Here is a 123328-nt window from a genome sequence, read left to right as displayed (position 1 = left end):
ACGGTTTTGATTCATTTACTTTTGCCCCTAATCTATAAGAGAACCTCGAATTCTTTAAGTCATCCACATGAGTGAAGAAGGGAACCACGATGATAGAATAAATTAGAAGCGTCATTTAGCAATTTAGGAAACCAAAATGCCTGAATAATTAACAATTAGTCGACGTTTTCTTTTCTTTTCTTTTCTTTGTGGTTTAAAATAATGTAAATCTTCCAACTCCACCGAACGATAGGGAATTTTAGAAATGTCTTCGTTTCATATATATCCATATGATTGTATATTATGCACCCCCGTACCTGCAATGTACCTCAATCCCAAAAAATCATTTGTATCCAACCTTTCATCATACCATCACTGAATTTCGAAAATGAAGTGAACGAAACCTAAACATGTTCGTTTCAACTATAATGGATTTCTTGGAGGAGTAACGGGTCGGATGATAACGATAACGAGGGCGAAAGTGCATATATATATATATGAGAAGTTCTAAGTTCAAAACCTCCAATTTACATTAAAAAAAATTTAATATTTGTTTCGACTACATCTCTGTTTAATTTGAATTAAATCCACTACTACACCTTAGTTTAATGGCAAACTAGCTCAAATTTAAACTAAACCCCATGTGAGAATTATATTTACTTAACAAGAAATGAATTCAAATATTCCATGTTATATTCCATGTCAATTGTATTAGAAACCTTTGTGGCTTCAATGTACATGGACTATTTAGTCTAATGAACTCAAGAGTACAGTAAACCAATGGACATTGGTAGTCAGGTCTCAAAGCTACGGGCTTCCAACCACTCATTTGAATATTCACGTAAAACTGTAAGTGGTAAGTGATAGCATCCGATTTGAGCTCTTCCATTTATACTTAAAAAAAAATATATATATATATATATATGTACGTATCTCTTTCTTTTTTTTACACTAAAATTTGAATGGTACTAATGTCGCGTTCGTCTAAACCTGCTTGTAATAATGATAGTGTATAAAAATTGATCCCAAAAACATTACTTTGACTTACTAAGGTCAAATGAATCTACTGATTCCACTCTCACCTGTCCAGAGCTCAACATTTTTGCTCTTTTGCTTGAGGTCCAGACAGCATCGATTAAAATTAATGTATAAAAAGAAGGTATCATTAAAAATATAAAAAGTAAATTAAAATATTTATTTATGATATAAAAAATGTGAGATAATTTTGTATGCAAACACGCTCGGTGAGAAAAATAAGCTAAAAAAAAGGGGGGGGGGGAACAAGTGTTGTTGAACAGAATAGTGGACTTAGCAGCCGTTACCCGTATATTCAGGGGCAGTTTCGTCTCGGAAGACCGAATAACTTACCCCCAGGACACGTGTCAGTTTTATTTTAAGAGAAGGTTGGAGGATGGGACCGGCGAGACGAGTAAATTTTTTAATCTAACGGTAGAAAGCATTTTAGTCCAAATCAAATGTGGGGACAACATCATACCAGCTCCCACCTTTCCCGCGATTTTTTTAATTTTCACGGCCCTTTTCGGCAACAACTACGAATATGAAAATATTGGAAATCAAAAACAATAATTTTAAAAAATGTGATCAAATGGGAAAAAAACAATCTATTTAGAAAAGGAAAAATGATCAAGTATTTTTTTTGTGTCTCCATTTGGGATTGTCTTTTTTCTTTATCAATAAGGGCACAACTCTCTTTCTTATACATGTTACATGTCATAATAACAAAATATATTTACGGAAAAATTAGAACATAGAAACCTAGTGGCATTATTTACATATTCTAAACATTCTCGAGAAAATTTAAGACTTTTTTCACATACAATAAAAATGAAAGAAAAAACATGAAAAAATATTATTAGGATGAAATAAGATAATAAGCATATATATATATATATATATATATATATATATATATATATACGTGGGATTTGGTCCATTTGGATATCTAAAATGTTAATGACATAAGTTTTCTTAAGTCATAGAGTATGCTACTTGATTTACAAGTAGATCCATACACCATGTTTATCTAAACTAGTGATTGACGCACACTTAATGTGTGTGCATTCAATAATTAAAAAAAAAAAATCTTGAATGTAGAACTCCCATTTGGTAACAAAATTTAGAAGTAGAAAACTAAAAAAGTTAATACAGCGAAACATGATAAAAAGAAAATGAAAAATTAAATCAAGCAATTAGATTGATTAATGAATCTTTTAAAAAGAAAATTTTCTTCTAATTGTGCTTTTACATTGAGATGGAACTCTACAATCATCTATATGATTAAAATCTTATGATAAGAGATAGAAAAAAAAAAAAAAAAAGTTCTCTTATGATGATGCGTATGAAGGAGATGGAAAAGAAATTTTTACGTGGTTGTAATTTGTTGTTGAGTAGAAGTTTTTTTATGAGATTGTAAATTGTAGTTTAGTAATTATGTTGGTGGATATATATATTTGACGAATTGTATGATATTAGTGGTTGAGTTAGAATCGGTTACTGGTGAATTGTTATTTAAAGGATAAATAGAAATTTTCAAAAAAAAAAATGACAGAAACTGTTTACACCAAATCGCGTGCTTTATTTACACCAAACCATGTGCTTCCACTGTATTATTGCTCGATTCTGCTAATGAAGCGATCTAATGAGCAATTCCAAACTCGGATTGGAAACAAGCTTATTAGGCATTTCCTCTCTAAAACTTGCATGACTGCTTTATTGCATTTTTATTCATATCATATCTTACTAATCTTTGGATTTAGAACTTTTAATTTTGAGGATTAACTCGATACTATGGGTTGATTCGGTTCTCAGTTAGACAGGACAAATCATCCAGCAATACGGGTGATAAAAGCGTACGTGAAGGATGTGAAATTTGATTAAATGGGGACTAATTATATATGCAAAGAAAATCTTAGTGAAATTCTTGAAACACATATCACACTAGAAGGTATCATCTGAATCAGATACTCTTACTATTTAGCTAGTCACGTACACAAGGGAATACCGTGGACTCTCATTACATTTTATAATTCTTATATTTCCTTTAGACAATGTATTTTTATTTTCTTTTCTTTTCTTTTCTTTTCTTTTTGGAGAAGGTACTTTATATGTAGCTTAAGGAAAAGGTAATTAACTTGATTGATTCATAGACACTTGTTGTAAAAGAATTGATGCAACAAAAGATAAAATTGGGACATTTAAGGGGCCTATGTAGAATTAAGAAGAAAGTGGGTTTCCAGCCTCTATTTTTTCTCCAACCAAGAGTCACAAGTTCTTTATATATACATAATCTAAATGGGATTCCTATCCATAGTAATATGGAAAAATCACTGTTGATAATTGGCATTATCGCGGATTAGGGTCTGATTTTACTCTATCTTTCAAAACGTGTTGGGGCATTATGCCCAGCAACGTGAAATTTCTGCTGTAATTTTTTAGAAATCCTACATCCTGTTAGCATGCAGTTGGAGAGGAGCCTCAACTAAGGCCTCCCTTCCAATCCCCTCCCCGGTGGCCGGCGGCCGAGGTGTGATGGGGAGAAAGATGGAACAAAATTCTAACTTGAGACCTTGGATGCAAGTGAAATTTACAGCAGAGGTCAAACAAGAAAATCAAGCCGCTCAAGGATGATTAATAGCCTTCTTCTTGTTTGTCCTGTGAATAATACAAACTCTTCTTGGTACTAATAATCCTTGAACAGGAGTGAACAAAGCTCTAAACTACATCTTCCTCTCTCTTCAACGTATAGTGATCTTTACTCTTTAGCCCTTTTTGGATCTATATTCACTTATTTTCAAGAAGCATATGCCATGATGACTTGTGGAAACCCATAAGAAAGAAATCATCAGAAAAGAAAACAAAATGCATAGAGTTTTGAACTAACCAACAATATCATCCAAATTTCTTGAATCACATTGCAATTGAGAATTTGAAAAAAAAAAAAAAAAAATCCCCCCTTGTATAATGTGAAAAATTTTTGGGAAAAAAAAGTATTTTTATTTCAAGATTTTATTATTGCTCCTTTTCCCTTTTTGTTCACATAATCCCATAATTCCAAAGGGAGAAGGGGCCATAATTTTTTTTATGCTCTTAGCTTAGTTCCTTTCTCATTTTCTGCAGTAGCAGATCTGGCCTTTAATTATTAGCGAAGGCTTATTTAAGCAGGTCGCTATGGCAAGCATTGTCATTTTTCCTGTGACATCCTAAAACTTAAAAGAAAAGCATCGACTGTTCAATAGACACATGGTGGCAAATGAATCCGGATATAATACTGATTGACCAAACTGTTAAAAAAAAATTATCAATTACTTCCTTCGTAATATAACTAGAGGTACAAATTATGCATCTGCGAATCGCTATCAAAAAGTATGCACGCATACCTGTATTTTGTTAGTCGTTGTCTAAACGAAGTTTACAGCAGTAAAATATTCTTTTAGATAGAAACGAGAGGAAGAAAGAAAGATTTAAAGAGAGACAGAGAGAGAAGTAGAACAAAGAACAAACACTTTCTGTGGTGAGGTATATATGCGTAGTCAACCTTCTCCCAAGCACAACCTACGTTGCACTTTCTATTCTACCTTGCAAGCATCTTATTTTATTTTTCCTAGTAAGACAAGTGGTAGACTTAAAATAGCTTTGCAGCGTGAAATTTAAGGTGCGTTTGATAAAATCGAAATCTCAAAATCAAAATTATCTGAGATTTGAAGTCTAAATATGTCACATTACTAAATTGTTAAATACAAAAATATGATATATTGAATGCATATCATATTAAGTGATAAGTGAATAGTTTATCATTTATTTTTAAAATTATATTTTGTTTAGAGAAATATATATATATATATATATATATATATATATATATGTATAAGGGATAAACAAAAATCAAAATGTTGGGGTTAGGTATACAAGCGTGCATGAATGCATGATAGGTTAGCATTTAGGTGTTTCAGGTCTTCAAATAGCTAATTAAGTGGCTAACTTTCCACCAACTCCTAGTACCCATGTCTAGCCCGACAAGGTAAACATATACAAAATCTTAAGCTGTAGTTTTTATCCAAGAAAAGCATATGTATGATATTATACCCCCAGTGTTGACCAGGAAAGTTAAGATATATATCTATGTATACTTGGCCGCTCTACAAATATTAAGTTTAAGCGTGATTTTCGTATTGGCATCACTACCTTTGTATCTTTATTATTGTGGATCGATCACAAATCGTGGAGCTTATATAGTATTTTATGCACTTCTAAAACACATATTATTTTCTCAAACACTTAGGAATCTTTTTGCTAAAGATGCTTTCACCAAGAGAGGAGCCAAATCCCTAATCCTTCATCCTGAATTTCGATTTTTCTTGCGTTGAATACTAGTACAGTTGACATGAAAAAATGTGCAAGATATGAAGTGCAGAATTAATTGGCTTCCCCTGTCATATAGCAATTGAACCGACGCTGGACTCAAGATGCATTCGAATTTGTAGGTGACGATGTACAATCAAAGTAACAAACGGATCATAATATGGTATAATTACAAAGATGATACAAGGATCAACTATGCATTTACTCTTACTTTTTTTCTTTCCTCGTCCGGTTTTGCTCCATTGAAGAATAATTTGAGACCCTTTCTACTATATATAAGGGCTCAAAGGAGGGACAGTATCATACTTTTACACGAAAGCGTACGCAGGGTTGTAAATTTTGATCTATTTTTCACAGCCTTCACTCCTCCCTGTTTGGTGTTTTTTCCTGTGTCACGACAGAAAACTCATAATTTGATCAAAATTTAGAACGACATTTTAATTAATTTTTAAAAAAGAAAGGGAATAACATAGGTTGCTTTAGAACAACTCCACACATTAGTTTGGATCCCCTGTCAATATTGAGCAACTCCTAGTTTTCATGTTGACAATGACAACATGTGATTGTGCAAATGGTCAATGAAGAGGAGACTTATTTAATTGCTGAATTATGCGTAGACTTCTACTTTCCCTTCCTTTTCAGGAGAAAAGCCCTCCAAGATATAAGCCTATATATCCCTTAAAAAATCAAAAATTAGACATTTGTCATGCCTATTGAATACATAATCGGCCGGAGTGCTAAGATTTGGCATATGACTTCAAAAATTTTTGTACGCATCTCCAATCATTCAGACCTACCAATTAATGGTTGAAGGGCTTTATTCACACCAATATCTCAGTCCGGAAGAACATGATGTATGTTGATTTTTGAATAGTACCTACGACGATGGAAAGATTTGCCATGGGTTTCTTGTCCTTGGAAGAAGATTGACAGGGATGCTGCTGCAATCAGAAGGTCAAATCAGATTAAGTGTATGCTTCTTCTTCTTTTTTTTTAAAAAAACTCTTGGCTGCCATTCCCTCATAGTTTACCCTATTAAAGAAATACTTGACAGATGCCGACTGTTTAACAACAATAACACGTATGATAGTACTCATTTGACCTTAGCTAATATATGATTGCTTAGTATCATCCACACCTTTACGTTATTGGCTGACCATCACAATCTCTTAAAGTCAACCTAATACTTGAAATCAAATTTTTCACCTTGATATAATTAATCTTGAATTTTTTTTACCATTAGGTCCGTGTACAATTATGCGTTTCTCAAGTCAAGGGCAAGATTTTCAGAAGTAATCATAACTTCTCCAACAAAGAGAGAGTATATTCAGATATTACCACTCATGCCTCTCCTTCTCGTAGCACATCTCAAACATTAAACACGGAGTACTTATTTCCTTATTTTTTTTTTCATTCTTTTCATTGGATGTCCATATTTTTTGTGATTCAGTAGACCCGTCAAAGTTTATTGCATACTCAAATGCATTTATTAATGGACGGATTTTTAGCGAGTCAACATAATTGAATTGTGAGTAATACCTCTACGAAGAAAAGTAATAGCATTTTCTTCCTTCACTTCTCTCGTGGGTTTTGCCAATGGTGATTAGATTACAACTTTTCGTGCCGCCACCACTTACTGTTCTTAGAACACAAGTAACCTTAGGGCACCATATACAATACCACTCTTGATGTCTCTTTTTGAAAGTGACGCTGTCTCTGCTGACATATATATATATATATATATATATATATATGTTCTTGCTATCAAACTAAATGCAGCGTAATAGAGTGAATCAAGTAACTAAATACAGTGTAATAATCTAGGAAGAATGTTTCAAGAATAACATAAATCTTTGAATTGATTTGTCAATTGACATTGGCTAAGACTGAAACAAAAGAAATCTCTCTCGCTCAAATTCTTTGGATACCATAATTAGATACCATGTAAAAAAAAGGCACCGGTACTTTGAAGGTTTAAAAGAAAGAGATAAAGAGGTTGGCTAGCACGAGACCTTAAAGCTTGCTGGAGGGATGGGGAACCATAAGTTGGGTACATCCAAACCCCCATTTATGAATACTTGGTACGGAAAACAAGCAATAAGAGCAAAAGGGTTTGGTGAAGAATCTCATGCTAAGGCATCTAAGAACTAAATAAAAAGGAGATCTCGCATGTGTTATGTGTTATTTATGGAGCCTTGCTTTTTGGTTGAAGCCCTGAGGGTTGTGGATAAAGATTAGGCTAAATTTAGCAAACTCCTCCTTAGCTTCGGTAATTTTTATCGGTTTTCAACCTTAGTTTATTTTGCGCTTTTTTTTTTTTTTTTTTGAAGGGGAGCGGGGGTCCGACATGGGCTTTATGATTCTACCCACAACAGGTGGGACCTCCGGCCCTTCTTTTCAAACTTTCTAATTATAGCAAATACTCATCTCCTTTGTAGGAGCTTTCTTAGGTTTGTTTCAACCACATTAAATGCGGAATCCTCTCCTCTGTCTTTTTTTTTCTTTTTCTTTTTCTTTTTTTTCCTTTCTTTTTGTGCCTTGACCGGTTGACCAGGCTCAGTCTAGCAACCATGTTTATTTCACACAAGTGGATAAATCTTATGGATGTAAGCATATAATTTAAGACAATTACTTGGGTAGGTTTGATTTTGTAAATTAATAATATTGTACTTTAAATATTCGTTCCATTGTAGAATGTATAAATAAAATGTGAAAGGAATAGTTGTTTAATGAGCCTAATCTACAAGGGTGGTCTATCTAAATATTTTTCGAGAGTTAACCATTCATTGTTATGCTCTTACGTGCTTCTTGCAAGAGCTAAATAATAGGCCTGTCAATCGGGTCATCTGAGTCGAGTTTTAATAAGTTCAAACTCAACTAACATAGTCAGTATGGCTTTCGAGATTCTGTATATGAGTTTCGGATTGATAAATATGAAACTTATATTTGACTCATAAAATATTTGGACTATGAGCCTAATTTAGGTTTAACTCAACCTCACTTATTACTCTTTAATTTTCTTAATATAATTATTATAACTATTAAGTTCTAAAACTAATTTAATATCCATAGGACCACAACATTAAAATTATATACGAACCAGTAATAGTTCATTAAAAAGTATATAAATCAAGAATTTTTCAACAATAATATATCCAATTAGTTTTAAGTACATTAAAAGTAGTAATAAAATATGATCAACAATCAATACATCTTCAAAACTTCTCAATTTGCTCGTACTAAGATATGATCTTCTAAATCTTTTGACATAGTTTTGAATAATTAATATTTCTTATATATATTAATATATTTTGATACATAAGTATAAAGTATTAGTATTTTGATATATTATATATAATTATATATATATATATATATATATATGTAAATTAAAGGATTAAACCTATATCGGGTTCAAACCTAATAAGGGCCAAAATTGGCTCACATTTATTTTGAGCCTAATGTTTAGGACCAAACTTAGGCTCATCGAACTTTTTTTAAGGCTCGAACTGGTCAAGTCCTACCAAATAGGGCTGTATGGGTTTTGAATCATTCAGTCTATACACCTCTAACGGGTTGGATTAGAAAAGTTGATGAAAAGAATGCTTCTAGTTCTAATTTCTATCAAAAGAATTTTGTTTAACTGACTGATCCAGATCTGCATTGCCTTCAGAGCTCAAAAAATGATTTGATCTTTGACAGCTGAAGATTTATTAATCCGGGTTCTGTTTGGATGTCAATTATTTGGCAAGAAATTATTCAAAGATTTTCAATACACAACTAATCTTTTTTATTTCATTAATTATCTTTTTGTTTCACATACATTACATTACAATAATTCTTATAATAAATAAAAAATTAAATAAATCTTTAACTTAAACAGTAGCCTCAAAACACAAAACAAAATAGAGAACAAAAGCATTCACTTTACAGTAGCACCTGGTTTATAGCGTTGCTAATCAATTAATGGAGGTTATATTTGATTGCCCTATAAACTACTGCATTTTTTTCAAAAAAAAAAAAAAAAGTCTAGTATCCCAATAAATTGAACTTGCTAGGAAATTTAACGTGGTGCAGCATCACAAATGTTTTCTCCTTGGGTAAAAAATGGTCATGACAAAACGGCACGGGCAACTTTAAAGAGTAACGAAAGAATTTTCTTTTTTTTTTTTTTTTTAGGATTGATAGAGACTGAATCACCATCGAACCAGACAGATGTACTACACGCCCGTCTGAATTCTTTTAAAAAGCCACATATTGTACCAATTGGTAAGAGATAAGGGTTGTACCCTTAACCTCCCACCCTACTAAACCTTAAGGACTTGGTGGTCGCCACCATCCCAGAGACCGGTGGTTAAAGAGTAACAGTAGAATGGGTAAGTTGATAATTGAATTTTGGTATATGACGAGATACAGATTGGACCAATAAATATTTTTGTGAATTCTCCGTGTCTAGTTCAAATTATTAGTGAAGAATCGTCCTGAAAAGTGTACAAACTAGTAGTACAACAAGCTTTTAGGGACCCATGGTTGGGGATCATGTGAGAGAATTTCAACTGGCCAAAAGTAGCAGCTTTTGATTGAGAACTGATTCAAGGGGTCTCTTGGTCCATGGTTTGAACAATAGGATTCAGAAAAGATAAGGTCAAAATCTAGTCCATTGAAATCAAAAGCTAGTCAAAAAAAGCCTGGAAATATTGGCCTGGGACTTAGCTCAGTTTTCTTGGCTTACGTAAAAATCTTTGACATTCTACTTGGAAGACTGTAAAGGGAGGATATATGGAGCTACAATTGTGGATTCGAATTCCCTGAGCCATTTACAGCTTATTCAACTCAAACTTGCTCCTTTCTTCAACTCCTTTCTTCAACAAGTCTTCTACAACTCTATTCAATCTCCAAATCTATTCGACACCACGGAATCCTTCCTATGCGGATCAAGATCCAGAACTTCTTACCTGTATATATGCTCTTATTCTTACATATTGCCTAGACAGCTAGCCAGATATCGTCCAGCGCAAAATTCCTAATAAAGTCGGGAGAGAATTTTCATAAAAACTCCGATTGATCGCTAGATTTGGCAAAATCCACCAACTAATGTGCGGACCTTATTAGCTTCTTTCGGAACCCATGAACAAGTTATTATGGGAGTCATATAGCACAGGACCAGGTTATTGTGGCTGCTAAGGTCCTGTTTCATAACCCAATTCAACACTTAAATTTAACATATTCAGACCGTTTGATAATCAAAAATTGAACATTTGAATTAATTAAGTATCAGTAAATTATGTAGGTAAAACTTGCTCCTAAAATTAAGTGATAAACTATTCATTTCTCATTGAACGTAACATGCACTCAAATGCATTAGATTTAATGTTTAACAGTTCAATAACTTAATAGATTCAAACTTCAGATTTCAAATTTCAGACTTCAATTTTTAATATTTCAATTTTATCAAACGCGTCATAAAACTACAATTTGCATGGAACTTGAGGCTGTGACAACGTGGATTGACCCTAATTAGGTCAAATTAGATTAGCCGATTTAGTTTAATATTTTGAAAATTAAAAATTAGTGACCCAATTCAAGATGAGTTGACTTGGCCCAATTGGGGCGCTTAGTTGAACTGCACACAACACCAGACATCTAGCTGTAAATGGATTGGGTTTGGGCCAAAACTAAGTAATTCCATACCCGAATTCAACAAGTAATAGTTTGCAAACTAGTTTTTGTTGGATATGGATTCGGGCTAGATATATTTAATTTGTAAAAATCGATTCAACATAACAATTTTTTAATGTTTCTATATTCTATTTTTACACAAAATTTATTAATAAAATGGTAACAGTATGATGAGAAAAGTCCAATGATTGCTTGATTCATAGGGGGAGAAAAAAAAAAGGACATCTTTTTTTCCCAAGAGAAAAAATGTGGATCAGAAACAAATTATAACGAATATGCATTATTTACAGATTTATATACTTATATTAATCGAATCTAATGCTCAAAACGGGTCAGAATATAGAAATTCATATCCAGCCCGTTTAGAATGGCTCCAGGTCAAATCCGGATAAAGAGGTCTATAAGAAATTTTGGATCCGGGTCCAACTGATTGACTTGGTCCGGACCCAACGTGAAGTTGAAACTGATTCCAATTTGGTCGTATCACCACACACACAATTGGCACGTTACAAGACTTCAATTTTTTCTATATTAATTCCTTTTTTTTTTCCTGAAACAAGAGAAAATATTTAATAACCTTTACATGATTTAGGGCCTAAGGGGTACTGTAGTTATGTGCTGATACCTATGGGGCACTTTTCATTTTTACTAAGCAATCAAATAAAAATGGAGTGGCCAATTAATAGAAATAATGTTGTTGTCATATGTTGTTGAGGAGTTCCCATGCTCAAAAATTTTTTGGTTTGTGGGCAAACTAGTCGACAAGATTACCAAATTAACTTCATTTTTCACACGAGCTAATTAGAAATCGTCTGGCACAATTTGTTGGTTTGTGTGGACAAAACTAGTCGATAAGATTACAAAAATTAGCTTCATTTTTCACACGAGTTAATTAGAAATCGTCAAGCACAATTTGTTTAACAAAATCAGGGAGAGAATTTCGTAGAGCAAATTAGAAGCTTGACAGGCTGAGAAGAGGTAAAAAAAATATATATTGTAAGAATTTGAGAGGGAATCAAACCATTAAAATAATAGATCCAAGAAAACCCAAAATATATATATATATATATATATATATATATATATATATATATATATATATATATATATATATATATATGACGTACAAATGACTAAAACAAGGCTGCAAAACGTAAATTACATCTCAAATAGTATGACTTTGGTTGGTGGCCTAAGACTGGTAATGGTGGCTGCTGCTGCAATAGTTTTTTAATCTTCCTTAATAAGAGGGGAATTGAAATTGATTACGAAGTACCATGTAGTTTGTTAATTGCTGTTCTTATCCCCCGAGAAGCTTAGTACACAGTAATTTAAAAAAAAAAAAAATCCAAGCAATGCAAAGTAGGTAGATACACAGCCAGATATGTCTGGTGGCTTATACATATGTCCAAGAACCACTAATTCTGTGACCTCAATAAATTAATCAGATTCTGACCTCAAATTTCACACCATTAAGAATTTTTTGCTTACAATAGTACTAAACACAAACCATTTCCAGATTGAAAATAAATCTGCTGCTTTTGGTTGTCTTCTCATTGAATTCGGATTCATTCATATCTATGGAAATAGAGATTCATTTGAGAATCAAATTCGAATTCTAAAAGGGAACCAAACACAAGAAGAAATTCCTTGTTTTGATTGCATTTTTTGTGGAAAAACTTTCTTTTCGGGTTTCTGACCGAATATTTCTTATCACATTTTTCAATCACTTTTTAATTTCATATACATCACATCTTCATACTTTTATACCCAAAAAAAACCCTCAAAAAATTAAAATCCAAACGGACGTAGGAAAATACATTTTGAATCGTTCCCTAATCACCGTTTTACAGCTAACTCGTTAATTTTTATCTTTCTGCCCACACTTTTATTTCACATACATTATATTATAGAAAATGTTTCACTAAATAATATTCCACTAAAATATGAGGCACCACACAATGACAATACAAAGGATTGTATTTGCACATGAGAAAATTTTTGTGATCATCAATCACTGCAGGCACAACATCTCCTCACCTTCCCTTCTATAATGACAATTAACCAACTAAACAAATACTGGAAATACAAGAAAGTTCTAACGACTTGGACAAAAGCCAATGATAAAGGGGGCAGCTAACGAACAATAGGTAGAGCGTCGCTATCCAATACTGTCAACTTCATTATTGAGTTGTCGATTAGACTGCATCATTTTCCTGAAAATAACGGTACATCTAATTGAAAATTCAGCAAAACATCCCAGTCCAACGTTAAAACTTCAAGAAACTTTATGATATCTCGTAAACTCTTGCAAGTAAGCCTCCAAAAGTTCAAAAAGGAAACAAATAAAAACAGAAGTCAGAAGAATGAAAGAACAAGAAAGTGCCAACAGTAACAATTTAATGCATAGATTGTCAAGGCCGATTAGATAAATCACATACTGAAGGACTGTGAACTAGCACAGATCAAAGTTCAACAGCAGAACAAAGCTCCTATAAACAAAAATTAAATTAACTGCAAACCCACAAAGCCTATTACATCATTGAGAACAATGTATCTTACACATCATAGCAGGAAGCAATTTTCACCACTAAGTGAGACAAAGCAAACAGGCCTCCATGTGGTCTGTATCCTCATCATGCAGCAAGAAAATGGGGAAAACCCAGCCACAAGTCGATGCAGGAAACGACAGGCAAAACTCACAGCATGCAGTCTGTTCTAGCAGGTAACCTCCTAAAGAAATTCAACGGCACTGATGGAAGTTTGTAACGGAATCTTGGATGTCTTAAAACATAAAATCCAGTAAGAAGGGCCACTACTTGAAACGGTGTGACGTAAAGCACGATAGCAGCAACCAGACAAAAAATCACAAATAGAGCTGTGGCTCTTGGGTCTCTCCAGCTCAGCAGCGATTGGAGCCTTTCTCCTTGAGTAGCCAAGTCACCAACCACAGTCTGAATCCTTCCTGCAATACTTCTCAACCTATCATACCTCATCCTGACAATGTCAGCAGGCCGTGATGTTGGAAACGAGTCAAACTCCTCATCCAGTTCATCCGGATGAGCATTATCGGCACAGGACAATCGAGTATCCATGTGAGGTGGATTCCTTGGCCTCCATCTGTAGTACCAAACTCCAATCAAGAAAAGGTACAAGAAAATGGTTGGTAGAATAAGCTCCGGGTACAAGACCAGTATTAAGAACAGAATATGAATTAGAACAGTGGTAATGGGGTTCTTCCAATTGCAGATCTGGTCAAACCATTTACCAACAGCAATTAATCCACCTAGAACCCCCATTATTCTGAAAAAGTTAGCCTTGCTTCTCCTCATACTCCACATGTGGGAACCAACATCCAACATATACTCGACTACCTCCTTCCTTAAAGGAGGCTCAGCACGACTAAGTCTCATCGAGACAATTTGTGTGGCCTGGTGCCTCAAGATGTCAAGCTGACTGACAGTTAGTGGATAAATATAATGCATTTTCGGCAACAGAGGTTGTGAGTACAAATGCATCATATTCAGCAATGATGAGCATGTAAATCTCACGGCCAGGTGTATTTCACCCATCTTCTTCACACCAGAAGGATTCAAAACCAGAAGTGGATAAACATGTGTGTAAACACGCTCTGTTTCCAGTGTAGAAAGACGAATTCTGACCTTTCCAATCCTCAAGTCCCTTGTACCTCCAGATTTATCACCTCCTTGCAGATGACAGTTATCAAACACACCAATAGTAATAACCGTGCAAGGGTCATATACCTCCCAAGTGTACTGTTCATTCCATCTGGGAGTAAAGTTATCGATAATTGTCCTTGTCCGCACCCACTTCTGCCCATATTTGGCCACGCAGTAAGCATCAGTTGTTGCCCGCCCATCCTTTGTCTTCATAGGTGATAGCCCCTGAGCATTCAAGATACCCAATTCTAAAACCCCAATGGTTGACTTCCACAACTGTTTCGCTGTTGGTCTAAGATCACTACTGTAGTGGGTCGATTCATCTAAAACATGGTAACCACCTTCCAGACAGATCCTCGTGTGAATCCGGCTGGCAAACTTTATTTCTCTCTTCTTTTCCCCCTCAACAACAGTCACATACTTTTCAAGATTATACCACCTAGAATTTATTGGTTTGTGATCCAACCTCCTCTCCAACTGGTGCAGAGGAATAGCACACCTGCCAAGAACTTCATCTTTATTAGGTGCAACTCTATCTTCCACACTCAAAATTAATGGCTCCTCAAAGGGCTCCGCAGCTACAAACATAAGATCCTCGTTCCACATTGGGTTAATTGTCTTAGACATGGATACTCTGGTCTTCAGAGCTTGATGCCCAAGCATGACCTTCACAAAGACTTCAGGAAACCTGCTCTTATCACTCGGTATTAAATCCTGTGCTTCAATCACATTAACTCGCAGGTACCAAAGCTTTGGTGACAAATACACCTTTGACCTAATGTTTGCGAGGCCCTCAGCACCACTAACAGCCGCAGCATCTGAATGCCAGGCTTCAGGAAATGCTTCATCAGCCTGAGTACCCATCCAGACAGCCAACATCAGCTCTCCTTTAACCTTGTTTGCTTGCCTATCCTCCAATCTATACCACTGCGGTGCCAGAGGACTATCAGGAGGAACTCTCTTTGGAACCTCATTCAAGTCAAACATAACTCTGCCTATAAAATCATCCTTCACAAAATCCTTATCTTTCACAGTAACCTCAAGATTAGAAGATTGAAGCCGATCCTTTGAAAAAGCAAACACCTGATTCCATTCAGGATTTGTCTTTTTCTCAAAATGTCGTGTCGTGCCCCTATAGTTCCCAAGCTTAACCTCAACGTAAGGGTCACAACTCCCAGTAACATCCTTCGCAGGTAAATCTCTCGCCTTTACCACCCTAACGTAAAGGTACTGCATTTGCTCAACAAGGTCATGAGTGCTAGTAAGCTTATCTCCAGTTATTTTCACTCCACCAAGGTGGGGTTTGGTCTCCTTAAGTTGAAAATCTTCCTGTGGAGGCCTCTGCATTTTTGCTGATTTTTCTTTGTTTTACCTTAGATAAATCAACGTACAAAGAAACCCTTTTCAGATCTCACCACAAAATTTAATTAGCCGTTACTGGTGAAACGGAAAAAACTTTGACCTGGATTAGATATGGAGGTATATTTAAAGCCAAACAGAGACTTAAATACTGTAATAAGAATGCTGATGCATGGGAGGAGAAAGAAAGACGGGGGAACATAAAACGACAACAATTTGAACCTGAAACGCAAAGCTTAAAACTAGGCCCTTAGATCTCCGTTATAAGAAAATGGGAAAGAACCACGGTAACAAAATTTAGCTAAACCTCAGAACCTTCACTCAGTGCCTCAGATCTAATGCCTCAAACCTGCATAGCAACAAAAATGATAACCAAACTAGCAAGGATGTAGCTGTTAACCACAGATACGAAAACAAAATTTATTTTTTTAAAAAAAAAAACCAACTCAAGAATATAGAAAGCAATCTAACAACAGCATTTGACATAGAAAGATCAAAGCTTTCAACAACCAATTTATTTTTAATGAAACTCCGTGAAATAAAAACCCAAAAACATATTCAAGATCCAAAAAAAAAAAAAGTAAATGCAATTTCAAGGTAAAAAAAAGCCACACATTCAAGGGTTCAAGAAAACCCAGAAATTTTTACACCCTAAAATGTGGTTGAATACTTAATCCAATAGATTCGAGGTTGCATTTTCTTTTAGTATGTGATGTGTATGAAGTGCGATAAGATAAACAAGGATAAAAAGAGGGTGATTAGGTGAATATACCTGGAGGGCTCTGGGAAGCTGGAGAAGATAGTGGTGGCGGTATTGTTGATAAGGTTCTATGCAAGAAAGAAAGAAAGATTAAGGAAACAAAACCAGGGAAGAAAAAGAGGTGGATTTTGGTGATTTTTGAAGATGGATGGACGGATGGATGGATCAAGGTGAAACCAACCAAGAGACAAAAACCAGTCCCAGCAGCTGATAGTTGGGTCTATAACCTAGATAGAGAAAAAGTGAAGCCACTGCCACGAAACAGTCATGTGTCTGTGTTAAGTATGCTGTTGTCCTCTTCCTTGGTTTAGGAGCGTATAGTAGTAGTTCTTGCGAGAAGAGAAGAAGATTAAAAGAAGGGGTACTGAGAATTTTCCTCTTTGTTTTAGTGTGTGTTTTTGTGTTGTGTGCGTAGTCAGATGAATCTCTTGAACAGATATACACTGAACCCACTGCTTTGTTAGTGCGTGTACTGTGTGAGAATTTAGTATGGATATACATGTCCGGTACTTTCCTTCACTTTGTTCGTTTAGTCTTATTCGCCCACTAAAGTTTTTTCGTCTTGAAATCTTACCCCTGAAGTGTCAAATTAAGTTTAATTTAATCTTTCTTATGTTAGTTTAGATAATAATTTAAAATACAAATCACGAGACGCGCCTCATGATCTTATGTTTTCTCTCTTCTATCCCTGAGCCAATTCTTCTCTTACTATCTTTGCTCTGCGTCCTGTTAACCATAATCATATAAAAAAATTATACTTTATTTTACGTCACATTATTATTTGCTAATACTCTCCTACTTTTAATACATTGATGTGTGTCTTTTAATGCATTGATTTTTTAATTTTTTTTGTTAGTTCAATATTTATTAATTTACTCCTACAACTTAATAAAAGAATGCATCCAAAGTGGTCGAGAGGAACTTAATTAAAGGAATTAAAAGACCTCCATGATAGAAGAGTGCGTTCGAGCACAGTTTAGATTAACTACACATTGAGGAATTCGATCCTCTAATATGAAACCCAACACGAACTTAAAGCTGTTGCGGGGGCCAACCCACTTAAAACAAGTTGATTATCTCTAATTTTCAAACATTTGATTCCTTTTGATCCATTTATCTATAGTGCTAATAAATTATGAATTGCATTTAAATATATGTGAGGTAAAACTTTCTTGTATTTAGATTGGATGATGATGATAAATGGAAGCTTCTAACTCTCTATCGTACCAATTAGCAAAAAAAAATGCACAATAAAATTGCATTTACTCTCTGCATGGAAGAACATAAATAGGACTGGGGTGATACTAATGTGTTGCAATAGAAAACATTAAGGGATTAGATTAAAACTATAATAAAGATGAGGGGGCTAATGGTTAAATTCACCCATTTTTAGGACAAGAGGAGCCTAGAGTATTATCTTGACTAAAATGACCAGAGCGAAGAACTTGGGTCGGAACACGGAACCCAAGCACGTGCGAGGGCCGCGGTTATCGGTGTTTTTGGAGTGTCTCTCTCGCTTTTGCTTTTTCCTATTAAGCTCGACCGCTTTTGGAATATCAATGCCCCCACTTAAAGTTTTGTGAAATATGACTTGTGCCCATCACCGTTTCCACTTTTCACACCCAAGCAAATGTAGCACAAAGAGAAAAAGAGAAGAAAAAAAAAAAGCCCACAACAGCGATGGAATAATCAGAACTGCAAAGGGAACTAACAGAGAAAAAGAAAGAAAATAATTGGTGGGCTTTTAGCCTAAGCCAATTTACAAGGAGTTTGAAGCACGAAAGTGATGAATAGGAAGAAAATTTGTATTGTAGCATCAAATCTTGGCAGCCCTTTTTTTCATCCCCTTTAGGAATATATGATGGCATGATGGTGTCACAATTACGAAGAGTAGTTGTAATTTTGATGCTATTCTAGTTCACAAACATGCAATGGACTAGTGAGTGACGCATAAAAGTTGATTAATTGAATATAGGTTCACCCATTTTAATGCCTTTTGTACTAATAAAGTAGTACATATTTAGGTGGAGCAAGTCAACATTTTAAAATAATATATTTTATGCTAAATATTATAAATTAGAATAGAATTGTCATTTGATACATATGCTTTAATTTGTTTGAAAAAAAAATAAAGTACAGAAGAAAACCAACCCACGTTTCCCTAATGTTCATCTCGAACCTTTCTCAATAATTGTGTTTTCTTGTTGAAGCATTAGCGTACTTTATATGAGTTTAATCCATGATGAAATTTCGAGAATAATAAAAGAAATAAACAGTCTCGTAAACGATACGATTTTAAATTTATGTTTCAACGATAATTTGATGATCACAGATGAACATGTAAAACGACAATATATATAATAGAAAAATAAAATAACACAAAAAGAAAACTAGGAAAACAAATAGACCCTTGATGTGGAAATTGCTTCCCTATTAAGGAGGAGGCAGTGGAACGAGACTGAGGTGTAACTAACAATTATAGAAACTCCGTGGGGGTATTATAGTATTATATGGAATGTGAAATTTTTTCTTCGAAAAAAAGAATGTCCTCTTTTGCATCGTATTCTCTGCCATGGACAACCTGCAAATGCAAATCCTCTACTTTATTTTAATTGGACTTCAGCCCACATTCACCGCAATCCAATTGGGTGTACGAACCAAACAATGCTCTCAAGCCGATTAGTCGCCACGTAGCCCTCCGACACCTGTGCTGTGACACTTGGATATGAGACCCTTGTGAGAATAGGGAATCACCTTAAACCGGACAAAAGTGCCTCAAGATAGTGTCCTTTTACATGTTGGTAGGTGTCCGTCCAATAGTTCACGCCAAAAATTGTAGGGACTGTTAAAGAGCATGTTTGGAAAGCAAGTTATTCGGGCAAATTTATCTTGTATTATAAACATATTTTTAAATTATATATATTATCTTTAAAAAATTATAATTTTTTTAAAAAAATTATCTCAAATAATCTACTATCCAAATACATTAAATTAGAAGTAAAGTGACAATTGGAACGTATAATGTAGGTACTTAAATTACAAATATACAGTCCGTTTGAATTGACCATTTTTTCAAAAACTATGCTCTGTTTGGATTAGCTGTTTTTTGGGATATTTTTGAAAAATTTTATTATAATATTGTATATGAAATTTTTTTTTGAAAATTTTGAAATATTGTATGGATGAGATGTTTTTTGAATTATTGTTTATTACTGTAGCGTTGTATTTGAAAAGTTTGTTTTTTAAAATGGCCAATTCAAACAGAGCCTAAATTTTTCAAATACAATGTTACAGTAATACACAATAACTCAAAAAAACATCCCATCCATACAATATATCAAATATTTCAAAAAATATATTCATACAATATATCAAATATTTTAAAAAATATTTAATAAAAGTTTTTTATATATACCACTATAGTAAAATTTTTCAAGAACACCCCAGAAAATAGTTCATCCAAACGGAGTCTATGGGATGGTACGTAAATTGTTGGACCCATGGGACGGTACGTAAATCGTTCATGTTCTTTAGTTCAGCTTTTAATTTAGTTGGACCCCAGCTGAACATTGGACAGGATCTGGCATTCTGGGGCTGTCTGCCCACGCTCTACAACTGAACGCAGTCAAGGATCCAAAGCAAATGCAGTTGCGTGCCAAATCGAACGACGCCGTCTGCAGGATCCAAGCTTTCTTTCTCTTCATAGATATTAGACACTAGAAAATGGAAATTGGCAGGTAATTCGTTGCATTGCAGGATTGTGTTTTACTCTAATTTTGATGCGTTGTGGCAAATCGCTGCCCCTGCCAAACAAGACCAAACTTCAGTTCTTCACGTTCTCAAACATCTTCCCTCATCTTGGCTTTCATTTTGTCTGTGTTTTTCGAATTCTTGTCTCTTCTTCCTTGAGTTATAATAGTAGTCAAAAGGTTGTGGGAGGGGTGTGAGCCTAATTTTTTATACATCCCTGACTGAGTCAGTGACTCTTGTTGATCAAATATTAGCCAAAAGTCTAACTGCCTTGTTTTGCTACATGGGATCTTGTCCAGCATCAATGCCCTCATCAGGCATTCATTTTTAAGTGGAGGCTGGTTTAAGCTGTCAACCACAGCTCCAGAATCAAATCATACAAGAACTTTTCAGCATCAACCTTTCAATTGCCATTTATAGAACTTTGCGCAATGCACCAATTTCAGCTGTGATACGAGAAAAGCTGACCAATGTTTCATTTCAAAAGCAGCTAAGATATTAGATATTTGGCTGGGAACATATCTTAACAAACCTCCAACAACAGCATATCCTCCACCCATGTTTTTAAACCTAGACCGTTAATTGAATGGGATGTTCAATTGGTTCAATCTCATTCAAAGGTTTTTCTTTCTTTATTCTTTTATAATTAAGGGTGCATTTGATAAAATTGAAGCCTGAAAACTAAAGTTTGAAATATGAAATCTGAATTCATTAAAATATTGAATTGTTAAGTATTATATCTAATATATTTGAGCGCATATAACATTCAGTGACAAGTGAATAGTTTATCACTTAATTTTTGGAGCAAATTTTGCCTAGAAAATTTAGTACTACTTAATTAATTCATATGCTAAAGTTTTGGTTATCAAACGGTTTGAATATGTTAAGATCTGAATCCATTAAATTTGTACTAGATTATCAAATAGGACCTAAGTAATTTATATGACTTCAAAATTTCAAAAAAAAAAAAAAGTTTGAACTGGTTCAAAAGTCCATTTTTTGATCAATTTTACATGACTTTGAATTTGATTGATTCAATTAACTTTTTGAGTTTACTAGTGACTCGAACTAGCATCACGATCAGTTCTCGATTCGAGTGATCCAATTAACTTTTTGAGTTTGCTAGTGAATTGAACTAGCATCATGACCGGTTATCGATTCGAGTGATTGAGCGAGCTATTCGATCTAAGGGGGTGCTTGGTTGGAGGGTATAGGAATCAAGAATTGAATTGAACCCCAAAATTGTTGCTTGGCTAATGGGTATAGGTTTTGAAATCTTGTAATGATTCATGAAAAATCAGCCACTCTCCATACCCAAGTAGATTGGAGGGTTTTGATGAATCCCACATTTGATTCCAAAATCTTTTAAAAAATATATATTTTTGGGATTTTTTTTAAATATATACTGGCTCTGCTTCTATATATTAATATTTATTTATCTATATATATAATATTTTTTATTTCAATTTTGTTTTATAATATGTATATTAATATATATTTAATATATATATATAAATATATATATATTAATATACATATTATAAAAAATTGATATAATATATATTTATTTCAATTGATATAATATATCTAATATACATATTAATATTAATATAATTTATATATATAATAAAATATAAATATTAATTGAAATATACATATTATAAAATAAAATTGAAATAAATATATTTATATATTTATATAAATATATATAAATATATTTATAAAGATATATAAATATATTTTAAACAAAAATATTTATATATAAATATATATTATTTATTTCATTTGATATAATATATATAATATACATAATTGAAATATACATATTAATATTACTAAAATATATATATATATAATATACATAATTGAAATATACAAATTGAAATATACATATTAATATATATTAATATACATATTATAAAACAAAATTGAAATAAATATATTTATAAATTTATATAAATATATAAATAAATATATTTATATATTTATATAAATATAAATATAAATATATTTATATTTATAAATATTTATAAATATATTTTAAACAAAAAATTAATATTTATATATGAATATGTATGTGGTGGATGGGTATGTGGAATAAGCATTTGAACGAGGAAGAAGAAAGATATGAAAAGAAAAAAGAAATTAAAGATAAAAAATTGATTATTAAATTTGATACCCATTCCTTACTAATATTTACCAAACACCTCCATTTGTAATCATACATTTGTCCAAAACCCATACTAATATTTTGTAAATGATTCCAATTACAATTCCGATTCCTAAACATGAACCAAGCGGCCCCTAAGTTTCAAAACACCGTATGTATCAAACTAGATGATAGTCATGGATAACAATATCCATTTGGGAAATGGGGAGGAGGTCTATTTATAGATGCTAATCTCTCAAGTGCCACTTGATGCATTTGACTTGTTACTAACATCTTACATTGTGTTACAAATAATTTTGCAGGAAATGAAGAACAGCTAATTTTGAAAAACAGATATTGGGTTGCTTTTAAAACAGTTTTTAACTTCCATGAACATGAAAAAATGTGTTTTCAATGTCAGCAAACTCTTACAACTATTTTTTTTTTCTTAATTTCAAATAAGATGCTTATAGTTTTCTTCATGTTGTGGATAACAAGCAAAAAGATAAAGAATCATGTATGTGTACTGTACACATTTATCTGCATATTTCAACTCTTTTTGTTTGTTATGATAAATAAATATTACAACTAAGAGAACAGAATATTAAAAAAAAAGATAAATAAATATTACAATTCATGGACTTTAAATGGTTCATTAATTCTTGCTTTACTTCAACTTCTCTTCACTTTTGGAGAAGTTTTTGTTTTATCTTCCATCCTCTTTTATACTTTCTACCAATGAAAATGAACAATTTCTTACTCTTTCTATTCTCTTCCCTTCATTTCTTTCCATCCAAACTCACTATGAGAACCGAAAGAGGTGCTTGGAGTGAGGAAATTTGGATTAAGAAGCGGATCAGATGGTGGTAGTGTTGACGTCATCGTTTAGAGGCTTTAACTAACTGGCAACCAATTATGACAATTTCAAATGACATAATTGCCCTTGTTTTTTTTTTTGGAACCTTACTAATTACCTTTTGTTCCACCAAACTAGTACAATACTGTTGATATAATTGAGAGCAAATTTCAAATAACTATAAATAAGATGGTGTTAGCAACTTTTTTTGAAATCTACATTGTAGTATAACACTGTAGTTTTGCCCACTCAACTATTTATAATATATTTTTATCCACTGAACTATCAAAAATATAAATTTTAGACTATTCAATCTAATTCCACCGTAAACTCTGGCAGATCTAACTATTAATGGTATGTATCGTAAATGTGTGAACTCTTATTTCTGACAGAGTTAATAGTGGAATCTAGGGTTGTTCACGAATCGAGCCGAGCTCGATTATAAAAGCATTAAATTCGTTGGCTCGCGAGATCGATTATATATATATATATATTATTTATTTTTTAATAGTAAAATTACATATATATTTTTAATATTTTATTATTTGTTAAAAATAATTATTTTATTCTTTTTTAAAAATAAAAATAATTATTATTTTTTTATTTTTTAAACTCGAGCTCGAGCTTGATATTTTGAACTCGTCGAACTCGAGCTCGAGTTTCATAAAATTAACTAGAGACTCGATTCAATTAGATCAAAACTCGACTCGACTCGACTTGTTTGCACCTCTAGTGGAATCAATGAAATAGCCCAAAATTTACACATTTGATAGTTTGGTAAGTAAAAACATATTATTAATAGTTGAGTGATCAAATCTCGACTATTCAAAAAGTTCCGTAGCTATTCGAGTAATTTATTCTATAATCTATCAAAAGGGATAATCTAAAGCAAATTGTGAAGTTTGAAAAGGGTGGTATTGGGAAAATGTCAATTTAAGGGCTTGATCCTTTGAGAAAATTTATCTTTAATACTCTAAATTGAATTTTATATAATCTATTGACAAATGTTGCGTGTAAGACTCAAAAAAATTGAACCAATTCAAAGTCAAGTCGTTCAACCTAAAAATATTTTGACCGAACCTAATACTGTATTGGGCAAAATAGAGTTTGATCTTAAATACAATATCGATTAAAATGTGAGATGAGCATAGGTTTTATTAGGCCAGACCTATAAAAGATTTTGTAAAAATTTATACATAGTGGTGTATATACATTTAGAAGTCCAAATTGTAACGTAGGTTGAGTATGGATTTCACCACGAGTCCAAAGTCAGAAAATTCCACCTTCTTTGTCTGTCTTGGACTTGCTAAAGCCTAAAACTTGGTTCACAAAACTTTGATTGACAGCCCGGTCACATGGGTCATGTTGAGAAAACTGGACCGTATGACAGAAAGATAGTATTTGTCATAATAATCCTTACTAGCATCGTTGTATTTACTTTTATAATTTGTAATTGATACTAGCCCACTTAAAATTTCAAGAACAATTAAGTGGAAATCATTTCTTTCGCATAAAATCAATAGAAGACAAAAGTAGAATATAAGTCCACTTATGTATATTACTAAATACAAGAGTAAATCTTAATCCTATCACTAAATATTAATTAGTAATTAGCTAAACTAACTATAACTATATTTGGTGATAAAATTTTAATGGAATTTGATACATTGGAGTTTAGCTTAACAATCAAGTTTGAAATTCTTATTTATTTCAATATTGTTTAAGAATTGAGATTCTGAGTTAGAACTTAGGGTTATGAACCCTTTTTTTTTTTTGCATTTCATATTTGTCTGAGTAAGTCGATTAATTTTGTTGAAAAACATATGGGATATTATTTTGTTATAAGAATTTTTTTAGAGCAAATTAAAATATTTTAACTGACTACTGATTTTCCAATCCAATTTATCAAACTAAGATTTAGACGGTAATCAGATATTGAATTTAAAAAATCAATTCCCAAATTATCAAAACCTTTTTATCAAATTTTTTATTATCGATCGATGAACACTCATAAATATAAGGCCACACTTGTTTGATTTTGCATGAACGAAAGGCCAAAAAAAAAATGTGCAATAGCAAGAATAGCAATGTGCAAGAAATATTGACAAGCCACTTGTTAAGTTATTAAGAAGCCACGTGACACGTAAGAAGACAAGTACTAAAGTTCACTTCTTTCTTATATGATATGATAGGTAGATGTAACTTTTGGCTTAAAATCACACATACCACCGATGGTTTATGCACCTTTGTCATGTGAGAAGTTTCTCCTAATTTCCTCTTCAAAGTTTGGATGCAAGTTACTACTTTCCAGGCTCTCAACATATGACTAGGGATGGCAAATAAACGAACTGCTAGCGGAATACTCTAATGATTAGGAGTGGCAACGAAAATGGTCGACCTGAACTCGATTGATCAGAGTTTGACCCTCTTATGTTAATAGAATGAGAAGGAAATTATTGTTCCTTCATTTTTCAATAACTCTTATATAATATCTTATACAATGAGACTAATGTCTTATTCATTTACAAATGGAGCATCTATATCAGTTAAATCTTAAAGAAAAGTTATGAGCATTATGTTCATGCATAACTTCCATACCAAGATTAGCACGATTAATGATATCCGCCCACGTATTAATTACACGACCTCGAACTATAGATTAGTCGAAATTAAACTCATCTAGGCTGAAAACTATAGTGTTAATACCTAAAGTTGTAAACTAGATACTTACTGTAGGCCAAGTAGCTATGAAGAAATGTAATGAAGGATGGTTGTTGAAACTAGCATATTAGAAGATTAATTGGCCAAAATAACCACCAACAATTATGATATCATAAGTTTCTTCCTCCTGATCGTACGTGTGTCTATACATATACATATACATATGCATATATATATATATATATATATATATATATATATATGTTGTTACTCATAAGATAAATTACATGTTTAGCATTCAAATTCGAGTAACTTGTCTTGAGATTGGGCTCGTGCTAGATCTTGATTTACTTATCGAATAAGAATGAGTTCGATCTCAAGCTCCTTATATTTAACATGAGTTGATCTTGAGCTAGGGGTAGGCACGGGTCGGATATCTGCCCCTAACAAGATATGGCTGACATAACCCTAAAATATCGGATCAGCCATTTTGCGACCCTAATCCGCTCCTAATGTTTTCCGGTACCTGCTATTCGGGTACAAAAAAAAAAAGGGCGGGTCATAAGGTACCCGTTCCTAAAAAAAAAAAACTATATTTCAATAAAAAATATTTTTCACTTAATATCAACATGTTTTCCAATAAAAAAAAGTATGCTTTCCAATTAACATTGGTAGATATATTATAATCAAAATCCATGCATCACCATTCTCACACATTTCATCCAATAATCAAACCGATTTCATAAATTTAGTACATATTAGAATTATAATATCTAATAGATAAAACGAAATTTTATAATAATTTTGAGTACATCACCGTTTTCATGCATTTCATCATTCTATAACATAACAAACACAAATATAATAAGTATATGGCAACTTTTCCAACTTTTCCAAGTATAACAAACACAAGGATAAAACGAAATTTTATGATAATTTTGAGTACATCACCATTCTCACACATTTCATCCTTTTACAACATAACAAACACAAGAATAATAAGTATATGACAACTTTTCCAACTTCCTTAAGGATATTATGGTACAAGATTGCATCCAAAATGAGTCGATTGTGGAATCAAGTCCGGAAAAGAATTGAACAGAGCTAATAATTTTTGAAGAAAGTATAACCAAAGTAATCTTGAAAAATTTTCCCCAACTTTCTTACATTTTTGGAATAAACTTTGTTGCATTAAAGGTGATGAAAAAGAAAAATAAATTTCTTGCACTAAAATAAAGGAAACAAATTTAAGAGGCACAATTGCAATAAAATAAATAAATAAATGAAAGACACAAATGTTTTAATTATCTAGCTAACAGAAAATTGGAACTCCAAACACAAATTTTTGATTGAATTGATCAAAATTTTGTAGAAAAGATCGATGGAAGTAGAATAAAAATGAAAAAGAATGAAAGGGATGAATAATTTTTATGATAGAGTTTCACAAATTTTTCTTTGTTTTATTCATTTGGTTCAGGTTTCACCAAGAATATTCACTTTTTTTAGACAAGATGAGGAGAGGTGGATCATATGAGATTAAAATATGAAGTTGTGAACCACTTTACTTACACTTAGGATTAAAAATTATAAAATTATATAATGAACCCTTATTTTTTTAATATTTATATAATATACCCTGCGGATCGGGTACCCACGGATTTTTATTTTGCTGATCCGTATCCGTATCCGTTTTTGCGGGTACCCGACCCGCATCTGCCCCGCCAAGACAAATCGGATCGAATATCCTATTTTTTGAATCGGATCGGATCGGGTTGGTCGGGTTTCGGATTTTTTACCCACCCCTATCTTGAGCCTTTAAAACCTGTTTGGACTGCTATTTTTGGGAATTTTTATTAAAAAATTGTACTATAGTAATTTGATATATGTCAGATAAAAAAATAATAGAAAAATATGATCATGAAAACGTAAAATTTTTCTATAAAAATCACAATCCAAACAAGGCTTAATCAAAGTTTCAATTAATTCACTTGGAACACGGGCTTGAGTACATTACTATTGTGGTTTGATTCCGTCATTGCTGTTCCTAGACATGACAGCCAATAACATATTACTATTTTAAAACCCGTTTGGACTGTTATTTTTGGGAGTTTTTATTAAAAAATTATACTATAGTAATTTGATATATGTTAGATAAAAAAATAATAAAAAAATATGATCATGAAAACGTAAAATTTTTCTATAAAAATCACAATCCAAACAAGGCTTAATCAAAGTTTCAATTAATTCACTTGGAACGCGGGCTTGAGGACATTACTATTCTGGTTTGATTCCTTCATTGCTGTCCCTAGACATGACAGCAAATAACATATTAGTATTTTAACCTTTCTCACTTAAATAACTCTAATTGACCGTCAAATTATAGCCATGTGGTAGATTCTAGAGCTCATGGTAATGTATCGAATCTGAAAAGAACTAATGGTGAGGAATGAAACTCTGAATTGACTGCATAAGCTATCCACCATTATGAAGTGGGGTGGCAAGGAACTGAAGGAAGTACCTGGTTTTCCTGCATTGCCCAACCATCTAACGCCCACTAATCACTCTCACTGGTAACACCAAGACCGAAATCCACCAAATCCTACCCCGCTACACTTTCCCTCCTCCCACTTCCTTTCCCTCTTCCCTTTCTACAATTTTCCATAATAATAGTTCCCATCCCAAGGAAAGATCCGCCCGTCCCCCCGCCACCTCGTCCTCCTTGGATGAACCACCATGACAGATTCTTCACCGCGTTCTTCCACTACTGAACCATCACCGCCGCCTCCTTCAGCTTCAACTTCGTCACCGACGACACCAATAGCATCAAGCCCCCAAATTTACATCCACCCCAGAAGGGAGCCATTTGAACATGGCCTTTTACCCATCCCAAAACTTATATTCTCAGATGGGACCCAATCATTAGCTTCAATCAAGGACAAGCTCTTGTCTCTTTCTTCTTCTTCCTCCTCCGAGTCTACTCACCGGGTCAACTCGGCTGCGATTGCCGAGACCCTCCAGATCTCGCCTGACCATGCTCGGCTTGTGCTCGACACCATCTCCTCTGTTCTGCACAATGATACTGACCCTCTCGTCAATGCCAAGCCCTCGGAGATTGACGACGTCGGGATCGGTGTGTTTGATTTGGTAGTGTTTTTGTATGTACAGAGTTATAAGAGACTGCTGCCGAAAGGGCACCGGGACTCAGCTGCCGTTGCGGATGTATGGCCTTCTACGTCCGCTTTCGATGGGTTTCTCTCTGCCCTCACGCCCTTGCAGGTTAGGATTCTATTAATTTCTGCTAAGAGTTCGTAAATTGTGTTCTTGAGTTTTTTTAGGGAATGCAAGGATTCGGAATTATTGTGGAAATGTAAATCTTGGCTGGTATAATTCTTCTTTGGGTTGGGTTTTTGGAAATTTTAAGTGGGTTGGCTTTAGTTTAGTGCAAATCGGAGTAATTTGAAATGGGATCATTGGGGTCTGGAGTGGGAAGTTGTGTTGGATTTCTTGGTGTATTAGTCATTGAAGTGTTATAATTTTTTCGTTACTTGACTTGATAGAATGAGCATTCAACCTTGTCCTATTGCTGTTCCTGTTATAAGCTCATACGAGCAAATGCTTCCTATAATTTGTTACGCGTGTACCTTAAGATGTATGTTAGGATGAAAGTTTCGATTTTAACTACTCTGTGAGCTGACAATCCCTTTTGCTGTTAAAGTGTGTACTTGTGATAAGGTTCTTGAATTTTTTTTTGTAGCTCGTACGTAGCAACAGTAGGCGGTTTATGCCATCACAAGCTGATGAGGAGGCGCATCAGCTATCATATTTGCAGAAGCACTTGGGGAACATTCTTGCACTTCTGGCAGATACAGCTGAAGGAGAAGGCGAAGACTCTCTGGTTCGTAGATATCTTTCTTGTCTTGGCTACTGATTTTGATTGAAAAGTTGGTAGTTTCTTCTTGCAGTAGTTTGTACTACTTATTGTTAAGTTTAAGAATAGTAAAAGCAAGAGGAACAAGTTAAAAGAATGGCCCTTGCGGTAGAAATTGGTTCATCTCCAAATGCATGCTCCACTTGTAAGGTTGTAAGTGCAAAATGAATCCTGATGACAGTCCTTACCAACTTTTATCATAATTAATGATTGTTAAGCATTCTGCATTAACTTATTGCCGATTTTTTCTACCTATGCATACGCATGTTTGGGTTTGCAAAGTAGTTTAAGATAGGCATTGGGTGTATTATGCTGATACGACAATAAAATGCCAACGGCTTGTGCTATCTCTATTCAAGTGATTCAATATTCTAGTTGTGTATCTACTTTAATGTCATTCAAAATTTCTAGTTATTAGAGCCAACAAAATGTACAAGATAATCACTTTATTTGTCAGATATTTATGGACGTATGTGGATCATTATTTTGTTTCTTTCCTCGTTTGCTCTATTTGTGCTGTAATGTTATTTGTGGACTTGTGGAAAAAATAAAGCTAAATGAGGACTTATCTTGAAAAATATGAAGTTACTTGTTGCTGAATGCTGGCCTACCCTTTTTACCAGGTATTGTCAATTGAAAAACTTGAGCATCTTGGTTTTCTGGTTTATTTTGGTGAAAAAGGATCAGAGAGAACCCCTTTGAGCCAGAATGCTCCCTTTTTTGCCAACTCAGATCCTGACATGCCGGCTGTTCCTGTGCCTGCTGCCCAAGTTCTTGATTGGCTTCTACAGAATATTGCCTCCACCTTGGAGCATATTTCTGAGAGGGTTTCTGCAAAAGAAAATGGACCCACAGTTGCTTCTGATCAAGATGTCCCAATGACCGATGTTGGCTCAACTTCAGCTAAAGCTTCAACCAGTGCTAGGGGCCCAAGTTTTATTGAGGGGATTTCTAAATCTTCCTATGTAAAGCATGCATCTGATTTAAAAGGAACTTCTTTGAAGGCAAGTTATGTTGACTGAAAATTAATATTTTCCAAATTCTATTGAGTGCTTTATGTGAATGTGTGGTTAGTAGTAATAAGTACTCTGCCAGAGGTTTGATTTCTAGATGGTTGTCTGTTCAATAAGATGAAAAATTTGGTGATCTAGAAAAAGAGAATTAAAATAAAAAAGAAGCGAAAGGAAAAAAATTGAATTTGAAATGCAAACTGCAACTGTTGTTAAGGAGAGGTGGAAGCAGAGATGCAAGATGGTAAGAAGATAAGATAATTGCAGGAATTATTACTGTTGTATTAGTTTAAACAATAATTTTTCTTTCCAAGTGAATTTAGTTTGTTGGAACATTATTTCTACTGGTTTTTTTTTTTTTCACTCCTACTGGGTAAAATTTTCATGATGCAGTGGTTTCCTACAATTCTGTGATTTTCTAATTTTTTCTCACTGTGAAACTAAACAACTAGAAATAGTAATACAGAAAATCGATAGTTTGAGCCTCCAAATTGGAAAAGAAAAAAAAAAGAAGAAAAAATGAAGGGCTTCAACATGATATGAAGGTAGTAATAGAAGAACTTCTTGGGATATCTATGGTCGTTTTTCCAGTATGATGCCATGCACAACTTTGTTTTCAAGAAGAAAGACTGTGTTAGGTCTTAGTATTGCAATTTTATCATTTTTGGCTTATTCTTGCATTTTAAGGCCTGGAGTCTTATAGATTTAGCAGATATTGAGCTGCGTAGTTGTTTATTAGCTTTTATTAGTTCACCAGTAAGATCTGGATGAAGTACATACTCCTTTTACAGTCCATTCATTGCAAGTGGTTATCTTTGATGGCATAGTCACATGTATGCACAATTTACACTTACTGTAGGTTGCCCTTTGTTATTGTGAGCCTACAAGAAGCCACCGTTCTAATCTCTATCTTGATAATTGCAGTTTTTTATCTGAACTTTGGGTTTGGCTGTGCTTGATTCTATTGCAGCTTTGAGCTTATTAACCTTAACAAGACACTATTAATTTTTGTTTTGGCAGTATAAGCTGCTTATTTCTTTCAGCTGTTGTGCCATGATTTCTGAAAATTTAGATCAAATACAGATAATGCAATACTTGGCATTTTTTTCCTCACCTTTTTTCTTGTTGATTTGTGCAATTTGTTTCACTATGAAGTTCCAATTTATTGTGTTTATGGTACCTTACCAGTTTATTTTTGTAGGTAATAAATTGTCACGAGTCAGTTATCTACATTTTAGCACCTTTGAGATATGCAACAGTATATGGATGCTCTGATGCAACTATTGTTCTTGGAGCAGTTGGCAAGGTACTTGACTGTAAAATTAATGTGGCTTATACCATCATTTTCTGAATGTATTCGATGCTGCTTCCACCTCAAAAATAATACTTTTTTACATGGACTACTCTATATTTGTGCTTAATTATAAACTATAAATTTAAAAGATACAAAATTGAAAAAAGGGAAGCTGTTAGTTAAATGATTTGAGTCTGTCTTTCCATCCTTGCATGTGACATAATTTGAATCTGTCAAATGTGTAAAATATTATGGCCTGCTTTGAGGGTGGTCGTACTTTAATTTACTAACTCAATGCTATAACTTTGGTTTTGTTTACTACGTAATGAAAATGCAAACTGCAAATTAAGCTTCAAGTAATGTACTTGTGCATATTTCAAAAGATTAATAGTTCTCTAAGTCAATAGCAGCAACATTGACCTAATTTATAAGTTTGTCAGATATGCTTTCATTAGGTAAATGTCTGAATTGGGCTGTTGGCGACCAGTGGGCCAAAAGGCATCTTAATAGCCCAAATAGGAAACATACCATAACATGTTGAACCTTGCAATTCTGTGCTTCCTTTCAGAAGATGCATTATAGTTTTTTTCCCCATTTTATGTTTTCTAGAAGTTTGTAGCTAGAATAGACTATAGGTGCCAGCAGAGGCTCCAGCATTAAAGGAAGATAAAGGTTTTTTTGGTAATACTGAACTGTAGTGTACACGTTCAGTCGTCTTGTAAATGTGAAAACTTTTCTACTGTCTTTCATTTTTAATAACTATCTATTTATGCATATTTACTGTGAGTCATGTCCATCCTAGTTTGAATATGGGTTGTCTTTTGACTTAAATTGTTGTTGTTGCATTTGGTCTTCCCCTCTTGCTATTAGTTTAAGTTAATGGAATTGCTAATGATCTTTGAGTTGTCTTCCTAATGATGTAATTTAATTTTTCCAGGCTGTAAGAGTTGAACATTGTGAGCGTGTTCATGTGATTGCAGCTGCAAAACGTATCTGTATTGCTAATTGTCGTGAATGTGTCTTCTTCCTTGGGGTCAACCAACAACCCCTCATTGTTGGTGATAACCATAAGCTGCAGGTAACGCCATTCCTCTAATTTTGTATTGTTCCTGTAATAACAGTGTTAAAAGATAGTGTTAGAGTGGAAATGATGGATTTATTATAGGAGGAACAGATGCCAAAAGCAATATTTCAGTCCTAGAGTCGCCAGATTGTTATATAGATGTATAAGCATGGGAAGTATCCTTAGATAGGCCAAAGCAAGTGGTTGAGTTCATTTTGTTCTCATGCAGATTGATATTAGCTAACTGCTCAAGAGCATTCTCAAACAATAAACAGTCAGTATGTGTGTTTCATCTTGATGATTGTTCAACTTTTTGAAGTAGGATCTATGCTAGTCTCACAGTTTATGTGTCAACTTGAAATTCTCTGTGTTTTGCTTCGTGTTTGTTCGTTATTAAACTTGCATTCACTCTTGGGATCAATTCAGCATGAATATAGTTTTCTTGAGTATTTTCGTTTAGTCTGAATGATTGGCTTTCAGGATCTTCTTTTCTTCTTCCTGGCAATTTATTAGGTTGCTCCATATAATACATATTACTCACAACTAGAAGAGCACATGAATCAAGTCGGTGTTGTGCCAACCGTCAACAGATGGGATCAACCACTGGCGCTTGGTGTGGTTGATCCACATGATTCGTTATCTCATCCAGCAGGTGTCTCTGAAGTCCAAGCTGAGTCTGCAATTTGCCTAGACCCAGATCAATTCACTAATTTTATGGTGTGTCCTCTCATCAAACTAATACTTTATTTGTTTTAGTAATTTGAATTTCATTAATCAAACTAACCTATTGCTTTGTAATCGATTGTGCTGAAACGTGGTATCTTTAAGATTTTGACCTTTGCGTATAGATTCAAGTTACCTTCATTTCATGTTATTTCTGCCATTTACTTATACATGAATCTTCATTTTCATCAGATTCCAAATTGGTTTGGAGGTGAAGCAGTTGGGTCCACAAAAGACAATCCATTCCCTTTGCCAGATGCTTACATGGTTTCTCAGCAGAGAAACGTATGTACTGCACCCAGGATGATTGTTGAGAATTCCTTGTCACCTCTTGTCCCCTAGGGGGCATGTTTTTTGTGAATTTTTTTAACAATGAAGGCTCTATAACCTTCAATGTGGTTATTGGAATTGTGATTGTCTGAAGCATCTGCTTATTTTTTATTTTCAGCACAAAAACTTGGGGGAGATTAAGCACATTTTGAAAGAAACTCAGCTTGAAGAGAGCCGGAAGCGGGAATTATCAAGTACACTTCATGCATGCTTCAAGGATTGGCTATATGGTAAAATTTTGTTATGTCTTTTTTCAATCAGTTAACTTGTGTTTCCCATCCTGGGGACCATGGACGTGTCTTGAATTTTATTTTTGGATTTTATATAAGGTTCTGAACTCATGTTCAACTTTGAAACATGTTTGAGCAACCAGTGCACTTTTGAATATTCCGTGCATATTGTTGGAGAAGAATTGGGTATGGCAACAATTATCAAAGCACTATAAAGCTTAGATTTTCTGTCTTATTTTCTCTTGTCAGAGAACAGTATTTTGTGCTTTTTTTCCTTTTTTGTGAGTAGTCTGAATCGTTTGCAGTATGTTTTTACAAGAGAAGAAACGGATTAGTAGTACTTTAACAACAATCTTCTGGTGCATGGTCACTGATGCATGTTCTATTGTGCTATACCTGTCTGCCAACTAATTTCCTATTTAATTAACAGGGGAGAAATCGATCACTTGTTGCTTGTTCAGATTGTCGATGTAACTATTCGTTACAAGTTCCTTAACTAGGATCATTAGGTCCTGACTTAGTGGCTTGCCTTCCTCTTGTTGGGAACCCCTTTTTCAATTATTTGAATTTTTCCTTTCCTAGATTTAAAAAGCTTTTTGTCTAAGTAGGAGTACTGGCAGTGGGCGGTGAGAGGAGGAAGGCTAGCTTTGAGAAGAAGAGTACCGAAGCTAACCATTTACAATGTAGGCTAACCATTTGTGATCCCCCTGCCTCATTTAACTTAAAAGATTTTGAATTTCCTTGACTTTGAGAAACTGAAGGCTTTCCAAGTGCTAGTTCATTAGAAATCGCCATTCCAAATTGCGAGCCCAGTGTTTAGTGCTGAGACTGTTAGGAGGCTTAGGTCCTTGAAGGGTTATAAAGGTTGAACGAGTGCAGTTTTGTGAAGAGTTGTAATTGTCAATTGTAATGTCTCATGTTGCGGGAGAACATCCTTTTTATCTTATTGGTAAATATGACGGATCAATCTTATTGTTGAGCCAAGGCTAAATCTCTGGGTCATGTAGAATTTCCAACCAAATTCAAATTCAAAGTAGGTTTTTCTTTTGGACAATTTTTCCTCTTTACATGGTCTGATCACTTGACGTGTTATATCCACATTGCACAATGGACTAAATAAAAAATGCCAGCTGCCTGTATCTCCAAGTATAGTTTGTAGTAAGGGTTGGTAGTTTGAGGCATTCATCTTTCATTGGATTGCACCTTTGATGATTATACTGTTTTCATGTATGCAATTTCCTTCACGGGTCCTTTTAGGAAAATTCAAGTAGATAAATTTGTCTATCTCTTTAGTATTCTAGGTTCTTGTCATTATGACAATTTTGTACCTAACTAGCATTGAAAAGTACCATTAGCATGCTCTTTTAATTCCTTATCGTAATGATGTGACAGCCTCAGGAAATATTCGGCAACTTTACTGCTTACAAGGTGATTGAATGTTGAGGAAAGATGGCATAGACCCTTGAAGATGGAACCTAGTTTGTACTTTCATCTTCCCAGACATTGTCAAGTCCAGCGATTCTCTTTCCTTTTGCTTTGGGGTGCTAAAGAAAGTTTGAAATGTGATGGTTTGGACTTGCAACGGAGATCTGACACATGTTTTGGAGCTGTTGTGTAGATTGTAGAAGAGGAGACTCTTAACTCATAATTCTTTCTATGGAAGTGAATTTATTTTGTAGCATTTTGTTATGCTAGCGCCTGTTGGAAATCTATACTGAATTTTCCATTTTTAACCCGTAGATATTTTCTTCTGTTTGTCAATCTTTCACTCATTTTGGCTGTTGATGTACATGATGGCAATAAAGTTAAACATCTCTCTCTCATTTTCCTATAGCTTTGAGTTGAACCCTAGCTGACATTTTTCTGGAAGATTGCTTTACCAGTCAGTTATCCTGATGATGCTCCTCCTGATTTTGTTATTGATTGCACGAAAGCATAAAATTTAATGAAATGGGTAATGAAAGAATTATGTAACTGGAATTGATGCAAAGCAAGAAGCGGGTTTGGTCGCTGTTTGAGCTCCAGCAAATTGGTTTCTCCACACTGCATGGTTCCATTCCTGTTGTTGCTTTCTGCCTCAGTAGTCTTGTAGCAAGTTCAAGGCGTGCGAAATGGTCTATGGAGCGTGGAGTAGGGGTTTCATTTGAAATGGCATTAGATGTTGATTCGTCTACAAAAAGATTGCTCTAGTTTAGCATGCTGAGTTGCTAGAGCAGCCTTTTAGCCAGTGAGGCTCCAAAGCCAACCGATGCAGCAGATATATGAAAGTTTTCATGCTAACTACGATGAACAATCCTGAACTTTGCGCAGTTGTGCAACTGGGAGGATATTGTTCCAAATAACAGTACTAAATGGAGACTTCGTTAATGTACATCCCTTTTTTCTGAAACATGTCTGCGCACTAGCATTGAACCGAAAAAAAAAGAAGAAGAATTTTAATATCTCTCGCTGTGAAAACTTCATTAGTTTTTTCCCCCCTCGTTTTTCGCTGCGCAAAGGAAATCAGAAGCTCCTGATTTTAAAAATTTCCTGAACTTCCTCAAATTGTGTAAATGAATGACGTGCAGAGAAATATACTCATGCATATGAAAAACAAGAATCGTGGCATTAGCCTGAAGGAGCCATCTGAAGGAGTTTTTCTGCTTGCTCGGGGAAGAAAGTAATGAAAAGAAAAGCACCTGCATTGAGGTCATTGAATCACAAAACCTCACCACAACATGCAAAGTTCAAGCATAAAATTAGGAAGATATCTTAAAAGAAACTTACAGACAAGTACGGTTCCTAGAACAGTTGAGATCTTTCCTTGCACTGTCACCAAACCAGCCTTGCCTGCATTTTGGAGCTCACAGGAACCAACAGAATCAAATGTTCCTGGAAATTGGAATCATCCTTTTGATATCCCTTGTTTCAAGGCTAACAATGTTTGAAATTCTCCAATTGCTGTTACTTACCTGGCTTCACGGATTGAAGCCCAGATGTCATGCAGGCTATGTTTTGGTAGCCAGCAGCCTCTAATTTCTGGGCAGCTCCAGCAGACCTTGAAGCAGGTGGGAATGACAGAAATTTATAAATGAATTTCACGGTAGGGAAGAAATGTTTTGAGTGACTATATAAGAGAAACGGCGCAAATTCAGTATCTAAGTCTGGTGGACGAGATAAACAAATCCAAGATGTCAATTAAACAATACAAAAGTCAGTAGATGAATTGACAGTTATTGGCAACGCCACGGTCTGGAGGTTAAGACTTAAGAGAGGCTAGGTTTGGAGGCCCCAGGTACAGAAAATTTCTTCAAGCTCCATCTGTTCAGGAGCTTTGTAGGATTGTTTGTATGTTGGTTCATTGCTGCGTTCCTAATCCTATAATTGCTGCAGTATGGTAACGATTAACCAAACAATCATTGGACACATGATTGCTCTGATCATACTTAGTGACTAAACTGCAAAATTTACTCAGTCTATAACAAAGATCCTTAGTAAGTCTGGTATCTGAGATTACAAACGCTTCAACACAATAAATACCCAGTCCTAGCAGAGGATCATTGGCATAACTATCTCAAATTGTACTTGAAGTTGAATGCATTCCTTAGCTGCACCAAACTATTTAAACTTGCTCGATCATTAACCTAATGGCATTTCCCTCCCTCCATAGCTCAATCTAAAGACTGTTGGACCTCTACCATTGATAAACAAAAAGAAGCTGTATTTGAACTCTAGGGGTAATTATTGACGGTTTTAATCTTTTCTTTGAGGTAATTAAACAATTTCCATGTGAATGTGACTGTGAATGTCAACCTTACAGTTCAGATAGATATCTGACTGCCAGTTTCTTGTGCTGTTAATTTAGGTGGCTATCTAGAAACAATATATATAACAGACCAGTGATGATAAAGTAACCGGGATCATGAAGGGCAAAATACCATAGTGAACGTGAACCTTGTAAAAATTCGCATGTTTACTCGTTCTGTTAACGAGGAAGACATGTGAAAGGGCTATTGCAGATTCCTTTAACATTGATTAGCTTCACTTGCTTTTATTTAATTAACCATCTTGCAGAAGGATCAAGCTCAGTAGGAGGGACTATTATGAGCTCAAGATGCACCGTCACTCAGCAGTAGCATGACCTTTTTATTTCCTTTTTGTGGTTTTTATCAGATGTTTCAATCATATGGTTTTAGACAAAATCCATTGAGCTTCTTCTATGAAGAATTTGAGAACGACAACGATGGCTTACCTCAGTCCTTCCTGACACACAAGTAAGAGCTTGCTTTCTGGTGAAAATTGGCTCTTAACAGATTGCACAAAATCAGGGTTGGGCTTTGTAAATGCTATTCCGAAAAATAGACCAGAAAAACCATTATGCACAGTCCTTTTTATTATGGTTCCTGAATCAAATAAAAACCAACAACTAAAATATTGTGAAACTAGCAATCAGAATAGATATAGAAACATCGCTGCAAACAATATTTACCTATGTCATTGTCATTGTTCAAAGTAAACAATGGAATATGATAGGAATCTTTAATGTGTGCCCTTTCAAATTGAACTTTGTCCCTGACATCTAGAATTGCATATCCGTCAGCTGCTACTAGTTTCTTTGCATCTTCAGCATTAACATAATTTACTTCAGCTCTGACTGATAAGGGCCTTCTTCGTAGAGGTATCCCAGTCACTGTCCCTCCTTGCTGAATCCGGACTACCAGAGAGGATGTTGCTAAATTGCTGAAATAACATCCCAAATACTCACTCCAATGTTTATCAAGATTCATTTAGTTGAATATCTTTACTACTTGGATCAAATCATACAAATGCTGCTGTTGCTAAAATTGTGTCAAGAAGTTCGTAAATTGTAGTAATAGATATTCTCTCAATTACTTGCTCTTAACGTTGAAAAGCTTGCATGAGCAAAAGTTCTATATCAATGAGAATGAACAACCAACTAGTGCATTTTTGGGAATTGCACGCTATCAAGAAAATACTTAGAAATAAAATCGCACTTGAAAAGTTTAGCTATTTCAAAGATGCTTCACCTCGCACGTAACAGCTAGTGCTACTATAAGTTCTGTTATGCACTACTTCCACACTATCAATCTAACTTGTGGCAGTTAGCAAAGAAGGTGAACTGAGTTTCTGAAGGGGGTGGTTGGAGGGGTTGCTTTGCATTTGGTGCTGGAAAACTCACTCTCCAATCAGCTAATGTGCTAAAAAAAAGTAGACAATCAAAGAAAAATGGGAACCCGACTATATTCTCTGCAAAGTAATCTCAACTTTTAGCACAGCAATTGGGAAAAATCCCAGTCTTTTTTTTTTTTTTTTAATAATATCACAATTTTACTTCCAGGAATTTGTCATTGCCAAGTTTGAAAACTGCAACAGAGAAAAGAGTTCGTACTGCAGTACCTGCGAAAAGAGAGTGCTGATGAAGAACAATAGCAACCAATCCCTGCCATTTCCAGCCAGAGAGGTCTGAATATCTTTAGCTCCAGAAGAGTCCACTGATAATGATTGTCTTTCTTGGGAGACCAGAAATCTAAGACAAGAAATGGCTGTCTGCCACGTGGCAATTATGTATTAAACCCTGGATTGGATATCTTTCTTTACTGGTGTAACTAGCGCGCACAGGTAGCAGATTTTTTACTTTCGTAACGGATATAAACCAAACAGATACTTGAGGCATCATGGCTTGTTTTGGGCCTCAGAGCCTACAACATTACTCAAAGGATGTTGGGCCAGATTGGGGTACTCAATTGGTGAATCTGGCGTTGGCGAGTTCCTGAGAATTCATTTTCCTTCTCGTTCTTTTTTCAGTTCTTATTCTGAATATGAGAGTTCAGCCCTGGATCCTTCTTTCATTTTAGTTTTTCTGCATTTGCATCGGACACTCTTCACGAGCTTCACCATCTACTGTGACAAATCAGCAAAAAATTTCTTGTACTATGCCATATCTAACCTGCTAAAATTTCAGACTTAACTGCAACAGGCCAAGAGATCCAAGAGAAGTTAATCTGAAAAATTGTAGCTTTATGTAAGAATGCTCCAAAATTACTGCTTTATCCGGCTCTTTAAATCTAATACTACAGTTTGAGGGTGATGATTACAGAGTCATACCAAGTGAGGTGAATTAAATATTTTTGCACAAGGGCAGATATAAACACATTCAGCATTCAGCAAGATAGCTTCTATGCCAGAACCAGCTACTTTTCGATCCCCAATTTTTAGAGGTATTTCATGCTTTCAGAAACCATTAACCAGAATCAGGTACGATCTCAACCATGAAATCACATGTCACGCCAAAAAATAACGAGACAACATATTTATTCAAATTTTCTTGAGGATAGGAAAGAAAAGGAAGGAAGGCATTTGACATGAAACATAGTCCAGGAGTATGGACCATCCCCTAACAAAGAAACAGCAGCAGACTAAAAAACAGTTGAATCCTTCCACTTGTACATGTTCCAACAGCCTTCCACACCTATCAGCAAGACGGCTTAATCAGCACTAGCCCTCTTCTTGGTGGTGTATGGGTAGTACTCCTTGCCATTATCTATTCTGGTGGTCTGACCTCCAACGTCAATAAAAGCAGAAGTGGCTGCAAGGGCAGCTCCTGCAGATAGTGCAGTTGCAATGCTCTTTCCTGTAGAACATTTTCCAAAAGGATTTAGCAACCAAGGGAAAGTTGGGCCTGTAGCCGAGCCTCACTTCTGAAACTAAAGGAAACCTTATAGTGCTATCAAAAATTGGTTCTGTATTGAGGATAACAAAATAATGTTTTCCATTAGGGAGGCTTCCTTGTTAGCAGATCCCATATCTCCAGTAAACAACTATGCAATGAGATTCTTGAAAGTCGGGAGTGTAAAATATGGGTTCATAACAAGGATAAAAACAACCTACAGGAACAGACACAGGCATCCACTAAATGACATAAAATACAGAAAACAAACTTATGATGTGTAAAGTTTCATAATACTGTTTATGGATAATCGAGTGAACCTACAAATATGAGACGTTAAAATGTGCCTCGAGATGTGTGTTAAATCTGAACATTTTGATTGAGGCGCTTTAAGTATATCCATTATGTAAAAGGCATACAGCTATGTGCCACAGACCCATATAAGGCATCACAATATTTAGTCTTTTGCAATTATCATCTTCAACAAAATGTCAAACAGACAAAATAAAGAGAACCCCAAGTCTAACCATGGGCTTAATGTGAAATTCCACATCTTATTCTGCAGTGTCTATCATAACACCAAATTTTAAGAAAGAGAAAGACAACCTTTGTAACCCACAACAGTAGCACCAGCTGCAAACCCACCAACAGCTCCGTTGATAAAGTCTCTTTTCATCCTATAATTCTGCAACAACTGTTCTACACCAATATAAACCCCACCAATGGCAGCAAAAGTAATCCCATGGTTTCCCATCATCTTTAGAGTCCGGATCAGCCCAGGAAGTGCAACTCTTCTCTCAACACGAGGCACGTCCTGCCAGGTCGCAACGATGGTTCCCCATATAGTACCAGCGACTAGACCTGAAGTAGCACCCTTAATTGTTTTCATCAACGGAGTATCTTCCTCTTCTAAGTACCTTAATTCTGCCGGATCCATAACTTTGGCCAAACTAGAGAAAAAGACAAATAACAATTATATCAAGCTAAGGTATTAGTTAAAAAATCATTCCTAAAGTGCAAAGCATTAGTACAAGAAAAATTAGGATTTTGAAAAAAAAAAAACAACTAAGAAATGGTGTGATTAACATACATATAATGCCACCTCTTATTTGCTTATTAGGTTTCACTTTTGTTTTCTCTTACTTTGTACACAAAGAACCCGTTTCTAAAGAAAATATCAAAAAGTCTAATAACCTTTTGATGACTTACAAAGAAAAAAGCAAAAAAAAAAAAAAAAAAGTCCAGAGCGTAGACCCGAAAGTTATGTTTGAACTAGATTACCATATTTAGTATGCAAACATCGAAGAATGAAAGCCCAGATTGAACTTATAAGGAAGAAATCATTTAAAACAATAGATTTTCTGCATTGTAGTATCCTCTCCACAATTCCACTTATGGCCAAGTAAAACCATAGCTTCCTGGATTTCACAAGCCTTTCCAGCAATATATCAGAGACTGATGGTCGGTAAAATATCTCAAAGTCAGAAACCCCTGAAAACTTCACCACCTATAAATCCAATCCTAAGGCATCATACGTAAAACCTACATTAAAAAAAACATTTGAAATGAAACAAAATTGAGCCATATATCCACAATGATTTTAGCACCCATTTAGCTAGGATCACAAATTAAAAAACAATCAATTTATCGTGCTGAACATTTGGCAGACTTTCGAATTGAAAATCCCCTTATCAAATTGCTCAAACTCTAGAATCCCAATTCGATGTCCTTCAATACTTCGCTCTTAATCTTAACAAGCAATAAAATTCAAGCAAGCACTGACAAACATATGAATGGCAGTGACGATTAGCATAAATTAAATTCCAAAATACAACATAAAAAAGAAGAAGAGGAAAGAAGGGAAGCTTACCAGACTTGGCACTGATCTGCAGTGGCTATTTCAGAGAGAGAGCAATAGAAGAGAGGACTTAGAGCAAATGAGACAGGAAGTGGCGTGGAGACTAGAGAGTGAGATTGACATACGTTTTGGGCCCATAAACGAGCTATGTCAAGCCCAACGCGACAGGATTCGGGGCTTGTCCAATGTTTGTTTATTTTAAAGATGTTGAAATTTATGTTTAAACTTGCCTTGATTATTTACCGAATGGAAGGTAAATTTGTATTGATTTTTTTTAAGGTAAAATTTCTTTTTTTTTTTTTTAAAAAAAGGAAGGCACACTTGTATCCAGTTGAGCTCGAGTAGGTTGAAAATTTTACATATAAATTTTTCAAATTTTATGCTAGTCAAGTTAATTTCGACTCAATTTTGAAATTTTACTAAACATAAAAGTTTGTTATATTTGGTTTGATTGGTTGTCTATCAAAACTTGAACGAGTTTTTAGTAAGAAAATGGTTTATGGTACTCCACCTTGTGTTACAGCACTCAAACTATATCATTTTTATCACATAATTTTGATTTATTAGATCATATGATAAAACAAAATGGTGAGAGTGTCATTAATAAAAAAGTGAAATGCGATTAACATTTCTCTATAATTAATAATTATGTATCAAATAGTTTGGTTTGATTCGTTAAACTTTGCATTTTGCTCCCCTTAATCAACTACTTTTTTTTATAAAAAAAAAATCAAAAAATAAAGACAATTTTGACAAATTTGTGTAAAGTACTCGAAATTTGGCTGAATTGGCTTGAAATCTTTTATGTGAAAATTAAAGGTTCCTTTTTCTGAATGGAAAGCAAGGTTGGTCAATATCATCTCTCTCTCTTTTTTGTTTCCTCATGTTATTTACTGTAACTCTTGTTACTACACTTGCACCACACATATTCATATGGTCTCAGAGGTATAATGCCCTGACTGTGATAGTAATCAGAATTAAATTCATCCAAACTTTTTATTACATATAAAAAAAAAAAAAAATTTCCGCACGCCTACTCCTTGCGCCTTCATTTCTATTTTTATTGATAAAAATAAAAGAAAAGGTTCCATGCTAAGTGAGCAAACTACGAGACACATGTTAGCAACATTTATTGCGAATTAAGTTTAATTGGATTATTTGGAAAGCCAATATTAACTAAAATTTGATTATTTCTTTTCAATAAGATGTAATGTAACTCTCATGGTTACAATTAGTCCAAAAATTGCATCAATAACGCTCAAATAAAGTTGGATTACATTCATTACTTTTGAACGCGTCCAAATCCTGTATGTGGTGGGCCTGATTTGGAATTTTGATGATGATTCAACTCTCAATCCTTGTCTCCGTGGACTAAGCCAAAGCCCACTCAGCCCATTATTACAGCCCTCGTCCTCCACGACGGACGTCTGCTCCTCGAATCGGCAAACTTCATCGGAGACTCTGCTTAAAACACTCGACTAAATAAATTCATCAATTCTCTTCCACAGAAGAAAAAAAAGGAAAGAAGAAACTCTGCAGGAAATGCAGAGCCAAGAGGACATTCGTAATTTACCTATCGATATCGCATTCGCTCGTCTGGGAGGTAATTTTTAGCACACCTCGACCCCTCTTTTTTTTTTTTTTTTTTTTTTACTTTTTAATTTCTAGATTGCTGTGAAAGCTAGTGTTTTTTGGATGTTAATTTTAATCTGAATTTCCGTTGAAGAATGGTTGGTGGATCGGAGGAGAATTCCGGCGGACTGGCGGAAGCGATTGGCGGCAGTGAGAGCCAAGATATCGGCAGCGTTTGCCTCGCTTCCCAAAGACCTTGATCCTTACTTCCAAACCCTGGACCCTGAAGGTTTTTTTCCTTTTCTTTTCCCCTTTTTATTTTTATTTTTTTGAAATACAAATGTTGCTGAAGAACCAAAGACGATGAGTAGGACCCATAATCGCATGGCTATAGCTATATTTGTTTTCATCAGTTTTCTTTTGTTAGCTCTGAATTTGATTATTTTAGGTTGAAAAATGAAATCAATTTTGCACGTACACTCAAAGAGATGCATAGCTTAGTGTACTGCGTGGTCTTCTTGAGTGGACTAGTTTCGAGCATTTTCACGTCTGAGGTGGAAATTACTTCAATGATATTGAAAAACGAGTTCAATCATTTTAAGCAGGGATATCATTTCCTTTTCTTCGTTTTATGTCCAAGCACAAGAATATACAAGCAGAAGAAGAGTTTTTTTATCCAATAGCTAGTGATAAATAGAACATGAATCTACAATTACTTTTTGTCACTGAATATCGTGAATATGCAATCTTTTTTTTCTCAAATTAAGCACTTTATTTGTTCTGTTTTTATCAGTTCTTAATTATTTAGAAGCTTGATATTTTCTCAGTTGGTGACATATTCTAACTTGTCTCTGTCCTAAGATAAGAATCTTACTTCCTGTCAAATTGTGTCCCCGTTGCCATTTTAAGATTTTAATGATCCTCTTATGGGGGTAAATTTTGGTTCCGCCTGCTAATTCAATAGCTTGTAGGAGTTTTTTTCTAATTATAAGGTCTTTACACAGTTAGCATAGAGGTAAATTTACTTTGATATCTCTTGTATAATCACACACATTCACTTTTCAGGCATTGGGTACTTAGAAGCCAAACAAATATATGAGATTCTCCTCAAGTCAACTCCAGAAAGCCGTAATATATTTGGAAGGCTTTCAGGTGCTGCTGTAAGATCCGCAAAGACATCATCATCATCTTCCTAATCTCTACCTTCCTTCCTTCTCTCTGTGTGTTCGTGCTTGTGTATGTGTACCTGGACGTGTTTGTCTGTCTTCTCATCTGTGAGTGGTTACATGTGTGTGCATTTGTGTGCCTCAGGACAATCTTTTTTTGTGACTGTGAATGTGTTGCATTTTGAACAGGGTGCTTGGGAGGCAATTGTGCGTGCTTTTGAGAAGGATTCAATTTTCCTGGGAGAGGCTGCTCAGATAATGGTCCAAAATGTTAATTATGAAATGTAAGCTAGGTCAAAATCATACATGAAGCAAGCACAGAATATCTGATTAGTTATTTCTGACTGCTTATTTATCCTTATCTTTTCAACTTTTAGACCTTATCAGAAGAAGCAGGTACAGAAGATTCAGCAGCAACTTGTTGAACTGGAGCGGAAGGAATCTGAGATAAAAAGAAATGCAGCCCTTTCAGCAACTAAATATGCAGAGGCTTGTCAGGATCTGGGATTGCAGGTTATGCTTTAATTTTTTTGGCCACTAATTAGTTATTGCAGTATATTTTTATAATAGTGGTCCATAAATGAGAATATTGTTCTGCTTTCCAGGGAGTAAATGTGAGGTCAGAGCTGTTAGAAACTGCAAGTAAAACTCTTCCAAGCACATTTAGCAGGATACTAGAAGTATTGAATGGTGATTCTGTGTCACTGGCTATTGAATTCTATTCGGCCTTTGTCAGAGATGCTCATTCTGAACAGGAGGTAAGTGAGAGTAAACAGTGTCGGAATCTGAACTTTCTGGGGTAAATATAAAAGCATGGTGGAGTATGTTAGCACTGCAAAATCATGGTGAGAGATGCCAATTTTATCATCACGCAAGAATTTTCCACTCTACCTGTAGAAAACTTTGGAATTGATTTTTAGTATGTGTACTCCATGAAATGCCGCTATCTCTTAGTATTGTTGCTACCTGTCAAATTTTTGTTTCAACTCTAGTTTGTGAATTCTGATTTTTCATAAGCGCCTACTTTATATTGTGTCTTTGTTCGAAATGTTTCTCATTCTTGTAGATGTACTGTTTACTATGTAAAGATATAGGACAATTGCTTTTCCATGCCAACAAAAATAAAAATATATGGTGAAAAGCTACTAAGATATTATAAAATCATGGTGAAGATTATTTACTAACTAATGTTTTATCCACTTGTGTTCAATCTGGGTGCAGAAAACTGTGGGGACTGTGTTGCCAAATTTAAGAGAAGTCCGTGAAAAGCCACCTTCTATTACAATTTCTGTTTGCTCTGAAGCTTTTGATTCTGTTGTTGCTCAACCCAGCCAGAGCGAACCAAACAAAATAGCTGGGGAGACAGACTTTGCAGCTGACAGTATTGATTGGGATATTACATTGGACAGCTCCCAGATTGACTGGGATATTGGTACCATAGAAGAGACAGAAGAAAATGGCAATGGACTTGGTCCTTATGAAATTGTTAATGCTAGTGATTTACCAAATTCTGCTGATAGTGAAGGTATTGAGTTGGATGAGACGGGACTGATGAAGGAGGAGTTTCCAGCACCTGAGGTTGCTACATCAGAGATCTCCTGGGATATAAGTGTTGAAAATCCTGAATTCAATGTAACTGAGGAAGCTGGTTCTTCTGGTTTGCATTCGGAGCCTTCCCTGTTCACGCCAAACACTTCATCAGAAGTCCAAGGCAGTGCAAAAGAGAGAAGTCCCCTTCTGGAGACTGATTATAGGAATAAGATTCTTGATGATCTGTTTGAGGTTAATATGGCTTTAAACCTGTTACTTGATACCTTTAGTAGTTGCTATCATGATTTTCTTTGTTTGTTTCTTTGTTTTCTTTTCTTTTATGAAATTTTCTATATAATTCTTGATTTTCATTTGACATTCTTTCATCAGGTTAAAGCATTTCTGAATCAACGCTTGAGTGAATTAACAAATGAAGAAACTCTGTCATTGCAACATCAAGTCCAGGCAGTTGCTTCTTTTGTCCTGCAGCAGTACTCTTCTGATTCAATCCAGCCAATGGTTTCTGACGTTTCATTGGTTATATCATTGCTAACAAATAGGAAAACGAGGGACCTTATTATGATTCTCAACTCAAAAAGGTGATGACTTTGTTTAAACCATGTACATAGTCTTTGATCATTGTTACTCCTACTGTGGTTGAATACTTTCCGGCATCATTCATATAAAATATACGTACTTAAGATGTAGAATGCTTATGGTTATCTATTCGTTGTGAATAAAATGGCATCTTGATGTCAAGTTTTGACTTTGTACTTTAAGCCTTTTCCATATGTATGTATGGTGGCTCCCAGAAGCAAATATTTGCAGCCTCTGTGTGCCTGTGTGTGGGTGGATCAGTGGTCTGCATCTTGATACTATACGATGATTTGTACAATGGGTACTCACGTATACACTATACAGACTTTAAATTGTATGAATAAGTATGCATTGTTTGTTTATAGTTGATGGTGTTTTGTTGACAATGCTTGAGTTGTTTTCCGCTCTTTTCTGAAGTCGCATTACTGTGCAGTTGTCATGCTTTTTATTCTGAGCTTTTTTTTTTTTTGGGAGCTGAGTATTTACTGTAGATGCTTCCCAATTTCAGATTTTTGGATAGACTGGTGAAGACCTTGGAAGAAAAAAAGCACCACGAGATCAAGTTAAAGGAGGGATTGAAGGATTTGGCTATTAGGCGGATGGAGCTTCAAAATTTATTATCTTCTTCATGGCCAAAACAAGTGAGTTAATAATGTTTGAATTGGTGGTCTAATCTATTTCTGCAACACCAAATTGTTTTGGTGATAGAGCATGAACCTGTTAAATACTAAGTATGGCTTCTAGAAAGAAACAATAGGGACAAATATTTTTTGTTGTTATGAAACTGTTGCACATTTTGAAAGGCAACTTACAGGTTTTATAAATGGAAATTGAGTTTGTACAATAGCTGTGTTTGTTAAAGACTATAAGGTTCTGTTTTTGATGTCATCACCTACAACTGGTGAAGCACCATGGTGTCTTAGTTCTTTCTGCTATCTTTTCGTCTTAACAGTAGGAATGACGTATCTCGATGTTTCCTCATATTTGTCCCTCTAATGGGTTCAAACGGTGTATTTCCGTTCAAATATTGTACGCAAACTACTTGAGATGGAAACATAACACTTAATTCGTTAGATTATAAGGATTTTTGAACTTCCTTTTAGTTGATAGCTTTCTTCTTCAGTACTTTGATACTTGCTCGTCTTGATGCAGGAATTGGCGTTAGCAAAGACCCGAGAGTTAAAGAAACTTTGTGAATCTACACTTTCGTCAATGTTCGATGGAAGACCGGTTAATATAATTGGAGAGATAAATACGTTGCTGAGTAGTAGTATTTTCAGTGCGTAGATGCTTGTGAAACTTCTCTCTTTCTTCCCTGTCCATTTTTTGACAAGGAAATGGACAAACGTGGTAATCAGAACTGATCGTTGTAGAAACTATTTAGCAAATATATTTGATTGAAGTTATAACATGGGTAGAGATTTATTTTCCCTATTACAACATAATTGAAATTTCAAACAATGAGGGTTGACCCTCATAGCGTTATAATTGCATAACAGTGAGTTGGTGCAGCATAATATGCTAGAAAGCTTTTTCACAGAAATGAGAAATGATCGTATGCTGAGGCGCATTCGATGCTGGGATGTTCTACCTGGGATGTTAATACACTTTGTTTCTGTATTCTGCATTCTTTGGGATGTTACCAACATCTGCTGTCTTATTGCAATCGTGCATGAATGTTGTATTTGAAAGCACTCTAGTTCCAGTTTTAACTGGAATATGAGTTTCTCTCCTTTGGCCCATGTAAAGGAAAAGGAGATTTTACAAAGTGTATACCTCAATAAGATATAATATGCTCTGGTAGCATGGATTGTTGTTGTTTGATGTTTTGCATTTACTTGTGATTTTACCGAGACTATTTTCTAGCGAGATGCTAACATTGCAGGTAGCTTCTCAACATTTTATTGAACTTAACTTTGAGATAGAATAAATGTAGAGCTCCTAATAACATCGAATGTATTTCATTAATACTCAGATTATGTTCACTTCATCTGTAATGAACAGGAAATAAAGATGCTCAACCTGATTCTGTGCCTACTGCAGTCATGGTACAGGAAATGTTCAACAAGCTGCATATAACCGAACACAATCAGCAAAATGGGTAAAGGACTTCGCAGTCAAAAAGAAGGATTGGTGCAGTACAGTGAATGGAAAACTTCATTGTGGAAATGATCCAGAAGTTTGAATGGCGAACAGAAAGTTCATCTCTTTGAGATCTGTAGGAGCATTTTGTAGATGGGTATCATCATACTTGTTGAATTTCACGAGGTTAACCATACAAAGCTGAGATATTAAACACTTTCGGCTAAAATGCATAAAGTCGGCAAAGAACTTTGAAGATCAAGAAATCAAATTTCAAGATCAAATGGAATAGTAGCTCAGTGTTGGTGATCCGAAAAAGCGCGAGTTGGTGGAGCGGAATGATCGATTGCAGGGGTCACCTTCACCATCTGCTGTGTCTGTTCCTATTCCTGGGGCAGGCTTTTGTATAAAAACTAACAGTGACTCCACAACTTCAGACATTGTTGCACGAAATTCCCTCACAGGCTGCAAATATTAGTTGAACAAACAAACACATGAGACAGAAATAACAAAAATTTAGAAAGCTAAGAATTGTGAGGCCAAAAACAAAAAGTTAGCTCTGTTTCTTCAAAATCGCATGGAAGATGCAGTAATATCGTTCAAGGATGACGATGACTGCACTGGATTAGGTTCAGATCAGATGCATTACTGATTCAAAAATAGTATGAGGATTAGAAGAATGAAATCAGAATCATCAGATGCTTATTGGCGTGCTGATGCAATCAGTTTCAAAATTTCTTCAGAGCCTCCTCTGAAGAAATTTCGTGTGTCCCTATTGTGCAATACCTGGACACAGAGGGAGACGATGTCAGCAAAACGAGAAAGATCCTGGGGGGAGATTGATGTTTTGATTGCTGGATCAACCATTCCAGCCAGGTAATCACTATCATGAAGCCTCCTTGAAGCCCACTGGACCAGGAACTGCTCTTCTGTTGGTTTTGAACTGCTCCAACCAAAGGAAAGAACTGTCAGCAGAAGCAGAATTGAATTCTAGCAAATTCAGTTCATATGTAGTTTCTTTACCTGTCAAAAGATGGCCTTCCTGTTAAAAGCTCTAAAAGCAACACACCAAAGGCATAGACATCAGCCTTCAAGTTATTCATTCCAATGTAAACATCTTCAGTCGCAATGTAGCCACTATCAGCAATAGCCATTTCAGAAGCCTGTTTGCATCAATAGCAATTGACAAGAAGTTTGAGCTCATTATTTAGAAAATCTCTAAATCAAAATAAAGCAACATGACGAAGAGGAGGCGTTTTTTGAAAGTAAACTACAGATTTTGAAACCCGAAACATACTCCATGATTGCTAAGAAAAACAGGTTCTTGAAGAATGTACCTTGAGTTTTACACTGTTGCTTGAGAGGGGTCTCAAGATAGCCAGGCCAGAGTCGCAAATGCGAGGCCTCAGATCTTCATCAAGTAAGACATTGGCTGCTTTCAAATTGCTGTGGGCAACTGGAGGTTCGCAGGAGGAATGCAGGTAACTGAAAATTCCACAAAAATAGCGGTGCGTGTTCAAGAAATTGGAACTACAAAACTGTATGTTTCCAAGAAATTGGAACTAAAACCTACTACAATGCCAGAAATCCCAAGAGAATATTCTAGGATGAGTATGGTAGTGGGAGTTGTGCGTGTCAAAATACGATACAAAAAATATTATTGGCTTAGTTTTGAATTCTTACTTCACCCCCCGAGCTACACCAAGAGCAATTCGTAGACGAAGATCCCAAGATAGCGGTGTGTACTCAGTACAATGCAAGGCATCGTCAAGTGACAAATTCCTAACATACTCATAGACAAGGAGATGCTGTCCATGCTCCATACAGTAGCCAAGGAGTGTTACAATGTTAGGATGTCTCAATCTTGAAGCATTCCTTACAACATTCAAGAATTGTTCTTCTTCATGAAGAGACAATTCTACAGTGCTAATGTTCTTGACTGCCAACAACTGGAAAAGACAAAAAAATGACTTGTCAATATCTGAGATTCTACTTGGTTCTATATATCAAAGTTCTAGTTTTGACCTCTCCATCAGGCAACTTTGCGCTATGAACAGAGCCAAGGGATCCCCATCCAAGAAGGTTTTCCTCACTGAAGCTGTTTGTTGCTAGTTGAAGCTCTGCCACAGTGTAGCGTTTTGCACATATCGGGACTTTGCTCGTCTTGGAAAAACTTCTTCTGGAGACTTTCATTGGTTTGCTACGAATGGGAGGTAAATGCAAGGATTTGATTCCTGAAGAAGAGCTAAGTATTGATAGGTGCGGGCTACCCTCAGCGGCCGTGGAAGAAAACTCTGGCCAAATGGTACAAAAGAAGAAAAGGGATTGAAAAAAAACACTACGTTAGAGATACAAATTTCTGTAGGGGCAACAATATAGCAATTTCATTTGTACTGCTAAATTGCCAAGTGTCAGACCAGGGATCAATAGGGTGTGAGATTATGCAGGAAAGAGGTGGGTCATGGGTTCAAGAACATTTTAAAAACCACACATCACAGCAAGTGTTCAGAAGAATACAGATCATTTGGCGAAAAGAAATTCTTTTGCAGCTTTAGAAAAGTAAATTGAGCTAGACATGGCTAATGCAAACTATAGGTTGGATAACTTATCATGATTCACTAAAATCTAATTTTAGAGTATCTCTGACCTCCGCTTGTACTAAATGCAAGAGAATTCAGAGAATGCCGACTGCTCCCTATGCTCCTGAGCTTTTGATTCTGAGCTCGGCGAATGCGAACCACCAAAGCAAGTGCCGCGCAGAATGCCACCAGTGTGCCACCACCAACCAGAAAACCGATTTTACCCGAACCCAGTCTTCTTCTTTTATGTCCTCCTACTTTGTGAGTAGGATAACTTTCTATGGCACTGGATTCTTGAGTTGGTGGACCAGTTATACTCTGCTCATTTGGCAAATCCTCAAAAGGATACTTCCAGGGAGCGTATGGGTAATTTTTTCCACTGTCAAATCTATTGCCACCAAACCTGCATGCAAATGAAGTGGCAAAGCAGTATAAGCTTAGGAAACCAAATTAAGTAATTTAAGTCGGTGAATCATCCAATATCTTACCATAAGTTGTTTATAGATTGAAATTTTTCCGGGATAACACCACTAAAGTGGTTGTCCTCAATATTCCTGAAATAGATAGGATTGAGCGAGAGACGAAAATAAAAAAGGCAACAAAAGTTGCTTCAAGCATATTATACAGAAAAACTCACAAATCTGAGAGTGGGAGGTCAGCCAAATATACTACAGATCCAGTAAATTCATTTCCCTGCAAATATCTGCAACAAAAGCTAATATTATTCACCCATGTTGAAGACAGAAGGCGTATGAAATTCAGTGAGGGCAAACAAGACTCACAATCGTGTAAGATTTGCCAAAGATCCAAAAGAACTAGGTAGATCTCCACTGAACTTATTGTATGACAAATCCCTGGCAGAAGAGGTTGATGTTTTCAACAATGGAAATAAGTTAATGTACACAATTGAATCCTAATCCCATGCCTAGACAGTTTGCAATTAATCAAATAAACTGACAAAGCTTCAGGTCTAACAGAGGTTTAATGTTTCAATGCAGCACTCTTGCCATCCATTGGAGGTCAAAATTTTCAATTAGTATTGCTCAATTTTTAATGGTTCCTCAGAGCATCTCCAGTCACCCATAATCAACAAAGTTGCTAATGGTATACTTCATCCATTCTTTAGGATGCAAGAACTGTTATCAAGCTCCGGTATTATGCACGAAAAAACTTGAGCTGAATTAGCATGATTATTTTGAATTGCAAAGTAAACCATTTTCTGATGGCCTGAGGCTTCAATTTCTAAGAGCCAATGCAACATGCATACTAATTGGCCTATATCAGAACAAGCCAAATGCAAATGATCCCTTAATGCTGGTAAATTAGCATGGATGCAATTATGACTATTAGCAAATTAATCCACTTCCTGACAAAACAAAACAACTCCAGTTCATGAAGTCTCTGTTCACAGTGTGCTACAGCCTACAAATTTAAGGAACAAAATATGAGTTTAAAGTAATCATACATCTCTATCAGCTTTTCAAGGTCAGTAAAGACATCTCCCAATACTCCCGATAAGGCATTGTGGCTCAGATTCCTGAAAGCGTTACTTCTGTTACTACACGATAAAATCATTGCGGTAGACAGTCAAGGGACATGTTGCTTACAGATGCCGGAGATGCCTCATGTAAGACAAAGAGACGGGAATGTTTTGACTGAAGTTGTTGTTAGCCAAATTCCTGTATTCACCAGAAAGAAAAAGTAGAAGAGTCGATTTGCCGGCAGAGATCGAAGTTATTTTGCTTCAATGATTCAGTAAGAAAGAAGTCTTACAGGTGAGTGAGATTAATAGGTAAGCCGAGTGGGATCTCACCCTGAATGTTATTTGAGCTAACGTCCCTATCAAACAAAGCATACAAAAGAATATCAACCACTAAATTATAGAATCTTGAACATGGAGTTAGAGACTAGCCAAAAAAGACTCAGAGTTGCTAGCTTACAGCTGCTTCAAGCTACGTAAGTTGAAGAGCTCCAGACCAAGATTACCAGTAAGCTCTAGTCCATGTAGGTTGCTGCAGAAGAGAAATAAATAACTTAAATCTGTCTTTAACAAACTGAAATTAGCTGATGAAATAAAAATGTTTGACTAGATTATGTGATTATACACGAAGATTACTGATGAACCAGTGCAGGAAATTCCCTCCCATGATTCATCACATGGATCACCACCTTCTGATTTCCAACCCTTCAACTGTGGCGGCCTATTCAGGGCATTATACATTGATCGAAGTACTTGGACTGCAGAACATATGTACAACAATTATAAATGAGTACATTTAGCTAGTTCTCAGATCTTATTGCTCAAGCCCAAAGGAACAGAAAAAGGAAAAGCAGAATCATATTATTGATATGCATCGTTTGATCATCAGAAACTTCTCTTGACTAAAGAATGTGACAGTTAATCTTCTTCCCACTTTCTAAATTAAACTGCACGACCATTAAAAATTGGCCTGCACGTTAACAGATCACAGATACCGAATCATCAAGATACAAGAGTACTTACTAGCCATTATTAGGAGTAATGTGAAAAACAAGTTTACATTAGAGAAATCATCATACTACTGAATAATAACATGCGTATATTTTCTGATAAAAGGAGAAATTAATAAGGAAAGAGAGAATAGTACCATCAAGATCATCTGTACGGGCCAAAACATTCAAGGACAAAATTGCTGAGAAGAAAATCCCAGCGAAACAGAACAACATCCAGCGCTTAGCCATCGTCCTTTGCCAAATTAATCACAAAATGCTAAACCAGAAAACACCTGAAAAATTAAACAGAAAGAATCAGCACCCATTTCAAGAAAGAAGTAAAAAAAAAAAAAAAGAGAGAGAGAGAGAGAAATCAAGTATCATTAATAAGAACTAAAAACCAGATCCTTTATTTCATTACCAAACGAAGCTGCTTTTTTAAACCAAATTAACCTGAGAATACAGAAAGAACAAAGCCCAGAAAAAACAGAGTAAACACTCGTGTAATTCTACTCTCAAGTCAAAAACGTCTGAAGCAAAAACTGAAAAAGATATTCAAGCTTATACAGAATTAAAGGGTTCAAGAAGATCAAGCAGGACGAATTTTTACTCGTCAAGCAAGAAATCTTAAGATTTTAAGAAGAGCGAATCAAAATTCTTGAGCTCTTGAGCTTCTTTTCCAGGCTTTACCGGGAATTCAGGGAAAATGTAGAGTATACCTCTCTTCTTTCTCTTTCTCTTTCTCTACTGTGCCGGTGAGAGTGAGGAAGTGTGTGTGTGTGTGTGTTTTGAGGGTGGTGGTTTTTATCGAAGAAGGAAGTAGTGTTCTGCTCGTTTTGGAGGGAATGCTTTATGGCGGTTAGTTAGTTAAAGATTTGTCGTTCAAGCCCACCTTTTCTACCTGGCCCACGCCAACTATTTTGATTTGCTAGTCTTTTTTTTTTTTTTTTTTTTTTTAAAAAAGAAGATAAAACGAGGATTTCATTCATTCAAATCATTGATCAATACTAGTCTTTATTATTTGACAGAGAGGAACCAAAGTTCGGTAAAATTTTAGAGAAAAGCATGACATTGTACATTTAGAGGAGAAAGATCGACTATTTTTTTCTTATTTTGGAGAGACAAAAAATTATTCAATGTGAACGTTTACCTAAATAATCAACTAATCAAACTAGATTTCATCAAAAGTTTCTTACTAAGTACAATAATCATAACAAAGGATATTCTTTTACATTGAAATAAATCAAATTACTTGAACTGTCATCGAGCTGGATTGGATAAATAATTTCTTTTGATAATGGTCAAAACAAACTCGATCATGATTTTAAATTCGTCAAGAAAATGAAATCAAACTTGAACTTTTGTACTTTATGAATGGGAGGTTCTTTTTTTTTTTTTCTTTCTTTTTTAAATGTATGAATAGAAGTCTTAAATGTATGGAAAATGTACATGTTGTCCCAAAATCAGTTTCCCAGGGGCATAATTGCCTATTGGCTGGAAGGTTGAAACGACAACGCATTGCTGAACCACTTTGGAGTTTTCAACTGAACCTTCGCCTTCCTCATCCCCTTCCCATCTTTCCAGTAAAATTGCTCAGTGCTGAGCTGGGGTGAACGAATATATGTAATGCATCCCGTGAAATAGAAGTTGGTTGCAGCAGTAATTTTTCTCTCTCACACAGTCACACAGTAAGAGCGAAACGAAGCATTTAAGGATGGCGGAGCAACAAGAACAAGAAGATTACATGGGAGACCTCTCTCAGTTTTTACCTCCACCAGAAGCCACCCATCTTCCTCTCAAATCTTCCTCTAAATCGGTCAGTTCCACTCACTCACGCAACTGCAGAATTTGGGTCTTGTAAATTGCTCCTTTTTTTATTGGTTTTTTATATCATAATTGGTTCATGATTCATAAATTGAGGTTTATATTGAAATCTTCAACCCTAAAAAACCCTAGCAAATTAGCTTATGATTGGCTCAATACAAGAATCTTTATCTATTCATTTATTTAATTTGATCAATTAGTCTAGTTTAGGACCCAGAGGAGATTTTTTTTTTTCAAATCTTGAAATTAAGTAATATGATTAGTTAGTCCTTATTTTCACGTTGAAAGTCCAATTTTTTTCTTATTGGTCAATCTCATTTCCAATGTAATTCATGATGGTGTCTGGTGAATTTGTTGAAATAATTTTACAAAAAAAAAAAAAAAAAAAAAGTCCTGATTTTTATACTGATTTCAGGTTTCTAATGCCAGAGCAGTAGTTTCGAGCTCATTGAATAAGAAATCTAAGAATTTAAATTGGCAAGAAAGGAAAAAACTCAAGAGAGAGCAGAAGCAAATTGAAGAAGACCAACAAACAATGGCTAACGTAGAAAAAGCAATTCCACAATCCAACATTGGGTTTAAAATGTTGAAACAAATGGGATACAATCCTGGTTCGGCTTTAGGCAAGAAATGTTCTGGTCGGGCTGAGCCTGTCAGGCTGGAGATTAGGAGGGGTAGAGCAGGGATCGGGAAAGAGGATCCCAAGGTAGAGCAGATGAGGAGGGAGAAAGAGAAGGTTGAGAGGGAAAGGATCAAAGAAGAGGAGTTGATGGTGGATTTCGGGCATCGACAAAAGGAGCGTTGGAAGGGAAGAAGAATCATTGTGAATTTTCGGAAGGCGGAAGCGGCTTTGGCCCAGTTGGAGAATAGAGAAGTTGAAGAGGTTAAGAAGAAGGAAGATGAGAGTGGAGAGAAGGAAGAAGAGGAGGAAGAAGAAATAACGGAGGAGGTACGAGTGTCTTTTCCATTGCTTGGGTATATCGGTATCATTTGCTGAATCTTCGAGTTGATCTTTACGGCTTTGTTTGCAAGTTGGTGTTCAGCGTCTTTGTTTTGTCGTGTTGAAGGGTTTAGTAACAGAGTGTTTTGAGACTAGTTTTTGCTGTTCTAATAGATGATTAATTGGATAAGTTTCAATGGTTTTTGGTGAACTTGAAAGATGCCTTGTTTTGTTGAATTGTGTTACAAGTATTCTTTATGTCTAAGTAAGATGCAGTTTGGAAACAAAATTAAGTGGAGATGAACGCTAAATGTGAAGTCTGGACTTTTTCTTTGTTGAAGGTTTATCATGTGCATATCTATGATCATAATAGCACTGGTTGACCATGTAACTATACTACTATGAGGGAAGGTTGTTCAGTTGTTTCTACTTCTTACGTAAGATTCTTCTCAGACACTATCTTTTCAGGTCAAAATTTGTAGGATTCTTTATTTGCTTAATGCGTTTGGTTTCTTTATTTGCTTAATGTGTTTGGCATGTTTTCAGTCTTGAGTATCACTGCAACTGCTTATACTTTCTGGCGCAGGATCTACTTGCTATATTGATGAAACTGAGAGATGAGCATTACTATTGTCTGTTCTGTGGCTGTCAGGTAAGCATGCTAATGTGACAATATTACACCAACCAACATGATTAAGTAATTTCTTTGGCTAAAGAAAAGAAATTAAGCTCTAATTTTTTTAGTAATACTCAAGATGCATTTTCCTTTCCCTCCTGCTGAACTGAAAGAAAGAACTACAGCATACCAGTTGTAAAGACAAATGCAGGAGCATCTTTTTTATTTTTTATTCTTTTTCATGCAATTGTTTTTTCCTTGACTTATCATTCACTTCTTGTACTTCTCCAGTATGAGTCAAAGGAGACGCTCTTGTCCTGTTGCCCTGGTGTGGACGAAGATGACCACTAGAGTGGTAAAGATAAATACGCAATTGACAAGTACTCTTATCCTTTTCTGGAGCATCCTAGCATCTTCTTTGCTTATGGTTCACTTCTTCAACTTCTCCAGTACGAGTCAAGGGGGCGACTCTTGTCCAGTTGCCTTGGTGTAGATGAAGATGACCACTAGAGTGAGAACCCTTGATACAGAATTTGACGTGGGGATTGTGAGATCAGGAGCAGATCTTACAGATGAGCAAATACTGCAAGGGGACTTGGGCAAGTGTCAGATAACTTTGATTGAAGGTACTGGCCTATGAAAATCTCACATGTCCAAGCTGGTAAGCTCTAGCTGGTAAGAAGCAAGGTGACAAGTTGGAGGATGACTTTTTTAAACTGGCCAAATTAATGTAAAAGCTGGTGTGTTGCCCATGTTCAAGTTGGCCAACGTATTTTGAGAAGACACGAAAGCATGTAGCTTTGAGTTATGTATCTTGATCGTTTTCAATATGCCAAGATACTGTTAAGACAGCCAGGCTGCTTACTGGCTAAGGTGTTTTGTGGAACGTTGGCATCTCAATAACTTGCACAATTTGGAGTTGTTCATTTCCCAGAAAAAAAATGAAATTATAAGTGCACAACCCTTTCTGTTTTTGCGATCAACCTTGATGCCTGCAATCGATTCTCATACTTAAGGCCTCCGTTATTCCTCTCAACGGTCCTAAAATGTTCCTCACACTTAAAAGTGAACTTTCTGCTTCTCTGAGGTGCAAAAGTTGGTGCACTGCAGAATGATGCTCAGCAGATGTTGCCTAGTACCACCGCGTTGATCATTTAGCAGCTGATGTTTATTTATTTTTATTTTTATTTAAAGGGAAACTCGAAGCTTTGCAAGTGAAATGGTAAGAACTTGGGAGTCAAATTTGGAATTTTTCTTGGTCACCTGGTTAGTAGAACTGGGTTGAAGACAAACAGCAAATGAAGAATAACTATTTACCCGCTAGGTCCAAGTGGTACAGAATCATTCCCAGCAAGGTTTAAATAATACGCAGAACACCAGTCGCGAGATATCACTTTTAGCTACATTAGCCATTCTTCTCCTCCCTCCCTCCCCCCAGGGTTTAACAATACACTAGCAAGATATCACTTGATTAAGTGAGATGAAATTTAGATTAGAAACACTCCCTGATAATTGGTCCTGCAATCCAACTCCCTGTATTGGTTGTTTTACCCTCAGGGGAGAGAGAATTCTGGTAGTCAAAGACAATTCTCAAGAAGACTAAATTAAAACACATCCAATCCTATCATCATTCCAAACAATTCACAAGACAGTAAATAAAAACACACATACTGCTATTATCATTCCAAGTCTTAGGCAGCATGCAGAAACGAGACATCGATAAATGTTACTGTCAGATAGCACGCAAGTTATTAGTCGATTGAGAAGAAACAAACTGACACATCGATTTATTTGTTAAGCATAAAAGTCTCCAGAAGCATACAACGAGAACTCAGCCATTCAAAGTGACCAGTGCATGTGCTGAATGGATGAATTATAACCCCGAGAGTGTTCGAGTCCCAGGTATTCTCGTCCATTCTGCGAAGATGCATCAAGATCCCCAGAATACTGACTACTGGCAGGCTGTGAAAGTTGACCTAATCCCAGCTCAGGCGGAATCTCATTCGATCCACTATTATTTTCACCACCCTTGAACCCCCACATTGGGCTTGAGAAGTGATCGATGGCCTCACCATGGGAACCAGATGCTTGAATCACTCCACAGGGCATCCCATTCACATTAGCTAAGCCATTAGCCCCAAGACTCGAAGATTGGTTTCCTGAGCCCCAGGAGTGAGTTGACAGAAGAGAGAGAGCACGACTGGAGTCTGAGACTCCAGCCAGACATCCTCCTGAAGAAATAGCAGGACCCACATAGGTGGTCCTACCTGCTGAACTGTGCAGTAGAAGCTCAGATGGAGGATTTTCAGGGTTGCCCTGCCATGGATGTTGAAGAAATTTTCCAGTGCCAGTAGGTTGATTGCCCGTTGCTCGGACAGACACTCTTCCATTTGGCCATGAATCCCTCCCACTCAGAGCTGGGTATGCAGAGAAGTCCATCAGAAACCCTCCAGATCTGCTACTGGATTCTGTCAATAGGTGCATTATATAATAGTTCAAGTCATTCAACAAGGAGAGTAAAATATAGCGTATGTGGTAACCGTACAATGGCAACAATGGAGACGAGTTCAGATAAAACAAGCAGAAATCTAACCAAAGAAAGATGAAGACAAACTTCCGTAGCGACTTGACAACAACGATCCAGGAGGTGGCTTCCTCCTGCGCTCATTATGGCCAGCCAGGCGCCTGCGGCAACTTCGCTTTCCTTGGTCAAATTCAGGCAATTGATGGAACCTAGAATCAGACTTTCCTATTAATTTATTGAATCATTAAAAGCTGTGGAATGCAATTAGAGTTGATTTTTCCATTCACATTCATTTGTTCTCTCCATGACATAACCCTGAAGCCTTCTAATGCTTCAAGATTAGAATCTGGATTGCAATCAGATTTGATTTCTACATTCACTCTAAATTGTTTTCTCCATTTCATAATCCTGAACTGTTTTTAATTTTTCAAGGTTACAAGTACCAAGGAGTGCTGAATTAATTATGGATTAGCAAGAACACATTGAAACACACTGATTCATTCACTCGTTCCCCTCTAAGGTGAAAGTTTTGTGATCAACATTTTTGAATGAGACAAAATTCAAAGCAATTGGAGACTACTCTGAATATTAATACTACCACTATCACCATGCAGGTTCTACTGTTACCCACTTAAATCAATTATCTATGTCCTTTGTAGAAAAGCTAAAAGCGAAGAATGTGTAGTTAGTGTTAGTACATTGTCCTCATTTATGAACTATAAACTTCTACAAAGGATATATACATAGGCAACCATGGACGACATACAAGCCACAGAACAGATGAAGGAATTTATGCTGCTTGTTGTGTTGGTTGTTTTTCCATACACACAGCATGTGGAATTAATGCTACCATTACCAGATTTGTTTTTAGGGTATCATGTATGCATAACTGCAATGTAGGATTGCTTTAAATATGAGGTACAATGCTGATGGTGGACTTTTAGTTCACAGGCTAAAGGTCAATGGATGACAAGATGGTGCTCATCATGCATTGAAAGGAAAATGGCTGAAGACTTCTGACTATTTGGGTCTTCTATTTCGGATTAAAAAATAGTTTTGGAGGTCAAAAAGGCGAGTTGGGTCAAAGATATATTAGAGTAGCTTTCTGTACACAATTTGGTTGATTTTGGCCTCTGTACTATTCCTCAACGTTAAGAAAAAATGAGCCTTCAAATAGATGATAAAGAACTAGACAGAAAATATCAACCTTTCAAGTCTGCTGGAACAAAAACCGTAAGCACTAATCCCTCCTCTACTGTTACTAGGATGGCCACAATTTCATAAAATTAACGTCATAGGTTACCAAAACAAGGTAAAACTCCCTATAAATACTATAAACCACAAGCAGAATCCAAGGGATAATACTCTAGTAGTTTTTTACCATAATAGCAAGTTAAGAAACTCAGGTAAAGAAAATATTTAGCTCGTGGGTAGCTCATTAAGTCCCACAATTGTTTGAAAGATACAAGTGGACTGCTTCACATGCCAGCATGAGCCAAGGTTTATTGCATTCAATGGTTGATAAAACTCATAATGGTCATAGGAATACTGAAAAGATTAAACAGTCGATCCTTAGTGCAACTTAGAGAACTTGAGTTTGTCTCACCATCAAACAAGTTTGTCTGTGTGTTAAAAAGCATACATGCACATCATGTAGAGATAAAGTTCAGCTCGGAAAGCAAACTCTCCAAGAAGCATTGTGAAATGGCTTTAAAGCACTCCACCTACTGTCATATGGAAAGCAATTAGACTTGTGGTGGGCCTCTTGTACTCACTCGTATATTCTGGGCACTTAGCTTTTGACAAGTGGTGACTGTTAAATTTCAGATTTGTGAAGCACAGGGACAAGAAGTGAATTTAGGATGATAAGCTTTAAAGCCTAGACCTTAACATTTAATAGGAACACCTCAATTTTGACAAACAACAAAGAGACAGTCAACTTCCACAAACGGGTAAGTTAGTTTGAGTGGCATCAGCATGGTGTGAAACATGAAAACAATAACAAAATTACTCAGTTATGATCTTCTAGTTCAATTTTAATTTTATTTTATCTTATTTTGTAAGTAAAGCTTGGATCATGGGCTTTCCACCAAAAAAAAAAGTACAGGGGCACCTTAATTTAGGTCCCCCCAAGAAAGCTATTGATCTTGATATTAGGCATTGTACAGTCACCTATATGCAAACAGCTACTAAGCCCTTTGGAAGAGGACACCCTTTTGTTATCTAGACCCCAAGTGTGCCTTGAGTGGTTTACATCCATTTACAAGCAGAAAAAAATTTTTGGTAGGGCCTTGGTGAAAGCTATTAATCTTACTAAAAAGACATACAGTCACCTGTACAGATCCTCTTGAGCGGAAATAGTCAACAACAACCAATTACTTTTGATTTACTACGTTGTCAGCTGTCACAGGGCCTTGAGAACCTCAAGAAGGTACCTTAGACTATTTCCATGCCTAAACCTAACCACAAGATATCTTTAATCAAAGAAATCTCATGTCCACAAGTATCATGGTGGACCATCACAAACACCCATCAAATATAATGTGGTTTGAGCATGCACCATAATCTGCAGTGTGTGATTACAAAAGCCTTCACATTACATGAATCTAGGCAACTCAAGATCCAAGAGCCCAGAAAAGAAACTGCAATCAATTAAGTCCCCATTGTCCAAGTACCGCTATTTGCATGACAAAGCACAAAAGAGGTTGATATGAGAAAAGTCAGGATTGCATTTGTCCATTCAACATGAAAATGTTCGGCCAAAAGATGTTTAACACTAAAATTTCTAGTTACTTAAGGATACAGGCATAAGGTTTTAAAGTGAGAAGAGAGAGTAGCCAATTAATGGGAACGAGAGAAGAGAAACAACTATTGAGATTGGATTAGTTTCAAAGAGAGTTAGGCAAGTTTCTAGAGATTCAGCAAAAACTGATGAGGGTCTCTTCATATTAGGCAGCTTCCACATTTCTTCCTAAGATCGCCTCATAGTAGAAACAGCATTTATCATGGTACTACATGTTTCTGGGGTTTCATAGCTCCATATCAATGGCTTTAACTTTTGGTAGATGTTTGGTGATGAAATTCATGGAACAGTTAGCACTAATTATTAGGCAAGCAACCTTCTTCATGGCATCACAGGTATGGCACATAAATACAATTCCAAGCAGCTTTCAACAATTTAACATAAAGCATTTTGAGCCATCAATAACATATGTTCCACAAGCACGTGGCTTTCAATTTTATCAACCAACATGAAATGTACTTGAGAACAACATATACATCATCCAATATTTATTCACCTGAAGAAATTAAGATAGTTCATTATATGTCCATCACTATATAAAGTAGTCCTGTAAGACCACCATGTCTTTGCAGTTACAACCTAGTATACTCCTCCCCCAGTCATTAACCAGAGACTGAGGTCATAGAGAAGAGCAGCGCGTGCTTGGACATGCAGACAGGGTCTCTTACAGCCGTTTACTGATCATCATGCCACCAATTTGACTCTTTGAACTGATCATTTGTATTCTGTTAAAGTTCTTATCTTTATATTTGACTATAGAGCAGCAGTCTAATAGGATAAAGTAATCCAATCAACAACAAACCAAGGTTCTAATATCTTGCTGCGAACCAACCATGACCAAAGTGGAGGAAGAGAAGCACATAATCAATGAACTATTTGTCTTTTATCCTGTCCTTGAGCAAGAACACCAGTGCCTAGCATACAATTATTAAGCACTTATATCAGGCAATTTGATATCCGGAAAATCAATTATCAGTCCAGGTACTTTATTCTGGTCCACACCACCCGAACAGCACAAACAAAATTATGAACTTTGAAGTCCATAGTAATATATCCTTGGCTGCCAATATTCGTACACCACCTCTATTTTCCGGCCCTCAACTAATTTATTCTTTTATCTCTCAAAGCACCATTGCACTCTCCTTATTAACTAGTACTTAAATTCATTAGAACATAAGAGAACTCGAAAATATCATCGAATAGGTTTCAGAAATGCATTAGGAATGATTGTTAGCATAGACGTATTAATTAATCTAATTAGTCCTAATCTGCAAAACCCAACTGACCAGACATCTTGCATTAATATTTAAATCATTCTAAACATCACAGCTTAGGACTTTTGATGGCTAGTAGATTATGGACCCAACTAAAAGAACAAGACAAAAAGAATGCAGAACCAGTTTCCAAAACTCTGTTTCATCAAGGACCACAGAAGGAAAATGGTCAACTAAAACACAATACAAGGTAGTTTTGGTGTGATTCAGCAGAAAAACAGAGATTTAAGGCGTTAATAATTTTTCTCCCTAGGCTGGGGGGACCAGACTAACGGATGAGTGGGGTACTCTGAGGGAGGATAGAAGAAAACACCTGAAAGAAAAAATAAATAAATAACACAGACCACAACCGCCCACCAAGATTTATTTAAAGCCCATTGCCCCGCCTAAACAAGATAAACAACTATCAGTCCAGAGAAGCAATCTAATTAACCTCAACATAGCTATCTGTACCTACCCGGCATAAGGTAAAAGCTCAGCAAACTGGTAAGTGGTAACCGAGGGACCAAATTCTACTCATTCATGATATCCAAATTGAGCAGCAATCTATCTGAAACTCATATGCTACCTCACTGTACCGCACAAGTAAGTTCATAAATTAAAGTTCTTGAAAGGTAAAATAAGCTGAGCTGACCTGCTACACTGCTGGCAAAACCTCTGCTGGAGGCCAGCAACAATGACAGTAGGAGACTTGGAATGAGCACCACAAACTTTATGCCTTGAATAGTAAGGTTTAGCATCACTCAGATCTAATTTACATCCTTCAACCTGACACCTAGGGGGCTGGCCTCCACCTGGGGCCACCCCGCTTCTCCCTTTCTTAGCCGGAGCAGGGGGAGGCCTCCCAGACTCAGATGCCTTGGACTCAGAATCAACACCGCCACCAGGCTTACTGCCCTGCCGGGCCTGCCCTCCTCCAGCTCCATCAGCAGTTCCAGCAACAGCAGCCTCAAAGTAAATTTTCTTCCCAAACTTCAACCCATTAAGGGAATCAGATGAGCTTGGGGATGATGAAGAAGAGCCTGAAGCCAGTTCCATTTTTGCAGCCTAGAACCCAGTTCATGACTTCAACATCATCCTCGTCATTTCCCTTTTTCCCTTCGTCTGTTTTGTTGAGTGGCCAAATCAAGAAAACTCGTACTCTTAGACCTTCACCTCTGTACCTATAAATGTAAAGACCAACAGCAACTAGAGTGGAAAAGGCGTTTTTTTTTTCCTTTTTATAAGAATATTTGCCTCGACGACTGTAGTTGTACCTGGAATAGTGTGTGTTTGTTGGCAGTTTCAAGAGGGAGCGTGGGAATACGAGGGAAGGACTCAGGATTCAGTAGCAGTAAGTAGTGAGTAGTTTTAGAAAGTTGTAATTTTGGTAACTGGGGAGTTTGTTTGGAGAAAGTAGAAACAAAGGAGAGTGAGTGAGCTAGCTAGGGAGGGTTGGAAGGAGGAGGTGAGGGTTGGTATAGTAAAGAGAATAGGAGACAGATGACAGGACAGGGCCATCAGGCCAGCTTGGGAGTTGTGCAAAAAACTCTGAACGCACCAAACATTTCTTTTCTTTCCTGCTGAAGACTGAAAGAAAGAGGGCTGAAGAGGCCAGACAACCACCACTACTACTTCTACACAGTGCAAGGAAAGAAAAAATAATGGAGGTGAGAGTGGCAACTCACAAACTGGGAAAGCAAAGCGATTTTGTTTTGAGAGATGATGGTAAGAGGGAGCTGAGAGGTGTGGCTTTTTCTCTGAGTACTGCCTTTTGTTGGAGCTCTCTCCAAGTATCAGCAGCTTTACGAGCCCCACTTTTTGGGTCACTAACTCAACTGTCGTTTTTAAAACACGGTTAATGACACTTTGCCCCCCTAATAGTGGGAGTGATAACACTTTGCCCCCTCAATAAAAATAATAGCAAGCACTTTACCCATTAGACAATACAAATATTTTATTTAGTTTTTTTTTATAAGTACTTATTTCATTTGAAAATATAGAAAATTTGATTGCTTAAGTATGCTGATAATTCTATCACCATGATCTTTTAATTTTATCTTTAGACAAATTGATCCAATGAAAGCATAGGTTATAACTTCTAACACCATTCATACAATAGTTTAGTCCATGATATATATATATATATATATATATATATATGTGTGTGTGTGTGTGTGTGTGTGTGTGTTAGTAGGTAATATACATAATGTATATCGATATGTAAAATTCAATAATTCAATCTATAATTGGGAATTTGATAATTCCATTCTGAAACTATTTTATCAAAATTTAATCTTGAATTCAGTAATTGAATTTGAATATCTATTCTCAAACTGTTTTACCAAATTTTAAAGTTTGGATATCAATCGATTTCTCTGATCGATATTCAATACCAGACGAAGACTAGATGTGCCTTTTTTTTCAATATCTTTGGAGCTAAACATTCCTAAATGTGTGTTGCTTCAAAAAAAAAATTCTAATGCTAAATATGACTTCTATTCCTCAATAAATGTCCTTTGTAAATTATTGTTATTTCTCAATAGCTTGGGAGCGCGTTATTTATCAATAACATAAGAGTCGAATTGTCAACATATTTAAATAGTCCATTTTTCTGCTTTTTTAAATGAAACACTTGCCACAAATACTGAATAAAATATTTTCAAATGGATAAAGTGCATATTATTTTCATTGAGCGGAACAAAGCGTTATTACCCCACTTTCTGGGGAGCAAAGTGTTATTAACCCTTTAAAATACTCATTAGTCCCCGGACTCTCTCCTCCCACCGTCCGCTCCTCTCCATTTTTCCATATAGAGGTCTCTATAACACAGCCCCAAAATACTCATTAGTTCTAGATCTCGTTAGAATTGCATCTTTATTTTTTAAAGATTTATGTGGAGTGCTATGTGTGTTTTAATAGAAGATTATTTGGGATAATTAAAAGAATATGGTAATGATTTTTTTAATGTGATGTATATGAGATAAAAAAAATTAAAAATGTATTTATGATATAAACAGATAAATTTGTGTAAATAATAAAATTCATAGGTATAGGAAGAAATCCACTTAAGCACAATGAGCGTGTCAAACACAGGAGATTATTTGAATTGTTATTTGAAATAAGTACTATACCATGTGAAGATTGTAATGTATTTGAAATAAAAAAAGATGATTAAAAAGATAATAATATGAGCAAATTTTACATACACTGACGATGTATACACTATCACGGTTGGATATATAACACATATGCAACATTTGAGTTTCAAAATCAAATTGGACTTATGTGTCGGACATCTAATGGTGAAAGTGTATAAACTGTCAGTGTATAGAAAATTAATCTTTAAAAGATTATTTGCTTTCATTCGTGTTTAGTTCCCACCAGATTTCCGTCTTTCTCGGATAAAGCATATATAATATATGTGCCATAAAAATATAATTAAAGAACGTACGAGAAGGATATTCTAAAAAATTATTTTCCACAAACCTCGCAATCCAAATATATCTATGTTAATGTTGTGTAGATATCTGCATTAGCTAAATAACTTCGTTTCTGTAAATTGTTCATCATAATTAGTAAAAGCGCTCATCATACTTGTGCAATATATGTAAATACGTATAATATAAAAATTGGTGGTAATGCAACATAATCTTTCACAATAACAAGAAATTAACTCATACTTTTGTTCTATAACTTTTAAATGTATTCATTACTATTTATATATGAATTTGTATAAGTATTTTGCCCAACTCGTATTTTTGCGATGAACTATTAATCATACTTTAAAAAAAATCCGTATAATATGCATATGTACAACTGTCTCGTGATCCACTATGTTGTTCACTCACAAATTCAATCTGATTTTTAAAATTTCAATCCCCTCCAAACAATTAATTTTTATGGATTCTTCACCATAAATTGTTTATAATTGTTGGAATTCTAGACACGCATGGTAAAAAGCACAAGTATACATCATACATGTGCGAGTATACGTTGGTAACAGTCAATGTAGCTCCATTTGGATTAGCTATTTTTTGGGATGTTTTTGAAAAAAAATTTACTATAGCAGAATTTTTATAGTATATTTTGGGATAATTTTAGAAAATATTTTGGAATATTTAAGAGTAGTAGAATTTTTAAAATATATTTTGAGATATTTTTAAATATTAAAAAAAATTTAGACTACATTTTAGAGTACTTTTTAAAAAAAAAATTATAATATTTGAAAAAAATTAGTTTTTGAAAAACTGAAGGATCCAAACTAGTTTTTTAAATTGGCATAAGAACAGTAATTGTGACACATGATTGAAGGTTTTACGCATACTTAAGATCCGAGATATGTTATATTTTTGACGTAAATAAATTGTTCCTTTTTTTTTTTTGGTCAATTAAATAGATTGTTCTTTTGATGATAAGAAGATCCATATTTTGAGGAATTGCAACACAAGATGTGGTTAAGATCTTGGGAGCAATAGTGGGACCTTTGGGACATTATAGTGACAAGACGAGACATTATTACATTTTGACAAGATTTGGCCTTTGGGACCTCCACTCCATGGCTAGGACATGGAACACATGCTTGAGGTAAAAATTTGAACTTTGTCAAAGTTCGATCAATGGCATCTATACTTTGGAGTCATAATTTATGTTTGATTGTAAAATGCTTTGAACCTGCAACTTCCAATTTCGGAAGTCCAAATAAAACGAAAGTCCTAATAATCTTTCCTTCTTTAGATGACTGAAATTCATTTCATTAGATAGAATCATATATTATTATTCTAAGTGGGTACAAGATATCCTTTAAAACAAAAAGCCAAACCATGACAGTCCTCATCCGACAAAGATGACAGCAAGCGTGTTTAGATTGGCCATTATCTACAAAAAGAAAAATCATATTGATCGTATCAATAAACACATTTTTTATGGTCAACTTTTTTACTTTTTTTAATCATATTTTTATTTCACGCAAATGACATCATAAAGAAGTACCGGAGTATTATTTCAAAAAAAAAATTCATAAATTGATTTACATTTGTAATTTGCCCTATTTGTATAAAACAAATAATAAAGGATGCAGCTACGTTAAGGCAAAAGATTTTGATCCCTAATACGTACACTTAGACCTAATGCATGCAGAGTGGTACATGTTTTAACTTTTCAATGCTTCTATCCTTTAAAAGCCTACCGTGCTAATAAAATAACCCATTCTAGATTGTGGTCTATTTCCACCGGTCAATATGTGAAATTTCAACTTCAAAGGGGACAAAAAATGGAAAAAAGAAAACAAGTCTAGATGTTCTTATGTGCTTTAACAATGACCGTTTCTTGTTTAAGATTCAACGCAGGCGGCGTAGCACTGCACATCTAGCTCTTGATTCACAAATTCTCTGTCTTTTGTTCTATCTAAGAATATGCAAAAACACAAACTCCTCGTAGAGAGGGGGAGAGAGAGAGAGAGAGAGAGAGAGCAGAAGAGAGAATTTCTTAGAGAGACGCGTAAATATTAATTGTTGTTTTGCGATTGCACTCGTAATATTTATTTTTTATGATAAATGATGCGGGGTGAATTTCATGATTTTCTCCGTAGCTTGAAAAGATCATAGTTCTGCGCCTATACGTACTTCACCCTTAACTTGTGAAAATCCATATAAACTCACTATTTTTCCACTATAAATTTCGCTGCTTCAAATGAAAATGAGATTCAGCTTAATGCTTCTCATTACCTTTATACGTAAAATGGAAAAGATCTGAAAAAAAAATAACCTTTGTAATTTTTTTTTATTATTGGTCCATATTTGTAAAGAAAGTCAGTTACTACTTTTTTTTTTATTATTTGTTATTTGTATTTAACTTCCCTCGCTTTTATTAATATCTTTTTCGTTCCTTTACAATACAAGCATAAAGGCCATTCATCGAATAAAAGTTTTATCTCTCTTCTCAAAGTACCTTTTCTAATGAACTTTTTTTTGTTACCAAAACCTTAATCTTAGAAGAAGAGTTTAGTGTGATTTTGTAAACCTCATTGGAGGTCTGTGAAATTGTTGAAAATTTGAAGGGAGGTTTCTGAAATTATCCCTATATCTTCATGTAAATATTCATTTTGTACCTGGGAACATTACATTTATTGGGCATCTTTGTGCCGAATAAGCTTATTGAACAGAGACAGGGTATTCTATTCCAATCGGAAATAGGCGGTTGGGTGTGGCCACCGTAGTTATAACTGTACAAGTACTGTACGGTACAGGAGATGCTGGCCATTTCCCCTTGTAAATGTGTAAAGTTGCGGTTGCAACCCAAAGGGAAAATTTTGGAAGTCAAATTAGACCAAAAAGTGTACCTGTAGGCTGAAGCAGCCACCTGGTAATGATTAGTCGAGGAAAGTTTGTTGGTTCAAGTTTCAAGGGGAAATTCTCACAAACTCCCATATTAGGAAAATTAATGATTTTTGAACTTTAATTTGAGGAAGCAGAGAAATGCTAGTACTAATTGTTAAAGCAAAATAGCAGTCGTAAAGTTTCTCCTCCGGGTATATTGCTAGATTTGTAGCACGCCGCCATTATTAAATGTTTGTTTCTAAATGAAAAAACCGCGCAGACAAGGCTGGTTAGTTTTTGTGAGGCAACGACTTGCAACCGTTCTCCTTTAACACACATTTGTCTGCGGCGGAAAGACTCTACCATACATTTTCATGCTTTGGTAGTTGGCTTTCTTTATTTGATCAGATGCTCAAATGATTACAATAATGGACTTCAAGGCAAGGATCATTTTCTTTTCGTTTTAGGCATGTCTTATAGAGATTGGATTGAGTTGCAAATTAGAGTTACGATGATGGGAGATGCAAACGAGTCGAGTCGAGTCGAGTTTTTATCTAATCAAATCGAGTCTTAAATTAATTTTACGAAACTCAAACTCGAGCTCGAGTTTAATAAGTTCAAAATTTCGAGCTCGAGTTATTATTTTTTATTTTTTAAAAAATAATTATTTTATTTTTAAAAATGAATAAAATAATATTTTTTAATAAATAATGAAATATTATGAATATATATGTAATTTTATTATTAAAATAAAAAATAATATATAATTAAGCTCGCCAGCTAACGAGTTTAGTTTTTTTAAACTCGAGGTCGATGGCGGTTTGATTCGTTTGTAACTCTAGTTATGATACAAAAGAATTCAGTATTCCAATGTCTCTAATTTACGAGAGTTTTTTTTTTGAGGAGCTCTAATTAACTTCCATAATTTGAGGTGTTAAAATGTTCAACATGTTAACTACATGCATGAAAACAAGAAGAAGGATAGCGGGGCTTGATGAATTTAGAAGTGGAAATTCAATTACTAATTGTCAAAATAGTAGTTGTTGAAATTTCATATTTGACAAGAGATGTTATGGAAAATAAATTATGTCATGGTTGCCATTGCCATAAGAGTTATCATGTAATATTCCACAAATAAGTTACGATTAAAGTTTAGATGTTCACCCAAAGTTGTGTCTTAGTCATCGCTGCCATATGAAGTGGTAAATTAGGCGAAAAGTCTTTGATTCGATTTGCAAATCTTTAAACAGAGTGAAGAAGCTGTCTATTAACTGAAATGGAAGAAAGAGAAACAATAATGCAGTACGTTTTATCATTTAGGCTCGTAAAGTCTTTTCTTTGTCGAGGAGCGTGTTATTAGGAGTTAAAGTATCAGATTAAGCTAGTTCTTCAAATATTTTAGGCTAAGTTGCTACCATATTTAGGAGTGCGTTTGATAAAATTGAAATTTGAAATTTAAATCCATTAACTTATCGAATTGTCATGTACTAAATCTGACACGTTTGAATGCATGTCACATTATGTGATAAGTGAATAGTCTATCACTTATTTTTAGATAAGTTTTATTTAGAAAATTCAGTTCCACTTAACAAATTCAGATGTTTCATTTTTTATTATTAAACGTGTTTGAATATGTTAAAATTTAAATTCATTAAATTTAAATATTAAATTGAATTATCAAACAAAATTTAAGTTACGCATTTTTTTTCAACTACTTTTTAGCTAGTGACACTACCGAACGCTTCAAGTACTTAGTTGACATGCCAGTTGCATCAATTTAAAAGGTGCTAAGCATAATTTTCAGGTCAACATAACCAGAGCCAGGCCATGAAGCACAACTGCCTATAAGCAGTGAAATTTTTCATGGCAAATATTAGGCAGCTTATCCCATGAAAGTACCATCCCCCGACCAGGAACAATGATTAATTAAATATCCCTGTTGCCAGTGATGAGAACATTTAATTTGAGGGGACAAGCTGATTTCTGTTTTCCTTTGTTTTTCTTTTTGAGGGGACAAGTGTCATGTTGAATCTGGCTTATCATTTACCAATGTCGAAAAAGTAAAGAAGCATTTTTCCTAAATAAAATTGGCAAGAAGGGTATGCGGAGGAGAGGACTGTAGAATTCACGACTTCAAGGATCATTAAAGCCCCTCAAAGAATGTGGCAACGTTCCATGATCACCGCACATTATTTTTTTTGGTTGTCAAAATGATCACCACACATTTGCCACTTGAAACTTTCGCCAAATATACCCGTTTGGCAAATAAATTTTTTGAGTATTTATCTAAATCTTTACTGTAATTTACTGTAGAAATTTTTAAAAAAATTTTTGAAATATGTAAATTTTTTAATATTTTGAAATATATAGTTTAAAAATTCAGAGAATTTTTTTAGATTAGTGTAGCTAAAGTTTTAAAAAATTTATAACGGACAAACTTAGTAAAAAAAATTCAAGTGCCAAATCGGGATTACAAAGTTATACGAGAATATATCTCTTTTAAAGTTCAGCTTGAATTATCACGTGTTATAACATGTCATCGGGATTACACAAGTGATTTATAGAAGTTCTTATATGTTCGTCTACTAACTATACTTTTACACTAACAATTATATGTTGACACAACTTGACCATAAGTGATTTACATCAATCCTTATAGATTGTTTACTAACGAGATATATTTACCTTTTTTTTTTTGTCGGCAACGATACATTTGTATAACATATTCTATCCTAATCTAGGGGGAGGGGAGCCTAAGGAGGCTGTGGAAGGGGGCTAGTGGGTATACAGACCTAACTAGACCAAGGGAGTGCTGTTATGGCACAACTCTTAAATTTTTTTCGCCACTGATGAAGTTTGAACCCTCACCAACAGCCCAAGAAGGGACTTAAATCCCTTCCTGGTGGCCACCGAACCAATGGCCCAGTGGCTGAGATATATTTACACTGACAGTAGATTTCGAAAATATATGATCTTTTTCATAGAAACAGTCCATTCGTACACATTGAGACAACAAACTTCCATTCCTTCTTTCTTATTTAATTGACTTGTTTTGTCCGCCTTGTTGGCATGTGGCCTTGCACGTTTCACATTGTTATATACAATTATTACACAAAAATCATTGTACATAAGAAGAAGAAAGTTTGACTATCAAGCCGTTTAAGAGCATATTAACACGATTTACTAAGTTTACTATGTAATTACATTATTATAACTTCTTTGACAACAAAACCAAAAATCTAAGGTTGTGTTTGGATTGTATTTTCCGTCATTTTTCATGAAAAAATTACTGTAGCGATTTGATATATGTGAGGGAAAAAAGGTGATAGGGAAATGTGATCACGAACAACGATAATATTTTTCGACAGAAACAAGCAATCCAAGCATGGCCTAAAACTTCCGCTCAAACTATTGTTAGGTGAAAATTACTTCAAATTACAAACATTGCAACAATTTATTATGGCATGGCCCTAGAAAAAGACATGCACTATATTAAGAGATTTGTCTCTTGAATTTTATACATGTGGATATTGTATTGTTAATTTTATATTAGCCTTTTTAAAACTAAAAGGCATGTTGAAATGAGTTTAGAGTGTCACTTCCAACTTTTGATATGGATGTTCTAGAAGTTTAGTCTTGTATAGATAAGTTGTCAATAACGAGCAATACTCCTCCTATATGCCTTTTTTTTTTTTTATTGCAAGAAATTCAAAAGGTCACTCAATTATTTACTTCGAGAAGAAGATAGATATACTCAAATCTTTTTGTCTTTGTTGAGATTCTTCGAAATCTATTGCGCCTTTCGAATATGTGACTTCCAAGAATGTGAACTTAATTGTTTATTTGTGACTCAATTATTTATAATCTATTTGTTACTAAAAAATAGTTATGCCTTTCAAAGTTCCAAGAACGCGTCTTCCTTTTTCAACTTGATGAGTAAGATCTGTGAAACCCTAATGCGTACAGATACGAGATCAAATCCATGATTAAGCTCTAACTTGTTCGCTAATGAATTTCCCAAGCGTAGGTTAAACGTAGTCATGATGATAGTCTTAACTGGCAATCAAAATCCAAAGAGTTACCTGCTGGCTGTATGAAAAGTTAAAGCCGATACATTGTCAACTTGGAGCGTCCCAGAAAGGTTTAGGCTTTGCTTGGATTGAAGGTTTTCGTCGGAAAATATTATCGTTTTCCGTGATCACATTTCCCTATTATCTTTTTCCCTCACATATATCAAATCGCTACAGTAATTTTTCCATGAAAAATGACGGAAAATGCAATCCAAACACAACCTTAGATTGTCAGTTATTTCACTTTATTTACGCACACATTTTTTTTTTCAAATCATAAAAGACATTATCAACACATTTTTTAATTATCTTTTTATCTCAAATACATCATATCAAAAAAATGCTACAGTACTTTTTTCACAAAATTATCTCAAATAATTTACAATTCAAACACACTCAATACTAGTGGAAACCTCTACACCAACATAAGTTGATTATACTCGTAAAGACGTACCTCTTTCTCTGTAAAAAAAAAAAAAAAAGTGTTACAATACCTTTACCTCACATACATCATATCAAAAAAGTGTTACAGTACTTTTTTCAAAAAATTATCTTAAATAATTTACAATCCAAACACACTCAGTTCAGTACTAGTGGAAACCTCTGCACCAACATAAGTTGATTATACTCGTAAGGACGTACCACTTTCTCTGTAAAAAAAAAAAGAAAAAAAAGTTGTACGTTTGAATTCTGCTGCCAGTGATTGATCGATGAATTCGATTTCGATCAATCACTAAACAGTTGCCGAATATAAAAATTATATTGATAGATAGATAATATGTAAGAACACTTGTAAATGATTTATGATAACCAAAGTATACCCTACCTCGTGACGTCCACTCTTCTTATCAGAAATTGCAGTACTAATGAGTGTACTTTGATAAACAATGAAGGAACAGCGGGAGTTGGTTTTCTTACGGCGTTAAAAATGGGCTTAGTTACAAATTGGTGGACCCATTCATAATGCCCATTTGGTGAGGCCTATTTGTTTTTTTCTGCACCATCCGTTCATTTTCCAAATGATTTTGTGACCATGCTGAGGGACATATTCTTGGCTCCTTCGTTTCCTTCAATGGAGATGATACACGTGTTTTTGACGCAGTTATGTTCGGGACCATGCTCTTCGGGTCACAGTACATATGTATAAGACAAAAAGGAAGAAAAATACATTTGTGGCTAGGCAAATTCCTCTAGATTCACTCCCAGACTAATTGTCACTTGCACCTGCACTAACCATACTTAAGGGCGGCAGCCTGCCTACCTAATTCTATGAGCTGTTTGTCTAACTGCCTCTCCTATGAGAGACTCTCGTTAAGATATATTTTGGGTATTATATTTTTAAAAGTAAAAAAATAAATAAATATAAAAGAGAGTAGATGAGATTAAATATGAAAAGTATATAAATATAAGAAAGAATAATAATAATTATTATGTATATATATATATATAGTAAGTTAGATGAATATTAGGTGTATTAACGAGTGCTCTTAAAAAAACCCGTATGCCAGATACTGGTCTTTCTTCAATTTGTTAGTCTTTTTTCTTTTTTTTTTTCATTTAATAAACTTAGCCCTAATTGTGAACATTTCAATACATGCTCTTTCATTAGGGGTACTTACAGATCTATACGGCCCTTAGCATGCACTAAAGACTGAATATTAAAATGCAGAATTTCTAATGTTTATAGCTCAAAAATGGATGCTTTAGCAAGTATTTTCAATAATTGGCATGTTTCTTGGGGTTAGAACATGCTTTAACAAATTTACATGGGCCAAGTATTTTGGGAAAGAGAGGAAAATCACCCCATCCATCCAGAAGGCCTTAAAGTTTTAAGCTAAAATCCAAACCAGTACTCGAACGTGTAAGTCTGAACCATTTCAATGTATCTCTGAGTCATCGTGACAAGATCGGCCGCATGTGGGTTAACACGGACCCATCAGAAATTTCTGACAGCCACTTTTGTGTTGTTGCAGTTCCTGCATATAGCTTGTTATACAGAAGTTTGGTCCATGCTCCCATACCAAATCCTGAAAGGGACGGGACTTTCTGGCAGTGGTACCTGCAAAGTAAACCAAACTACATGCAATTATTGGGGTCGGGGGGGCTTAAAGGAACAAATCCATCTAACAATCAAGGCAGTAAAAGCGCAGCCCCCACCCCCCTGCTTCCTTGCCAAGAACCAAGCAGTTCACAGGAGTTATGATGAGCTGCGTTTGCAGTCCGGGGAAAGATTGGTTCAGATGATAATTGCTTTGCTATCCTATCTACATTCGGAACTCATTTTTTTTGAGATAAAAGATGATGATGTTAAACGCTCCCTCTCGTACATGTACATGATTCGGGCTGACCAGACAACAGGGCCAAACCCAATGCCAATTTCCAAGTGAGTTGGAGCATTGGCTGGTAGAACAGAAACTCTATGAAGCCGAAGTCTGAGTTATGTGTGTGGATGGGTCAAGGTTGGTTAATTCTGATGAGGGGAGGGACGGGTTGGGTTTGATGAAAAGACAGGTGGGATTACAAGTAGGAGATTTGAATTCAAGTTTTTGCACTTACAGAAGAAAAAATGGTTATTTTGATACGCGTTAAGAAACGGACTTCAATCTCAGATTCTATTAGCGGTGAGTGGAATGAAAGGCCCAAAATCTTTGTTAATTACTCTAGCTGCTCTTGACTCGCTCAATAGATAAGGGGGATTAGTTTATTTAACGGATGATACCTATATTCGCAGTCAAGCAAGCATAATTTGTTGATGGCACCGTTGCCTTTTTTTCCTCTTTTGTAATCATGGAAAATTGGTCTGGAATGAATCCATTCAACATCCATTTTAGTCACAAATAAAGGATAGATACCATTTTCACAGCGAGATGGTCCAGGGAACCTCTAATTATTTCTCCTACCTTTTATTTACCTTTGTGCTCTTGAGGCTCGGAATATTCGAACAGAAACAAAAACCAGCACTCGAATCCCCCTTTTTTCATAAAAAAAAGGGTAAAAGGGTACACTTGAAGCTTGAGGGGAAGTTATGCTGTACATATATAGTTGGTTAGTATAATGTCAGATTTAATTGCTCGTAATTTTCTGGAATATAGGCCTAATTTAGAAGCATAAGAAGAATTTATTTTGATCCATGGGCATCTGCAGCGTGCTCAAAGGAGACCTTTCTGCCATGGAAATTGTACAGGAAAAATTTACCATAGTCGGACGGTCCACTCCACAAAATTCCACGCACAAATCACTTAAAAAGAAGCTGCATCCGAAGCATATGATATCCCATTGCCGCTGCGGACAAGGGAAGAGTCAGTTTTGTACGACTCCTTGGCCCCAATGAGCTAATGGACGAACCATCTTGCCAAAATCTTACTTCCCAATAATCTTTTCGGCTATAATCCCAACAAGAATGGCACCATATGGGTGGACCTCACGGCTGGGGCGCGGGGGACCTCTCCTAAAATAATTGCACGTTAGCTAGCAGTATGTTTTTAGCATATTGTACTCAGAATCTGTTGTTCCCTTTTGAGTTCACTAGAAATCCTTCGAACTTAGGACCCTAGTGGTAAAATCTGTGTATCTTTCTCAGTAAAAAATGAACTGGTCGTGGTTAGAGAAAGGTTTCTGAGTCCTGACAGCATTTTTTTTAAGGTCCAACTAAGGTACTTTCAAGAAAAGGATCTTATAACCTGTCAAATGCACTTTTCATTGCAAAGAGTCGGAGGATATAAAAGTTAGAAAGACTGTAATTCCTTTTTCCTCGCTCCTATCTTCTTCCTTCAAATGTCGCTGCAGTTTTTCCAAACAGCTAAAGAGTTGTCGAGCAAATGATTAGTTAGTGCTGTGAAGCAAGCAATATACCATCATATTTTTTTGTTCTATTACTGTAGATAATAGCATGCTAAAGTCACAATCTATAGTTAGGCGGTGAAGGCTAACAAGGATCACGAAGCAGAATCATGAAAATGACTCATCCACATAAGATTAGATTCAAGTACCAAGATAATGAGCAGAAGACAGCATCAATCGTATTTTAAAATGATGATGTTTCATGTCCAGGAATGCCGTAAACACAACTACCCGCATGATCAAGCATTAGATGCTGTGGGTCAAGGTTCAGTACCACATAAGGCTGTTCTTGTCTGTGTAGGAATTCAAGGAGGTGGGCTAACTCGAGGGCAACATTCACCCTCTGAAGCCAACTAAAATCATCTGAATTCATGACAGATGCAATTTAATTGGATCAAAGTCCCCTGAATTAATGGTATCAAGATACTCCATGCAACAAAGCGAAATAATGCCCTTCTTTGATTTCGAACTTTTTATCCTCAATATTTTGCTTCACACATCTTTCTTTAAAAAGTTGGCGCAGATTTGAGTTACTATTAGTCATCATGTTCATAGACAATGCACTTCACTTCTTCTTCACAATATGTACCAGTCGCATTCACCAAACTAGGATGAGAAGCAGTAGTTTCATCCTTCAGGAACCTTCTTCTTCCTACAAAACAAACTGATAAAATGAAATGAAACCGGTCTAAGTAGGGGCGGAGCTAAGACCCCATATTAAGTGGGGTCAAATTTTAATACAGTAAAACTTATTTTTTTTTTTAAAAAAACTACTAATGTTACACACACAGGTTAAAATTGTACTCATTTTTTTTAAAACATTGCAAAATCAATTCATTATCAATTTTGTTAAATACATCTTTTTCAATGTAACTAAATGAACCTCTTGATTTTTTAAAAATAATTTGTGAATCACTATCAATTTGATCTTCTACGAGTTCTTTTAAGAAATTTATCTTTACCGTGTTATAAATAAAAATCATAATAACTTAATTTCGTATTATAAATAAAAAATTTACAGTCCACTGGAAAATTTCTTGTGTTTGGATAGGAGATTATTTGAAATAATTATTATAGCATTTTTTATGATATAATGTATGTGAGATAAAAATGTGATTGAGAAGATAAAAAGGTGTGTTGGAAATTGTGTTTGTGATGCAAGCAAATAATTTGGAGTCAAATAATGGCTATCCAAACCTTGTTTAGAAACTTTGAAGTTTGAAAAATTGGTTTTCTCACTTTGTCCAAGAAAATTCACCCCATGTTTTTGAAAACTTTGGATGAATTTATTCTTGAACTAAACTTCCATAAAAAAGCTTGAAATAAATTCAAAATTATTGTGATGGTAAGAATTATGAAATTTCAATTATATAAAAAAAGAGAATTTGATAACATTTAGTGGGGTCAAATAAGATGTACCTTTAAAATTTTCTAAATTATCCAAGTCTAAAAACTAATTTTTCGAAGTTAATTGACCCCACTTGCTTGCACGTGGCTACGCCACTGGGTAGTAGAACACCAAGCTGACAAATATACGAGGCATCTGTATTCAAGGAGATACCTTGATAAATATGCGAGGCATGCGACGATCATCTGAATAACCTAAAATCCTCATTCACACTTCACTGCTACATTTCTAGAATTTGTGCCAACCTGAATTGTTCCACGATATATTTTCACCAAATTGGATTGGTCCAATCCTCTCTGCCACATCGAAAGCATCAGCGAACGCCCTTAAATGTTTTGATGAAAATGGAGGAACTCTGACGAGCTCTTCATGCTATCATGGGATGCATCTAGCATTGCAGCAACAGAAATACATGCGCCAACCCAGATACAATACATACAATGGACATCATCAGGGAATTTGAACGGGACAATTGTAACCCATACTGAAAGACCTTCGTGAATAATAGGACAATTGTAATCAAATGATTAAAGAAAGTAGAGAAAGCATGCATTAACATCTTCCCAACTCGTAGAAAGTGACTGAAGAACTTTTTCTGAAATTTGTGCAAGAAATAGTAACAATGTTGATAGTTGACTTGTATCTTTATAGACATGTTCATGTCTATGAACAAATTCATATGAACCTGTTTGTATGAAGGTAATGATGCAAACTTTCTTCCATGTTCTTTTAGATTGATGCTAAATTGCCATAGAAAAACAGTATGAACTATGTTCCCGTCCACAAGACCAACTCATAGGCCTAATGCAAATGACAAAACCCAAACTAAACATCAATGCGTTTGAGAAATATTCTTTACCCAGAAGAGAAATTTTTAGATTCTCCTTCCTTGTCCTTCCTGCTCAGCCACAATGTCACGTGAGAATGACTGACTCTTAGGGTCTGTTTGTGATAAGAAATAGCAAAGATAACAGTAGTCTGTGGCCAAAAAGTCGTATTTAATCATAAGCTTTGGAGCCTTTAAATAGGCAAAACACACAACTGAAATCCCTTAAGATCAGGTCCCATATCTGGCACCTTCTCCACAACCCCACCACTCCTAAAGACTAGACCACTAAGCCACTAACTCTGCTGACTAAGTCATAACTGAAAGACTCTAACGTACAGCAGATTCCTAAACTCTAGGCCACTAAATGAATGACTCCATTTGAAAAACAAGTTAAACAACAACATAAGTAAAAGTTTCAACAATCCCTCCCTTAAACTGATGTTAGTAAACATCAGTTTACAACCTTGACTGAACCTAGGTTGCAGAGACCTAGTAATCCTCTGAGTTTCACAAACGATTCTCTCTTGAGCGCCTTGGTGAATATATCAGCAACTTGGTCTTCACTCTTACAATGTATCAAATCAACAGTTCCATCTTTGCAAAGATCTCTCAAAAAGTAAAGCTTCACATCAATGTGCTTGCTTCTTCCGTAGAGCACTGGATTCTTTGATAACTTGATTGTAGAGCTGTTATCACATAGTATTATAGTAGCTCCACATTGCTTGAACTGCAATTCCTCAAGTATTCTTCTCAGCCATATGGCTTGGCAAGCACAAGCCGTAGCTGCAACAAATTCAGCTTCTGTACTGGATAAGGTGACAATTGATTGCTTCTTTGATGACCAGGAGATTGCACCTGTTCCAAGCATAAAAACATAGCCAGAAGTACTCCTTCCATCATCTTGATCTCCTGCATAATCACTATCAGTATAACCCACCAAGTTAGATTTTTCACCCTTCTTGTAGCATATCCCCAGGTTTCGAGTTCCTTGTAAATAACGAAGGATTCTCTTGGCAGCTAACAAATGCAACTCCGTGGGACTTTCCATATATCTGCTGATTAAACTCACAGAGTACATTATATCTGGCCTTGTTGCAGTAAGATACATTAAACTGCCCACAATTTGCTTGTAGAGTGTGCTATCAACCTTCTTTCCATCATGATCTTTGTGTAGCTTCATGCCACATTCAATTGGAGTACTTACGGAATTGCAATCCTTCATATGAAATCTATTCAAAATTTCTCCCACATATTTCGTTTGAGATAAGACAATTCCATCATCTGATTGCATTACTTCTATGCCAAGAAAGTAATGCATCCAACCAAGATCAGTCATTTCAAATTCATTCATCATGGATTTCTTGAATTCACCAAACATGGTATCACAATTTCCAGTAAATATAAGGTCATCAACATACAGGCAAACTATGAGAAGCTTCCCCCCATCTTCAATCTTAACAAACATTGTATGCTCATAAGGACATTTTATAAAACCAACTTTAAGAAAATAAGTCTCAATTCGACTATACCAAGCCCTCGGAGCTTGCTTTAGTCCATAAAGAGCCTTTTTCAGTCTGAACACTTTATTCTCATTCCCAACTTTAATATAGCCAGGGGGTTGCTCAATAAATACCTGCTCCTCCAAATACCCATGCAAGAATGCTGATTTGACATCTAGCTGGAAGATAGGCCAAGAATTTTGCGCTGCTAATGCAACCACCAATCTGATCGTGTCATGTCTTGCAACTGGAGAAAATACTTCTGTATAATCAACCCCGTACTGCTGCTTGTATCCTTTTGCCACCAGGCGTGCTTTGTACTTGTCAACACCGCCATCTTTGTTTAGCTTTGTCTTGAAGACCCATTTGACACCAATGGTTTTGTGTCCCTTAGGAAGATCACACAACTCCCAAGTGTCATTCTTCTCAATTGAATTGATTTCATCGTCCATTGCCTTTTGCCATTTTTCTTCTTTGACGGCACTCTCAAAAGTTGTAGGATCACAATCTGCGAACAAAGCAAACTGAGTAATTGGATTACTTAACCCAGTTACCTCATAATCTTCCATCCAAGCAGGCCTTCTTCTAACTCGACCAACTGACTGGGCTCCTTCTTCATTTACTTCAGCAACTGGTTGTGAAATTCCAGTAGCTGTTTGAGTTGTATCTGAAGAGTTTTGTGGCATGTCAAGTGCTGGAACTTGCTCCTGTTTAGCATCATCATCATAAAAGACTTGTTTAGGCTGCTGCCCATCCCAATCCCAGGTGCTCTCTTCTTCAAAAACAACATCCCTGCTGGTCACAATCTTCTTCGTCAGTGGGTTGAATAATTTATAGGCTTTGGAGGATTCACTTACGCCAAGAAAGATGCATTTCTCAGCTTTGTCATCAAGTTTTTTTCTTTTCGCATCCGGGATGTGGGCATAAGCAAGGCAACCAAAGATTCTAAAGTGATCTACAGCTGGTCTTCTTCCACTCCAAGCCTCTTCAGGAGTCTTGTTTTGAACGGCAAAAGTTGGACTTCTGTTTAAAACATGAATACTCCAGTTTACAGCCTCCGGCCAAAAAGTCCTTGGAACTCTTCCCCTTGTTAATAGAGTTCTCACCATATTAAGAATTGTTCTGTTCTTCCGCTCCGATACACCATTTTGTTGTGGTGTATATGCAGCTGTAAGTTCTCTTCGAATGCCATGTTGCATGCAAAAACCTTCAAATTCTTTTGAGCAATACTCGCCACCCCGATCTGTTCGAAGAGACTTAATAGTCTTGCCTGCTTCATTTTCCACAAAAGCTTTGAACCTTGTAAACATAGTCAGAGCTTCTGATTTTTCCTGTAAAAAATAAACCCATGTTTTCCGTGAAAAATCATCAATGAAGGTAATTAAGTATCTTTTACCTCCATTAGACGATGGGTTTATTGGGCCACAAATATCTGAATGCACCAGCTCTAACACATCCTTTGCTCTCCAGGACTTTCCTTTGGGAAACTGAGAACGGTGTTGTTTGCTGACAACACAGTCTTCACAAACTAGGGAGGGAACAGTAATTTCCGGAAGCCCTGTCACCATGGTTTTCTGTTGCAGAGCCCTCAGTCCACCAAAACTTAAGTGGCCATAACGAAAATGCCACAACCATGAGGGGTCCTTTACCTCAGCCATCAAACAAGATTGAATGCTTTCAATTTCTATTGGAAATAATCTGTTAGAACTCATCTGGATAGTTGCAATAGAACTTCTTCTATCAGGATCATAAATTTCACAAGTGCCTTTCTTAATTGTAATGACATACCCCTTTTCTTGCAACTGACCAGCACTCAACAAATTACTTTTCAAATCAGGAACATACAACACATTAGAAATTGTTTTCACAAGGCCATTCTTAGTATGTATCTTAACATCACCTTTTCCCATCACTTTCACAGTAGAGAAGTCACCAAAACTGACAGTAGAGTGAAAGCTTTCATTTAGATTCGAAAAAGAAGACTTACTTCCACTCATGTGATTGCTGCAGCCTGTATCGACATACCAAATATTCGACTCAATCTTTTTCCTTTCATGGGCAGCCATCAACAAAGTTTCTGGTTCATTCGTTTCTTCTGCAAAATTTGAGTTCTCCTCTCTTTCTTTATACTTTGGCAGTTCAGTGACACATTCAGAAGCATAATGACCATATTTGTGACATCTAAAGCACTCTACTCTAGATTTGTCATGATCTCGATCTCCCCTTCCTCTTCCTCGGCCTCTGCCTCTTCCTCTTGAGCTGTTGGAGCGAGTGTTGGTAGAAGCTTTCAAAGCTTGTTCCTCTGCTGTCCAGCTTCGATTCATCTTCTGTTCATGGACTAACAAGGAGCTCTGCAATTCATCAAGAGAGAGGTCATCTATGTCGTTTGACTCTTCAATTGAGCAAACAACATAGTTAAATTCTCGCGTCATAGAACGCAGAATTTTTCCTACTATGTTAACATCTTTAATCTCATCTCCATAGCATCTCATTTTATTTGCAATTTCCATCGTCCTTCCAATAAAGCTTGTAACAGATTCCGCATCCTTCATCTGCAAAACTTCAAAATCCCTCCTCAAGGCTTGAAGCTGTGCACGCTTCACTCTAGAAGAGCCTTGATATTTTTCTTCATTGAATCCCAAATATCCTTGGATGTATCTTTGCAAAGAATAGTCTCCAAGATGGGACGATCAATAGCCTGGAAGAGATAGTTCTTCGCTTTCAAGTCTTTGAGCTTTCTAGCTTCAATGTCTGTTTGCTGAGCATCTGTCACGGTTGCACCTGCTGGTGGTTCTTGAATTCCAGATTCAACCACTGACCAATATTCTTTGGACCGTAAAAAATTTTCCATGAGCATGCTCCAGTGGTCATAGTGACCATCAAAGCGAGGGATGGCGGCTTGCACAAAATTTGAGTCATTGGCCATTTGGATAGGGTAGTGGGGAAGAGTAGATAATTTCAGGTGTTTCACTCTCAGGAATCTTGTAGCTCTGATGCCACTGATAAGAAATAGCAAAGATAACAGTAGTCTGTGGCCAAAAAGTCGTATTTAATCATAAGCTTTGGAGCCTTTAAATAGGCAAAACACACAACTGAAATCCCTTAAGATCAGGTCCCATATCTGGCACCTTCTCCACAACCCCACCACTCCTAAAGACTAGACCACTAAGCCACTAACTCTGCTGACTAAGTCATAACTGAAAGACTCTAACGTACAGCAGATTCCTAAACTCTAGGCCACTAAATGAATGACTCCATTTGAAAAACAAGTTAAACAACAACATAAGTAAAAGTTTCAACAGTTTGTTTGAATTGAAAATATTTTCCAGATTTTCTGGTGTTTGGCAGCAGAAGACGTTAGGCAAATATTTTCCAGTGTAAAATGTTTTACACTACAGGACGTAAAATGACTTACGGAGCGGACATACGGAAGTTAATTTCCATCAAACTCATGAAGCTTATCAGCCATTTCAGGGCTTACCTATTAAGATACTCATAACAAATATGAAATACCAATACTGAGACCATTAATAGAAATCCATCCTTGCGCCTGCTACGAAAAACCCCACTGTCTACCACTTTTCCCTCATCCTCATCTTTGCCAATCCTACTCCTTTCCTCCCATGCCAGCATAAACAATGCATCCATGGAGATGTAGAAAATCTATACCAAGAGGGGTCTTGATAAGTTTTTGGGTGAGAGAAATCTGGAAAAGTGAAGGAGATAGAGTGGAGGAAGACTTTTTGTGCAGAAAAGTTTGAAACAAAATTCAAGAGCTGCTTTTCCATATGATGGTTGATCAATTATAAGGTTTTAATTACAGAAGTAATTTTTATTGACATATTATTAATTTGAATCTTCATTGGTATGATGTGTAATTGGTTTGAGAAATTATGAATTCCTTTCTGGAGTTTGACAGATTTGGAGATTGGATGAATCTCTGGTTGGGATGGTAGATCCAATGTACATGCGATGACGGTAGTTGGAGGGATTCTACTGGGGAATCTTCTTCTTGTAGGTTTCCGTTTTGTGGTGCATTTTCATAAAACTGCACCAAACACCTGAAAATAAAGGAAAATGAAAATTTTGTCATTGAAAATGTTCTCCTTGGGAAAAAAATTTTACATTGAAACAAACGGACCCTTAAGTTTGATAAAATGCTTTCTTATGTTAATTTAGTAGAAACCTTTCAGAAGAATTCTGCTTGGAGTTATTAGTGTCCCTTTCTGTTTTTGATCCTTTTCCCAATAGATTCACTTGTCTATTACACTTTCTTGAACATCAATGAAAGAACCACACCTTACCAAAAATGAAAAAGTACATTTTTCAGACCTCTGAAAAAGATTAGTAGCTCTGGACGCATTCAAATTGCTAGATATACATTACTACAACGAAATTTTTTGCAAAAGAATCACATGAATAGCAATCGAAATAACTAAGCATCACATGAAGAGCAGAGCATCAGGTGTTAAAAGAAACCAACAAAGATTGAAGGACAGAGTTCTCATTTACAATTACCTCTATTGGACAGCAATGATCCATAGCAGATGATCCATATCAATTTGTGAAATACACCCAAACACAGATATATGAATGCATGCAATACATAGACAAATATGATCCACTACCTGGTAAAGATTTTGATAGGTTCATATGGCCGAATGCTCGGACCAATTTCATCTCTGTATCCTCCACCCCGTCAATTGTGGCTATGGATGCTAGCCCCTCTGCTCACCTTCGACCCAACATGATAGATGAATCAATCGATCTAACGTCAAGTTTTGCAGGCAATAGAGTATGTGACTATCATTTGGAGAAGGAAGAAAAAAGCTAAGGGCCGTTCGAAACTTAACATATTAATTTGATTGGATTGGATAAAGAAAGTTTTTACTATGACTTTTCCCTAATTTGTTGATTTTTTTTTTTCAATTTACGTTAAAAACAGATTGTTATTCAGTGATTATGCTTATCATTATGATTAAATATCAAGTTTAGCAGCTACTCATCGTTCCAGAGTGGATGGACCAAGCGTGTATCTAACACATGCAGAAAAGAAAGAAAGTAAATCCCAAAAAACATCGTATTACATCTTTAAAGAAAACAGACCAGCAGTGTTTTTAAGTACAGGACAAATATATATTGGCAATAAGAAAGTAAGTTGAAGTTCTGCTCCACAACTGCAAATGAGTTTTCACAACTTGTAGTTGCTTCAAACAATTTACAACCATTTCTTGAATCACTTGCAGAAGCAGCACCTGAAACACAATAAATAACCCATTTCTTGAATATGCCATTGCTTGAATTCAGAACCTTAATGCTCATTGTTGGTGCAAAATCTGAATTACCGCTTGTCGTCATGTTATGCAAGGTATCTAGTGGATCGACATCATAGATAGTGCCCTTTGCATTATTACCGATCACATTCACGAAATTGGGAAGAGAAGCAGTAGTTTCATCATCCTTCAGGAACCTTGCTTCTTCCTGTAAAACACAGAAAATAAAATCACTTGTAAGTCATCCGAGTCCTCATTCCAAATCTTGACAGCAACATTTCTAGACTTTGTGCCAATCTGAATTGTTCTGCAATATGCTTCACCATATGGGTAATGGGGTTGGGTCCAATCCTTTTTGTTGCTATCATAGAAGGCATCTGGCCCTGCATTAACAAACATAAAAGCAACAGGTTAGATAGAATACATATAATACAGAACAATTGTAGCCCTTACTGAAGGGATTTTGTGAAAAGTAGCGGAGATTATGAACATTCTCGGAACTCAAATAATTCAAGAAATTAAAGATATAATTGGATCGGTTTTAATAATTCAAGAAATTAAAGATGGTATGCATTTCAACACCTTCACAAACTCGCAGAAAGCGACTGGAGAACAATTCTGAAATTGTGCAAGCAATACTACGATCATGATAATTAACTTCTGTGCTCTATGGTTGGCATGTTCATTAGCAGTAAAGAAATTCAGATAAAGCTGGATGCATGAATGGGAAATGGTATGAATTTTCTTCCAATCTTCCATCTATCTATTCAAGAACATAAATTTACGTCTGGGGATTGTGATCCTGGAAATTTTTGGCTATCAGGAGCAGCCAAAAGCTTTCTACCTTCTGCCTTTTGTATTACATATTCAGGCTTGTTACAAAACTGCTTAATATCAAATTGGCCCATTTTATTAATTGAAGGGATAGCCAGGAAAAAAAGAAAAGAGAAAAAAAAATAGAACCAACCATCTTAAATGACATTATAGTCAATAAATTAATAAATCTAATATTTATCATGGAGAAGAAGAAAAGAAATTCCTGTTGTCAAAAGAAATATATGACCGTGTAACAATAATGTGAAAAGGACCCCGCCATTAAAGATACAAAACCGTGTATATAGTTGGGTGAGAAAGACGAACGAAAACCCAGTCTCCTTGCCGTTGACAAGACAAACCTGAAAAATGATCAAAAACACACTTCATAAGGACCATGTTAAATATACAGCAGTAGAAAATTGAACCACTAGACTTGAAAAAGTTACACTTATTTTCTTTGACGATCCTTGTCGAGACGTTCCTTCCTATAGCCTTCACTCTCTCTTCCTTCTCATTTCCCTTTCCCTTCCCCCTCCCTCTTTAATTAAACCAGGATATACCTCCTCAAATCGCAATTGACCTCCTGAAGATTACAGCCTTCAGATTTACTTTGACCAGAAAAAAAAAAATCCAGAATGATCGAAGTGGGATGATTTTGTTGAAAACGCCCATCTCCTCTGATTTTGGTGCGTTTCAAGCCATTGAATTTGCTTCTTTGTTGTTTTATATCAATTAGGTGTTGATTTTTTTGCTTCCTAATCTTTGTTGCAATTTTCTAGGGAAAAAACTGGAGATTTTCCACTCCAAGTCGACTCATTCACTGGGTAGGTTAGTGTAAGGTACGAGTACGGAAAAGGTGGAAATTGTGACAGGAAAAAAGAAGAAAGAAGAAAGGTTGGCTCATTCACTGATATTTTTTTTTAAAAAAAAAATGTTTTTCGGAGTCAACTCACCCAAGTCCCAGTTGACTCCAAGTCCACCCCGAGTCATTCACTGATATTTAGACTGATCAGATTACCTAACACACACTCGTTCCCTCCCTTCTATCCTTCTCTTTTATGCAGTTTCTGAAGATGAATATATAAATAGAAAGAGTCATAAGTTTCTTCAAGCAAATACAGTACTTGTGCCTACATGCTTGCTTGAAAGAAAAGAAAAATCTCGTTATCTTTTTGTTTTGTCAAGATGGCCGAGGCCGCTGTGAGTTTTGCTGTGGAAACCATTGGCAACCTGTTGATTGAAGAAGCGAGGTTCTTAGATGGGGTGAGCGACCAAGTGGAGCAACTTCAACTAACTCTGAAGCGGATGCAATCATTCTTAAAAGACGCAGATGAAATGCAACACGAGGGCGAAATGCTTAAGGAGTGGATTTCGCAAGCTAGAGATCTAGCTTATGAGGCCGATGACTTGATTGAAAGCTACGCTTTCAAAGTTGCATCTCGAAGGAGGAAAGGCATCATAAAGAGATGTGTCTGTGTCCTGAATGAGTGCTATACTAGGCACGACATTGGAGCAGGTATTCGAAAGCTGAAAACCAAAGTCTCTGATCTTACCAAAAGTTTTCAGGATTCAGGGATCAGAGCGGTGGTGGAAAGACAACGGGATGACGCTAGTTCATTAAATCAGCAACTAAGGCGGACCTATTCCCATGTGATCGAGGACGATTTTGTCGGATTGGAGGGTGATGTTGAGATGCTGGTAAAGCATCTGTTGAGGGGAAGCGATCATGATCATGAGATCGATCAACACTTTAGAGTTGTCTCCATCTGTGGGATGGGGGGGTTGGGAAAGACAACTCTTGCCCGAAAGGTATACAATCACCCTAAAGTGAGGCGTTGCTTTGATGGTCTTGCTTGGGTATGCGTCTCGCAAAAGTGGCAAAAGGAGGACATTTTGCAAAGGATCTTGCTAAGCCTAATCCCAGAAAAGAGAAAAGAGATACTGGAGTGGAGGGATGAGGAGCTAGTCAGGCAACTTTTTCAAATCCTGCAAAACAAGAACTGCCTTGTGGTTCTTGATGACATGTGGTCTGCAGATGCATGGGATTGCATAAAGCAAGCATTTCCAATTAGAAAGAACGGATACAAGATCCTAGTTACCTCTCGCAATAAAGATGTGGCTTTGCATATTGATCCAAATGGCTTTCACCACCAACCGCGCCTTTTAAGCGACTCCGAAAGTTGGGAGCTGCTTCAGAGGAAAGCTTTACGCCACAAGTTTGATACAGGTACCTGACTTCTGAGTACACTTTTTTTTTTTTTTCAATTAATTTGCTAAATTGGTCCGTACCTATTCTGCTGATGATAAACTGTAGATCTTGGGGGTTTGTTTGTTGTGGCTATCCTTATTAGTACACGGTAATTAAAGAAAGGAAATTAATCAACAGTTTCTTGAGTTGTTAGTGCTCTCAGTTGGATATGTCCCCTTTACTATAATGTAGGTGTATGTATCTATTGTTGACCTTTGATAAAAAAAAAAAAAAATGAAAAGAAACTACTAGAGGATGACAGGAGGAATTACATTGCCATGCAATTTTAATTACTGATTTCTCCCAAAAGGAAGATTGCACGGGGGTCAAACAAGAATTATTAGACCACGAAGTAAAGTTTTGTCTTTTTCTTTTTCTTTTTCTTTTTTTTGGTCATTATAAACTGCGGTGTCTAGACCGGGTCTCACAATGGTTGAGGGACCTAAAAGTGGACCCCGCCTTTTTGTGAGATACACTGCGGTCTATCTGAGAACGTCACTTTAGTTGAGTGAATGGGGACCATCTGAGTAGTTGATTATGGGAGTATTTTCCCCTCTTTTTGGTCTATACTCTTTTTTTTTTTTTTTTTCCCCACTTTTTTGTTAAGCTCACAACTTTTATTGATTTAAGCACACAATGTACAGGAAGAGAGAAATTCCCTAAACACGGGCAAAACTTCTGTTTCTCCCAAAAGTATAACATCCCTTTACATATCTTCTGTTCCAAATTTTATTGACTAAACAACAACAGTAGATGATCCTTCCTCAATGGAATTGACTAAATTTTTCTCAAAGCTTCTTAATTTTTTTCCTATAGAATAGTTTCAATTAACTCAAAAAAATTGGAGAAAATAATTTTACATTAGAATGGGAAAGCAACTCAGTTAGGTTTTACTTTTGTTTTCTTTTTTGGTTTATTCATAGTTTTCATACGTGAAATGTTATGGGTTGGATTTAGAGATTTAGGGTAGAGAGCCATGTTTTAAATTTGGACCGGACCGGTCGAATCGGAATCGGCCAAGTGTCCAGTCAGAGTTATCTTAAAAACTTGACTTGGTAGATACTCAATCAAACCCGGTCCAGAAATCGAAAGAATCGGTAAAAATCGAGTTTTCTTATTTTTCCTTTTTGTTGAATTTTTTTTCTTCCTTACCTCTAGCCCCAAATCCTCGTGAGCTCTCCCCTCCTTTGCAAATCCATTCTCACTCTTTCATTTCAATTCAACCATAAAAAATCAATGATTTAACCTTTTTTTTTAAACAAGATCTAATATTAGATCTTGAATTCAATAGAAGAAAAGATGCAAAAAATTCAAAAAAGGGAGTGGAGGAGAGAAAAGTTTGAAAAAAACTGATAAAAGCTTGATGTTTCATGAGTTTGAGAATAAATAACTAACAAAATAAGAATGAAAATGAAATTAAAAAAAAAAAAGTAGAAGAAGAAAGGAGTTGCAGTAGGGCACGAGAAAGAGGAAGATGAAACTCTGGTGATTGTGCTCTATGGGATGCGTCAGGAGTAGAGAAAGATATGGGAAAGTATGATGTGGGGTTAAAGCATTTTTAATATTATGTTTTGACCCTTAAGTTGTTAAAAACTATTAATATATCTCAAATATTTCATACTTTATAAATGTTGTCCTAAAGTTTGTTGTTACTTTTCAATTGAGTCCATAATTTTAATTCTAAACTTGTCAATGTTTATTGAATAATATAAATTGTTACTTGATCGTTCTAATTTCTTTGTATTTTCTTGTTAAATACATTTAAACATCAAATATATATGAATATACCTTTATTGATATTAACATGCTCTTAGATATTTTACATATAATATTTTAATCTTTAAATAATTTTTATTTATAATGTTATTCGATTCGACCTTGATCGAAGTCATTGACCCTTAACTCCTGAGGTTGACCGAGACGATACCCAATTCGAGTCTGAAAACAACATAGGTACAGAGAGGAATGGAATCACGTTTAACTTGAGTTCTATCTCATAATTAAAGTAGGGCACTTGTTATCATAACTTATTATACTTTTTGGTGTAACATAAGATTCATAGTCCTAATCACGTACAAAAGAATAACAAGAGTGAAATAATCCAGCTAAGATATACAAGCACGAGGCAAAAGTATATAAAAATAGAACTGGGGGGATTCAGCTCATCACATAGCTTCAAGGCCTCTGGAGAGTTTCCTTGCACCTTTTCTAGCCAACGACAGTGGCCTCAGCATTGTTCTATCTGCTCCACTTCTATTTGAGGATGAGCCACAAGCTGTTTGAACGCATCCAAATTTCTACAATATCAAAGCTTATAAACAATAGCAGCAAAATAGCCACCTTTCTCATTAACCAAACAAAAGAATCTGAGGAGCAGATAAGCAATTCAAAGTCATCCCACGCAATTCTTCATCGAAATTAGTTGTTGCTCTGTACACCAAAAATTGTCTTTTACACAACCTCCTTAATAGCAACAACAAACAGAAAATAGAAAAACATGCGTGATAAAGATTCTAGAGCAAAACAACAAAATTGACAATCGGGATCAACTGCCATCGCTTAAAGAGCAACATCCTCTTACATTGTTTAATAGTATAACTCTGCGTTCTCAGTTTCCTAAGAGTTCTATCTCAACATGAAACACTGACAAGATAACCATTATTTAGAGTGTTTATTTATGCATAAATATTTATTTTCAATGTGCGCATATATATACTCATGATGCTAGTATAAACTAGTTAAACAGACATGTTAAATTGTTAATTAGTTGGCACACGAGTTAATTCAATGTAGTGCACATACATTGAGCAACTCGACACTTCTATAAGTAATTAGACTAATAGAACTCATCATCTCTCTTTGACAGAACATGAAGATTTCAAAAAATTGGAAAATTTAGGGAAGGAAATGGTGAAAGCATGTGGGGGTCTTCCATTGGCTGTGATAGTGCTCAGCGGAACTCTTGCCACCAAGAAGGACCTGAATGAGTGGGCGACTGTCAATAGAAACATTAAAGCTCATCTTGGAAAAGGAAACAACTTGACCAAAGAAGAAGGAAATCTGCACAAGATATTAGCCTTAAGCTACAATGACTTCCCCTACAAATTGAAGCCTTGCTTCCTTTACTTGAGCAGATATGAAGAAGACTCTGACATAGAAACAGAGGCATTGTACCAGTTATGGATTGCAGAAGGTATAATATCAACAAAAGATCAGATTGGTGAAGAATCAATGATGGATGTAGCAGAAAGATACCTGGGAGAATTAGTAACACGGTGCATGGTTCAAGGTAAAGCCCCTGATGATGATGATGATGTGATGCTGTCCTCCATTGGAAGATCATTTGCATCGTGTCGCCTTCATGACTTAATGAGAGACCTAAGTTTGCTCAAGGCCAAAGAAGAGAATTTCTTGTTATCCATAAGCTATTATCATGATGGAATTCTCGATGAGCATGGCAATAATGATCACTCACAAGTTTACCGTCTAGCCGTCCATTTTTCTGCGGAGGATGTTAGGAAATATGTCCCTCCAGCTGAGAAGAGAAATACGAGGCACCTGAGGTCACTCGCGTTGTTGATCTCAGGTAATGAAGACTATGAAGGGCATCTTCCTAAGAAAATGAAGTCTCAATTCAATCGGTTCAAAATGCTCAGAGCGTTGGCCATTGAAGGACTCTCTCCTGCGGACCCAAAAGCTCCCATACTTAAAAGTGTATTTCTCCTCGTAGCAGATCACCTGAGGCTCCCAAAAGCAATTGGGGAGCTGATCCACCTGCGATACTTGAGCTTGAGAGGTTCAGTTTTCCTCTGTTTGCCATCGTCCTTGGGCAACTTACAAAACTTGCAGACACTTGATTTACGAGCTGGAGTGTGTAGAATACCTAATGTGCTTTGGAAGATGAGACAGCTTAGGCACTTGTATCTTCCGGCTAATTACAGTGACTGTATGGTGGGCAAGTTTAACCTAAATTTGTGCTGCAAAAATTTGCGACTCAAAGGATTGGACAAGCTAGAGATCCTGGAAAACTTTTGTCCTCCGACTTGTTCATCTCAAGATATATCAACATTGAAGAACCTTCGAGTACTATCCGCCGTGGTATTCATGGGGAACTTTGATGACGAGTACTTCCCTGTAGAAATGCATAGATTAATGGCAAACGCTGACCACGTGCATTGCACATCCCTAAATCTTGTCTTTAACAAAGGCGTACTAACACCCGCTGTCGCCTTAACCAAGAAGAAATTGTCGGATGCTGTTGGCCAATGTTTCTCTAGTCGCAATCTTCAAGTCTTGAAGGTAAGCGGTCCCCTGGCCAATTTTCCCAAGTACGAAGCCCAGTATAGGTATGCAAGCCTTCTTAAATTGAAACTAACCAGAATGGAGATAGAGGAATATTCCATGGAAACTCTGGAAAGGCTCCCTAATCTCCGGTCGCTTCACTTGCAAGATCTATATATTCTCGGGAAAGAGATGAGGTGCAAGGCAACAGGTTTTGGCCAACTCAGATTTCTTCGTTTTGAGTGTCTATGGAACTTAGAGAAGTGGAATGTTGATGAAGGAGCCATGCCCAACCTTTCGGTCTTGACAATTGTATATTGCACGAAGCTGGAGATGGTTCCCAATGGATTGAGATTCGTTAAAACGCTGAAAGAGTTGAGCATTGCAGCGATGCCAAAGGAATTCACAGATAGAATCCAAGCAGCAAATGGTCATGAAGATCAGGGACAGGATTTTGACAAAGTCTCCCATATACCCACCATTATTGTCCGTAATGTTTCCAATATTTTATCGTGACTCAGCAGATCAGGTACCTCTCTCTCTCTTGTCAACAATTCTAAGTTTCTTTCTGGATTTTGCTCTTCATCAACGCATATAATCCATTATTGCCCCTTGTTCAACTAACCTATGCTTACAAAGTCACGAGTTGCATATCAAGTACCTCTGATTAATTTCTTTTTGTTTAGCATCTCAATCTTAACATTCATTTGTATGATTCATTAAGCCTTGTATGGTACTTAAAAAATGACCCTAATTGATTTCACTTGTGCTGTTAGGATCAATTTGACGGGCAAGATTAATTTACTGCTGGAATGTGATACTGGATCTCAAACCTTTTCCATTTTAGTACAACGGAGTCGAGCCTCCCTTTAATGTAATTGGACTCGTATCAATTATGTGTCTCATGTCTATGATTTGCACTCAGCTTATACTTTGCAGGTTGCTTGATGTAATTTGTCTAATTAGAGTGTGTACTGTAATTTAATACAGATTATGTTTTAAATCAATGAATTTTTTATAATACCTTTTTGTTTAAACAATAATGGCTTCACAGCTGATATCGTTTGTGTACTAAATTTTATTGTCTTGCATTTATTCATCAATCCATCGCGCGGATACCCTAGATAGCACAATTAGTACAAAAATTGTATTACACATATATAATAAACGTTCCTATGCACACATATATATATATATATATATATATATATATATATATATATATATATATATTTGTATTTCATGTAAAACGCACTGAAAGATATTCGTACTTTTTAGCAAATTGTAAGAAATATGTAATAAACTTTTGACTATTATATTTCACGAATAATACTTCAACTATTGGTAAAACTTAAAATTTGAGTAAGGATATCATATGTTTATATACAAAACAGCCATCACATATAACATATATATATATTTTCAAATTTGTGTATATAAAAATATTAAGACTTTAAAATTTTATTCAATCTAATATCACATGTATAAGGGGATGACTTTTAGAATCTTTTTAAAATTGTCAGGTTCAGGTTCAAATCCTGTTCAACAGTTAAGTTAAGGGTGTGGGGAGGTGTGGAAGGGAAAAATAAAAAAGAATGTATAAGGAGAAGAGATAAAATCAGTATCAATACAGGAAAATCTTTAAAATTTAAAATAAATTTATTTGATTTAATTATTCTTTTTCCTAGCACAAGAAATACAATCAATTTCATGTTGTTAAAAAAATGTAATAAGTAGGGGTGGGCAAAATTATTCGCTAATCCGAAAACCCGTTATATTCGATCCGATCCGATCCGAAAATTAGGGTATCCGATTTTTATTATTTGATCGGGTCAAAAGATGGTCGGGTATCCGCTAAGATGCGGGGCAGGTTAGGGTCACATAATTAAAAACCCGCAAGTACCCGATCCGCCCCGTATATATATATATATATATATATATATATTTTTTTTATTTTTATACACACACTATAAAATAATAAGTTAGAACTAAATAAGTAATTTTATTGAACAAATTGCATTACAAATATGAGAGACTATAGTTTATTTATAAAATTCATTTGTAAAGGCCATGATCTTATATTTTATAGAAAGAAGTTTAATTAATGTGAAACATATATATTAAAAATTGTGCTACTTATTTCAAACTTTTATTGATTTTGAATTCTTTTAATTTTTTTCCTTTATCTTATATTCTCTTCATATGCTTGTTTCTTGGTGGGAAACCTTTTTTTAGAAAAAAAATTATTAAATCTTAGATGAATGTGTAAAATATAAAATTAAATTGGTATAAATCATTTTTTTTTAAAAATTAAATGATAAACGGGGCGGGACGGGTACCCGCTGATCCGACCCTATCTCAGTGGGTACCCGTTATAGGGTACCCGCTGATATGCGGGGCGGGTAAGGGTCAGAAAATGGCAGACCCGCAAGGTGCGGGTCGGATCAGCCAAATGGTGAATGGGACGGGTACCCGACCCGCGCCCACCCCTAGTAATAAGCCTAGTGAGAACAAAAGATGTTCTGCCTATTAAAGATAGCAAAAGATCCAATCCTATTAAGGATAGGGAAAAAAGACAGGTCGTAACTGGACTCTGCTGTGGTATCAATTATCAACATAAGTAGATAAAGAGCCGAAGGGCTCTGATGACCTGGATGGTTTTCGTCGTCCTCTCACGTGCCAAGCATGTGAATTACCAGCCTTTTTTTTTCCGCGCGATGCGCCAGACGTCTGCAGATACTTCCTCTCTAGGGTTTTCGTAAATTTCCTCCGCTGCCGCCGCTTTCTCTCTTCTCCCCTTCTCTCCTTCGCCTCACCTTTATCCTCATCCTCAGAAGCTAAATCCATCCCAACACCAACAGATTACTCACGCGGTGCTGCGGTTCCTGACGACGTCATTTTGTGTTGTTCGCCTTTCAACTTCAATTTCTTTTTTTTTTTTCCAACAAATCAACTTCAATTTCTCAATGTGTTATCTTTCGCTTGTTTCTTTTCGTCCGGCACGGTTTAGCTTCGTTGTCTTCTTCCATGACGTTCACCACTGTTTTACCGTCTTGCGCGTGACTCTTCTAACTCTAACCCTAGGTCAGACTAAAACGCCGCCTCTCTTCCCTTCCCTTTCTTCTTCTCGTCTCTTTCCTCAAACTTTCTCTCCGGTCCTTCCTCTCTCTCTCGATCTTGACCTCTTTATTTTCTCCTCTGACTTTCTCCACCACACTGTCTACCTCTCCTCTAGGAGCTCCTTCTACCCCCAACATCACAAGTCCCCCTTCTCCCACCTCCCTGGGGTTTCCTTCAACCTCCCTGCGCTTCAAGTTCATCGTCGTCGAATCCCCTCCCAGCCTTTGGGAGGACTTTCGATCCCATCACAAGATCCTCGCAGTCATCAGATTTTTTACTGCTCTTCCTCCCTCGATCTCCACTCTCTCGCCCTTCAATTTTATTTTTAAATTTTTTGCTCCTCGTTTTTTTTCAACGTGAATATCAATATTAGGCAGTATTTCGGTGTTTTTGACTTTTCGATTATTTTCCCGTTTCCCAGTCTACATGCGAAGATGCCTTTGCTTTTTTTTTGATGTTTTGCTTTGGTTTTCCAAAATATCTTGAAATTCTAGGGCTTAAGAGATGGTCATTTAGTGGTTTTTTTTTTGTATCTTGACTGATTGTATTCTTTTTATTTTTCAGGGGATTTTTCTTCAACAGCTTCAACAACAGGGTGCAACACCATCTGGGACGAACGACCCTATGATGGTGGTGTCTGCTCTCGCGGGCTGATGCAATATCTATACCATCAGCGTCAAAGACCTGCAGTGAGTATAAATGTGGTTTTCTTGCAAAAATACTTCGTGATCCTCTGTACTACCTGGCTTCCCTATCCTTCAAGATTCATGGATAATGTAACTAGAATGTATGTTTTGAGGAATAAAGAATGTACGAGTTTCATAAGAGTCTGGTCTAATTAGTTTTTTGGCTTGGATTGGTATTCTATAAGAGCTTTATTTTGCAGGATAATAGCATTGCTTATTGGAGGAAGTTCGTTTCAGAATATTACTCTCCCCGTGCTAAAAAGAGGTGGTGTTTGTCTCTATATGACAATGTTGGGCACCATACGTTATGGGTATTTCCCCAGGTAGCCATAGTACTTAGTTTATCTGTGTAACTTGCTTTTTTCAAAACTATTCTGTGACTTGAGTTGTGTGTGAAAAAGATTATTGCAAATTCTTTTGTTCAAATTCCTTGTCAAAATATGCAGGTTGATTAGTAATGTTATGGTGTGCTTTTATATCTAGATTGCGGTATCCTTGTGGATCTCTTGGAACATATAATTTTGTAAAGTTTAAGTGGAAAGCACCCTTTCCCAATTGGAGTATGTAAATCATGATTATTTGGGGATGTGAATTTTGTTCCTCATAATTGGTATTTGTTATTAAGATCCTGCCGATTGCTCTCCTCTTTGAGGAAAAAGTTAAAACCAAAATGGAATAGTCAAAAAGCTACCTGTGGCATCCCTGATTATTATGCTAATTGTTTCCATTTCTTTCTATTTGTCAGGATGCATGGCAATGTGATATTTGTGGTTCAAAATCTGGAAGAGGTTTTGGTAAGTTCGGCAGGGAATCCCTTAGATATATCATTCACATTCCATCCTTGGTATGCCTTTATATTTTCTTATTTTGGTTAAAAACTGCCCACCTCTTCTCATTTGGCCATTTAGGGGATAAAAAAGAATTGTCTAGACTACAATTCTAGGGTTTCAATATGTTAATTGATACCACTACCTCAAGAATGTGAGCCTTCCCCTGAATTTTCTTGAAAAGGAAAGAAAATAAAAAGCCATTCTTTTTTCCCTTTTATTTCCTAAGGTTTTTTTCCTTAATTTGAACTAGGACCTACTTATTTTTATAAATTTGTATGGACCATCTGATCATTTTCATTTATTTCCCTTTATTTACTATTGGTATTGTTATAAATTGAGTGCTTAAACTTTACTATTGCAAGTTTGACTGTAACAATCCTAATAGCTATATTAGCAGCAACAGTAATCCCAGAAAGAAAGATAGATTATTTCAAGTAATGCCACCATCGAGCAACAGTTACTTTTTTCCCCTTTTTTCCCAAATCATTGGTTTTATGTGTTAAATTTATTTTTTATTTATAAAGTTTAAATTGCCAAATTATCTTGAGGATGTTTTTTGTAATTATGAATTTGTCTATAATACTGGAAGCTGGTAATGTGTTATTTCACTTTTTTTTTTGTTAGAAAAATATGAAAGTGATCTATTTGGAAAAGTCGGTATAGATTCTAATGAGGCCTTTGTGAAACTATGGTGGAACCTGTTTCCTTTTTTGTAAATTCTTAACGCTTACGGTAAGTGTTAGGGTAATTGGTATAAAAGATATGATTTGAAAGCTATATATTTGAAAGCTAATGGGTTAGTAGCATTCTTCACTATCGGTGCTTTGAGCATTTGCTTGCAATTAGTGATAAAGTGCTCCGGATAATAGTATTGAAAGATTGGAAGACAACATTATTGTTGCATATTTGTCTTCTTATTGATTATTATTGAATTTATGCTAAGTTTTGTGCTAATTTTTGACCATGTACGAGAGATTTCTGTCCCTTGCTTGCTCACTGATAGGAGAGCTTTTGATATGGCTAGCCATCCAAACTATGGAGTCTCCGGTTGTGGTTGCTTTGGAGAATTTAGAGACTTTGGTTGGGGTTGCTTTGCAGACATGCCAGTGTCACGGTTTTTTCAATTGGAAAAGAAAATATAGATGGTTTTAGAAAAGAATAGCACAAACAAGTATAATATTTGGATGATGGCCGGGATAAATATATTTTCAAATGGCAAATCCTTTTGTTTGATCCTGATTTAAGAAAACTATATGCTAGTGACAAAAGTTGCTTTAGGGATTAGGTTTTTATTCTCAAAACATACTATTTCATTATACTTTTGGTTTATAATGTTTGTATCAAATTCACAATGCTTTGCTACAGTGACTTGCATGAAGAACAAATATGTATATACTATGTATATGCTATAGATAAAGATGTACAGACATAGAAACATTGACGAGTGCTTTTATAATTTATGTTTAATTGGGCATGTAATGTTCAGTTGCTGGCGCGCATCTTGTGTATAAACTTCTTCCTGTATCTATATTTCAACAAGTTATAATTTGCATATCCTTGCATTCAACTTGAACAGTTTAGCCTTCAGGTCATTTCAGGCTCCTGCTGGTGCCATTGACTCTTGTGCTGACCATCTTTGTGTTTTGGCATGTTTATCTTATTCTGCAAAACAAGACCACAATAGAGGTTTGCATTGGTGGTGATAGTAATTTTTTTTCATCTATCTGGCATCTGATCAAGTCTGATGACTACTTCCTACCTTTTTTTACCATACAGTACCATGAAGGTGTGAGAGCTATGTGGCTTGCTGAAAAAGGAGGTTATCTATATTCACATCCATATGATCTTGATGCTTATGAGAATATGATATCAGTAAGTTGTTTCTCTTCTCTTGTTCTTAGTAGCAAATCAGAGAGTCTAGAGTAGGCACTTCATTTGGCTGATCAAATTAGGCTTTTTATGCATAGAAGTTTACTAACTAATACTGTAGATATCATGGTACAACATGCTCTCCGAGATATGGTCTTAGCTTTCTAGGCATTTATACGTGATTTACTTGACTTTCAGGTTTTAGGACCAAATATCTTTTGCTGGGTATATCCCACCTCAGAGCAGATTGGTTCTGACCTTCGTTTCCACGCGGGAGTTGATAAGTTAGCAGGGATATCATTTTAGACGTATGTAGAGCTTGGAGTTTCAATGATTTTGTACTGCTGGTAGTATTGGAGAAAAGGCAGCAGGTCCTATATCATTCATTGATGATAATCAAATTCTGGTGCACGCGTGCTTTCTTTTTGGAAATACAACCATTAAAAAAAGTTTTGTCTTGTGTAGCTCCTCCTTACACTCCACGTTGTTGCAGAAGTAGTCAATGTTGACTAGACTTCTGAAGCAGTCAGATGTAAAATAGGACCCTCCTTCTTATAACTCTTTTTTTTTTTTAAAAGTACAGTCCCCATACAATCATGTACAAATGACAGAGTTCCAGGCTAACTCACAGCAACTTCAAGTAGAAGAGATAGGCCAAAAATTGTAACTTAAAGATGTTGTAATGTTGTGACTCTCAGGAAGTGTATGAACCATAATTGATTTAATTGATGTTTTGATTGAATTTGTTGCAAAATTTAGGTCCCGACTCTGAAATTGGAGAGTTTTATATGGGGCTTCCATTTTCCTTTGTTTGATGAGCATCTGAAATGTGATTGATGAATGCATTATTACTAGGAGGCATAAACCGTGCGATGCGCATTGGAATGAATAAAAAACATGCCCAATTAAACATAGATTCATGAAATAAGAATGTTTGGTGGATAATAACCTTTATAGTTTATCAAGAATAAATATTCTTTAGGAGACTTGAGATCCTTGGTCTCATATTTTTTCTTTAGCTAGCATTTTACCTAGAAGAGATGACCGTTGGCGAGTATTCTTCTCAGGAGTTGTCATGGCCGCAACAACAGGATAGTTTATCAAAAAGGGCCTTGTCAAAAAGAGCAGCCTTTATGGGTGAAGCCAATGCCTTTAACAACTTCCCAGTCCTACAACCTCCCAGTTTAAGATAGTTTCTTGGCACTCCGCCAGATTTTCTAAAGCTACTACAATCTCCCAGTCCTGCAAATACAAAGCAACAAAGGAAATTCATAAATCACGATATTTTCCGATTTATTAGTAGGAGAGAAATGACTGTGAGTAAAGAATTATGCCACCATCAATGAATTACGGAAAGATCTGAAAACAGTTCAACAATCTTAGAACTCTTTTCATCAGCGAGATATTCCTTTATATTTCACAATTTTAGAACTCTTTTATTATTATCCAATTCAACTAAAGAAAAATTCAAAAACTGTACCCATATCATTTTAATTTCATTGTTCAACTCGGTTAACTCATAGTCAACTAATATGAGAATTCAATCGCTTTTTTTTTTCAAGCTACTATAACCACAATTGGATCAATATTGCTATATATAATGAAAATGCCTTCAAATTTAGCTTAGTATTTCCCTTTTTGTCCTGTGAAGCATAATATATACTTGTGGTCACAATCTATGTTTCCATACTTCATGAAAAATAGTAAACTTGATTCTCATGTTAAACAAGAAATGGAGTGAGATAAAAGAAGAATTTCCCAAGTTCCAACAAAAGTAGTTCTAAATCTTGACAGTACTTTTTCTCTCTTATGAAGTACGATATATTCAAATCATCACATCCTATGCTTCTGCACTTCATGAAAATGTTGAATTTTATTCTCATCCTAAACGAGTAATAAATATTAATTTAAAAAGTATTAGCTTTAAATCCTAGCAGTACCTCTCTATAAATGTAAATAAATATTCGTACTATTTTTGTGAAATGATTTTGCCGTCTACTTATTCATGTATATTTATGCTTAGCTGTGTACACAAATTATTAACCAACAAACATTTTTGTTCCATGAATCCACATGTTTAAGGGGGCATATTTTATATTTATCCCAACGCGCAACGCGCGTTTTATGCCTCCTAGTATTTCCTTATCCGCCAAAGATTATGGTTATCGTCGGTTGCCAACGGGCTTTTGGTCACCTAATCCTCGAAAACTTAAGGCTTTGTTTGTTTCATGGGGAAACCGTGTAAGAAAGTATGCCGTGGGAAGAAATGAAGTGCAGTCATGTAATGGAAGGAAACTAATTTTCCCAGATGTGTTTGGTTAACAAAATGAAACAAGAAAATACAAGTTTTTGTGTTTGTTTAGCCAAAAAGTCATAAAAAATTGGGTAATGTAATCGTTAATAGAAAATATTCAATATTGAACTTCTTTTTTATATTTAATACATGTAAAAATATGTAATAAATATAACATTTTGCATATTGGAAGAGTTGTTACCTCAAAATCAATCACATTCTTTAACCATAAGTTTATATACACACACACACACATGTGTGTGTGTGTGTATAAGTTATTTCACAAATATATAGACATAAAAGACAAGCATAAAATGTAAAAGAAAAAAAATACTAATGTCATAAAAGTCAACAAATTAGTAATTCATTAGTTGTTAAAATAAGAATAAAATGTCTAATTACAAGCCAATTTTTTGAATTGTAAATTCTAAGATATTCTAATTTAGAAAGAAAGGAGTTGTAAAAGATAATTAGTTGAAACTTTTCCCTGAGTCACTTCCATATAAATTTCAGCAAGAAAAGTTTTAAGGAAAATGAGTGGAATGTAATGGGTCCCATAAATTTCCTAACAAACAAATATTCAAAACTGGCTTGAAAGTCATTTTCGTTCACTTTTCTCCCTTTTTCCTGGCAAACAAACACTATCAAAGACCAATTTTCTTATTCATCCCAACTAGGGCTGTAAACGAGCCGAGTCGAGTCGAACTTTGGGCTAATCGAGTCGAGTCTCGACTAAATTTTACCAAGAGTTCGAGCTCGACAAGCCGGCAATTTTCGAGTTCGAGCTCGAGTGGAATCAATTCGAGCCAAGCTCAAGCTCGAAAAAAATTAAAAAAATAATTATTTTATTTTTTAAAAAATAAATAAAATAATATATTTTTTAATAAATAATAAAAATATTAAGGATATATATGTAATTTTACTATTAAAATAAAAATATAAAAAAATATATATACTTAAAAATAAAAAAAATTATATATATACTTAAAATAAAAAAAATAAAAAAAATTATATATATACTCGAGCTCGCGAGCTAACGAGCTTAATATTTTGAGATCGATTTCGACTCGAGCCAGCTCGAACTCGACTCGAGCTCGATTTTGATCGTGCATGACTCGAGCTGCTCGATTCGTTTGCAGCCCTAATCCCAACTTGGCAACAACACAATAGGTTATCTGACTAGTGGTTTGCTTTTCCATTTTAGTCCATTATCATTGTTTAATGTTTTAGGTACAGATTTTTTTTTATATTTTTGAATTTTGCTAACTAGCTTATGCCATTATGTTCAAGTTGTCCATAGTCTCCAGGAACTAAGATTAAAAAAAAAAAAAGTACGAATAAGTTCATTTGGGCGAAGATTGGATTTAGAGGCTAAAAAGCCCCAAAGGTACATCCCCAAAAAGTTTAAAAGTTCTATGCATAAGGTCTTCTAGGTTTTGGTCATTGAATGTTTCATTTTCTATGTGGTAAATTGTTGGGTTGGATATAAAAGTGGGTTCTCTCTCTCTCTCCTTCCTTTTAAAATATATAGTCAAATGAATTTCTAGAGGTTGTCAAAATAACTTAAAAATTATGTTCATTTTTTGCAAGATGAGAGGAAACTTTGATACAATAGTTAATGGTGAAATTCCACTTTTTAAAGGTATTGGATTCAAATCCCTTTTTCCCCCTCCCCGTCTCGTAAACTCCAACCTTCCCCAGTTAAAAAAATAAAAAAAAAAAAGAAGTTCTGCATTTAGAAAGCAAGGAAAAGTGTGGAAAATTAAATGCTATTAGATCAGAGGCCCAGAAATGAAACGTAATTAACCATGGGGGGACTTGCAGTCAACTCCTTTCGTCAAGAATAGTACAGTTGACAAGAAATAAGCTGTTGGGGGAAGAAAGGAATAAACTCAAAAGATCATTGCCTGCCAGAGAATTAAAACTACCTGCACAAACTTTTCACCCGTTCCGCGGATACATTAACCTTTCTTCTCCATACGTAACTTCATGTTTTGATCCTTGTAACTTCAAGCCAATAGGCCAGTGGTTGCTCTTGGTTGCCAACATACATATACATAGATCATCTGCATTTTTGTTCCTAATTGCCAGCACAAATCACATCTTTTGATTTTCTAATAAATAATGTACAAAAAAGAAAAAAAACTAACGAGTCCTTGGATACTACTAGAAGATGATTGATTGTTCACCCAGATTTGTCAAGTTTAGAAGGAAAAATGTTTAGACTGAATTTTATCGAATCCAAATTTTGTGTTTTGTGATAATTCCTAAGAGAGAATGAAATGCGGATTTTCAATGTAAAAATATGGGACAAAATACACTTTACCCCTTGCGGTATATCTATTTTTCACATAACCCCCTTATACTTTTAAAAACTATACGTAACCCCATCATAGTTTGGATTAAAGTGTCAAAGTAACAGAAATGATCATTCGTAACGGAATCTATAAAAATATCAAAATTACCCTTATTTAAAAAACTAAAATGGTTAAATGACCAAAATATATAAACATAATATGCATGACACTCTGAATCCTTTTATAGTTTTCAAAATATATACATAACATCTCTGTGGTTAATAAATAATTTTTAACTTTATACAGGGGTATTTTTGATTTTTTAGTTGACTCCGTTCTGAAATTCAAACTCTGTCACTTTAACATTTTAATTCAAACTATGATGGGGTTACCTTTAGATTTTGAAATCATAGGGGAGTTATGTAAAAAATGCTAAATCACAGGGGATAAAGTGTAATTTGCCCAAAATATTTTAAGAAACAACTAGTGATACACATTGTAGGTTTATTAGTACAAAATAATTATACTAGTCAATGATGAATGATCTCTAACCAAAATTTAAGAGTTATTATTTGGAGTTTTTAATGAAAATTTTCTGGTAGATATTATTAATACACTTGTAACCTGCCTACCTCTTGATCATTTGCTAAATCAATTATAGAAAAGATCAAGAAACAAAAGGATAAGAGTAATAGTATACAGTACATTAAGTCATTAACAACATCATGCAATATACACAATGTATACAATAACTAAGGCAAGACACAAAAGTTGATGAACTTCTCTCGTGGATTTCAAAGGAAAAAGAAGTTCCTAAGAAAAAAAAAAACACAAAAGAAGAGGAAGCAGTGTCGTCCACATTCCACAACAGGAAGGGCAAGCAAACCAGAGAAAAGGAAGCCACGGTTGCTATTGCTGCTACTTGTTAGGAAAGATTATATGTTTTCTTGTTCTTCGCCCACAGCCGGCGGTGTCTCCATTTCCCATCATTTGTATTGTAAACAAGGACAATTTCAGGAATATGTGCGATTCTTGTGTAACCTTCACTTTCTTCCTTTTGATTCTCCATCTTTTCCATCATTTGAGAACTCATCTCATACAAAAACAGCTGTTGAAGATGGCTCAAGTGCTGAATACCCAAAGGTAACTCCTCTAGTAATGGAAGTTTTTCTAGAATTAGCCTTTGGAGATGAGGCAGTGCACCCTCCTCCACTCTCATCCATCTCAACCCTTCCATGCTCTTTAAGTGCAACCTTTTCAGCTTTAGGAACCCTCCAACCTTGAAACACAACCCTTCTCCCTGGTAAGATCCACAAAAATTAATACTATGCAAATTGGGCAAATACTGGAGGGATTCAAGTGGATCCTCCTCACCCCTTAACCTGCTCCAATTCAAATCTATTCTTACCAAGCTGTGAAGATGAACTACCCATTTTGGCATCTTTTCTAAGTGGCCAAGCAAAATCAGCATATGAAGAGATTGAAGAAACGAACAAGAAGAAGAAGAAGAAGAAGAAAGAGAAGAATAATGATGGTTTAGATCGAGTATCTCATGATCATCACCTTTTCCAACTGAATTAACGGTTAATTCCCTAAGATTGGTGAGGTTGGCAAGGGAGGAGCAAAGCCCCTTTCCATCTTCTCTTTTTAACTTTGTAATAATTAATTCTCTTAATTGGGTCAGCTTTCCTATCTCTTGAATTATTGTAGATTCACCACTAGCATCTATGCACTCTAATATTTCTAGGCCAAGAAGCCCTCCCATATTTGATGGAGCCTTAAATCCATGAAATCCATAATCATCATCTGAAGAATCAACTAGTTGAAATACTTTGAGAAACCAAAGTTTTTGCAGCTTTAGGATTTCCATGGGTAATTCCCTAACTCTAGTATTTCCCAAATTCAGATACTCCAAATGTTGAAGCTTCCCAATGGCTTTCGGAACTCTCTCCACTCTTGTACCAAATAGGTTTAGATAGTTGAGATGAAACAAGTTGAAAATCTCATTTGGTATTTTCTCCAGTGTCGCTTGACCTCTCAAATCCAAAACCTTTAACAGCTTACTACTCATTGAAACTTCAGATAACAACATTTTGAATAGTGGTGGATCCATGGATCCAACTGTAATGAAAGACCGAAGGCAGTCAAAGCAATAATTTGGCCTTTGTTGGTGGTGCTGGGTGTTGTTACTTCTACTACTATGGACTACTAGACGGCGTACCTTCTCGGATGGCCACCTTGTTGGTTGTCCAGCAGTAATTGTGACCATGTTCTGTTCTCTTGACTTGGAAATGATAATTTCTCGCCACAAGTCATGGATTTGACAATGTCGGGGTATTCCTTCATAAAACACACGAGTCACTTGAATTATACTTCTATTGACGAGTTCACTGAGATAACCCCAAGCTATATCTTCAATGTTCATTCCTTCTCTCCATTCTACAAACCTTTCAGCAATCCACAAATTAATTAGTCTGACGCCTTGTATTTTGTAATCATCTGGGAAGACACTTGTGTACAACAGACATGTCTTTAGCTGCCAAGACAAATCATTATAACTAAGACAGAGTATCTTCTTAACTCTATCCAGCTTCCCAGTGCCTTCTAATTCACCCCCAAGACTGCGTCGAACCTTCTCCCATTCCTCTATTCTGTTTACATCTTTCAAAGCCAAAAGCCCACTAATTGCGATGATTGCAAGGGGCAAGCCCGCACATTTATCCAATATACCTTTGGCTGCATCCATCAAATGGCCAGGGCAATTATCCCCGTTAAAAATCTTGTTGCAAAACAAGGTCCACGAATCCTCAATAGATAGTGGCTCCATTTTGTAGACAAGACCCCGAGATTCAATGCAAGAGGCAGAGGCTACGTCAGCTTTGCGAGTTGTTAGCATGACACGGTTGCCGCGGCTACTCTCGGGCAATGCAAATTTTATGGTATTCCAAAATTCCACGTCCCATACATCGTCAAAAACAATTGCATACCTTCCAGCTTGTTGAAGAAAATTTTTGATAAATTCTTTCAGCTCAGCGGTAGTCATGGACTCTATCAATTGTGGGACTGGTTTCTTCCCTTCCTTGCATAACTGCCGAATCAAGTCTTTTAGGAGGTCCTGAAAGTCACATGTTTGAGAGACAGTTACCCAAGCACGAACTGGGAAATGACTTATAACATCAGGATCCTCATGGACTTTTTTCACTAGGGTAGTTTTGCCAAGTCCTGCCATACCAACTACTGAAACAACTTTTAGTTGGCAATCATCCCCTTTGAGGAGCTGAGAAATTAGATGTTTTTTGGGCTGTTCAATGCCAACTAATTTAGCTTCTTCCACAAGAAGTGCATCATCCCTGCTATAGCGCCATGTTGTGTTGTTCGCAGCAGAAAGTGAGTTGGACGCTTGGGTAGAGATACCAAATTCGGATTGGTATCTTTGATGACCTTCAGAAATACTTTTGATTCTGGACTTGATGCTTTGTATTTTGCTAGCACCTCGATGACGAGCTTTCAAATTCTTGATGGAGCTGAAAGTTCTCCGAACAGAGCCATGGAATCCTGTTGTGGGATGCCGAGGAAAGCGAGCTCCAAATTCATCAAGAAAGTCTTCAATGTCATAAGCAACTTCTCGGACTTGCTTGATCCATTCTTGGAGCCTGGGTTGAGCATCTTCTTCTTTTTCTTCTGCCTCTCTCAGGAAAGCTCTTATGTGCCCCAACTCATCCATGATGAATTGAACCTCTTGCCGAAGCCCTCCCAATAATTGTCCTTCCTCGCGGAGAAAAGTTGAGAGTTGACGCAGCACAAACGGTAGAATTGTTTCTGCCATTTTCAGTCTTTCTTCTAAACTTTCGAATTTCGGGGAAGGCGGCTTCTCGTTTATAGGTCAGTTACTTGTAGTACCTTGAGAGGGAGAAGGAAGAGTAGATTATAGATTCATAATCTGATGATCTTTGACATATGTTGCAGTATTTATCAAAAAGAAAAACCGTGTTAAAAAGAAGAAGAAAGAATAAACCAATTAGAAGAAACACTTGAAGAAACATTATGGAAATTGGAGACAGGAAGATAGGCAGCAACGAGATTTTGAATGACGAAGCTGTCTTCATGGTTCAAAGTCGCGGTTGCGGTCACGGTCGCGGCCAGGAACGTTCCACATCGGTTTCGGCATATCGGTCGCGGTCTCGGTGAGACGCAAATTTTAAAGTATTTAATATTCTAAAATTTGTTAATAATATAAAAAAAGTATGCTAAATAAAAATAATAAAAAATAGCAAAAGAAATGGTCGAGTCAATCCGTCACGGTGTAACTCGACCGATTTCTCGTCTTGACTCGAGATAACTCGGAGTGACTCGGTGTGACTCGGCCGAGTCAATCCGTCGCGGTGACGTCTCGGCCGATTTCTCGGCGAGTCAAGTATCTCGGTATCGTTTCGTCACGGTATCGTATCGGCAGGGGCCGAGACGGTGACGACTCGGCCGAGTCGTCTCGGTCTCGGCCGAGACGGTGACGACTCGGCCGAGTCGTCTCGGTCTCGGCCGAGACTTCGAACCATGGTCTTACCTGCTACAATACAAAATCATGGAAGCTATTAAGAAGACACTGCAATTGGTGGGGTGATCAGTCTTCAGGACCTTCTTTCAAGTGTGGGTTCTTTGGTCGAATAAAGATAAAGGAGTGACTACCGCAGCATCGTGCAAAAGCAATGATGTCTAATTATTTAACAAGGGAAGGAATAAAGTTAAAACGCGGCTGGACTGGACATTGATTTCATTGGAAGAAATAAAACTACTACAAAGCCTTTTTCTCCTTCTGCTGATATATACAACCTTATCCTCATATGGAACTAATTTCTGCCTTTTTTTTTTTTTGGCCCCTTGGACCGATTAGTATTTTTTGTAATAGAAACGGATGGAATATCAAAGAAGCCTTGGGAACAAACCACTCCAATACGGCGTCTGACCAAATTTACGGTGTAGACAAGCATGTGTGTTTAAGTAGTTAAAGAGGAAAGACTACAAGAGAGTGTGAATCTACTTTAAATAAAGAAAATCCCACCTCAAAACAAAAATGACAGTTCTGAATCAAATGGAAGCTAGCTTTGAGTTTTCCTGGAATATGTGATGCAGAGGAAAGTTATTTCTTCGGAGTGGAACAGAAAAAGCAACTGAAGACCCAAGTTAAATTCAGGTTTCTGAATTCTTTTGTGAAATCTAGCCAAGAGTAGCTGAAACTAGTTAAGACTACAAAATTATAGCAGGCAAGAAGCAGAAAGGCACCCAAAGAGTTTATAAATTTTCTTCAAATTTCAGAACGCCAATGCTTGTGCACCTATTAATGCCAAAAAGCAGCCTTTAGCACTATGGCTCCGTTAACGATTTATTGGTAAACCCTTGGATTCGATAATAAGTATAGTTACTTCAACCTAAGCTTTAAGTCGCCCCTTGTTTCTTTCAACTGAATTGTAGATGTATATAAGATAATTTCAACGCTTATTCAACTAAATAATGTTGTACGTACTTTATTTGTTTATTTATTTATTATTATTATTTTTTTGGTCAAATGATGTTGTACTCAAAAAGAGAGGAATTTGTGAAGAAATATGAGAGTTCAAATCTTATCTATTAGAGACTGGTTTCATTAATTCCAAAGAAAGAAGTTAATTAGAGATCCTCTCTTCATATTCTGGCTCTTAACTCGATTCTACCTAGCATCTGCTAGCCTTTTACATCAATCATACAAATTGCCAACCAATCGTTCTTGTTTGAGCTACTTAAATACTATATTCTGAAAGAGTGACTTTGAGAACAAAAGAGGAAACAGAGACTCAAAAATTTTCTAATAATCAATAACACTACTGGTTCCTAGAAACAACATAAGAAATTGTACCCAAAAAAAAAAAAAAAGAAATAACATAAGAAAGGCGATAGAAATACATTATCAACATTATAATATAGTTCTATCAACTAGTGTTTTGTCTTTTTTTTTTTTTGTCGAGTCAGCAAAATGACTTTTGCATTTTACGAAACTTAATCTACAAGAAACCACAAAAGCGGGCAACTTTTGTGGTTCCTGAGGAGCCTAATAAACTATCCAAGTCCCCCTCCCAAGTTCGATGTGGGACAAACCTAAAACTAGTGTTTGTCATTATTGTCATTTTATATGGTAATGTACTATAGAAGAATTGTCAAAACCGCGTGAAAAGTCAAGGAAGAAAAATTGAGTGGAGCCATTATTATATTCAAAAAGATAAGTAGATAGCAAGAAACTAAGGCGAGAGACAATATGAAAATTGAATAGAGTGAAGGTAGATAGCAACGTGATCTTGAAAGATGAAGCCGCCTTACAGGCTACACTACAAAATCATGGAAATTATTAAGAAGACTATGCAGTTGGTGGGCTGTTCACTCTTCGGAACCTTTGAGCTATGGTTCCAGAAGGATAAAGGAGTAGCAATGATATCTTATCATTTTATAAGCGAAGGACAAAGTTAAATGAATTAAGCACTGGACATTGATTTCATTGACAAAGAAATAAAAGAAAATCTTAGTTTTAATCTTTAATATTGTTTAGTCCTTGAAAAGCAAATTTGGTTTTCAATATTTAGCACATGTATAGTTTTAGTCTTTAAACTTTTAACAGAAGTAAATTTGATCCCCTATGTTATCAGTTTGAAGTGGATCTAGGACAATTGCCAGATTTTTTTTTTTTTTAAAACATTGATGGAATCAGTTATTGTGATTACATGTTTGTCAAATTAAATAGGGATGCCATCCCTTAATTTATTTATAACCGAAAAAGAGTACATCAAATTAAAGAGAGCCAAACCTGACCTCTGTTAAAGGAAAAGAAACATCTAATGATAAAAAATAAAACGCACATATGAAGGAGTTTTAAAAACATAATATGGAATCAGTTATTGTGATTACATGTTTGTCAAATTAAATTTCTTAAAAAAACAAAGCAAAATAGCAAGTACTCTTGAACAATAAGAATAACATACATGATGGAATGTTAGTAACCAATTAATCAAGAAACCAACAAAAAAAATAAAGAAAGAAAATTTGTTAATCTATATAAAAAATTAAGTATTACGATTTTTGGCTGCTTAGGACAATAGGGATAGAGTGTAAAAATGAATAGTTCTTTATTTGGATAAATTGAAGCTTATTTTTAGGTTTTTTTTAAGGACTAAAGATTTTAACACAACGGTTGGACCTTTTGTCGGAGCCCTCCCAATAATTTTTCCCTCTTGGCACAGAAAAATTATGAACTAGTAATCTAACCGAAAAGGAGAGAATTGTTTCTGCCATTTTTAGTTCTTAGAAGATCATTTAGCTCTCAATATAAAACATGCGGTGGCTTCTCTTCTACAATTCTTAATCGTAGAGAAGTATGGTTTTGTATTCAAAAGATGATGAATTTTAGCTCTAAAATTTTTGTGTTTTACTAGTCTAGAAGCACATACTTTGCACGAACCTTGCACATGAGATATAAATAAATATAGTTCTCTGTAATTAACAAGGTACACCATGTTGAACAATAAACCTCAATGGTAGCCAGAAAAGCTGGCATCATCCTTGAAAATGTCCCTTGAGCAAAAAATAAAAAATGAAGGAGGTAAATAAATTAATCATCCCTGAAAATGTAGTTTTTGGCATAAGAGCTACAAATGATAAACGAAGGAGGCCAATAAATTAATCACAAGATGGCCTGAACTTCAATGATCATCTTTGAAAACGTCCTTTTGGACAAAAGAACTAAAAAGCAAAACGAAGGAGGTCAATAAATTGATCACAAGATGTTCTAAACTTACAGGGAAGCGCCAATTATTGCACTAATACACCATATTTTAGAGAAGGGAATCTGCAACTGGTGGAGTTGGGTAAGACTCTGCAAATGCAATTGTGGGGTTCCGGCTTCAAAATAATGCAAAGATGACAATGAGGTGGAGCTAGCCACCTCATTGCATGCAGCAGCAACACTTTCTACCAGTCTCATTCAGTCATTAATTTGTAATATGATTGTGGTTATTTATTAGTCCGAAGTGTGAACACACATGACTGGAAATTTAGAGGTGCAAACGAGCCGAGCTCGAGTCGAGCTTTGGCTAATCGAGCCGAGCTCGAGTTAATTTTGTGAAGCTCGAACTCGAGCTCGAGTTCGACGAGCTCAAAATATCAAACTTGAGCTTAAAAAATAAAAAAAAATAATTATTATTTTATTTTTAAAAAATAAAAAATAATTATTTATTTTTAAAAATGAATAAAACAATAATTTTTTTAACAAATAATAAAATATTAGGGATATATATGTAATTTTACTATTAAAATAAAAAATAAAAAAAAATATATATATATATAATTGAGCTCGCAAGCCGCTCGCGAGCCAACGAGTTTAATGTTTTTGAACTCGAGCTCGAACTCGAGATCGACTTAATGAGCTCGAGTTCAACTCGAGCTCGTATTCGAGCCGCTCGCGAGCGGTTCGATTCGCGAAACACCCCTAACTGGACTGGACATATGTTTATTTATGTAGAAAATGTGGTCTTGTTAACGTTATTTGTTGTAAATAGCAGCTCTTATGAGTTATTGCGCTCTTTTGTTTTTGTTTTTTTCTTTTAATTGTGGAACCGCATGCATAAATGCTAGCGATGATGATCTACAATACCAAACACGATATGATATATCACGACATATGTGTTACAATCTTGTATTTTCTGTCTCTTTTATTGATACCTGGTTCTTTTTTTACTGCTCTTGCTTTTATGATATATCCTGAAATTTGAGTTGAAGCTTTGAGGCAGCAAACTTTTTGGTTCTGTTGTAAGACAACTCGTGATATAGTTGACAAAAAGCCTGTCAAGGCCAAACATATAAGATAATTAAGTAGCAAAAACTTCAAAAAGTAGCAATCGAAACGCGTTTCAAATCTTCTATTCTCAAATTAGTCTTTATTCCTTTTGTCTCTTTTTTGTACAGCTGTCACGTCACCTTTAATTTTATGATAATTAGTTGACAAGTTTACTCAAAACATTTAAAACAGATAACTCAAAACATTTTTCTATTTTCTTTTTTAACAATAAAGAGTCTTGTTGGTCGTAAACGTAGAAATCAACTAAAACTCTTCTTTATTTTTTTTATCCCAAATCATCTTTTTTCTTAAACCTTAACAAGAAAACAAGTTTTTGAGTTGTTGGATGAATGGTTTTGAGTAAACTTGTCAACCGATTGTTATCGGTTTGTTTGAGTTTTGGTTTTTAAAATATTAGAGGCAACATGACAGTTATACAAAGAAGAGACATAGAGAATAGAGACTAATTTGAGAACAGAAGATTCGAAACAGACTCTTAGTTTTTGAGTGCATGCTAGATTTGATAACTAAGTAGGTATTTCCAATTTCTTATTGCAGTTATCTGTTTTGCTGGGAAAACCAACTTCCATATGCCTGGCCTTAGGGGTGTCCAAAATCAAAAAATTTCGAATTACCGACCGAATTTGAAATCGAATTTGGAATTTCGAATTCAATAATTCGGAATGGAAATTGGAATATCCAATTTCGAATTGGTCGAATTCGGTAATGAAAATTTTCAAATCGGAAATTTCGATTTTGAATTCACAATTCGAAATTCCTTTTTCGATTTCAAATCTGTTTTTCATATATATATATATGTAATATCTATATAATATAACATTTATATTATAATAATAATTTTTATATCCATGAATTCGGTGAAATCGAAATTCCTATTTCGATTTCGATTTCAATTTCATTTTCACACACACACACACACACATATATATATAATATTATATATATATGTAATATAATATTTATATAATAATAATATTTTTATATTCATGAATTTGGTGAAATCGGAATTTACCGAATTCCGAATTGAATTCAAAACGAATTTGAATTCGGAATTGGTGAATTCGAAATCAAAATTGGTCGAAAATTCTGATACCAAAATTCCGATTTCAAAGTTTCGAATTACCGATTTCGATTTCGATTCACAACCCTGCCTGGCTTGGCTAGCCATAATTCTAAATTTAGTGTTTTACGTTTCTCTGGTCCACAATCCTACTTCCACACTCTTACTATCAATTACGTTACATTTCCTTATTTACCAAAGATTATGGTTGCCAAGAACCCCTTCTTCTGGTCACCTAATCCTTGAAAACTTACAAGGGACCGGACCAATTTTCTTATGCATCCCAACTTGGCAACCACCAATGTCTCATTACTTGTTTTTTTTTTCCTATATATATTAGTCTATTTAGCATTGCTTTTTTTTTTTAGGTGCAAAATTTCTTCTTTTCTGAATCTCGCTAACTAGCAGATTCCATTATGTTCAGAAATTTCAAAAAAAAAAAAAAAAAACAATGGGTGACACAGTCAAGTTCCTTTGGTGAAATCGTAACTAAAAGGCTTAAAGGGCCCCAAAGGTTGAGGCATTAGACCTCAGGGGTGACACAGTCAAGTTTTTTTTTTTTTTTTTGTTGTTAAAAACGTCCTTCATTTGCTGCAACAAACTTAGGCACAAATATGTGAAGCGTCTACGACAACTTCCACCATTACACATACATTTTTACAACAGCACACCAGAAAACAGATTCAAATTGTTCAATGAGAGAAATCCTCAAATTGTTGTCGTCATGTTATGCAAGGCATCGATGTCATAGATAGTGAGTGCCCTTTGCATTTTCTTCACAACATGTACCGATCACATTCACAAAGTTTCATCCTTCAGGAACCTTGCTTCTTCCTATAAAACACAGAAAATAAAATCACTTGTAAGTCATCCGAGTCCTCGTTCCAAATCTTGACAGCAACATTTCTAGACTTTGTGCCAATCTGAATTGTTCTGCAATATTCTTCACCATATGGGCGATGGGGTTGGGTCCAATCCTTTTTGTTGCTATCATAGAAGGCATCTGGCTGGCCCCGCATTAACAAACATAAAAGCAACAGGTCAGATAGAATACATATAATGCAGAACAATTGTAGCCTCCCCTTACTGAAGGAATTTTGTGAAAAGTATAGCACAGATTATGAACATTCTCTTAAAGTATGTTACCAAAGAAGCAGCCACGACAGCTTTTCGGGTTCAATTCGAACATGAGATGAGCCTATCATTGATAATCGCGTTTGGATGAGCCCATCTATCTATTCAAGAATATAAATTTACGTCCGTGTTACAGCTTTGCCCCCAGTAGATATCTCCGCCAAAATTACTCCAGCAACTGCTGCTTTCACGCAGCTATGCATGTCCGTCCGTGAAGCTTTGCCAATCGTCAGGTCAAGTATTGCTTCGATGAACTGCTGCCCAGATGCCCTCATCCTCGACCTGTTTTGCCTACAACGCTCAAAGCCTTGAGCAGCCAAAGGCATTCTACCTTCTACTTTTTGTATTACATATTCAGGCTTGTTACAAACTGTTTAATATCAAATTGGCCCATTTTATTAATTTAAGGGATGGCCAGGAGAAACAAATTAGAACCCTGTTGTCCTGGAGAACATTATAGTCTATAAATTAATAAATCTAATATTTATCATGGAGAGGAAGAAAAGAAATCCCCGGTGTTGTCAAAAGAAATATGAACGTCGACGGAGCAATAATAATAAGGTGAAAAGGACCATTAAAGATGCAAAACCGTTTGGTGAGAAAGACGAAAGAAAATCCAGTTGACAAAGGCAAACCGTGGAAAAATGGTCAAAAAACACACTTAAGGACAATGCTAAATATAACAGCATTATTGTAAAATTGAACCACAACAATTCAATAAGTATTAGTTGAGATGCTGGTAAAGCATCTGTTGAGGGGAAGCGATCATGATCATGTGATTGATCAACGCTTTAGAGTTGTCTCCATCTGTGGGATGGGGGGGTTGGGAAAGACAACTCTTGCCCAAAAGGTATACAATCACCCTAAAGTGAGGCGCTGCTTTGATGGCATTGCTTGGGTATATGTATCACAAACTTGGCAAAAGGAAGACATATTGCAACGGATCTTGCTAAGCCTAATCCCAGAAAAGAGAGAAGAAATAGTGAAGTGGAGGGATGAGGAGCTCGTCAGGCAACTTTTTCAAATCCAGCAAAATAAGAAATGTCTTGTGGTTCTTGACGACATTTGGGCCACAGAACCATGGGAATGTATAAAGCAAGCATTTCCAATTAGAAACGACGGAAGCAAGATCTTGGTTACCTCTCGCAATAAAGATGTGGCTTTGCATATTGATCCCAGTGGTTTTCACCACCAACCGCGCTTTTTAAGTGACTCCGAAAGTTGGCAGCTGCTTCAGAGGAAAGCTTTACGGGGCAGGTTTCATGGAGGTACATGATTTCTTAAAACACTATTTATTTTTTTTTATTAGTTTGCTAAATTGGGCCCTACTTGATCAAGGGATGATAAACTGGTGGATTTTGAGGGTTTGTTTGTTGTGGCTATCCTTATTGGTACACCGCGTAATTCAAGAAAAAAATCATTAAAAAAAAAAATGAAAAGAGGCCAGAGAAGGAAAGACGAGTATTTTACTGATTTCTCCCAAAAAGAAGATTGCACATGAGTCAAACAAGAATTATTAGAGTATAAAGTAAAATTTTTTTTTTGGTTTTTTATGAACAGCGGTGTATAGACCGGGTCTCGCAAAGTGGACCACGCCTTTTTGTGAGTGCTTGACGGGCAGTTATATAAATTAATTGGACTAGAAAGTGTGGGAGTATTTTCCCCTCTTTTGGGGCTGTACTCTTTTTTTCTTTTTGCCCCTTTTTTGTTAAGCTCACAACTTTTATTGATTTAACCACACAACGTACACGCAGAGATAAATTCCCGAAACACAGGCAAATCCTCTGTTTCACCCGAAAGTATAACATCCCTTTACGTGTCTTCTGCTCCAAATTTTATTGACTGAACAAAAACAACAACAGATGATCCTTCCTCAATGGAATTGGCTAAATTTTTCTCGAAGTTTCTTATTTTTTGTTTCTCAATGGAATATTCAATTTTTCTCAGAGTTTCTTATATATATATATATATATATATATATATATATATATATATACACGCGCATGCGCGCACACATATATTCATGATGCTAACCAGAAATGTTAAATTGTTAATTCAATGTACTGCGCATACATTGAGCAACTCGACACTTCTGTCTATTAAGTAATAAGACTAACAGAACTACTCATCATCTCTCTTTGACAGAGCATGAAGATTTAAAAAAATTGGAAAACTTAGGGAAGGAAATGGTGAAAGCATGTGGGGGTCTTCCATTGGCTGTGATAGTACTCAGCGGAACTCTTGCCACCAAGAAGGACCTGAATGAGTGGGCGACTGTCAATAGAAACATTAAAGCTCATCTTGGAAGAGGAAACAACTTGATCAACGAAGAAGGAAATCTGCACAAGATATTAGCCTTAAGCTACAATGACTTGCCCTACAAATTGAAGCCTTGCTTCCTTTACTTGAGCAGATATGAAGAAGACTCTGACATAGAAACAGAGGCATTGTACCAGTTATGGATTGCAGAAGGTATAATATCAACAAAAGATCAGATTGGCGAAGAATCAATGATGGATGTAGCAGAAAGATACCTGGGAGAATTAGTAACACGGTGCATGGTTCAAGGTAAAGCCCCTGATGATGATGATGATGTGATGCTGTCCTCCATTGGAAGATCATTTGCATCGTGTCGCCTTCATGACTTAATGAGAGACCTAAGTTTGGTCAAGGCCAAAGAGGAGAATTTCTTGTTATCCATAAGCTATTATCATGATGGAATTCTCAATGAGCATGGCAATAATGATCACTCACAAGTTTACCGTCTAGCCGTCCATTTTTCTAAGGAGGATGTTAGGAAATATGTCCCTCCAGCTGAGAAGAGAAATACGAGGCACCTGAGGTCACTCGCGTTGTTGATCTCAGGTAATGAAGACTATGAAGGGCATCTTCCTAAGAAAATGAAGTCTCAATTCAATCGGTTCAAAATGCTCAGAGTGTTGGCCATTGAAGGGCTCTTTCCTGCGAACTCGGAAGATCACATACTTAAAACTGTATTTCTCCTAGTAGCAGATCACTTGAGGCTCCCAACAGCTATTGGGGAGCTAATCCACCTGCGATACTTGAGTTTGAGACGTTCAGTTTTCCTCTGTTTGCCATCGTCCTTGGGCAACCTACAAAACTTGCAGACGCTTGATTTACGAGATGCCGTTGTATTTAGAATACCCAATGTGCTGTGGAAGATGAGACAGCTTAGGCACTTATATCTTCCGGAGGGCCACAGCCAACTTATGGGATTTCTGGGCAAGTTTAAGTTGAACTTGTTCTGCAGGAAATTGCGACTCAAGGGATTGGACAAGCTTGAGATCCTAGAAAACTTCTGTCCCCCGATTTGCTCATCTCAAGACATATCCACGTTGAGGAACCTTCGAGTACTATCAGCCGAGGTGGTGTTAGATGACTATGATGAGGGCTTTCCCACAGAAATCCAAAGATTAATGTCAAACTCAGACCACGTGGGTTGCACATCCCTATGTATTTACTCTTACAAAGATTCAGCAGCCACTGCCGCCTCAATCAAGAAGAAAGTGTCGGATGTTGTTGGTCAGTGTTTCTCTCGTCGCAATCTTCAAGGCTTAGAGGTAAGTTGTCCCATGGACAATTTTCCCGAGTACGAAGCCCAGTATATGTGTGCAAGCCTTCTTAAATTAGAACTAACCAGACTCGAGATAGAGGAAGATCCCATGGAGACATTGGAAAGGCTTCCTAATCTACGGTCACTTCACTTGAAATATAGATCTTTTCTCGGCAAAGAAATGAGGTGCAAGGCAATGGGTTTTGGCCAACTTAGATTCCTTCGTTTTGAAGATCTACAGAACTTAGAGAAGTGGAATGTTGATGAAGGAGCCATGCCCAACCTTTCGGTCTTGACGATTGAAGAGTGCACAAAGCTGGAGATGGTTCCGAATGGATTGAGATACGTTAAAACTCTGAAAGAGTTGAACTTTGTGCGGATGCCAAAGGAATTCACAGATAGGATCCAAGCAGCAAATGGTCATGAAGATTTTGACAAAGTCTCCCATATACCCACCATTAGTGTCCGTAATGTTTCATTGTAACTGAGCATGGTTGATCAGGTATGTCTCTCTTGTCAACATTTCTAGTTTCATTCTGGAATTTTACTTTAATTTATCCTTAAACAATTATAGTTTCTTTCTTGAATTTTACTTCAATTTATCGTTCAACCGATGATGACTTACTTTACTCTTCTTCAACGTACTTATATTCAACCACACCATGCTTACAAAGTCACAAGTTGCATATCAAGTACCTCTGATTAATTTCTTTTTGTTTAGCATCTCGATTTTAGGAACATTTATTTGACTCATTAAGCCCTATATAGTACTTAAAACTGATCCTAATTGATTTCACTTGTGCAGTTAGGATCAATTTGACGAGCAGGATTTATTCACTGCTGGAATGTGATACTATCAAACATTTGCCATTTTAGTACGATAAAGTCGAGCCAAGTTGGACTTGTATTAATTATGTGTCTTGGTGTACGATCAATTTTTTTTTTTTTCCCGTCAAAAGTCGAGTCTCCAGTTACTGTACTTGGACTTGTATTAATTATGTGTCTCATAACTATGATTTTCACTCAGCTTATAGTTTGCATGTAATTTGTCTAATAAGAGTTGTACTGTAATTCAATACACATTATTGTTGTATTTTTAATTACAGAATTTTTTTCACATTTTGTTTCTACAACATCGGCTTCAAAATTGATACCTTTTTATGTAAAAAATCTTTATTGTCTTGCATTGATCAATCCATCACGTGGATGCCTTAGATAGCACAATTCGTAACAAATTGGTATTACACACGAATAATACACGTTCCTATGCATAATTTAATTTTTTTTTGTATTTCATATAAAATACTCTGATATACATTTGTCGCATAACAAGAATTCAAATTTGATATCTAAATTATGCACGCATGGTATATATCCGAAGTTTTTAATATAAAAAAATCACTACACTATCAATGTATAAAAAGTTAATCCCTGAAACATATTCGTACTTTTTAACTAACCATATAAAACACGTAATAACCTTTTTGCTATTATACTTCATGAATAATATTTCAATTATTGGTAAAATTTAAAATTTGAGTAAGTATAATGTTATATATACAAAACAACCATGATATATAACATAATTTTTTTTAAATCTATATATATATAACTAATGAGACTTTAAAATTTTAGTCAATCTAATATCGCATGTATAAGGAGAGAGCTCTTAGAGTTTTCGTCGCTGTCAGATTCAAGG

General features: G+C 35.7%; 13 protein-coding genes across 23 annotated transcripts; 6 read left to right on the top strand and 7 right to left on the bottom strand.

Annotated features, from left to right (window-relative positions):
* Positions 1–13420: 13420 nt before the first annotated feature.
* On the bottom strand, positions 13421–17297 carry LOC113691574 (FT-interacting protein 3). Of its 4 annotated transcripts, none has more exons than XM_027209780.2 (2): positions 16299–17297; positions 13421–16089 (listed from the first exon to the last, which is right to left on the bottom strand). In XM_027209780.2, exon 2 carries the CDS (start codon positions 16062–16064, stop codon positions 13737–13739), a length of 2328 nt encoding a protein of 775 aa, XP_027065581.1. In that variant the 5' UTR covers positions 16065–16089; positions 16299–17297; the 3' UTR covers positions 13421–13736. The 4 variants fall into 4 exon arrangements, with proteins under 4 accessions (XP_027065581.1, XP_071909199.1, XP_071909200.1 ...); XM_072053098.1 differs by having other exon boundaries at positions 13421–16425; positions 16849–17297; XM_072053099.1 differs by having other exon boundaries at positions 13421–16179; positions 16849–17297.
* An 11421-nt stretch (positions 17298–28718) lies between these two features.
* LOC113693665 (uncharacterized) lies at positions 28719–36661 on the top strand. 3 transcript variants are annotated; one of them, XM_027212258.2, is made up of 9 exons: positions 28721–29528; positions 30007–30147; positions 30804–31184; positions 32392–32496; positions 33422–33562; positions 34061–34264; positions 34463–34579; positions 34719–34830; positions 36223–36661. In XM_027212258.2, exons 1-9 carry the CDS (start codon positions 28986–28988, stop codon positions 36264–36266), a joined length of 1788 nt encoding a protein of 595 aa, XP_027068059.1. In that variant the 5' UTR covers positions 28721–28985; the 3' UTR covers positions 36267–36661. The 3 variants fall into 3 exon arrangements, with proteins under 3 accessions (XP_027068061.1, XP_027068059.1, XP_027068060.1); XM_027212259.2 differs by having other exon boundaries at positions 28722–29528; positions 34463–34555; XM_027212260.2 differs by lacking the exons at positions 34463–34579; positions 34719–34830; positions 36223–36661 and having other exon boundaries at positions 28719–29528; positions 34028–34200.
* Positions 36662–37140: 479 nt separating this feature from the next.
* Positions 37141–40376, bottom strand: LOC113693667 (rhodanese-like domain-containing protein 9, chloroplastic). The gene is made up of 6 exons (XM_027212261.2): positions 40228–40376; positions 39299–39549; positions 39062–39212; positions 37782–37867; positions 37597–37701; positions 37141–37508 (listed from the first exon to the last, which is right to left on the bottom strand). Exons 1-6 carry the CDS (start codon positions 40275–40277, stop codon positions 37438–37440), a joined length of 714 nt encoding a protein of 237 aa, XP_027068062.1. The 5' UTR covers positions 40278–40376; the 3' UTR covers positions 37141–37437.
* A 649-nt stretch (positions 40377–41025) lies between these two features.
* On the bottom strand, positions 41026–43513 carry LOC113693668 (outer envelope pore protein 16-3, chloroplastic/mitochondrial). The gene is made up of 3 exons (XM_027212262.2): positions 43368–43513; positions 42104–42447; positions 41026–41461 (listed from the first exon to the last, which is right to left on the bottom strand). Exons 2-3 carry the CDS (start codon positions 42432–42434, stop codon positions 41316–41318), a joined length of 477 nt encoding a protein of 158 aa, XP_027068063.2. The 5' UTR covers positions 42435–42447; positions 43368–43513; the 3' UTR covers positions 41026–41315.
* A 1243-nt stretch (positions 43514–44756) lies between these two features.
* On the top strand, positions 44757–49631 carry LOC113692866 (CDK5RAP3 protein homolog). 3 transcript variants are annotated; one of them, XM_027211463.2, is made up of 10 exons: positions 44763–44958; positions 45082–45216; positions 45993–46087; positions 46283–46377; positions 46471–46606; positions 46699–46851; positions 47315–47875; positions 48014–48222; positions 48729–48861; positions 49373–49631. In XM_027211463.2, exons 1-10 carry the CDS (start codon positions 44898–44900, stop codon positions 49505–49507), a joined length of 1713 nt encoding a protein of 570 aa, XP_027067264.1. In that variant the 5' UTR covers positions 44763–44897; the 3' UTR covers positions 49508–49631. The 3 variants fall into 3 exon arrangements, with proteins under 3 accessions (XP_027067267.1, XP_027067264.1, XP_027067265.1); XM_027211466.2 differs by lacking the exon at positions 49373–49631 and having other exon boundaries at positions 44757–44958; positions 48695–48833; XM_027211464.2 differs by lacking the exon at positions 44763–44958 and having other exon boundaries at positions 45993–46079.
* Positions 49632–50350: 719 nt separating this feature from the next.
* Positions 50351–56182, bottom strand: LOC113693015 (protein STRUBBELIG-RECEPTOR FAMILY 2). The gene is made up of 17 exons (XM_027211606.2): positions 56073–56182; positions 55509–55646; positions 54987–55119; positions 54822–54893; positions 54655–54720; positions 54489–54560; positions 54347–54418; positions 53664–53735; positions 53519–53584; positions 53370–53435; positions 52950–53284; positions 52328–52596; positions 51986–52251; positions 51640–51787; positions 51326–51465; positions 51089–51245; positions 50351–50767 (listed from the first exon to the last, which is right to left on the bottom strand). Exons 2-17 carry the CDS (start codon positions 55600–55602, stop codon positions 50582–50584), a joined length of 2214 nt encoding a protein of 737 aa, XP_027067407.1. The 5' UTR covers positions 55603–55646; positions 56073–56182; the 3' UTR covers positions 50351–50581.
* A 659-nt stretch (positions 56183–56841) lies between these two features.
* LOC113691778 (uncharacterized) lies at positions 56842–59694 on the top strand. Of its 2 annotated transcripts, XM_027210075.2 has the most exons (5): positions 56842–57169; positions 57593–58126; positions 58704–58769; positions 59025–59088; positions 59184–59694. In XM_027210075.2, the coding sequence occupies exons 1-4, from the start codon at positions 57068–57070 to the stop codon at positions 59082–59084; spliced, it is 762 nt and encodes a 253-aa protein (XP_027065876.1). In that variant the 5' UTR covers positions 56842–57067; the 3' UTR covers positions 59085–59088; positions 59184–59694. The 2 variants fall into 2 exon arrangements, with proteins under 2 accessions (XP_027065876.1, XP_027065875.1); XM_027210074.2 differs by having other exon boundaries at positions 56843–57169; positions 59025–59694.
* A 691-nt stretch (positions 59695–60385) lies between these two features.
* LOC113693654 (squamosa promoter-binding-like protein 17) lies at positions 60386–67094 on the bottom strand. The gene is made up of 3 exons (XM_027212240.2): positions 65969–67094; positions 61327–61466; positions 60386–61201 (listed from the first exon to the last, which is right to left on the bottom strand). The coding sequence occupies exons 1-3, from the start codon at positions 66370–66372 to the stop codon at positions 60573–60575; spliced, it is 1173 nt and encodes a 390-aa protein (XP_027068041.1). The 5' UTR covers positions 66373–67094; the 3' UTR covers positions 60386–60572.
* A 21244-nt stretch (positions 67095–88338) lies between these two features.
* LOC113694323 (uncharacterized) lies at positions 88339–91594 on the bottom strand. 2 transcript variants are annotated; one of them, XM_027213238.2, is made up of 5 exons: positions 91465–91594; positions 89660–89724; positions 88873–88932; positions 88622–88757; positions 88339–88531 (listed from the first exon to the last, which is right to left on the bottom strand). In XM_027213238.2, exons 1-5 carry the CDS (start codon positions 91490–91492, stop codon positions 88368–88370), a joined length of 453 nt encoding a protein of 150 aa, XP_027069039.1. In that variant the 5' UTR covers positions 91493–91594; the 3' UTR covers positions 88339–88367. The 2 variants fall into 2 exon arrangements, with proteins under 2 accessions (XP_027069039.1, XP_071909198.1); XM_072053097.1 differs by lacking the exon at positions 91465–91594 and adding an exon at positions 89812–89902 and having other exon boundaries at positions 88873–89724.
* On the top strand, positions 89935–96915 carry LOC113694322 (putative disease resistance protein At1g50180). The gene is made up of 5 exons (XM_072053096.1): positions 89935–90051; positions 90145–90259; positions 90430–91592; positions 94480–96423; positions 96671–96915. The coding sequence occupies exons 3-4, from the start codon at positions 90551–90553 to the stop codon at positions 96408–96410; spliced, it is 2973 nt and encodes a 990-aa protein (XP_071909197.1). The 5' UTR covers positions 89935–90051; positions 90145–90259; positions 90430–90550; the 3' UTR covers positions 96411–96423; positions 96671–96915.
* A 1744-nt stretch (positions 96916–98659) lies between these two features.
* LOC113693014 (probable protein S-acyltransferase 16) lies at positions 98660–103141 on the top strand. Of its 2 annotated transcripts, XM_072053095.1 has the most exons (6): positions 98660–98795; positions 99579–99703; positions 99901–100023; positions 100446–100494; positions 102307–102402; positions 102598–103141. In XM_072053095.1, exons 3-6 carry the CDS (start codon positions 99983–99985, stop codon positions 102703–102705), a joined length of 294 nt encoding a protein of 97 aa, XP_071909196.1. In that variant the 5' UTR covers positions 98660–98795; positions 99579–99703; positions 99901–99982; the 3' UTR covers positions 102706–103141. The 2 variants fall into 2 exon arrangements, 1 of the variants encoding a protein (XP_071909196.1); XR_011815900.1 differs by lacking the exon at positions 98660–98795 and having other exon boundaries at positions 98873–99703; positions 102307–102349.
* A 4773-nt stretch (positions 103142–107914) lies between these two features.
* Positions 107915–110815, bottom strand: LOC113693013 (disease resistance protein RPM1-like). The gene has a single exon (XM_027211604.1). It carries the CDS (start codon positions 110813–110815, stop codon positions 107915–107917), a length of 2901 nt encoding a protein of 966 aa, XP_027067405.1.
* An 8031-nt stretch (positions 110816–118846) lies between these two features.
* LOC113692257 (inactive disease susceptibility protein LOV1-like) lies at positions 118847–122683 on the top strand. The gene is made up of 3 exons (XM_027210645.2): positions 118847–119323; positions 120201–122131; positions 122435–122683. The coding sequence occupies exons 1-2, from the start codon at positions 118870–118872 to the stop codon at positions 122111–122113; spliced, it is 2367 nt and encodes a 788-aa protein (XP_027066446.2). The 5' UTR covers positions 118847–118869; the 3' UTR covers positions 122114–122131; positions 122435–122683.
* Positions 122684–123328: the final 645 nt, after the last annotated feature.

The sequence above is a fragment of the Coffea arabica genome, chromosome 6c, assembly GCF_036785885.1.
Source record: "Coffea arabica cultivar ET-39 chromosome 6c, Coffea Arabica ET-39 HiFi, whole genome shotgun sequence".
Classification (NCBI taxonomy): Eukaryota; Viridiplantae; Streptophyta; class Magnoliopsida; order Gentianales; family Rubiaceae; genus Coffea; species Coffea arabica.
This window is presented reverse-complemented; position numbering and strand designations above follow the sequence as displayed.

Coding starts and splice junctions, on each gene's coding strand:
- LOC113691574 (XM_027209780.2), bottom strand. CDS start 16,064: ATGCAGAGGCCTCCACAGGAAGATTTTCAACTTAAGGAGACCAAACCC.
- LOC113693665 (XM_027212258.2), top strand. CDS start 28,986: ATGACAGATTCTTCACCGCGTTCTTCCACTACTGAACCATCACCGCCG. Junction 29,529..30,006: donor CTGCCCTCACGCCCTTGCAG/GTTAGGATTCTA, acceptor TTTTTTTTGTAG/CTCGTACGTAGCAACAGTAG. Junction 31,185..32,391: donor TAAAAGGAACTTCTTTGAAG/GCAAGTTATGTT, acceptor TTATTTTTGTAG/GTAATAAATTGTCACGAGTC.
- LOC113693667 (XM_027212261.2), bottom strand. CDS start 40,277: ATGGCAGGGATTGGTTGCTATTGTTCTTCATCAGCACTCTCTTTTCGC. Junction 39,213..39,298: donor GAACAATGACAATGACATAG/GTAAATATTGTT, acceptor TATTTGATTCAG/GAACCATAATAAAAAGGACT. Junction 37,509..37,596: donor TCTAGGAACCGTACTTGTCT/GTAAGTTTCTTT, acceptor ACCTCAATGCAG/GTGCTTTTCTTTTCATTACT.
- LOC113693668 (XM_027212262.2), bottom strand. CDS start 42,434: ATGGATCCGGCAGAATTAAGGTACTTAGAAGAGGAAGATACTCCGTTG. Junction 41,462..42,103: donor TACTGTTGTGGGTTACAAAG/GTTGTCTTTCTC, acceptor AATGTTCTACAG/GAAAGAGCATTGCAACTGCA.
- LOC113692866 (XM_027211463.2), top strand. CDS start 44,898: ATGCAGAGCCAAGAGGACATTCGTAATTTACCTATCGATATCGCATTC. Junction 46,607..46,698: donor GTCAGGATCTGGGATTGCAG/GTTATGCTTTAA, acceptor TCTGCTTTCCAG/GGAGTAAATGTGAGGTCAGA. Junction 47,876..48,013: donor TTCTTGATGATCTGTTTGAG/GTTAATATGGCT, acceptor TTCTTTCATCAG/GTTAAAGCATTTCTGAATCA.
- LOC113693015 (XM_027211606.2), bottom strand. CDS start 55,602: ATGGCTAAGCGCTGGATGTTGTTCTGTTTCGCTGGGATTTTCTTCTCA. Junction 53,436..53,518: donor GACCTCCCACTCTCAGATTT/GTGAGTTTTTCT, acceptor TATCTATTTCAG/GAATATTGAGGACAACCACT. Junction 51,466..51,639: donor GCAACAGTGTAAAACTCAAG/GTACATTCTTCA, acceptor TGATGCAAACAG/GCTTCTGAAATGGCTATTGC.
- LOC113691778 (XM_027210075.2), top strand. CDS start 57,068: ATGGCGGAGCAACAAGAACAAGAAGATTACATGGGAGACCTCTCTCAG. Junction 57,170..57,592: donor TCAAATCTTCCTCTAAATCG/GTCAGTTCCACT, acceptor TACTGATTTCAG/GTTTCTAATGCCAGAGCAGT. Junction 58,127..58,703: donor AAGAAGAAATAACGGAGGAG/GTACGAGTGTCT, acceptor TTTCTGGCGCAG/GATCTACTTGCTATATTGAT.
- LOC113693654 (XM_027212240.2), bottom strand. CDS start 66,372: ATGGAACTGGCTTCAGGCTCTTCTTCATCATCCCCAAGCTCATCTGAT. Junction 61,467..65,968: donor TTTTGCCAGCAGTGTAGCAG/GTCAGCTCAGCT, acceptor GTCTGATTCTAG/GTTCCATCAATTGCCTGAAT. Junction 61,202..61,326: donor TTTGTCTTCATCTTTCTTTG/GTTAGATTTCTG, acceptor ACCTATTGACAG/AATCCAGTAGCAGATCTGGA.
- LOC113694322 (XM_072053096.1), top strand. CDS start 90,551: ATGGCCGAGGCCGCTGTGAGTTTTGCTGTGGAAACCATTGGCAACCTG. Junction 91,593..94,479: donor ACGCCACAAGTTTGATACAG/GTACCTGACTTC, acceptor TCTCTTTGACAG/AACATGAAGATTTCAAAAAA.
- LOC113694323 (XM_027213238.2), bottom strand. CDS start 91,492: ATGCAAAGCCACATCTTTATTGCGAGAG. Junction 88,933..89,659: donor CTCACCCAACTATATACACG/GTTTTGTATCTT, acceptor TTGTTAATGCAG/GGCCAGATGCCTTCTATGAT. Junction 88,758..88,872: donor CCAACCCCATTACCCATATG/GTGAAGCATATT, acceptor TGTGTTTTACAG/GAAGAAGCAAGGTTCCTGAA.
- LOC113693014 (XM_072053095.1), top strand. CDS start 99,983: ATGACAATGTTGGGCACCATACGTTATGGGTATTTCCCCAG. Junction 100,024..100,445: donor CGTTATGGGTATTTCCCCAG/GTAGCCATAGTA, acceptor TCTATTTGTCAG/GATGCATGGCAATGTGATAT. Junction 102,403..102,597: donor CTTATGAGAATATGATATCA/GTAAGTTGTTTC, acceptor CTTGACTTTCAG/GTTTTAGGACCAAATATCTT.
- LOC113693013 (XM_027211604.1), bottom strand. CDS start 110,815: ATGGCAGAAACAATTCTACCGTTTGTGCTGCGTCAACTCTCAACTTTT.
- LOC113692257 (XM_027210645.2), top strand. CDS start 118,870: ATGGGGGGGTTGGGAAAGACAACTCTTGCCCAAAAGGTATACAATCAC. Junction 119,324..120,200: donor ACGGGGCAGGTTTCATGGAG/GTACATGATTTC, acceptor TCTCTTTGACAG/AGCATGAAGATTTAAAAAAA.